Source organism: Pyrus communis, chromosome 2 (assembly GCF_963583255.1).
Source record: "Pyrus communis chromosome 2, drPyrComm1.1, whole genome shotgun sequence".
In the NCBI taxonomy this organism is placed as follows: domain Eukaryota; kingdom Viridiplantae; phylum Streptophyta; class Magnoliopsida; order Rosales; family Rosaceae; genus Pyrus; species Pyrus communis.
This window is the reverse complement of record NC_084804.1, coordinates 8,392,694-8,534,863: the sequence shown is the minus strand read 5'-3', so window position 1 is coordinate 8,534,863 and position 142,170 is coordinate 8,392,694. Positions and strand designations below refer to the sequence as shown.

General features: G+C 37.1%; 15 protein-coding genes and 2 pseudogenes across 17 annotated transcripts in view; 12 read left to right on the top strand and 5 right to left on the bottom strand.

The window, feature by feature from the left end:
* Positions 1–1,397: 1,397 nt before the first annotated feature.
* LOC137724674 (uncharacterized) lies at positions 1,398–5,284 on the top strand (annotated as a pseudogene).
* Positions 5,285–5,426: 142 nt separating this feature from the next.
* Positions 5,427–9,883, bottom strand: LOC137725419 (ALA-interacting subunit 3-like). Its single transcript, XM_068464088.1, has 8 exons — positions 9,440–9,883; positions 8,551–8,609; positions 8,357–8,431; positions 8,153–8,266; positions 7,883–7,953; positions 6,890–7,187; positions 6,420–6,709; positions 5,427–5,717 (listed from the first exon to the last, which is right to left on the bottom strand). The coding sequence occupies exons 1-8, from the start codon at positions 9,525–9,527 to the stop codon at positions 5,663–5,665; spliced, it is 1,050 nt and encodes a 349-aa protein (XP_068320189.1). The 5' UTR covers positions 9,528–9,883; the 3' UTR covers positions 5,427–5,662.
* A 6,817-nt stretch (positions 9,884–16,700) lies between these two features.
* Positions 16,701–23,715, top strand: LOC137726211 (succinate-semialdehyde dehydrogenase, mitochondrial-like; annotated as a pseudogene).
* Positions 23,716–28,816: 5,101 nt separating this feature from the next.
* Positions 28,817–31,050, top strand: LOC137726448 (myb family transcription factor IPN2-like). Its single transcript, XM_068465382.1, has 6 exons — positions 28,817–29,070; positions 29,168–29,244; positions 29,394–29,454; positions 29,595–29,661; positions 29,878–29,920; positions 30,039–31,050. Exons 1-6 carry the CDS (start codon positions 28,887–28,889, stop codon positions 30,711–30,713), a joined length of 1,107 nt encoding a protein of 368 aa, XP_068321483.1. The 5' UTR covers positions 28,817–28,886; the 3' UTR covers positions 30,714–31,050.
* An 11,099-nt stretch (positions 31,051–42,149) lies between these two features.
* LOC137726722 (uncharacterized) lies at positions 42,150–44,736 on the bottom strand. Its single transcript, XM_068465677.1, has 3 exons — positions 44,216–44,736; positions 43,686–44,033; positions 42,150–42,853 (listed from the first exon to the last, which is right to left on the bottom strand). Exons 1-3 carry the CDS (start codon positions 44,543–44,545, stop codon positions 42,356–42,358), a joined length of 1,176 nt encoding a protein of 391 aa, XP_068321778.1. The 5' UTR covers positions 44,546–44,736; the 3' UTR covers positions 42,150–42,355.
* A 5,207-nt stretch (positions 44,737–49,943) lies between these two features.
* On the top strand, positions 49,944–52,177 carry LOC137726684 (organic cation/carnitine transporter 3-like). The gene has a single exon (XM_068465624.1). It carries the CDS (start codon positions 50,033–50,035, stop codon positions 51,578–51,580), a length of 1,548 nt encoding a protein of 515 aa, XP_068321725.1. The 5' UTR covers positions 49,944–50,032; the 3' UTR covers positions 51,581–52,177.
* A 591-nt stretch (positions 52,178–52,768) lies between these two features.
* LOC137726761 (malate dehydrogenase-like) lies at positions 52,769–55,813 on the top strand. Of its 2 annotated transcripts, none has more exons than XM_068465719.1 (7): positions 52,769–52,925; positions 53,836–53,994; positions 54,072–54,247; positions 54,341–54,618; positions 54,890–55,025; positions 55,150–55,261; positions 55,622–55,809. In XM_068465719.1, exons 1-7 carry the CDS (start codon positions 52,883–52,885, stop codon positions 55,714–55,716), a joined length of 999 nt encoding a protein of 332 aa, XP_068321820.1. In that variant the 5' UTR covers positions 52,769–52,882; the 3' UTR covers positions 55,717–55,809. The 2 variants fall into 2 exon arrangements, with proteins under 2 accessions (XP_068321820.1, XP_068321821.1); XM_068465720.1 differs by lacking the exon at positions 52,769–52,925 and adding an exon at positions 53,411–53,605 and having other exon boundaries at positions 55,622–55,813.
* Positions 55,814–57,851: 2,038 nt separating this feature from the next.
* LOC137726183 (organic cation/carnitine transporter 3-like) lies at positions 57,852–59,790 on the top strand. The gene has a single exon (XM_068465065.1). It carries the CDS (start codon positions 57,927–57,929, stop codon positions 59,517–59,519), a length of 1,593 nt encoding a protein of 530 aa, XP_068321166.1. The 5' UTR covers positions 57,852–57,926; the 3' UTR covers positions 59,520–59,790.
* An 8,914-nt stretch (positions 59,791–68,704) lies between these two features.
* On the top strand, positions 68,705–70,501 carry LOC137726967 (organic cation/carnitine transporter 3-like). The gene has a single exon (XM_068465912.1). The coding sequence runs from the start codon at positions 68,715–68,717 to the stop codon at positions 70,305–70,307; it is 1,593 nt and encodes a 530-aa protein (XP_068322013.1). The 5' UTR covers positions 68,705–68,714; the 3' UTR covers positions 70,308–70,501.
* A 6,429-nt stretch (positions 70,502–76,930) lies between these two features.
* LOC137726393 (uncharacterized) lies at positions 76,931–80,550 on the bottom strand. The gene is made up of 4 exons (XM_068465317.1): positions 79,448–80,550; positions 79,071–79,220; positions 77,993–78,178; positions 76,931–77,354 (listed from the first exon to the last, which is right to left on the bottom strand). The coding sequence occupies exons 1-4, from the start codon at positions 80,441–80,443 to the stop codon at positions 77,274–77,276; spliced, it is 1,413 nt and encodes a 470-aa protein (XP_068321418.1). The 5' UTR covers positions 80,444–80,550; the 3' UTR covers positions 76,931–77,273.
* An 8,876-nt stretch (positions 80,551–89,426) lies between these two features.
* On the top strand, positions 89,427–90,902 carry LOC137724673 (transcription factor MYB8-like). The gene is made up of 3 exons (XM_068463410.1): positions 89,427–89,637; positions 89,756–89,885; positions 90,176–90,902. The coding sequence occupies exons 1-3, from the start codon at positions 89,508–89,510 to the stop codon at positions 90,900–90,902; spliced, it is 987 nt and encodes a 328-aa protein (XP_068319511.1). The 5' UTR covers positions 89,427–89,507.
* A 1,918-nt stretch (positions 90,903–92,820) lies between these two features.
* LOC137721699 (NAC domain-containing protein 54-like) lies at positions 92,821–96,254 on the bottom strand. The gene is made up of 4 exons (XM_068460728.1): positions 96,098–96,254; positions 95,548–95,828; positions 94,359–94,733; positions 92,821–93,382 (listed from the first exon to the last, which is right to left on the bottom strand). The coding sequence occupies exons 1-4, from the start codon at positions 96,252–96,254 to the stop codon at positions 93,140–93,142; spliced, it is 1,056 nt and encodes a 351-aa protein (XP_068316829.1). The 3' UTR covers positions 92,821–93,139.
* Positions 96,255–103,470: 7,216 nt separating this feature from the next.
* Positions 103,471–105,223, top strand: LOC137726918 (uncharacterized). The gene is made up of 2 exons (XM_068465869.1): positions 103,471–103,712; positions 104,803–105,223. Exons 1-2 carry the CDS (start codon positions 103,530–103,532, stop codon positions 104,983–104,985), a joined length of 366 nt encoding a protein of 121 aa, XP_068321970.1. The 5' UTR covers positions 103,471–103,529; the 3' UTR covers positions 104,986–105,223.
* Positions 105,224–106,260: 1,037 nt separating this feature from the next.
* On the top strand, positions 106,261–108,068 carry LOC137725189 (pentatricopeptide repeat-containing protein CRR2, chloroplastic-like). Its single transcript, XM_068463788.1, has one exon. The coding sequence runs from the start codon at positions 106,377–106,379 to the stop codon at positions 107,970–107,972; it is 1,596 nt and encodes a 531-aa protein (XP_068319889.1). The 5' UTR covers positions 106,261–106,376; the 3' UTR covers positions 107,973–108,068.
* A 126-nt stretch (positions 108,069–108,194) lies between these two features.
* LOC137725190 (E3 ubiquitin-protein ligase RGLG4-like) lies at positions 108,195–114,360 on the bottom strand. Its single transcript, XM_068463789.1, has 11 exons — positions 113,817–114,360; positions 110,200–110,284; positions 109,940–110,080; positions 109,729–109,842; positions 109,550–109,647; positions 109,384–109,463; positions 109,181–109,286; positions 108,965–109,092; positions 108,741–108,867; positions 108,566–108,622; positions 108,195–108,490 (listed from the first exon to the last, which is right to left on the bottom strand). Exons 1-11 carry the CDS (start codon positions 114,072–114,074, stop codon positions 108,404–108,406), a joined length of 1,281 nt encoding a protein of 426 aa, XP_068319890.1. The 5' UTR covers positions 114,075–114,360; the 3' UTR covers positions 108,195–108,403.
* Positions 114,361–132,708: 18,348 nt separating this feature from the next.
* LOC137724672 (uncharacterized) lies at positions 132,709–133,535 on the top strand. The gene is made up of 2 exons (XM_068463409.1): positions 132,709–133,156; positions 133,276–133,535. Exons 1-2 carry the CDS (start codon positions 132,709–132,711, stop codon positions 133,533–133,535), a joined length of 708 nt encoding a protein of 235 aa, XP_068319510.1.
* Positions 133,536–135,275: 1,740 nt separating this feature from the next.
* The window catches only part of LOC137725187 (protein FORGETTER 1-like), a 13,251-nt gene continuing 6,356 nt past the window's right edge, over positions 135,276–142,170 (top strand). Inside the window, exons 1-15 of one of the 2 annotated variants that reach the window (XM_068463786.1) lie at positions 135,276–135,914; positions 137,044–137,109; positions 137,290–137,463; positions 137,544–137,674; positions 138,624–138,700; positions 139,480–139,661; positions 139,789–139,866; positions 140,197–140,329; positions 140,435–140,495; positions 140,752–140,833; positions 140,960–141,088; positions 141,216–141,359; positions 141,441–141,540; positions 141,624–141,737; positions 142,092–142,162. In XM_068463786.1, coding sequence (XP_068319887.1) covers positions 135,456–135,914; positions 137,044–137,109; positions 137,290–137,463; positions 137,544–137,674; positions 138,624–138,700; positions 139,480–139,661; positions 139,789–139,866; positions 140,197–140,329; positions 140,435–140,495; positions 140,752–140,833; positions 140,960–141,088; positions 141,216–141,359; positions 141,441–141,540; positions 141,624–141,737; positions 142,092–142,162 — 2,001 coding nt within the window. In that variant the 5' untranslated portion in view covers positions 135,276–135,455. Of the gene's footprint in view, positions 135,915–137,043; positions 137,110–137,289; positions 137,464–137,543; positions 137,675–138,623; positions 138,701–139,479; positions 139,662–139,788; positions 139,867–140,196; positions 140,330–140,434; positions 140,496–140,751; positions 140,834–140,959; positions 141,089–141,215; positions 141,360–141,440; positions 141,541–141,617; positions 141,738–142,091; positions 142,163–142,170 lie in introns of both variants that reach the window. The other variant, XM_068463785.1, reaches the window with a different exon arrangement.

The window sequence follows — 142,170 nt, the reverse complement described above, 5'->3', positions numbered from 1 at the left end:
CAGGGTTGTACTCCAAATGAACTTGGTGAGGATGAAGGGAGGGTTTATGAAGGAAGAGTAAGATGCCCTCCTTCTTACTTAAGTGACTATGTCACTGGAGAAGGGCTAAGTGAGGACGAAGCACACATAGTTCAAGTCGTGCCAACCGAAGATCTTATCTATTTTGAAGAAACAGTGAAAGAAGAGAAATGGAGATAAGCTATGGACAGTGAAATCAGCTCAATTGAGAAGAATAAAACATGGTCTTTAAGTGAATTGCCTACTGGAGCTAAAAGGATTGGGGTCAAGTGGGTCTATAAGACCAAGTATAATGAACATGGAGAGATCAACAAGCACAAAGCACGTCTAGTAGCCAAAGGCTACTCACAGAAGCACGGCATAGACTACACAGAGGTCTTTGCACCAGTGGCAAGGATTGACACGGTGAGAATGATCATTGCATTGGCAGCACAAAAGGGTTGGAGGATTTTCCAGTTAGATGTCAAGTCAGCGTTTCTTCATGGAGAACTGAGTGAAGAGGTTTACGTTGAGCAACCAAGGGGTTACGAGAAGGAAGGAAAGGAGCACTTGGTCTATAAACTACACAAAGCTTTGTATGGTTTGAAACAGGCTCCACGAGCTTGGTTCAGTCGAATCGAGGCACACTTTATCAAGGAGGGTTTTCAGAGGTGTGACAGTGAGCAAACCTTGTTCACAAAGAAGAATGGAACAGGAAAGATCATCATTGTAAGTATTTACATTGATGATTTAATTTTTACTGGTAATGATAAAGATATGATGGAGGAGTTGAAGAAGTCCATGATGAGAGAATTTGACATGACTGATATGGGAAGCATGAGGTTTTTTCTCGGCATTGAAGTACTTCAAAGAACTGATGGTATTTTCATACATCAAAAAAAATATGCCCTGGAGGTTCTAAAAAGATTTAGAATGTTGGAGAGTAATGAAGTAAGCAGCCCGATTGTCCCAGGTGTTAAGATCAGTAAGGATGAAAGTGGGATTACTGTGGATGAGACATATTTCAAGCAAGTGGTGGGAAGCTTGATGTATCTCACTGCCACAAAACCAGACATGATGTTTGTCACCAGTCTTTTAAGCAGATTTATGGCAAAACCAACCGAGCTTCACCTGCAAGCTGCAAAGAGAGCGTTTCGATACTTAAAAGGGACAATGAATTATGGTATTCATTATAAGAAAGGTGGAGATGGTGGATTGCTTGCTTTCACAAATAGTGACTATGCAGGAGATATGGAGGATAGGAAGAGCACAAGTGGTTATGTGTTCTTACTGAGCTCGGGTGCTGTGACATGGAGTTCAAAAAACAACCTATTGTTACACTGTCCACTACAGAAGCTGAATTTGTAGCAGTTGCAGTGTGTGCGTGTCAAGCAATATGGATGAAGAGAGTGCTGAAAGAGCTTGAGTACAGTAATGAGAAGTGTACTTTAATCAGATGTGATAACAGTTCAACCATTAAGCTGTCAAAGAATCCTGTGATGCATGGTCGCAGTAAGCATATTGATGTAAGGTATCATTTCTTGAGGAATCTCACAAAGGAAGGTTCGATTCCTTTGATTCATTGTGGGAGCGAAGATCAGGTGGCAGACATAATGACCAAACCATTGAAAGTTGATGTTTTTCAGAGACTTCGAGGTATGCTAGGAGTTTGCGAGATTGCTGGTATAAACTAACTGTTTGATAACAGTAAGTTTAAGGGAGGGATTGATAAGTCTGGTTGTTCCCGTAGTTATAGGACTTGACCATTTAGTTTGTTTTGATTTTAAATAAGTTCCTATTATCTAGGAAGACTTGTTCTACGTAGAATATTTCCTCATGCACGTCACCTTCCGAGTAGTGTGGATCGTGAACTGGTTTTTAGGGTTTTTTGTTACTTCTGTAAGGCTATATAATAGCCAAACTCTTCTTTTAATAAATAAGTCATTCCTCCAGATTGTTTGAGTTATTTGCAGTATTACTTTGAGCTTTTACAATGTTGCTCTTGTATATTTTGTTCTTGGTCTCAACATGTCCTTTCCATCAAACTTGCATTAAATAAAGAAAGGAATTCAGGAATTAATCAAACTGCATAACTATACAGACAAAAGAAATAGCAGTTTCATGAACAAAGTCAAAACTAAGATTGAAGTCCAAAACCATACGAAAGAGAAACTGCTGCAATTTTCTCAAACCAAATAGTACCACATTGATGGCATCACACATAAGATAAGCAGACACAAACCAATCAAAAGTACCAATCTTCCTTTTTGTTATCTGATATTATCAATTACAAAAAGGAAGAAGAAGAGCATTAAACAACTTATTAACCCACTAAATGGATGCCACATTGACGCAAGCCGGGTAGCCGGGTATGGGGAAACCCATAAACAGCTTACTTTTGGTGATGATAAAGATAAATCCTTTTCAGTTTGACACAGTGTTCTCCGAGCTGCGGAAAAAAAAAAAAGGTATGCAGCATCTTCTTCCAGTCCGCCTGTTAAAGTTTCACATTCATTTGTTTTCCTTAAACTTTACTTTGATGCTAGAAAATTCTTAAAATTCTTGTGAGGAGCTTTCTATCCGTTGATTAATTCTTAAAATTTCTTAAACGTCTTTGTGATTGGGCTGGCCTTGGTAGGTGTTGATAGGATGGGGCATGTACAATTCAGTCTCCATGTTCAGTTTTCAGCTGATGCAACTTGAAGAAGAATTAATGAAGCTGTAGAACTACGTAAGAGTTTGGGGCTTCCATCAGCTAGTACAAATGTGTGGAGACTGGAGATTCCATCTTGTCAATGGTGAAAAGCACACAGGTACATGACCTTGAGTAGTAAATTTAGATTTCTGTTAGTGTTGTTGTAGGATTAATAGAAACTAGTTAAACTTGTTAAGCTTGTCTTTTGTTAAGTTTGCCTTCAAATTTGGAATTCAAATTAGTGTAAACGAAACATGTGGGATTTGTATCACTTAATCTGAAATGTGTAGTTCTATATTGTATGGAATTTTCTGTGGACATACTAGTTCACCAATTTTCCTGTTGATATCCATCTTTCACCACAGATTGTCAGGACTAATTGTGGATGCATTTGGATGTGTAGCGGTAGTAGCATTGTCTGCTGCTTGGGTTGACAAGTACAAAGCAGAAGTAGAGGCCTGTATTAGTAGAATTGACCAAGTTAATTATGTAAACTGGAGACCGTCTTTGGAAGTTTAAAAGAAGAAGGATTGAATGTGTCAAAATCCAAGGAAAGGGATCCATATATCTGTCCTCAAAGAACAAAGGTAGGATACCCCACAAAATTTAACATTCTTCAGGCGGCACAGTTTATACTTTTCTTTTTTGTGCTTTATGAGATCTGTGGTATGTGAATGTTTAATTTCCTGTTGCAATTATTTAGGTTATGGAAAACGGGATCTTTTATTCCATTTCACTTGAGGGACAGAAGACAGGGTTTAATGCTGACCAGCGTGGAAACCGTCAATTCATATCAACAATTTCAGACTGTCAGAAAGTTCGTGATATGTTCTGCTACAGTGGTAGTTTTGCTCTAAATGCTGCACAAGGGGGTGCTGCGAATGTCATTGGTATGAATAATTTGATTTAGAACATGTCTTTCTATAAGAACTTCACTGAAATTGGCTAGGTTCGATTCTTACTGAACTGCCATTCAAAGCTAGATTTTGTCCCACTTTTGTTGTTTGATCATCCTGCTCATAAAATATGAATGAGGCCATGGGAGGGATCTTTAATACCGAAGACGTATTCATTTTGTGAGGCAACAAAAGCTGCGAATTTTTCACCTGATATTCATTTAACTTTCTCGGTAATCTTCCGTTTAAAAGGACGTCTAGAATTCGATGCTATATATTCATCTTCATAGGACATCTTAAGATTGCATGTTCAAAAGCTAGATGAGTTTCTAATTATTCCTGTATTCCGTCAGGCATCGATTCATCATTGCCTGCGATTGAGCTAGCCAAAGAAAATGTTCTTAACAACATGGATCCAGGAAGAATAACGTTGTTTAAAGAAGATGCAAGTGAGTTTATGAAGGGTGCTCTTTCTAGGAATGAATCGTGGGATATTGTCATTTAAATCCGAAAGAAGGTACTGTTCATTTAAATCCGTACCATGTATTCGAGTTGTTTCATTACAAATACGAGCACATTGTGCTTGTTCCCCCGTCTATTACTCATTGCTTCTTCTGCCTGTCCGTTAGTGATTCTTTTGTGAATCTTACTGCTTCTTATTGGGTTGTTATTGAATCCAGGTTTTACATATTGCATCAGGGATGTATAGAAATTTGAATTCATTGGCAATGCAACTGACAAAGAGAGGTGGTCTTCTCATGACTTGTTCATGTTCGGGAGCTATGACGCAAAGTGGGACGTTCTTGCGTATTCTTCAGGCAAATTGAACGGTACCTTCACTAAATGTTTAACGCCCTAAATACAGTAGACGTTACTAATCTCATGAAATTATATGAACACCGATTTCCGCTGGCTTAGGAGCCTTGTATGCATAAAGAAGATTATTCGTTCAGGTTCATGTATGTTTCCGATTGTTGATGAGTGTTTCAGATGAATATAGGTTGATGCTGCATCTACAATAGAAAAAACTCTGATTTTCACCATCATTCTATGGATTGCTTGTTTCGCCTCCTTCGCCGTCAAAGTACCTGTGGTACCAGTTCATATTTGGTTACCTAAAGCTCATGTAGAGGCACCTACGGCAGGTTCTGTCATCTTGGCAGGAATTCCTTTAAATTGGGAATCTACGGGTTTTTAAGATATTCAATAACCAATGTTTCCCGAAGCGACATTTTGTTCCACTCCTTTCATTTATACTTCAAGCGCGATTGCTATAATGTATCTAAAGAGCTTCAAAATCAACAGTTTTCTACACTTCGGAACTGAAACTAGAGACAGCATACAATGCTGCCTCGAAGCACGGTTACGAAAATGTCGATTTTGGCCAAAATGAATAGAATTTGTGTCCGCGCTCTCGCTTTCTCCTTCTGCACTCCCTTCCCTTATTTCTGCAAGTGCACAGGAAGACAGGCGTAAAACGAAAATCTCTTCTGATTTTTGAAATGGCATATACTGTTTGCTTGTTATCTGAATCAAACCATGACACTTTATTCATATAAATTTGGTTGATAATTAATTTGAGGAGCAACTCTTCATCTTTCTCAACTATTTGCTCACTAAAATTTTCAGGATGCAGCATCAGCGGCAAGGAGAAAAATAACCGTTCCACGGGACGCCGTAGCGGCACGCAATCATCCCATTGACCCATCCTACCCAGAAGGCAAATACCTTTCTAACGTCCTTCCGAGGATCCTTCGAAGATTGACAAACTTACTTTAGAACACAAGCGCAACCCAATCATACATTTTCAACAGCGCCCAGACAGAGCGATCGATCAATGGAAATAACTTTAGATGTATTCAATACTATTTCTGGAATTATACATGAAAGTGTTCGTTCTGTCACTCTCGGGAGAGACTGGGAAGAAAAAAAATTAAAGAAAACTCCAAATGACCAAAATGCTTTCCAAAGTTATATGTACTGCTCACATTGAAAACATTAATATACATATGATTAAAATCGGTCATTGGGAAACGCTTAAGCCAGTCCATCGACATCAGCAGTTCTACTCGCCTTAGTGACCTCCTGGATTTCTGTTCCAAGACAAATACGATGGGTCTCCAAGTTGCCTGAAAGAAGAGAAAGGGTCATTGGTCATCATATCGAAACATTAAACTGTTTGCTATCAAAAAGTACATACGTAGAAGCATTTAGAAATAGCGGCCACATCATATCCAACCCCGGACAAAATTATCTAGGCATTGACAAAATTACTACGAAAGAGTTCGATTAACATGGATGGTACAGTTAACAGAACGTCATCTGTCTGTCAACATATAATGTGGAGAAAGTCCATATTCACCAAAGCTATAGATTTCACGTGGATGAGTGTCTACATATTACGAAATTGAAGGCTGTGCTGGAAAAATCAAGGCCAGTAATATCAAAGGTAGAAAAAGAAAAAGCTAGTCCTAGTAAGAGTACACCAGCCATAAACCAAAAGTGAAATGAACTTAAGAATCACAAGGGCATGCACAACAAACATCTTTAAGCTGCCATCAAAGAGTGTTACTTGAGGCGACAAGCGGTTAAGGGAAACAAATGCCACATCTTTCTATTTTGAAAAATCGCATTCGCTCTAATAACTAGCTCAACATGAAGTAGTCTACAGGGTTTCTTTAGCTGGTTCTTATGGATCTTGAAAGACCATTCAGACAATGATACAAGTATCATGTCACAAAGAGGAGAGTTCATGGAAGGCAACTGTTGATAGCATTTAATATTCCTTGCATGATAAAAATAGACAGCGTATGTTTGGTTTAGGAGTTTACCTTGGCTTAACGAGATACACAACTGTGAAAGCCATGGCCAGAAAGAAGCATAACCCTCCAACAGTGAGATAAGCAATGCCAAGGAAGTCATTCCTGCCACCAATCCAACTGGTGGTCGAGAGCACGAGCTTCTTTTTTCCATTAAAACTGTATGTGTTGTAATTGTTATCCAGTATCACTTCTATCGTATCATTTTCTTCCAGATCCACCTCTATCTTCCCGTACAGCTTTCTAAATGTTGGTAGTGCAGCAGTTCTCATCCAAACAATAAGGTCCTCTTGCTCACTTAACTGTTAAACAAAAAATATTGACCTGGTTAACCGCTTGCCTCCCGGAGAATACATTTCACTTACCCAACCATTAAAATAAAACAGTTCAGCAAAACAAATATCATTTGGTACAACACAAGACACTTTCATTTTTTACCCTAACACTTCAAAACTAGAGATGACAAGTGGCAAAAAGCTTACTGGTTTGGATGTATTGAGAGTTGCGCCACCTTTAAGAGATCCATTCTGAAAGTTCTTTGGAAAGACATTTTTGCCAAACTTGTGCTCCCTATCACTCTTCCAAGAGATATCCTTCTTGTTTACCATCAACTGCTGTTTATTGCGTGAGAAACTATATGTGTCGTTGAACAAACTCCAAGCAATAAGACCACAAGGTACAATAGGTAGACCATTTGCCATATCTTCAGGCTTACAAGCATCTACGTCACTCTCAGACTTTGGAGATTTCAACTGTTGATCACTTCGACTCTTAACATATCTGACAAGTGGAAAACCAGAGTCAGGGTGGATAATAATATTTATACATACTGGCAAATGAAGATCTCTGACTTGATTATAAATATTTCCGACAAAACCATTTATAGCGACAATCTACCAGGAAGATCCATTGTAGTTGCACAGTGAAACTATTCAAGAATGAGAATTGCTGGTGGTAGCAGAAGTGAGAATAGTGTACTGTGTGAATGAAAAATTATTCAAAGAACTAGTGCACATGCCTTAACCCAAATTATGCTGCAACATCACATGGATTTACATAAAGTGTATACTTTTTCTCCAGGAATCAGGATTTTACTAAAACTCTCGTGATTGACTAAGTTTTTTATTTTTCATTTTGTACAAGACCAAGTAGGAATCAAAATCCTGATAAAACACCCAATATCTTCTCTGCTAGACAACAACTACAACATAATCAGGATGCCAGACATGATCTTAAAGTCATGCTGTTCTTTGGACCATGTGTCATTATGTGCTATAAGCGATTCCATGGAACCTGGTCTACCTACTGGCCTGTTCACATATGGCCTGCAGACATCAAGGGTCCAATATAGCCATGATAAAATTTAGGCCTTACAGTAATTTGACCCACCCCTTTCATTAACTGTCTGCATAAAGGTTTTTGCATCAACAATATTAAACATAAATGCAGGATCATGGCTAAGGTAGGAGACATACCTGCGATGATTCTGGTAGAAATTGTCAAGCTGATAATATACATATATAGGCTGCTTCATACGCTTTGATACCTACACAAATTATCCATAAGTAACCATGGGGCATAAGCTCTCAGTTCTAATGAAAAAAATTAATCTAAATGTGCATAATGCAACATATTTCCTGGAGATATAACTCAAAAAGGATTGCAACCACCACCAAAAATGAGTATTAATCATATATGTGGCAACTACAGTCCCTTGATGTAAAAAAAACAAGGGAAAACCGTACCTTCAGAGTTCTGTTGCATTTTTTAGGTCCAGGGCTTTGTATAAACCTGACCTTATCAGTTCTATTGGTTGTTGGTATGCAATCAGTTTCATAACGATCAATAATTTCAACAACCTGACAGAAACATCATTTTCCTGATCAACTACATGTAGTGCTAGAAAAGAAAACAGATTATGCAGAGAATTGGGTTTAAATCAGCCATACATCTCGAGAAGCAAAAAGGGAAGCAACTCCGATGGGAATGAATACTATGCTTACGAGCATGAATGCTGAGATCACCTGCAAGAACAAGTGCGCACACGCACAACGAGATAAGGCAAGAGTTCAACTAAAAATCTAACACGTGAATGTGGATGGCCTGACTAAGGAGATATCGAATACAATACTATAAAACCTACCCATCGTGGCGTGAGAATTGGCTTACACGCTGGAAGTTCCTGCTGAGTAAACCTTGAATCTGAAAAGATCAAGTTTACAACATTTTTAGTTTACAATTGATAGAAAGGCTACTGAGAATCATATGAAATGCAACAGATAACATAAAGTCGGCTTTGTCCATGACGACCAAGTCCTGCACCTTATCAAGTGAACAAATGGAAAAACAATGGAAAAGCTTCCTCTACATATCAGCATCTTAGATTACGTAATTTCAGATTTCACGCATTGGCTGAAATCACTCACTATGTCTGGCACATCCATATATTTTGCCATATATTAGCACACCACGCCAAATCATACTTTGCCGCCAGTATACATTAGATACTCTTTTATTACCATAGACAAGTCTTTCACATAGGTACCCAACAATTGAATCACAGAAAGATTTCCAACACTAGTTACCACGTGCCTTATATAAATCCATTGTAGTGAAAGTATTTTGAGTGGTATGGACCCCTACCTACCATCATCTAAGTTAACCCACCAGATGCCATATCCATACAAGGCTCCTTATGCGAAATCTTATAATTTTACTCTAAAACCACGACAGTTATTCGTGTCGATTTTCATAAACCGAATAATCTTGCTTTCAAATTAATGAACGCAGCCTAGGTTGAAAATTTAACCTCAAATTTAATAAATCCTCTCAAACATGTAATTGACTTCTAAATTTCTAAACCTCACTCAGAAAATATATACTAGACAGGAACCATAAAATTTTGAGACAATAAAATTCAGATAACTGAAATTGGAAATGGCAAAAATCTACAAAATTTAATCTGGGTATTTCTGAAAATAACTCAAAACCCAAAATTAATACACAAGATTAGAGCTTGGGAAGGAAATTACACTTGGGTCGCTTCGAATGCCTCCTGGTAGACGTTGCATCCGCAGATCCGGCGCCTCCTGAGCTTGACGGCGCCGTGTTGGAACTCATCAGAGACGAACCCTGTCTTCCGCAGCAGAGATTTTAAATAACTTTTTCTTTTTCCGAAACTAAGAAAAACCCTCTCGAACTTGGATTCGAATCGTATGCGATGATCAATAGACGAACGGATGAATTTTTTTTCTTTTTTTTTGGGGGTCGATTTCTTTTAAGGGTTAAATGGATATGGAGGTGGTGGGTTTTGAGGAAATGAGGAATTGGGGATTTGTGTTGACTTTTTTAGAGAGAGGGATGTGGAAGAAAGCGTCTCCTTTCTTTCCCTCTCCACAAGGTGGCCGGCGACCCTCTCTCTCCTCTCTTTCTCTCTCTACGTCTAGAAGAAGGAAGACTAGAATAAGAAATTTATGAGAGAGAGAGAAACAAAGACCATTGAAATGTCAAACTAGTACAATGCAATTACACGGTTGGACTCCGTGTCCAATCTTCTTCAATTTGATTTTCTTTTCTTGTGTTGGTAATTTTATTTTGTTTGTTTACTATTATTTGGTTACGCTTATTATATTTACACTGCATAAATTGTTGAATAAATTTCATACACTTAACGCATCTTAAATTTATTTTTTCACTTAAAAATTATTTTAATACATTTCACATTTTTTTCTATAATACTCCCGCACTCCACATTTTCAATATACATCTTATATTTTATACATACATTCTACATTTCTTAAATCTTATAACACTCATTTTTAATTCTCAGTATACACCTTATGATATGTGTTGGAATTCTCAAATTCATATCTTCGGCTCTGAAATTTTTGTTGCTGCACATTGTAATAGTTTTATGTACCCCGAAGCTAACTATGTCCTCATTGTTTGAACCTTAGGAAGGACCCCAAGCAGGACAGAATGTACCCCCATGTTCATATCCATATCCTCCCACGGAAATGTGGCGAGTTCGAGAAGAATGATGAGATTTATGCTGCGGCAAGATTGGAACATCTATCTCAGGTTTTATTAACGCGTGCTAGGTCGTATGTTTTAGCCTCAAGTATTTACTTTTTTTGTGTTCAATGATGTAGCTAGATGATAAGGAGAAGGAAATAAAGCAAAAACTTGATTTAGACCAGGAAAGGACGGACAGAAGCCTCGGGATCACATTCAATGATATAGCTATATGAATACGCTACAGAAGCCTTGATAGAGCCATATTCATATTCATCATTTTTTGTCTAAAAGATGAATATGAATATAGGAGTTTAACGCAGCAAACACAAGATTAAATAATTATTGATGTTATCGAAATCACTAAAACAATGAAAAACATGAAGTCTTATCTCATATGAAACTTCCGAAACATCGATTTCGTGTTCCATTCGTCAAAAACAATTTTTCTCAATCAACATATTTACAGTTTCATTAGTTAAGATTTTGTTCAACATGGAGGATGAGAGGGTTTTGATAGTTGAAAAGATAAATAATATGCTAAAAGTGATTTAAGATGTATTTAGAAATTTTTATTTTTTTAAAAAACCAAATAGGGTCAAAATTGTCATTGCATAATGCATAGTGAGGTAAATAAGCTATTTAATATTAAATTTTAATATGAAGAAAATAAGTCACAACATTGTGAGGTGCTAATATAAAAAGCCTTTGGTTATTGGAGAAAATTAAAAGAAAATAATATTTTGCTCAAGAAAATAAATCAAAGTTAAACCATTAAATAGAGTGATTACGGTAACGAGTACCAGCATAATAAACACTCATTTTTTTGTCATAGTAGGCAGAGTCTTACCGCAAATATGTAAATTATGTCTATTAAGCCGAACGCTAGTATTAGCATCAATTAAGATGTTTGTCTCTCCAAAAACATGTTTTCAAAGGGCAAAGTGAAACGAATGTGCTAGCCACCTAAGATTTTGCTGCCCGTTTGGTGGGTTGGACAAGATTGAACCTTATGAATAGAATTAGATTAGCAAGAACGTGTACGATAAGACTTCTAACTTATGTATAAGGATAGGTTAGATAACTCATTCTATTGTAAATTTATAATATATCATGTCCAGTCATGTTCATCTCACATTTGACACAACAAACAATAAACTAGACTAAGTCTATTTTAATTTTTTTATATGGACTAAGTGTATTTTAAGTGATCACAATATGTCTTATCCAGCCCATTAAATGGGATCTTAAATGATGTTATTCAATCTCTAAAGTGTTGTATCACAGTAAACTATGACACCCCCAAAGTTACTATTCACAATTAAGTATTTAACTTTTTACAAATATATGTATGTATATATGGTAAACTAAATAGAATAAAACTAAAAACAAGTGAAGAAAATGATTGGAGATTGGGGGTTTTTTTTCTTTTTTTTAGTCTTCTTTTTTATTTCTTGTGACCCTAGAAAAGTAGCATGTGGAACGAGTAGTTTTGGGTGACAATTTCATGTAAAATTAAAAAACAAAGTCGCATAAGTAGAAGGTAACCTATAGATCGTGTTCCAATCCAGTTTTCGAGATCAATTGATCCAGTTCTTCATCATGGATCATTGTTCATTGCTGCATCCATCATGCATGGATTGGTGCAGATGATGACCATTGATCAACATACGCCAACGTGAAGTTAATGAAGGAACTCGGAAGCCTAGCCCCAAGACATAAGCACTGAATGAGTCTCAACCTATCAGAAATTTTGCTAACGATGTATCGTTCATTTATTTGATACATTTGGATATTAAACGATCATTGATTCAAATGATTTTTTATAGGATTGATCTTTAAATTAAGAGAAAGACATTGAACGGTTCCAGTTTCAAAAATTTATACAATAAAAATACATTATTTGCAAATAAGAAAATGAGCTCATCCTGTTAAAATATAATTAATTAAACCGAAATTATCTCTGTATTATTGAAATATATTCTTATAATTATATTTATTTTTAGAATTCCTTGCACATAAAAACTATTTAAAACCATATAATATTATAACTATTGTACATGTTTGATTCAAGAAATCATATTTATACACACCAAGAATTCAAGTATTCTTCTAATTGAATTAGCAACCACTTAATATTGACAAAGCTGGTCAAACATGGCCGCCATCATTGTCAAAATGGTACACGCTATTTTTATATTAAAATATAAAATGAAGACACGGTGATACCACATGTTTTAATATAAGTAAACAATAAATGTAATACATTCAACTTTATAGTTTTTTTTTTTTTTAAATTCACTTGTATTATAATATACTGCACAGTACCATCACTATGTATCACTATTCTTCGATGAATTTTGACCATTTTCGACCAAGGGAAGCCTCGAAATTGGTCCCTATCATTGTAGATCGTGACTAGGTTTATGATTGGTAAGTTTTTGGGTGGTTTTAGTGGTGTAGGAGCTTGGAAAACACAAAGGAAGGTCACTGTTCATTCCGGAAATTTCCAATCCATGGTCGTTTGGCCACTTTCCAGCCATTTTTTCGACCAACTCCGATCTCCATTGGGCCTCCTAAGGGTGGAACACATTGCAAGGATCTTCAAAGCCCGCGAGGCAGGTTCGACCCAACATCATGTTCTGTGAGTGGGCATTTGCTTTATATATATATATACAGTTTCCAGAAACGTTTTTATATGGAACTATGATTTGCTTGCCATGTCATAAATAAGTTACATTTTAAATATTGCATTGTTACACTTGTGAATTGTATTGTGTGATGTTGCGGAGACTCAGGTAAGCTTCAAGTGAGAATTATGTGATTGAATGGGTTGTATTGCATTGGTATGCACACATTTATTTAGAGTTCATCATGGTTGCACCCCGGTATTAGTGCTCCTGCTCGAGGCTAGGGCCAACCTTCACGTGATTGTTCACCTCCCACACTGCACGCTCACCTTGGATCCAAGTCTGGTGCCAGCCTATCGTACAGACCATAATAGGTGGTTCCGACTTATAGGTGACCTGCGAATTATTGCACAGCCTTCATGTGATCATAGCACTTAAGCGTACATATTTATACCCAGCCTGCTGTATAGGTCACACTAGGTGACTCCGACTCGTGTGCTAGCCTAGATTGATGAGCTACAAGTCCAATCGTACAGGTCACGTTAGGTAACTCCAACTAGCATACTATTTTATATTGGTTTCACACCTAGCTTACATTTATTATTGCTGAGATATTATGACATGGCATACTTCAGTTTTCGTTGCTCTTGTGCATTGGTTTTCATACCTAGGTAGTAGTATTTTCTAAAAATTATATGGGTTTTACAGTGAGGGGTTAGTACTTTCAGAAAAGAGAAATGTGTTTTCTAAAGCTTTGTTTTTGCCCACTCACCCTTCTGTTTTTCACGCTTCCAGGTTCTAGTAGCAGAGCTTTTGTGCCGACAAGGAATATTGGCAAATCTTGGTGCAGACGAATACCTTCGATGGTATAATTCTCACCCTATTATACTATACTTTACTTATGCTCTGACGTCACGTGTGAGATGGGTTCAATCCCACTCACCAACGCACTCTTATATTTAGGCACTTTTAGGTTTAAATTTATTCACATCTTCCACACAACTACACTTCATAGCTTCGTCACCTTCCAAGTGTCGGCCAACATAGCTCGATTCAGAGTTCTAGTGGACATTCCGGGTTGGGGTGTGTCAGTTTTGGTTATAAAAGAATGCACATATATATTTGGAATGAGCATTGAATTTAATTTCTTTTTATATTTACTAACACATGAATATTTAAATGATACACACAACTATTGTCCCAAAAAATGCCATTGTGTCAATTATACACACAATTATAATATTTAAATGATACATAGCGTCTCAAAGAGATTGTATTTGAGTAACAAAGTTAGATTTGTTATGCCGCATAAGAAAAAAGCTACTCCAACGGAGGTGGCAACCCAATATATAAGGTTAGTTTCTACTTCCTCAAGTTAGCAAATTGGATTCCACAATATATTTTATTTAAAATGATTGTTTCGTAAAGACTTTGAAAATAAAATTCGAGCCCCACAAGATTAGATAAAGTTAAGATATTAATATTTTAAATTTAGGCTCAAACTTTACTTCTAAGGTCTTTGGATCATCTCCAATAGAAAGAGCTAAATATAGCATTGTCTATAATTATAGCCTTGCAAAAATTATTTAAAATGAACAGTGTAAGACCATACCCATCAATTTGGTCTCCATTTCTGGTGGTTGGAGCTTGACATCTCTTGAGCTCTTCCATGGCGAAACCACTGTTTCCGTCCAACTAAATACCAACTGCCACGATCGGTTGATAGCTCTCATCCATAGGTCCTGATTGCCCGTTCGTGTAGCAAGGGTGGCATGGGCATGCCACTTTTTTCTGGCGATCTACTACATTGAATTGTACTCCCATCGTTGTAAATTACCTCATGTTGAATTTTGAGCCATTTTGGTGATTGTCAAAAATTGCGGCAAGGTGGCACCACTGGTTGCTGCATGCAGCAACATATGACCAAAGATTAGACCTTATTTTTCTAAGCTAATTGCGATTCTCTGAATCCATATTTGATATTTGTTTGATGCGATTTCATTGTTTGAGCCTAGTTTCGTGAATATCTGCCATTCGACCTTTGTGCTAGGCAAAGATTTAATTGTTGGATTGTCGAGAAATTATAATATGTTGTTGTGTGATTAATGTGAGGCTCTTAGGAATTTACTGATCGAAAATCTGATGTGCGGATCTTCCAGATTGATTTATATAGAGTTGTTGACTCTACCGTTGACCAAGTTGATCGAGGGTTGACTTTTGGTTAACATTGCTCTGAATCATTCTTAAATGCGTAAGTTAGTATTACTAGGGGCCAAATAGAGCTTAGTGGCCTACTTCGATCAGTGGGCCATCTTGGGGATGTGCATCCCAGTTTGCATACAGGTGGATCCTTAGAGAGATTCACGTGTGTATTGGATTTTTAGGTAAGATAAATGATAAATGTGATTGCTAGTAAGGATATGAGTTGGAGATCATATTAGAATTATCAAGTAGAACTTTTGTATATGTGTGACTAGATATTTGGTTGTCATGTGTAATTGATCGTGTATGTACTCACAATGTAAATCATATTGTTGAAGTCGGATGTAGAATGTATGACGCATGTTGTATGATATATGATGATGTGACTGGACCTTGTAGCAATGTGGTACATGGATAATCTGCATTTGGAGACCATATTGTTATGTGTATGCCTATGGTCCCGCCTGGTTACTCCGCATTAGGGGATCATCCGCATTATAGGAGTGACTCCGCCTGGTTAATTGGCAGTGGGAGGTCACTACCTAACTGGTTACATTATTTCTATGGGTGGTTCCGCCTAGTTCATCCGCATTGGGGAACCACAATATTGGAGACATGTCTATAATCCTGCCTGTTTAATCTGCATTAGGGGCCGTACGCACTCTACGTGTGACTTTGCTGATTAATCTGCATTAAGGGGCCTCTGCCTACTTAATCACAGGGGGACTAAATGCACTTTAGGGGGGACTTGGAGAAGTCACTACCTACTTGATGACATTATATATATAGATGATTCTATCTGATTAATCTGCATTGATGGGTCACTGCCTACTTGATTACATTATATGTCTTTCACCTGGTTAATCCGCATCAGGGAACCATACTATTGGATGCATACATATAGTTTTGCTGATTAATACTCATTGGGGGACCATGCGCATTCTAGAGTTGACTTCACCTGGTTAATCCGCACTGAGAGACCATAGGAAATAAACCTGTGGTTTTGCCTGGGTAATCCGCATTGGGGAGCCTTATCTTCGTTGAATTCTATTGAGTGGTCCGAAATCCCTTTTCCTATTCGGTTCCGTTGAGTTGGTCCAGCATCCTAGATTCTCAAGCATAGAATTTTTTTAAGTTTACTCTAATGTTGTGACTTTAGGTTACAATGCTAGATATTTGGATTTCAAGTAGAGAACTATGACAAACATTATGGAGTTGGCTTGTTAAACTTAGTGAGGTGATGTTTGATCATAATAGTCGATTAACGTAGTTAAATGCTAATAATGTGTATTTTTTATTCATTGAATCAACTATTTGTTATGATGGTGGAAATTGTCGATGGAAAACAGTGCGTTATATGTGAAAAGTGACATGACAATCTTGGTTGTTATAGGAATTCGTTAAGTAGTTTGAAATCTAGTAATTCGTGCTTGTTAAGTTCTATTAAGTAATTCTGGAGCTTTATATTACCTACAAACCTCAATCCAGAAAATGAATAGGGTCGTTGCCAAACACCCCAAAATGCTGACACTCCAAAAACAAAAAAGCCTCTCCAGAGAGGGTGCCACAATTGTCAAATTTGCAGTCACGAAGGCAGCGCGAGTTTCAGTGAGAGCACTGAGCTTCAGCAGTCGAAAAAAACCAGAGCGGTGAGGTTCATAGAAGCAGCAGAAAAGGAGTAAAAAGACAGAAATTTAAATCTGACATGACCTTCAGAGCGTCACGCATGGCAGCTCGATCCTTCAGGCTCCTCTCACATTTGCCTTCCATGCACGCCCCAACTCCTCTTCTCTCTCGCCAGGTAACCCACCACCTGTTTGTCATCTCTCTCTCTCTGTGTATTTATGTTGCCCAACAGTTGCAACACCCTCACGCTCTTAACTGTGAGCAGCACTAGTAAGTGACTCTCTCCCTCTGCTTGCATTGTATGATCATGGATGTGTATATTTTGGGTTTGATTAAATTTGAGTTTGGTTTTGGATATTGACTATCAATTTGATTGAGGTTGATCAGGTTGGCAATTGCCTCAATGTTCTATGCGAAATATTGTTGCTTTATGTAAATTTCTGGGTTTTTGGTTTTAAAGTTTCTAGCTTTGCTGTATCCCCATTCGATTGCTTTGTTATATGATCTAGATGGGTCTCCGTGATGATGGATTGGATTGAAAATGGGATGTTGCTAAGGTTTGGGATGTTGAAGGAGCTTTCCAATTTTTATTGGAACCACTAAATGCTGATATACTTTGGTTACGTTCCATGCATTTTGAATGTGTTCTCAGACTTGCAGGAGGATGTCAAGTGTTTTCATGCTTACACTGTGGATTAATATCTATTTTTTTCCTTCGCCATCCTACAAAATTAAGGGTCGTCTTTTATTTTTTTAATACATATAAGATTATTATGTGTTTCTTGATATGAGGATATTTCTTCTTCTTCCCACTCTAGTAGTACTGTTTGATTATGTTTGGATTATTCTTCGTTATAGTCAAGAAGTTGTAAATGATCTGATTTTGTTGTCTACAATTTATTTTTAGAATTGTCTATCTTGAAGTTGTATTTTTGTGTGTGTGTGTGTGTATATATATATATATCAAAGTTTGAATGCCGGATTTGGATGTGTCAGATTAGCATGGACGTGAAAAGCTTTGTCTCTCAGCTTAATGGTGCTGGTCTTTTGCGTAGCCAAGGCCTTATTGGGGGGAAATGGTCTGATGCATATGATGGGAACATTATAAAGGTATGTACAAAAGATCTCTTTATTTGCCCCTTTGGATGACTGGTTCTGATCCTTCAAATATCCATCTATTTCCTATCATGCAGGTTCACAATCCAGCAACCGGCGAAGTTATAACAACTGTTCCATGCATGGGTCAAAAGGAGACAAATGATGCAATATCTTCAGCCTATGGTGCATTTAGTTGTATGGGAACTGATCCATGTAGTGAATTTGTGATTACATTAGACGCTTGAAGAAATTTATCTTCTGCATTTAGCATACTTCTTTAAACTGAGTTAACGGTGCTTATGTATTCATCACTTTGTAAATATGGAGGGCGTCATATTTAACATAGCTTGAGGTTGTAAAATATTCTTTTACTAATTTAAATATCTAAACTTTCTTCATGTAGCTTGGAGCAAGCTCACTGCTTCTGAAAGGAGCAAATATCTGAGGAAATGGTATAATTGCTGTTCTGTGATTCTATATCTGTTTGTTGTAGAACTATCATTTGATCTTGAATCTTGATATTCATATTCCTTCCCTTCCTTCAAGGTATGATCTACTAATTTCCCACAAAGAAGAGCTTGGGCAACTCATTACCTTGGAGCAAGGGAAACCTCTAAAAGAAGCGATTGGTGAGGTATCTTACTTCAGAGTTTTGTTTAAGGAATTTAAGCAATCAGCTTTAGCTTTGAATGCATTGCATTTTCATTCATCGTCATCGACATGTCACACAGATTGATATTGCAGGTGAACTACGGGGCTGCATTTATTGAGTTCTATGCTGAGGAGGCAAAACGTGTATATGGTGATATAATTCCAGCTACTCTTGCTGATCGGCGACTGTTTGTTTTGAAGCAGGTGATGCATCTTTGATGTTCTGATGTCCTATATTTACTCTGAATTAGAACTAGTTCATCCAATAACCAAATATTAGGAATATTTTTTATTTGTGTGCTGAAAAATTCTTTAGACAAGGAAAGACACAAAAGATACATTTCTGTTTATGTTAAACTTGCTGTTCAATCATATAAGTACATCAACAAAAAACTCTTCAAAACCCGTCCAATGAACAACTTCAGGGTTTTGAAGATTGCTATTATATGCTTACCGTATAATAGACCAACAGAAAGATGTTTGGCCTTCTTTTTTGGTGGAAGGCAGGGGGCTGTATTTAGTTTTATGTTAATTTGTTGACCTCTTATTAAATTTTAATTTGCAGCCTATAGGTGTTGTTGGTGCAGTTACTCCCTGGAACTTCCCATTGGCTATGATTACCCGCAAGGTATTTTAGTATTACTGAATTGTGCAGATTTCATTGAGGGAAAGCATTCCAATCTTTTAGTGCATGACTATCATTCACAAAATCTCATATTCCACTCCCCACTTTGTTTAAGGTTGGTCCTGCTCTTGCATGTGGCTGCACAGTAGTCATAAAACCCTCTGAGTTTACTCCCCTCACAGCTTTAGCAGCAGCTGAGCTCGCCCTTCAAGCTGGAATACCACCGGTAATGTTTCTTACATGTACACACACACACATGTATACACTTCGTATTAAGGTTAATGTACATTTTTTTCACTTAAGTGCTGGAAATGAATGTCTTAATTTCTTGGTTAGTAGTATTTATAAAGCTGTAGGTATTTATGTTTTAACAATTATGGTTTTATGAATGGTTGATTTTGGTAGACTTTTCCCATCATGGCCACAAAATATGTTTTCCATCTTCACTCTTCCAAAGAAAAGAACAGTTGAGACCAAATATCCATTTGGAGATTTAATCATCGATGGCTTTTTACTATTCTACATCTCAGTGTTGAGTATTGACAATTTTTATTTTTAGAATGAAAATTCTTGATGCATGACCATGTTCTATGAAACATCTGTTGTAGCTTCGTGTTGATTTTACATCTTCTCTAAGGAACATATTGGCTTCCCAAACTTTGCTTCAGTCATCACTCATCAGTCATCGCAGTTGACTTTTACTGACTCTTCTGTTTCTAATAGTGTTTACCCTTTGTTATATAGGGTGTGGTGAATGTGGTTATGGGAAGTGCTTCTGAAATTGGGGATGCTTTACTTGCAAGCCCACAGGTGTATAGTTTATACATAAGCCAGTCCTTTCTCATGTGACACAATAATGCATTTTTCCTGTGGAGGTGTATGGCTTTAGAAACTATAAAACATTAACCATTCTTGTATCATACAACTTATCTAGGTAAGAAAGATCACGTTCACAGGCTCAACAACAGTTGGAAAGAAGTTGATGGCCGGTGCAGCTGGGACTGTTAAAAAGGTAAAGATTTAGGTTATTGGATATAGAGTTTTGGAAAGTTGATGGTCCGAGCAGTTGAGGAATCATGTGGTAAATTGCTTTTGTTTGTTGATTATTTTAGGTATCTCTTGAACTTGGTGGCAATGCACCTTGCATAGTCTTTGATGATGCCGACCTGGATGTGGCTGTGAAAGGAGCTGTAAGTAAAACTGTCTAAATGCATTTTAATCGTGTTGTTTCCATATTGTATCTATGTTGATTTATTTCACTTTTGTACCTATTTTAATTATTTCCCATTCAATTACTTTTCTTTGACTACTTCGTGGAGGAGGCTTTCTCCAAGTCCAACTAGGACCTAAACTTCTCAATCTGCGATAGGGTAACATTTTATCAGCTAACATTTGCATTCATTAGTTACTTACTCAACATGGAAATAATATATGCATCCAACCTGATTGTTTGGTTTCTATTTGGTTGTTGATTCCGAAGAATTAAAGCATCAATCGTGCACAGTAATGTTTTCCTGAATAGGAAGTGTTGAGTGTTGTAGTTTCAAGTTTGTCTAGCTATGTACTAGCAGGAAATATGTTCCCATTTCCGGTTGACAAAGTTAGCTACAGCTATATTCTATTTGTGCTGTTGGTACCTTGTACCTTTTTTTTGTTTGTTTGAAAGTACTTCCTTTTTACATTCATCAGCTGAACCATCACCCACGATTTGTTTTGTAGCTTGCAGCAAAGTTCCGTAATAGTGGACAGACATGTGTTTGTGCAAATAGAATTATCGTACAAGAAGGTAGGGATCGGAACACATTTAACTAAGAAGTTACAAACTTTTTGCTTTTTGAAATCATACTGCTGTTCAGTTTGTATTACTTTTCTAATTGAGTGAATGCTCCCTCATGTATAGATTCTGAGACTAATCATTGGCGTATGCTTCTATAAACATTGGAAGTTCAGGTGTCTGTTTTTCCATTAAGCAGCAACTGCTTTCAAATGGCATGTATGAGATTGTGATAGTGAGGCCAGCTAATTCTTGAAAGTCCATGTTACAAAACGTGCTCCCTACTCCCTAGTTATTTAAACACCATTATTTTTGTAGTTTGCAACTTTTATATCCTTTATTATTTTTCAAGTATTATGCTCATTACTGCGCCGGGGGGGGGGGGGGGGGGTGGGTGGGTGGGTGGGTGTGGTGTGGTGTGGTTGGTGGGGTGGTGGGGCGGGAATTACATGCGATGGTGGTTGGGAATAACGGAATGTGTTGGCTTCTTTTATCAATAAAAATTGTTTCCAAGAGTTCCAACCTTTTGGATATATTGCTCTTATAAAAAACAAGATTTTGTATGCAGACTAGAGTGGGTAGTTGTGATGTTAGATCTGTTGATTCTGATTTTAATACTTAAAAGCTCTTGTTCCCGTCTGAACAAATCCAAATTTTTACTCAAGTTTATGTCCTGATTTTGATTCTTGCGTACTGAGATTTTCATGCAATTTAGGATTCAAAATGTGTAGTGCTGGTTTGTAAGTAAGTTTTTATCTGTTCAGGTATCTATGAGAAATTTATGGATGCTTTTGTGAAAGCTGTCCAGAATCTGCAAGTTGGGCAGTGAAGGTGTGGTGCAGGTAGTCTCTCTCATGCATTTTCTTCTAACTTCTATCGTGATCGCCCTTTTGGTTTCCATGGTTTACACTTGGATCCAACACGATGTAACCATGGTTTAACCTAATGCTTTCATTTTTTTGCAGGGCCCTTTAATCAATGAAGCAGCAGTACAAAAGGTTTGCTTTTCTTTTTCAAATTTGTATTCCATTAGAATTGATGTATGACATCTTCCCTTCAATCTTTATGGATTTCTGTATATCACTTTGGGAATTCACATTACAGGTCGAATCATTTGTTCAAGATGCTGTATCAAAGGTTAGTTCTCTACATTTTCTTTTGATGGTACCATAAAAATATAACCTTGACCTGGAAAAACTATGTGACTTTGTTGCGGCATTCAAGCTGGTTGGAACTAAGATCAGTTTGATGAAACATTGACTGCCATTTATCTTCCTCTTTACTGTTATGTTGCTATTCCACTGTTTTTTGTGTTGCCTTGCTTATTCAATTAGTTGAGGACATAAAATAAATGAAACTTTTCATTCAAACAGTACTGACTCGAATTCTTTAATGATTGATCTTTTTTAGGGAGCACAAGTTGTCGTTGGAGCCAAGAGGCATAGCCTTGGAATGACTTTTTATGAGCCTACAGTTCTCAGGGATGTCAAGAGTGATATGCTAATATCAAGGTAAATACTTGGAGAAATTATATGATATGTTAGCAATATTTGAATTCCATAATCAAACTATTAGGATTTTTTATTTGAACTAATGAACCTTAACACTCTGTCACTCTGGTTGAGATGATCGCAAGGGTGCTTTGGGGTCTGCAAATTTTTATTTGGTTGTGCTCAACAACTATTGGCTTCTGTTATTTAGTAGATCATGTGCACTCAAAAAACGTTGTATCTTGGTTCAGAGAGGAAGTATTTGGGCCAGTGGCACCCCTTTTGCGTTTCAAAACTGACGAGGAGGCTATCCGCATTGCTAATGACACCAATGCAGGTTCTTTTTCGAGCTTCCTTTTCCTATTTTGATACCTTGTCCTCCATTAGACCCTAGAGAAACTGAACTTTTTCATTCAAAATTGTATCCTGCTGCTCGTAAACACATTCCCGCATGCATATACAGGGTTAGCTGCTTACATATTTACAAATAGCATTCAACGTTCATGGCGTGTCTCTGAAGCTCTTGAATATGGACTTGTTGGTGTCAATGAAGGCCTAATTTCGACAGAGGTGGGTCCCAAACTGCATCCACCAGCAGTTTTCTTTTCTAATTATTGTGTTATTTATGAGATTATCTGAATCAATGAAGGTGGCTCCCTTTGGAGGTGTCAAACAGTCTGGTCTTGGACGAGAAGGTTCCAAGTATGGGATGGATGAATATTTGGAAGTAAGTTTACTGAATATACCACCTTTTGTTATAGTTAACATAACATATCGAAATGGCCCGATGCATCAGTAGATTCAAATGTTGCAAAAATGTCCGTTCACGCCTGTCTTGTAGATGAGATAATTAGGCACTACATACAATACTCTCCTAAGAACGATAATTTTATGTGTAATGTTAAGGCAATTCTCAATGCTGCATTGCAGGTTAAATACGTGTGCATGGGGAATATGAGCAGCAACTGAAGTGCTTGGTTTCTTGCTGGATCATTGCCAAGCTTAAAACGCAAGTTGGAACTTGATGTAACCTTTGTTACTTCGAAAATGTGTTGTACTGGGAAATTAAGTGTCTAGTTTGATGAAGTTTTGCTACAACACAAAATAAAAGTCCTCGTTGTAGTAGAAAAGTATGTTTTAAGTTCCGATGTAATTTTATGAGAACATAAATAAATTTTCAGTTTTGATGTTGCAATCATAGTTGTTTTTTTTTTTTTTTTTTTTTTTTTTTTTTTTTGGTACCAATTGAAATCCATAGCAAAATTTGTAGGTATCCAAACGACCATTGTTTTATGACATTTGAATTTGGGCTTTTTTTTTTACAGAGTAAACTAGTGGATGAGATTGAGGTTTAACCTCAAATTCAATTGGCAGTAGGGGACTAACCATACTCCTTGCACAGTTTTGCAAGGTTTCTTAACTTTTGGACGTGGAACATTTATTCGCATTTACGTACGTTATTAAATTTTAAGCTTAACACATGAAAAGACATATTGGTGACGTAGAGTATGCGTTGTCAATGGACTTCACATCCAGATAAGATTAAGGAAGTTGATTTTTCACCCAAAACTAATTGGAAATTGAGGGAGTGCCTAACACAAAATATTTGCAGAGTTTTGACTTTCAGATGGGAGACATTACTTCACATCGAGCAGACTTAATGGCAGTTCCCAAACGAGCATGGGCCAAATTAAAATATTAGAATAGGCAATGCCCAAGTAATGGCGAAGTTGTTACAAAATTGGAGGCCCCAAACTTTACCACATTATCTACTAGCCAGGCTCGGGCTGTAAACAAAGTCTCATATTGCATTGAGCTAGGCCTAGCGGGGTTGGGCTAGCTAACCCACATTCCATAGGAACTTGTCTATTTGCTTGCTTTTTCTCTTTTTCCCCTATTTTCCCCTTAGTAAAAGATAAAAAGTACAATAGAAGCTCAGCAGCTTGTCTATGTGTTCTGAATTGATTCAGTTAGTAAAAAAATTAGGCTTATTTTAAGTTACGCCGCCTAAAACTCAATTTTATCTCACTTTGCTCTTTATAACTCAAAAGTCACCATTTTACTTCCTAAAAGTCAAAGTTCGCTTTATTTTGCCCTTAGAACTTGATTTTGATCTCATTGTGCTAATTGAAACTCGAAAATTGTTTCTATAAAACTCAAAATTCGATCAACATTTCCTCATATCTGTTAATTTCTTATGTGACTTTGATATGGGTGTGCCGGGCTAATCAATTTATTTTTTTATATTTTCATCTTTTCAATTTCTTTTAAACTCAATATTCTCTGATTGTTGAATGTTAATGCATAATTGAGATTTATAATCAAATTTATTGTACATGTAGCATAGTCTTATTGTGTGTTGGGTCCCACATATGTTTTAGGAGGCGACGTATAATTTTCAGGGAGAAAAAAGAGTTCACAATTCAAAGTAAAACGAGTTTTGAGTTTCAGGGAATAAAGTGGTGACTTTTGAGTAACAGGGAGTAAGGTGAGACCAAAATGGAGTTTCCGGGAGCGTAGTTAAAAATAAGCCAAAATTTATTTAAAGATCATTTGATAACTATTTTATTTTCAATTTTAGTTTTCATTTTTTATTTTTTTTTCAAAACAAAAAATAACGAATTTGAAAATTCAAAAAAGCAACTTTACTTTTTGGTTTTTCGTCTTCAGTTTGTGAAAATTTAAAACTAGTTACTAAATGAGTTTTCAATTTTCTAAAAACGTGATATCAGAAGTTGAAAATGAAATGATGTCTCTTAATGTATTGTGATTCGTGTGAAAAGATATGAAAATGACTATGGAATGTTATATATTCCCTATGTTAGATATGCTTTCAAGATCAAACCTGTTTTTTCATATCGTGATCATCTGAACCATTATCTCTGCTAGCAAAAAAAAGAAGAAAAAAAGAAATATAAAAAGAAAAACATCATCATATATAAAAAGAAAAACATCATCATCAGTTCATCATTTCATCATTCACTTACTCATTGATCGAGTTGCTACAACGAAACCATGCATGCATGGTTGATGCATGCATGCATGCAGATGCAGCAACATGCATGCAGGCTTGTCCAGCAATCCAATCCTCCTTGGGAACTCGATAGAAAAGCGGGAAGCTTTGTAAAGTATTCAAATTGTACAATAAAGTAGGGTCCCGCAAACTCACCTTCTAAGGAATATATTCATTTTATCGAATAATTCTCTATAGATCACATAAAAAGATGCTTGAAATTCAAGCAAACATGCCCTTAACACTAAGCCAACCCACTTTTCCACTCGTTTTTGGCTTTCAATTAAAACCATTATAATTATCAACTAAAAGTTAAATCATAACTTTGCTTGAATTATAATATAATCGGTGGTTTAAAGAAGAATATCTCCAATTCTAAATTGAAATGCTTTGTTTCTCTCTCACACATATTTTTGGATAGAGGAGGTGCCAAAATTATAAAAGCAATTTCGTTTGCATGCAAAGGGTGGTTGGGGAAGGTCAAATCTAAGGAACTCGAAATCAATCTATGCTGCAATGTTTGATTTCCTACCTGGCATGCATGCATAGGTTTGATTTGAACAATTGGGTGGGACCTGGTCAACATCTTTTACCAAATGGGACCAAATTATATACAAGATAGGACGGTCATAAAATGTTATATATATCTTGTAAAATATTGAGCTTTGTGTAGCTCATGGAGTTCTAGATCTTTAGGAGAAGAATCTTCCTTTGATTGTCAAAGAAGAAAGCATTTATTCCCAACTGAGATTTGGGCAAATACTATTGAGAGTCATTTATACGATTCTGGTTATAGACGAAAATGTACAGACGAATTAAGTTAATAAAATCGTAGTTTCGTTTTATTATTTCAAATTTTTGGATCCTAGATGACTTGAATTTATTTGTCAAGTCTACCTTCTCACTTAATTACGATAAATAAGGAATTGACACGTGAGTTGATAACTAAAACTTGAGAAAAGTAACTCGTGACACAAGACTCAAGAGTATTGTTGAATATGCAAGATACTTATAGCTCAAGTACTTAAGAACATTTACTTTTATACTCAAAATCTCCAGCTCCAGCTTGATCCCCCATCTTTGGGTGAAGTACTAGAACTAATTAGCATAGATAATGACTTGGGTAGATATTTGACATTTTGCATGAGAGAGAGAGGAAGAGAGATTTATTATGTTCTCTATTTTGTGTTTTTTCTTTAATTTCATTTATTGGGTCCAACCTTCAAGTTGTTCATACCCTAAATTACATCCTTTAGTAGAGTGAGTGGGGCAATGTGGCAACTTATTAGGTTTGACCTTACTTGAGTTGTTTTGCTTGTTGTTGTTTGGATTGGAGTAGAAATATATTGCATTGCAGCTGAGCAGCAGTCTTGAATTCCAGGAAAGTGAGATAAGGGATTGAGGCCCAGTAAATTAAGCTTTAGAAGAAGTATAAGGCCAAGGTCCCCTACTCCTGTCATCAAAAGCTTCACAGTACAACACCCTTTATGCATTGATGTTCACGTCCCCATATATTACCAACCACAAACCCTAAAGTTTGGTTCCTTATTTTCTTGTTTTTTAGTGCTTTCTCTCCTCCATGATAGAAAATCGAGCGCATTCATTGATCTTTAATCTTACAAATAAAACAGATTAATTTGGTACTTCATCTTCATATTCAATCTTGAGACTTGTTTGATGAGGGTTTTGCAAACAATATTATTTGGATATACCAATAGGCATGTAGAAAACATGTCCTACGCAGCATTGTATACATCCTGGAGTATTATGGTATGAAATGTTTAAAATAAATTGGAATGCATGTGAAAAACTGTATAAAACGGAATTAATTCCAACATGGTTGATGCGATTAGGATGCAAATGGAGGTGCAGAGAAGACTGCATGAACAATTGGAGGTATATTTCAACTCATGCATTAGTATTCTAAGTAGTTCAGTGATCAAAAGCATTGTAGAAAACATGTCCTAGGCATCATTGTATACATCCTGGAGTATTATGGCATGAAATGTTTAACATAAATTCGATTGATATGAAAACCTATAGATAAAGATTATGTTAACCCACCACGCAAATTGATGAGAAGAGAGACCTTACATAGACTTATAATTAAGTAAGTTGTGCTACTCTTAATATCGTCAATTGATTTTATAATAGAACCTTAACTTCCTTCAAAGAGTAGAAATAATTTAACTTTAGAATAATATCTAATGGGTCACATCTATATTGCCATTTCGATTATATATCTTACTGATAATCAAGTTCTTGTAATCATATATATGTCCCAAAAGCTTGATACAATGCCTAACCGTGCATTCAATAATGACAGAGTCAGAATCTTCAAAAAAATGAGAGCTTAAATAAAATCGAATGACATAAAAAAATACTAATATATTCCTTTTTATTTACTCCTAAACACTCATTGAACCATCTAGGAGCATGAAAAACAGGGGGCAAAAATTAGAAAACTAATGGGGTTTTTGGCATATGAATCTTACATTAATACAAACATGAAAAAATGGTAATGATACTTGAAATCTTTTTGTTGGTAATGACATAAAGGATGTGTCTTTGTGTTCTAAACACCATATGATGCTGGAGATATAGGTTATAATTGGTTCAAAGTAAGTATACTGAAAAAGATGGTGAAGATTTAATTATATAAGTAATGATGAGGGAGAGAGGAGCATATATATATATATATATATATATATATATATATATGCAGTGTTATATTTATAATAGATATATGGTTTCAGAAAAATAAGGGGGTAAACTAAAGTACAACATACTGCCCATCATCATTGACATTCATGAGGGGTCTCACTCATATCTTAGTGCAAAAAATAAAGGTTTCACATGCTAATAGAATATATAACACTACAAAGATCTCTTCCTCTTTTGGAGATAACAAACTAAAGATGCACCACTCTAAAAATACCAATCAAATTAATACTCTCTAATTACATTATAATATGCTTGCATAATAGTATATTTAGCGTAGAATTGGTGGGGAGAGAGAGAGAGAGAGAGAGAGAGAGAGAGAGAGAGAGAGATAGAGAGAGTATCTTTTAGCAAAGGAAGACCAGCAGCACAATGTAGAATAAGGTGCGCTTTAATTTTTTATTTATTTTAAATGATAAACAATTTTCTTTTAAACAAGGTTAGCTTGTCTCCCATGCTTTCTAGTCCTTGAGAGAGAAACCAAAGGCAGCCCACCTCCTCTTCTTCAAAACCGCACCCTATTCTTCCCTATTTGCATCGCATTTGTTCTTGAATCTCTCGGTATTCCCAGAGCCCTCAGCTCTGAGTGAGAGAGAGAGAGAGAGAGAGAGAGAAAACCCAAAAAAGAGAGAATAATGTTCCAACACCATCACCAACACCACAAGAAGCCATCAACTATGAATTCCCATGACAGACCCATGTGTGTCCAAGGGGACTCTGGCCTTGTTCTCACCACCGACCCTAAGCCTCGTCTGCGATGGACCGTCGAGCTTCATGAACGCTTTGTCGATGCTGTCACTCAGCTTGGAGGACCAGACAGTAATACCATCATTTCAAGTCACCTAGCTTCATCATATATAAAAATTTCATGCATATTATGCACATAAGCTCATTGATTTCTCTCTTAATTTTTCAGAGGCTACACCTAAAACTATCATGAGGGTTATGGGTGTGAAGGGTCTTACACTTTACCACCTCAAGAGCCACCTCCAGGTTTATTTTTCATACAAACACAAAGTTTTTTCAAACTTCTTTTTCTTTTCTTCACTTTTACAAAATTCCAATTTTCGGGTCGGCTATTGATATTTCTTTTTCTCTCTTTTCCCTTCTTATTATTAATTTCTTTGGTTTCCCTTGTATAGAAATTTAGGCTTGGAAAGCAACCTCACAAGGAATTCAATGACCATTCAATGAAGGATCATGGTATGAGTTTATGTGACTCTTTTCTAGGGTTCCTCACAATACATATACATGTGTACAAATTTTGGACTGTTTTCAATTAACAAATTATTATTTTTCAATAAATAGCATATCTGATTTCTGTTCATTTATTTTCATGGCAGCATCTCCACTGGATCTCCAACGAAATAGTGCATCTTCTCCTGCCATAATAAACCGCAGTATGAATGAGTATGTATATATTGTCTATTCTTGTTCTTTCTCTTCTTTTTCATATATTTTAGTAATTTTAAAATCTTGAAGTGAAAATATGTACAATCTTTAAAAAACTCGGTTGGCTATATATCCTTTCATGCTTTGTTGGGGGGTGGGTTTGGATTTTCTTGTTTAATGCATGTGAAAAACTGTATATAACGGAATTAATTCCAACATGGTTGATGCGATTAGGATGCAAATGGAGGTGCAGAGAAGACTGCATGAACAATTGGAGGTATATTTCAACTCATGCATTAGTATTCTAAGTAGTTCAGTGATCAAAAGCAAGGTTTTGGACATATATTTCATGACCTTGATCCTGATTATAGCATGTTATACCATATATATAACAGGTCCAAAAACACCTTCAATTGAGAATTGAGGCTCAGGGAAAGTACATGCAAAGCATATTAGAGAAGGCCTGCCAAACCCTTGCTGGTGAGAACAATATGGCAGCTGCAGCAGGAAGTTACAAGGGTAATATTGGAAACCAAAGTGTTAACCCTACTGACATGGGATCTTTGAAAGATTTCAATTCTCCTCTCAACTTTCCATCTTTTCAAGACCTTAACATCTATGGAGGAGATCACCTTGATCTTCAGCAAAACTTGGACAGGCCACCTCTTGATCATTGTTTCATGCCGAATAACGATAACAACATTTGCTTGGGACCAAAGAAAAGGCCTAGCCCTTATAGTGGTAGCGGCAAGAGCCCCTTGATTTGGTCTGATGATCTCCGGCTTCAAGACTTGGGAACAGCCGCATCATGTCTTGGGCCTCAGGATGATCCTTTCAAATCATCAGATTCAATTCAAATTGCTCCGCCATCTATCGAGAGAGGCTCAGAGATCGATTCTATTTCAGACATTTACGAATCCAAGCCAATGCTCCAAGGGGATGACAAGAAGTTTGATTCAGCAAATAAACTTGAAAGGCCTTCGCCACGGAGAGCACCACTAGGCTCAGACAGGATGAACCCCATGATCAACACCGGCGTTCGACAAGGAAGAAATTCACCATTCGGGTGAGCCCAAAATCAATTGATATTAAGCTTTGAAGTATGAGATCGATCTAGGGTTTTGGTCCATAACATGAAGGTTTCCTTCTTCTTTTTTCTTTCTTCTTTTCTTGTACGATGTTCATTAAGGTTATTAGGTCACGTTAGGGTTTCTACTAAATTAAAGTATGATAAATGCCATGCATGGCAAACCTATAAAGTTACACTATTAATTTTGTCAGCACATTTGTTACTTAATGTGATCCGATCCTTGTAAGTGCTTGATACTTAATTTCCCCATTTCCATGGATGTCATGGAAAATTTGATCTTGACATGAATAAAACTATATATGAGTAGCAAGGTGCAACATTAATTCCACAATACTATTCATGAATATACATAACTTTTTTAAATAAATAAAAATTGCGATCTGCAGGTATATTTTCTTTGTTTATTAAGTATGATTGAGAAAGAAAAGTACTGTAGAGTAATTAATATATTGTTCCTTATTACTTGCAAGTAATACAACTTCGTACTTTTTTCAAGTGATATACAGCATGAAAACTTTCATGTCTCTCGTAGCTATTAATCAAGACATTTTATTTGAAAATTCATCATGCATTCTTTAATTTCTTTTTTAATTAAAAAGAAACTTAGCTGCAACTTCTAGTTACTAACATTTAATTAGTCTTAGGAACGTTATAGTTGCCACTTAGTACTATGGTTTAGTGATATTCTTTTTTGCTTGTAAGTGATGAGAGAAGTTTTAGGTTCGATTCTTGTCAAAGGCGAATTTGGACCATATCATAACGGCTAGCCCGGTGTGAGGCTTAGCCCACTCCCTCAACCCCTTGGTGTAGATAATATCATTTCTCGTCTCTTTAGTATGGATAATATCGTTTGTTAAAAAAATAAAAAAAATAAAAAAAAGGTTATAGCTTACGTCATTCTACAGTCGGCGGATACTTTGGTTTTTACGAGCTTTTGAATTCCATCATATATAAGGGTAAGGTCAAGCAGTTGGAAGGTTTTTTCTGTCCCCCCCCTCTCTCCTTTTCATTTTTGGGCTGCAGGTAATAGTGTATGGTCAATGTGATCTCATGTATGTTGTAGATTAATTAATTGTATTGTGAAATCATGCAGGAAGACTAGCAAATAGCAATAATGCTGCTTTTTAAGTTAGACACTCTTCTTATTGCAGACAAAACTATTGGGATAATAACCTAGAATTTAACAAAACATAAACCCCAATAAAGTACAAGATCGTATAAGCGCTAACGAACACATGCATAGAGCACAGTAAAGAAAGAAAAATTGATTTATATAATTTTTAAGGAACAATACTCAGTTGGCATGGGAAGATCTTATAGAGGACAAGCTCCCTTTTAAAGATGAGAAAGAATTTCTACAAGAGCCGACCAATAGTATCTATCTTTCAAGGCTCCTTTTTCACTCCTTAGTCTTTCACATTCCTTGGGTGTCATACAAGGAGGACAACAAGTGAACCTTTCATCATTTTTTTCTTTACTCAACAAGTAGTATGCACATGACTTTATCCTCTTTACCCAACAATTTTTAACGCAACTACTTATTTAGGTGACGTATACGGTAATTTATTTTATCTCGCAATTCACGAAAAATTAACACACTTGTTAATACAACTGTTAGATACATTGAGTCCCACATGCAATCATAAAGTTTACATCTATTATATAAATGTATCAACAAATGTTGGTATTGTGTGTCTAAGTTTTTATTGAAAGAAAATAAAAGTCCTCTTGATTGGTGTACTTAATTTGATTTTTTTTTTATAATCATGCATGGATTCCAGTTACTAACATTATTAGTAAGACAGATCATGTGAGTATCTAACTGCCTCTAACAGGTGATCTTATTAAGGACTAACTAAGTAGATTAGATCCATGTAGAGTGAGAGGGGGTTTGGATTTCGTGTGTGGAAAAAGAAAGTGATGCCACAATAGCTTTATTGGTTGCAGGGAAAAATTTAGCCACTGCAAGTTGGCAGGAAAGCTCCTGTCCGATCTTCACATAGACACAACTCAGGAGGGAGGGAGAGAGAGAGAGAGAGAGAGAGAGAGAGAGAGAGAGAGAGAGAGAGAGAGAGAGAGAGAGAGAGAGAGGAAAAGATGATAAAGCCTAAAAGCAAGGAAGAATACGCACTCCCATGCGTGCACATATCGAGGAAGCTTCTATCTTTATGTGGGCAAAGTTAAAGGGTACTCTCATTGCATCGAAAGCTGCTGCTGATGATACGTGGCTATATATATGAAGCTATCTTGGTTAATTAGGTTTTTCATTTTAAATAATATTACAGTAGTTTGCATGCAATAATAATATCTCTGCATGTTGATTAATTTATAAGGAATCATGATCAGCATATGATTATGATTTGAGGAAGCTGTTATTCAAGGCACATTCTTCCACGCATGCAAATGCAAATCATTTGCAGTACTTCTCCAATTCACAAGTACTTTGGATTCTGCATCTTACTCATTTGGCAACTTTGGGTCCTTTTAGTAAAGAATTTTTCTGCTTCTTACAAAGTATACACCAGAAGCTTCTTTTGTGCTGCCCTGCGCCCCCCCCACCCGGGGGCCCCGACCGGGGGTCTCTCGGACCCTCGCAAAGCATACCACCACTACTAAGCCACCACCTCTTGAGAATGGCATGCCTAGCTCTCTGCGTTTTCACCCCCTACCAAAAAGAGAAAGCAATCACCGAAATAAAAATATAGAAAAACCAATTTGCATTTATTTGATCCATAGAATAAATGAAGGAGACAAGGAGACATCCTTTAACTTAGCTAGTATCTGAAGAAGCTTATAATTTCTAGCTAATTCAAAGTTCGAAAATAGCTATTTTGTATTTGATCATATGGGTTTGGCACAATAACGAGTAGGGAGTGATGATCTTGAGATGTTGTAGTTTGATTGATGCACATATCGGCTAACAAGAAAAAGAACTTTTGCTTTGTATTTAATATGCTGCACATGTGTGTACACACACACACACACACACACACATATATATATATATATAACATCGCACAAATTGGTAATGATCGGATGCAATATATATCATCCAAGTTTAATTTAAGGTGCTCATATATTTAAAACACGTTAGAGTACTAACTTGGATCGTCAAGGGGGAGTATTATGTTTAATGCTTGTAGCACACTAATAAGACCCTTACTAATATAGAATGCATAATTCTAATAGGATACGCCCATCATAAGCTCATGAAGAATCCTTATGCATCTATACGTCCTTAAATTAAGTCCAAATAGACTCGGAACCCCTTTTGCCTATATTTACTCAAATTCACTAAACATTAGTAGATACAAGATATTCAAAGTTAATATTTCAAACTCCAATTGAGTTTTCAAGCAATCCATAATTGACTAGGAGACATTGAGTAGCAATGCGATTTCTCCCAATAGGTGCGGTAATTAAAGAAAATATTCCAACACCCAGTTGTGCATATTATTGTGACATATGACTCTGTTGATGAAGAAAAATATGTGTGCATTAGAAAATTATGTTGGTAACATGTTAGAAATAAAATACAAAAAATAAGATAGAAACTGGAAATATCAAAATGTATCATTTTCTTCTCAATAGATCCCTATATATAGGATTAGGCCTTTCACAGTGGTTCAAGTGAGTGTGATACTTATATATAGGAATTAGACATCCTAAGTTTAATTTCTATAACACTACCGTTGTATTAGTGTGAGTTCAATATATTGGTACCACACTTATGAGTTTGATATATTGGACTCATGAATCTAATATATTGAACTCATCGATTCAATAAATTGGTGTCACACTCAAAATTCGGCCCACTGTAGACATGTGATTCTTATATGAATTCAAAATATTAGTATCACACTAACTTTTTTCAGCCTATTACGGAAGGCCTTAGGGCTCGTTTGGTGGGCTGGATAGAGCATGTTATGTTCAATTAAAAGGGTTACGTGTCCAGTTCGATGTTTGATGACGTTAAATGTATTTTGGACAGGTTAGGACCGATTGGTTATGAATCTAAAATAAGAGGGGTTATGTAACTCACCCTCATATACACAGGTTACAATTATGTCTCCGAGATTTCCTTCTTAATCAGCATGGTTTCTTCTTTGTTGCACGAACATTTTCTTCCATTTGACCTTCGATCCTCTTCTTCGATTTAGTTGTCGTTCTTCTTCAATTTTCCGGCAATCTTCTTCGATTTCATGGTCGACCTTTTTCTTCAATTTTGTAGCGATCTTATTCGATTTTGGCGGCAATCTGTTTCTTTGATTTCAGGTGTAGTGGATTGTCAATGGGTGGTGGGTTTAAGGATTTCTATTTGTTTTGATTTGCAAGTGTTACAGGTATGGGTTAAGTGGAGATCATTTTTTTTTCCGTTTTAGTTTTTATCAAGGTTTTAAAAGACTCTAGGCGCTAGTCGGGCAGCGGGCTGGGGCCTAACGTCTAGGCAGACTAGGCTAATTTAAGTAAATCTATTATATTTCGTGTAAATAAGTGTCTATTTATACTTAAAATATATATAATTTCATCATAAATTACAAAATAGAATGAGATATATATTATGAAGTATTGGAACATAATGAAAACATGGGAAACAAGCCTATAATATGTGTTCATTTAACTATTCGGCAAGTCTCTTACAATTTGTTGAAAAAATAACATACAAAATGAAAGTTATCTATTTTCTATCTAAGCGAGTCCCAACCTAGGTGGGCTAGGCGTGTGCCTCAACAAGTCTAGGCGCCTTTTCTTAATTTTCAAACACCTAGACAATAATCGGGGCAGTAGCCTACCGCCTAGCGCTTGTTGGATTTGGCATTAAATCAATATGCCTAAACTAAAACAAGGATTAGGATATCCTGGACGTAAGATATTTGGATTTGTGTTTCCTAGTTGGTTTGGGATTTGGTTTTAGTATAGGATTTGGTTTCCTATATTCCATGGACTTTGTGTAAACCTACTACATCTATTAGTATAAATAGATGGATGTGGGATAGAGTTTTGTGTGTAAAAGTTTTTTAGAGGCATAAGTTTGTATACTTGAGAACACTTTATTTTTGTGAGTTCTCTTGTATTTGTTGGCATTCAATAAAGCTTCGTTGTAAGATAGGTACTCCTATATTTGAAGAACTTTAAAATTGTTGTGTTTTGTTTATTGCTTGATTGGTTTTTGGTTCAATTTACAACATGTGGTATCAAGAGCTTAGGTTCTTTCATGGGTTGTGACTATCAAGCAATGACGAAGACTGCTAACTCTACCAGTGGTGATGATGTTAAAGAAAAGTCTGGCACTAGTGGAACCAAGATGACGATTCAGAGCACTAGGTTTGAAATTGAGAAATTTGATGGAACGAACAACTTTGCTATGTGGCAATGTGAGGTTCGAGATGTCCTGATACAACAAGGTTTGGTTGTTGTGTTAGGAGACATGCCGTTTTCGATGAAAAAAAAAAGAATGGGAAAGATTAAATGCTCATGCATGTTTTACAATTTGGTTATACTTGGGAAAGCAACAGAAGTATGGTGTGATGAACATAACTTATGCGAAGGAATTGTGGGGTGCATTGGAGACAAAATATATGAAGAAGAGTGCAGAGAATCAACTGCATCTCAAGCGCAAGTTGTACAAATTCCAGTACAAAAAGGGCACAAAGATGATTGGCCATCCAGAATAGTTTAATAGGCTTCTAGCTGAACTGGCAAATCTTGAAGAGATAATCAAAAATGAAGACAAGGTCTCAATCCTGATGAACTCATTGCCTGAATCCTATGAGCCTTTTATAACTACTTGGATTTATGGCAGGGAGACAATTAAGTATGATGAAATCTCATGTGCTATTATGAATCATAAGTGAGACACCTTAATAGGTAAGAAAGGAATAACTTTGAAGCTTTGATGGTGAGAGGGAGATCGAAAGAAAAGAAAGGTTCGTACGAAAAAATAGTAGGTCTCGTACTAGAGGAATCTTAAAGAATAGAAAGTTCTTGGAAAAAGATGAATGTGCTTTTTGTCATGAAAAATGACACTAGAAGAAGTACTACCCTAAAATCAAAGAAAATACTAGAAAGAAGAAGGATGACTCAGAAGCAAATATGGTTAAAGTTGAGGATGAGGAATTTGTCTGTGCCCTAACTGCATCGAGCACTATGGATTATATGAAAGAATGGTTGCTTGACATAGGTTGTACCCATCACTTGACTTCTCAAAGGCATTGGTTTTCAAGCTTCAAAGTTATGAATGGAACTGTGTATATGGGAGATGATAACCCATGTACAACTCAAGGAATTGGAAGTATCAGGATTAAACATCATGATAGTGTGATTCGAGAATTGCATGGTGTAAGGTACGTTCCAAATTTGAAGAAAAATTTGATCTCAGTAGGCATTCTCGAGTCACAAGGCTACAAGTTTTACTCCGATAACAATGTGCTCAAAGTTGCTAAATGAGCACTTGTCATAATGAAAGGGCCTCGGAATGGCTTACTTTATATGTTACAAGGAAAGACTTTGGAAAATGGAGTGGCTATGGTAGCTGATGAAGTGCAAAGTCATAAAAATGACTTGTCTGCATTATGGCACATGAGGTTGGGACATGTAGGAGAAAAAAAAATTGCAAGGATTGATCAAGCAAAGGTGTTTAAAAGGAGCAAAAACTGGAAAGATAGAGTTTTGTGAGCATTGCGTTCTTGGTAAACAACAGAGGTGAAATTTGGCTCAACTGTTAATCAAACGAAATGAATTTTGGACTATGTTCACTCTAATGTTTGGGGGCCTGCAAAGAATGCTTTTTTAGGTGGAAAAAGATGGTTTGTATCTTTTATTAATGACTACTCTCGCAGATCATGGATATATACGATGAAACGAAAGGACGAGGTTCTTGACATCTTACTGGAATGGAAGAACATGGTGGAGAACAAGACTAGAAAGAAGATTAAGATACTGAGAAGTGACAATGGAGGGGAATATACCTCTGATCCTTTCTTCAAAGTGTGTAAAAAGGAAGGGATTACTCGGCATTTCAATGTTAAACATACTTCACAACAGAATGAGATTGTAGAGAGACTAAATAGAACATTGCTCGAGAAAGTTTATTGCATGCTATCTTAAGCTAAGCTGCCAAAGAGATTTTGGGCAGAAGCTTTGAGCCATGCATGTCATGTGCTTAATCGACTACCATCAATAACATTGGAAGGTAGAACACCCTTTGAAGTGTGGTCTAGAGAACTAGCTCAGGACTACGATAAGCTACGAGTGTTTGGATGCAATGCCTATTTTCATGTGAAGGAAAGCCAATAAAGTTGTTTTTATGGGATTCAATAATGGTGTGAAAAGCTTCAGACTTTGGTATCCGAAGTTGAACAAGATTATAATAAGTAGAGATGTGACATTCGATGAAAGTCACATGAAATTGAAGGAAAATGTTCAGATGGTGAAGTTTAGGGAACGAGTAATTGTGAATTTGCAGCGAATTAAGGAAGCTCTATAAAAAGAAAGATAACGTGATCAACTTGAACATGAAGAGAGTGATTGCAAAGAAGAAACACCATCAGAAGAACTAAAGATATAAGATGATTGCATAGTCAAAAGGAAAGGAAAAAGAGACATATCCCTACCTACGAGATATAAAGATTGCATAGCCTGCATGGTATATGCATTGCCAGTAATTGAGGCTGAAATTCCCACTAATTTTGAAGAAGCAGTAAATAGTGAAGAAGAGAGTAAATGGTATGATGCAATGGACAATGAGATGTTCTCCCTTCGCAAGAATAAAACTCGGGAATTGGTGGAGCTACCTAGCGGAAGGAAAGAAATTGGCTACAAGGTTTATGCAAAGAATGATGGAGTGGATGACAAGAGTTTGGTAAGATTTAAAGCTAGGCTAGTGGTTAAAGGATATGCTCAGAATGAGGGAATTTATTACAATGTGATTTTTTTTTCTCTGTGGTTAAGCACTCTTTCATTCGAATATTGCTTGCCCTAGTTGCACTTTCAACCTTGAATTGGTACAACTAGACGTGAAGACTGCATTCCTTCATGGTAATTTGGATGAAGAAATTTATATGAGACAACCCGAGGGGTATCAAGTGAAGGGCAAAGAAAGATTGGTTTGTAAGCTCAGAAAATTTCTTCATGGTTTGAAGCAGTCACCCAGGCAATGGTATTTAAGATTTGACAAGTTTATGAAAGGTCAAGACCATACAAGAAGTCACTATGACCACTATGCTTATCACAAGAAATTGAAAGATGGTTCGTTCATATACTTGTTAATCTATGTGGACGACATGTTCATAGCCTCAAGCAATATTTCAGAGATAGAAAAGTTAAATGAGCAAATGAGAAGGGAGTTTGAACTGAAGAATCTCGGTGAAGCCAAGAAAATATTGGGAATAGAGATCACAAGGGATAGACAAAAAAGTTTGGTGTGTTTGTCTCAGAAGCAATATCTTGAGAAGTTGTTACAGTAGTTTGGAGTAACAAAAGACACTAAGCCTGTAGGAACTCCATTAGGTGCTCACTTCAAGTTGAGCAGTCAACAATGTCCCAAAACTAATGAAGAAAAATGAAGATGAATGGTATTCCATATGCTAATTTGGTTAGAGGGTTAAGAATGCTATGGTGTGTACTTGTCCTGATATTGCATAGGCAGCTGGAATTGTTAGTAGATTCATGCATAATCCTGGAAGAGAGCATTGGAATGTTGCTAAGTGGATACTAAGGTATTTACATGGAATGAAGGACAAAGGTATTTGTTTTGAAAGATGTGATGAAGGAATTGATAAGTTCTCAGTTGGATATGTGGACTCAGACTTTGCTGGAGACTTAAACAAGTGAAGATCGACGACTGGGTATGTGTTTACTATGGCAAAGGGTCCTATTTCTTGAAGATCAATATTACAACCAACGGTGGCATTATCAACCACAAAAGCAAAATACATGGCGATCGCTGAAGTTATCAAAGAAGCAATGTGGACTCTAGGGTTGTTAGGAGATTTAGGTGTAGAACAACACAAGTTAGATGTATATTGTGACAGCCAAAGTGCCATTTATTTGGCCAGATATCAGGTACATCATGCTAGGACTAAGCACTTTGATGTACGATATCATTTTGTGAGAGAAGTGGTAGCTGAAGGTGAGATTCGTCTAAAAAAGGTTGCTACAAAATATAGTCCAGCTGATATGTCGATAAAGGTGGTTAATGTGGCTAAGTTCGAGCACTGCTTGGATTTGGTGCAGTTGAAGCAAGTTTGATCTTGATGCCTCGTTATGGATTTCATGCCAAGATGGAGATTGTTGGATTTGGCATTAAATCAACTTGCCTAAACTAAAACAAGAATCAAACAAGGATTAGGATATCTTGGACGCAAGATATTTGGACTTGTGTTTCCTAATTTTTTTGGGATTTAGTTTTAGTATAGGATTTGGTTTCCTATATTCTAGGGACTTTGTGTAAACCTATGACATCTATTAGTATAAATAGATGGATGTGGGATAGAGTTTTGGGTGTGAAAGTTTTTGAGAGGCTTAAGTTTGTATACTTGAGAATACTTTATGTTTGTGAGTTATCTTGTATTTGTTGGTAATCAATAAAGTTTCCGTTGTTAGAGAGATACTCCTATATTGGAGGAACTCTGAAATCATTATGTTTTGTTTATTGCTTGATTGGTTTTTGGTTTAGTTTACAACAGCGCCTAGACAACATTAGGTGGAGATTTTTAAAACAGTGGTTTTTGTTAGAATAACATGGTGAGGTTTCTCTTCCCGTTCAAAGAGTTGAGCAAGAAAACTCCCAGCCTATCCCAAATTGAATTTGGTTGAGTTGTCCGCATCAAACAACAGACACTACCAACCTATCCACTCCAATCCTAGCCTAATCAATCCAAACTACCAAATCCAACCCTAGGCGGGCCACCAAACGTGCCCTTAATACTTTTCTCTATATGGATAACCACATAATTTAGAACAAATGCAAGCACTCTATTCCAATCAGTTTTATTAATACTTTGCACAAATTCTTAAATTGCCACTGGAAATTCACTCATGTCACAAATTTTCACCTGAAGGGGATTTAATTGTAATCAACAATCTATCGTTAACTTAGTCAAAATTTCGATTAAAAAAATTGAAGCAGTGCATGTTTTGGTGACCTCTTTTGGTGGCAGATTGCAATTAATTAATTATAATTCAAGTAATACATTGCTTCAGTTTTTCGTTTTCCATTTTCAGGTTGCAAATTGCACTTTGGTAAAACTATAGGTGGCAAATCAAAATGTTTCCCTTATTACTTGTCATGGTGAAGAGATATCGAGTTTTGGATGCATCTAACGAGTTGAAATAAAGGTTTGTATTTGAATGAAGTTATGGACTATTTTGAAGCTTTATTTCCTTGTGAAAGATGTATCTAACTACAAACAAAGAAAGGTTTTTGCGAATTTTGCCTTGTGCGTTCAAAAACTTAGAATCGACTATGATACTATTTATGTGAAATATTTTATCATTTGGAAAGAAACTGGAGTGCAGCCCAAACCAGTTAGCAGTTCTATGCATGGATCTAGCTAGTACGTATATGTACACTATACACACTTTTGACATTGTGAATAACATCACACATTTTCTTATGTCTTATGTTTATAATTATGGTATATGGTTATGTTTGGTCAATATGTTAGGCATTCTTGGTTTTTTTGAGGCACAATACTTTAGGGAACATGGTACAAACAAACTTCCCAAATTTACAAAGTTTTGTGCGTGACTCTCAAGAACGAAGGCTAGCAAATGACCTCTCCATCGATTGACGCTAGACCATTGCCCATTTTCATCTTGAAGGAGGCCAGCCATATCTATTTATTTTTTGTTTTAGAGATTTTAAACCATGGATTCGGTGGGCTTCATGCTTGGACCTCCTCATGACAAAAGGGTCTTAAGTGTCTGAAGGAACCGAAATTTAGTCAGCCGAAGGAAAAATAAAACTATATATGGGCTACTCGATCTGTTAGATTAGATAGCCCACCTGAAATAAGAAAGTTAAACATTTCATGTTCTTGATTGCCACTTTTCTTGATTTTGACTTTGCCACGCATCCATTGTGGAAGGACAATTCATCATTTCAATTTTTTCTTATCAAACCACCAAATGTAAATTTGGAGAACTTTAATGATTTTGTGTACAATCACATTTATTGATTACATTTTTTGTACTTATATATAATGAATTTAACCTGTATTTAGAGAATATTAATTATTTGCGTACACATTTCATTTGTTAATTGCATTATTGATCGCATCTACGTATATAAGAGACCTGATTAGTGATTATGGTACAAATAGATTAAATAAACAAAGGCCACTTCCTAAATGCTTTAGATTTAGAAAGAAAAAAAAAAAGGACAATGCATTAGATTAGAATACAACAAGATCCCTTATTCCACCCCATGCTTGAATTTGTCATTTTAAGCTTACTTCAAACCCTACTACATATTACATAATACACTTGAAAAGAAGAAGAAAAAACCCCCAAAATATTACATCGCATTAACAAAGTGTACCCACCAATATTTTTGTAATTAAAACCAAACTAATATCCTAGTAATTAAGCTCCATCAGTTCGTGAGTAGACAGTTAATGATCATGGTGATGGTACAGTACTATCAAATATATCAGCAGGAGCAATGAAATAGTCCATGGAAAGCCCTGGTACATTAAACACAACATCATCAATGCTCCAAGCTTCTTCCATCCTAGTCCTTGTGTATGCCATCGACACCTCGCCACACCGGAAAACTGTGGCGATCGAGCGGCCCTGATGAGCAATGAGCACACCATCCACATCCCTATAGTCAGCAATGCTGCTTCCTATGGTGGTCTCCCAGTACACAGTTTCATTTTCTGGGGTTTCCACTCTGGTGAGGTGTGAGTCCTCTAAGTAGATGAGGAGGCCACTCTTTTGGCAAAAATATCCATACAATGCATGCCTGATTACTTCTGCAGGACCCTCACTTCTTTCCATCACCGCGGCTCGATCGGCGGAGACTTTTAGTACAAAGCAATCATCGTCTCCGATTCTTTTCTCTCCCAAGCATTGTGCTTTGGAAAACAAGCTTGCTGTGCTCTTTGGATCTAGGCCCTGCAAATTAAACATAGAAATATTTGTCAAAATTCTGAAATTATGAGTATATATCACCAATGTATACTTCATTTTGACTGAATGGCTCATGCACATTCTCATCGTATTATTGATCTCTTTTAATGCCTTTTTATCTTAGTTGAAAGTATTTTCTACAAAGTATTGATCAACCAATACTAAGTATATATATTAGGTAACAGTATTTTTCTTTTTTTTCTTTTTTTAATCGAAGGGAATTTTTCTTAAAGAAAAAGAAAAATAAAAAGGAAAAAAAAGGAGGAAGAACGAAAAAGAAAGAGCATGTAGGTACGCTGCACCAGATCCGGCAGCATTTACTAAAGTGCAAAAGAAAAAGATAAAGCAAGAAATAATACAGAGGCACTTTAGTTCAGCATATGTGGTAATCCCAAGAACAAGATGTACATAATACATATGACCGGTATATGACGTAAGAACGGCAATCACGTGCCATTCTTAGGTCGCTTTGGAGCTGTACCAAAAAAAAAAAGTCTGTAGGGCAAAGCACGCGACAGTTTCCCTATCATTGTCAGCCGAGTATCATTTTATTGGGATTGTGATTTGTTCCTCAATCTCTATCTTTGTTTGGTAAAGGCTATTTCGAATAATTGAACGCTACGGTTCCTTCTCTTTATAGTCCAAAATCAAAAGTTGTTTATGCCCAAAATCTTAATAGAAATCATTAATATGTAGCATCCTAAATTTACGATAAAATTTCTTGCATGTAACAAGAGTATATTTTTCATTTTAACATTATTTAGTGGTATGATTTATGCAAGAAAATTATTGTGAGAGGAACACTGTATATGTATACCTGTATGAGGCGACGCAGTGGGCGCTGGGGGCCTTTGGCTGCATGAGTACCAAGCCAAGGAGTGTGCCTCCAAACCGTTTTGCCATCACTACCAGCCACCACCTTGTTGCCTCCAACGACCAACTCCAAAGACCACATGCCAGGCAACATTTGCCAAAGAACAAAGCACCCGCTTTCCCCACTTCTTGTTCCCGAAGTCTTCACATTTCTTCCAGCAGAAACCTCAGTTTCACAGCAAACCATTTTCACACTCCCACTTGCATACATGTTTTTGTTACACTTCTGTTGCTTCAAGCACCCCGTGGCTGCCAAGTACTGCTGTATAATGTAATGCGCTATAGAAGTTTCCTACACGTTATTTAACAAAAAACTAAATTAACTAATTAATTACTAACTAAAACAATATATACCAGAAAATTAAGAGAAGATTCACTCATGCATATGAGGTTCTGTGTTCAACACCCCTCTATTCATGTATCGCCTGTACAAGATAATGACAATGATAATATAATGTGGGTTTTTTAACTTACAAATGGGATGTCCTTAATGTGAAGGAGGTGATGATCAACTGGATCATTGGCTTGTGGAATTGGAGCAAGAGGACAGCCTAAAACACCAAGCAAGTGCCTCAAGTCTTGTCTTTTGGCTGGAATAGTACCACCACCCCCATATCCTGAGGCCGATAAGTTAGTCCCGGGACTAGGAGGGCCACCCTTTTGTACCCTAAACCATTCACGTATGACTTCCCAAGAGCTCTCCTTTTTGCCACCTTCCTCTTGCATTTCGGGGTCCGGCCCTTCCATGAGCGGCGTCAGTGGCTGTGGACACCATATCTGCTTCTTCCTTGCTTTCGAGGCCATAGTTACTTGATATGGAAGATGAAGATATATGGTTGAAGAGAAAGATGGAAAGAATGAAGGGATTAAAGTAGGGTTTGGGGTTGTGAGGTTTTAAAAGAGAGGGAGATTATGTTATATGAAGGTGGGATTGCAAGAGAGTGAGAAGGGGATTGTTTGGGGATGAGAGAGACAAAAGGGACAGCTTATCTGTCCAACGGCAGAGAATGGTAGGGTTATAATAAAACCACACTATCGCATGTTGGCCTGTCTATTACTTTATTCTTGCTCTCTTTAGGTCTCTCTCTCTTGTCGTTTTATTTCTATATTCATTATTCTCTTTCTCGAGCTGCTCAAGCCTCTCTCTTACCCAACTGAAGAGAGAGAGGGTATGTTCGGATTGGCCCATCTCAAGTAGTAAAAGACCATAATGCCCTTTCCAAACAAGTTATGGAGTATTATTTCTGATTCTGGTTTTTGGCAAGTGCAATCATAAAGTTGCTAAATGGTATATAGTTGTAGTACGAACATAATGACACAGCTCTTGGTAATACACGTCGTAGTCTCATTTGTTAGACTAGACTATTGTTTTTTTTTTTTTTTTTTTTTGTGTAAAAAGACAAATATTTTAACTACGCGAAAGAAATTCGAACTCGAAAATAAGAAGAGTAATACGCTTCCTCGTTAAATGCATGTATTGGGAACTTGGGAGTACTTTTTTTGTGAATTTACACAAGGTTATTATGGTAAGTTGGTAACACAGGCTGAATGACTGCAGGCTTTGCACCCACTCCCATATAGGACAAATCTACCAAATCTTCTTTTACATGTTAATTACTCTCTCAGATCAAATTATCAAAATCAAATCCAAAAACAAGGATCTCGTTCCGCTTAGCTTAAGCACTTTAGTCCTCGGTATCTGCCTCTCATCTTTTGATTCTTCTCTCGGTCAAAACACTAAACACATGTTCGCAGTTTCCAAAATGGGCCCCACCCAACCCAAGAATAATATAATTTGTCAACGTGGCCGGCTGTGGAGCCCTGATGGAATAGTGGGGAGAAGGTGGGGCCTACAAGAGTCGGGCCGGATGCTGGTCCCAAATCCAATTAGGCAAATACAAATGAAATGATATAAGCAAGTGGCAGGTGGTGGTGGTGGTGGTGGAAGGTCGGCATCAAAGACAAGGGAATTGAAATTTGAAGGGTATATGACGGATTGAGGAGAGGTTGGGTGTGTGTGAGTGGTGTTGGAGAGGCGGATGTGATGGGTTTAAGGTATGGGTGATCTTTCAAGCCAAGCTCTCTCTTTGTTTGTTTAGATTATATTGGGAAAGGTTCAAGTGTGGCTTTCAGTTGTTGGGAGAGGTTTGTAATTGCCACGTTGGCTTAGATCCTCAAGGAATTGTGCATTTCAGCCCGTGTGGCATATGAATTTGGGATAACAAGCTTGTCCATCATTGTCAATGTCCGGAGACGTTTGGATCTTTACTCAAAATTTGTATCTCAATACTAAAAAATAACTACCTAGGAACTTAGGGCTTGGGTTCTTTGATCTTTGGTCCATAGCTTGGATCCTTATCTATAGTTTGTTAATGCCCATTCCATTGGTTGGGAATGAAAAGGAGCAATCCTAAATATATGTAGGATTGACAAAATACACACACACACACACACACATATATATATATGAACAAAACAATGGAACGATCATTCTATACGAATATAGAAATGTCATTATGCTGTTCAATCCAACAAACCAAAAACCTTTTCCTTATCTATAGTTTGTCACTGCCGGTTCTATGGGCTTTTAGTGTTTTTATGGTAAGTTTTTTGTTATCTCAAATCCCACCCCTCCACCTATGGTTTTGATGAATTTCTTTATTTCTCAATTTTGAAATGATAAGCTCCACCATTAATCATAATGCAATAACTATTATTATTACCATTTTCACCATCATGTCGCCATCATCACCTTACCATAACCACTCCTCCACCCCTATAGCCACCACCCCCGTCACTTCCATGAGCATTATCGCCAACTGTACTATGACTACCACCGACACTACCATGATCAACGACAATCCTACTATGACCACCACTGTCACCATCTTGACCATGACCGGCACCTCCACCACCATCATCACCACCGTCCCCATCCCTACTCCTCCACCACTCCAACAACACCCTGCCACCACAATGACCACCTCTATTATTATTGATGTCACTAAAGGCACCAACTTTACTACCATCATCTTGCTAACAATTACTACGTGACACTTTCACCACCATCGTTACCACTACCACCTTATACGATGTAACGCCCTGCCCCAAAATAATTATTTCGGAAAATAATATCAGTGATAAGTCCAAACTAAACTCTTGTTTAGTTAACTACCATTAAACACAATTCTTTATGTACATTTATTAATCACAAACCAAATCTATAACCAAAGTTTACTTACCAAAAACATAAGATGAACCTTCATCTTATTCACCAAATTTCTTTTCATAATTCAAATTCCCAACAAAATTTTTTCTCAAATTATTTAAGAAATTCTTAATTTCTCACAAAACCTATAGCTAAATTTATTTGACCAAACAAAGGTTAAATTTATACTAAACACCCAATCCCTTTTCTTCTTTCAAATTTTCGATAAAGGTTTATCTTAGTTATTTTTAAGGTTGCAAATGACTACCGTTAGACTGTCTACGTACCCTTGAACGGGATCAAGCCCTTCGTAGTTCACCATTCAATTTTAATCCATTTCCGATTATATTCCAAATAAACGAAATATCCAACTTTAGTTCTAATGATTGAATCACCTCCAATGGATACCAAATTCGTATTTAGAATATATCCAAAATTGTACAAAATGGTAGCATCGGCCCACTGGCCACGCGCCACCGTGGGTGGCGGTTTCCGGCGAGCAAAAACCCCAAATTCCGGCCAACACTAAAAATTACCAAATTTTACAGGAAAGTAGATCTCAGTGAGGGGAGAATTTTTTATACTTGTGGCCAAATCCAATTTGTCCGGGAAACACCCCAAATCTTCCTCGAACCACCGGAAAACCCTAAAAATGGGTTGTTTCAATCCATCACTTCCGGTGCTCCACCGCCCCTAAGGTGGTTTGGGCTTTGTTCTTGGGATAAGGGAAGTTCAATGGTGGTGGAGATCGAAGGAATCCATTTCAAATATGGTGGATTGAAAATATAGGACCCTTATACCCACCGGTGCGTTTTCACCAAATTCAAACCATTTTCATAAATTTTGGGGTGGAATGGATGGAGGCAAACACTATTTTCAAAGTATGGATCATTTTGGCACCGGTACCGTCGTTAACGGTGACAAGAATCGGAAAATATGACCGGGTCAGATCGGCGAGTCATAGGGGATCCGGTTCTCTCTTTCTTCTCCCTCCTTTCCCCTCCTTTCCTTGTTTTCTGATTGTACAGTCCCAATCCCTCCCCTCTCTCCTTTCTCTCCTTCCCCTTTCATCTTAGCCACCCACGTGGCACTCCCATTGCTCCAGATTTTCTAGAGCCTTCTAAAATAAATGGAAAAATGACTATTTTGTCCTCAAATCCAATCGTTAATAACTTCTTCGTTATAATTCCATTTCAAGAACGGTTTGCGCCTACGCTCTCATGAGATCAAGCTCTATTCGAAAATATAAATGGTGACCTCGAATGGTCTATAGATTTTAATTAATTAATTTCGAAACTTCACTCTTTGTAACTAGTTTAATTAAAATCTAAATTCAAATAAATTAATATAAATTCTCGAGAAATAATATAAAATCTCAATAATACAAATACGTAAATTATAATAATTTCCGGAAACAAAATTTTAAAATTCCTTACTTAAATTTGCATAACCATAAATCAATTTATTTTTTATTTTCTCCACATATTCATAATTATGAATATCTAATTTATATATTTAAATTTTCAGGGTATTACATAGGACCACTTTATCATGGTCATCATCAACATTTTAATAGTAAAAATTTAGGGAATTGTTATTAACACTCCAAAAATCTCATTTTGCACTCCAAACTTTCTATAATTAGAAAGAAATAAATTGGTCATTAAATGTCTATGACAATCCATATAATCTAAAAAATTATAGTATTGAACTCTCTAAAATTATGCAAAAGTTCCACAAAAGTGTATCATAAAAAGCATATGAAATATTATGGAGTTTATTTTCTTTTTTGGCTGAAAAATATTATGGAGTTTATAATAGTCAATAAAAGTCTACTTACATGGTGATATAAAAAACTCAACAAAAGTCTATATAAATCTTAATACACTACACCCAAAATATATTTATTCTCAACTTTCACTACTATAAAAAGTCATCAAAGGAAATATGCACGTAAAGCAATGTCTAACAAACTAAGGGAAATTTTGTTTGAACTCAACAATTCTTCATTTATATCCAACATTCTTCTACACTCTGCAATTTATTTTAATGAAGTTTTGATTCTCCTTGCTAACAATGATTTTATGTGGTCTCGCTCTTTCGGATAACTTTATGTGGCTTTGCTATTAGATGATGATCTATTGTAATCATCGATACGAATATGTTGCGTCTAATGTTGTGTAATAGATTAGTATGGGTGCCGTGCGTAGTTTTCATATATGCGGTAGCCATTTAGAGATTTATTATAGTTGTCTTGTTTGAACAAATTAGCTCCAAATCATTTTCTTAATCACTAAAGCATGATGCCCAACTAACACCTCTATTTATTTGAGATGATCAATGAAATATCAATCTATCATTTTTGTCAAAAATTTTCTTTTATGATTCTCCCTAGACTGGCATTTATTCCTAAAAGCTCTCATGCAGAGTAAACCCACAAACCACATCAAGATATCTTGTCTTCTTCCTCATGACATTATCATTCTCTCCTCTGGTCAGGGAAAATGAGGAGGTATACACTTTTTATGGTGCAAAAATAATTAGAAAGAAAAAAGAAATTGAACATGTGGCACATTCTGATTCTGCCACATCTGTTTTGTGGCTTGACCCAAGTGCCTCTCTCTATGAAACTCTGACTGAATAATATAGACTCGTCCCAAAATGTGATCTAGGTCGAAGCTCACAACTTGTAATTCAGAATTAGAATAATGAACAAAAATATATCTTAGAAAATCAGAATTTATTTTTCCATTTTCTTTTGTATGATCAGTTGGCCTCTTCGTTATGCCAAGGGACATACAGCACTTGAACTCTCCATCTGCTACTTGTTATTGTACACGTCATATCTACTGACAACAAACGTTGTTGTTATTGGTAAGGACAAGATAACAAACTTAAATATTGAAAGTGAAGGTGCACACCTTGTACAAGTGTCTACGAAGAACCGATGCAATGCAAGAAGACTAGTAGGTTTAGCGAGTCTGTCAAAAATTAGTGTGTCGTAAGAATATGTGGGAAAAAATAACTTAAAAGAGTGAGTTTAGCGAGTCTGTCAAAAATGCTCTAGCTAGCAGCTATATCTAATGGCTGATCCAACCCCTTTTGGCCTTGATCCAAACATGGAAGACCCAGAAACTCTGAGGACCAATCTCCTCAATTCCTTGGATCAAATAATTGAGCAAAATCAATCAAGTTTTGGGTGGAAACAATTCCTCCAAGCCATCCTTGTCTCTTTGGCATCACTCTTTGATGGTCAACAAACTTTCATCAGTGTCTACACAGATGCAATCCCTACATGGCACTGCTCCACCACCACCACCACCTCATGCACCACAAACTCCAACATCTGTGACCTGGCCGACTCCGATTGGTCCTGGGATTCAACTGCCTCCACCACAATCATATCTGATTGGAGCCTCCAATGCTCTAGCTCATTCATCAGAGGCCTCCCTGCCTCCTCCTACTTCTTGGGCGGTGTGGTCGGTGGGTTCCTTCTAGGAACCCTAGCTGACTCCTCACTCGGTCGCAAGAAGCTCCTCTTGATCTCTTGTGTAACGATGTCCTTAGCTTCGTTTATCACCATTTTCTCCCCAAACGTTTGGGTTTACTCAGCAGTCAGATTCATAAGCGGGGTCGGCCGCTCCTCAATTAGTACATGTGTTCTTGTCTTGCTTATGGAAAAAGTTGGGAAGAAATGGAGGCCTAGAGTGGGAATCATGCAGTTTTTTTTCTTCACTCTCGGGTTTTTGTCACTACCACTGATTGCTTATCTCAACAGAGCTAACTCATGGAGAGCCCTGTACTTGTGCACTTCGATTCCTGCAGTTTTATACTGCTTACTGCTTCAGTTCTTTGTCAGCGAGTCTCCGAGATGGCTGTTCATGAACGGTAAAAAAGAGGAAGCTGTAGCGATACTGTTGAAATCTGCCGGACAAAATTACCCAAGTGAGTTAAAATTGTTGTTGGTCTCATCTCATGAGGTGGAGGTCGACTCTTCAAATACCAGTAATCATCCGTACAAGTCAATGAAGGACTTGTTTGCAAAAAGATGGGCTATGAAGAGAACCCTAACGGTAATGGTACTAGGGTTTGGAATCGGAATGGTGTACTATGGAATGCCATTAGGGGTTGGAAGTTTGGGGTTTAACATTTATTTGAGTGTTATGTTTAATGCTTTGTTAGAAATACCCTCGTATCCAATTACTTGCATTATATTGGAAAGATGGAGTAGGAAATTTTCAGTGCTCGGATTTTGTTTAGTGAGTGGAATTTGTGGAATTGTATGTGCAGTTGTAGGGCAAAAGGGGGTGAGAATTGGGTTGGAATTGGCTTCTTTCTTTTGCTCACGAACGGCTTGGAATCTGATTTCTATGTTCACAGTTGAGTTGTTTCCGACTTGTGTGAGGAACTCTGCTACATCTTTGCTGCGGCAGTCTTATGTGTTGAGTGCTGTTTTTAGCTCGATGTTAGTTTCTGTTGGGAGCAGCAATGAGTTTCTTTCTTACGGCGTGTTTGGATTGGCTATATTTTTTTCTGGATTTTTTGTGGGATTTTTGCCGGATACAAGAGGTGGAATGCTTTGTGACACCATGGATGAACAAGAACGCAAAGAGAATATGATTTTGAGGTGAGATTTTGGGATTTTGAAGTTAGTTTATTAACAATTTTATCACTTGGATCAGTTTATTATAATAAAACCAGATCTTGGCATCTTGGTCCAGTCTGTGAGTTAAATTTGGGCAAATATTTTGGCATGTGCCCTCCTGTGTCTGTGGATTTGATTAACGTTTTAAATAAATGGTCTCCCAGCTTCATCAAAGTAACACGCTATCTGTAATTAATTGCAAAGAATTTTTCATTCGCATGGAAGCCTGGCCTCCATATGAAGAGAGCAGAGCCCTGAATTTGTAACACATGGGGAGATTGCAAACTGGGACGTACCTTATGTCCCCTACTTTTATTTTATTTTATTTTTAACAAACGATATTATTTACGCTAATGGAAGGAAGTGAGTTTAGCTTGCTAGCAATAATGTGGTTCAATTCGCCTCTGGCGAGAATACTGATCGGATGGGATATTGTGAAGGAGAGGAGGAAGAAAAGGATCGGATGTAACGGTAAAAATCAAAGCTTTGCATTTTGGACAGTTTTAAGTCCTTATATGTGATTTTATTAAGGGTTAAACTTGTGAATAAAATTTTTATTAAGGAGTGGTTGGAAAAATAAGAGACAAAGTGGCCATATTTACACTCATTTTTTTATTTTTAGTTTTCATTATTAAAACATCTCATTTTGGTCATTGAGATGTGAAATCAATAGAAATTGTTCCTAAATTTGTCCACCATCAATCATTTTGGCCATTCAAGGAAAAATCTTTGTTAAATAAAAACTAAAAATACAAAAATACCTTCAAATCTTATAAACTATGGTGTTTAGGGGTATTTTTGTTCTTACCTTATGAATTTTTTTAGGAATAATCAAAATGATTGAGGTGGACAAAATCAGAGACCACTTCTATCGATTTTGAACCTCAAGAATCAGAATGAAGAATTATACCAATCTCAATGATCATTTTGAACAGAAAGCCAACAAAAATTAAAACAAAAGCCAAACATGCCACAGTGACGCGGTCATTGAGATGAGGTCGTTATAAGTGGATATCTCCCACTAGTATTTGCATGGTGACTATTTCTAATTTTTGCTGCATAACTGTGTAAGTTGACAGTCTCACTCTGACCTTCTATCATCACGCTTATCTGATTATCTTGATCCTCGATTCCCGTCATTGTAATGTTCACCTCCTCATCTCCTTCTCATCTATAAAACCACTCCAATTATTTTCAACAACCTCCTCACTCCTGATCGCCATTTTCCTCACTCATCCACACTCCTAATTGCACTCATTTTCTCTATCCAGAACCACTCTTTGCAACAATGGCAAAAAACCCAGTTCGAGTTCTTGTCACTGGTGCCGCTGGTATGATCATCTTTTCAAAATTAACTTTCTTTTTCCAGTATTTTTCCCTGTTTGGATTGAAATAAAATGTGGATGTACTGAGAAGAATTCAAAATTTTGGTTATATGCATTTGATATTTGTTATGAAATCATTAAATTTGGGATTCTAATTCATGATCCAGAAAACCCAAATCTCCTCCCAAAGTCTAGCACCATTATTTAACTTTCCAAGATTTCATATTATTACTATTATTATTATTAATTTCTTGTATTCCTTGGTTCTGGAGGAGGCCAAACAGAAGGACATGTTCTTTTCTTTGGAATATAATTATTAAGAATTCTGTATTTATAAATATCTTGTGGACTTTGTTTTGGTATCTGATTGCTTTGTTGAAGAGGTGTCTCTGTTCGCTGTAGATTCTTCTTCTCATGGATGGTATTTTTAGACCTCTATAAAAACTTAGGGTTGGATTATTTTGATTTTAACGGGAATTGTTTGTTGCATATCTGTTTGTTTCTTGAGAAAATGGAGAATATTGTAGCACTGCTTCAGAAAATGGAGAATATGAATGTGGTACTGGTTCAGAAAAGTTTGGTTGTTCTGTTCACTATTGCCTTCTTTTGGAAGCTCGTAAAATACATGTGGAGCTTCTTGAGTATGGAGAAGGATCCTGTGATTGTTTTGGTCACTGGTGCTGCAGGCATGCCATATATTCTCATATCGATAAACCAGTCTTGGAAGATTTCTTGAATTTATAGATAATCTTAATGTCCAATTTTATGATATTGAAAATACTTGCCATACCATTCTAATAATTGTTTGTCAGCTTTTTAGGGTTATGAAAAGGGTCATGCTTTTAAATGTAAAACTTGTGTTCCGAATTCCGAATTCTTGAAAACTCGCTGAAGGTTCATACTTGATGTTGAACAGGGCAAATAGGGTATGCTATTGTTCCGATGATTGCGAGGGGGGTCATGCTAGGCCCTGACCAACCTGTAATTCTGCACATGCTTGATATTGAACCAGCAGCTGAAGCCTTGAATGGGGTGAAAATGGAACTAATTGATGCTGCCTTTCCTCTTCTCAAAGGTAAAGTCTGATCTTGAACGCATAATACTCCCTTTGAGGATCATTCTTATTAAACTTTGCCGTATACATGTTTGTAGGTGTTGTTGCTACAACAGATGCTCAGGAAGCTTGTAAAGATGTCAATATTGCAGTTATGGTCGGCGGATTCCCACGGAAGGAAGGTATGGAAAGGAAGGATGTGATGTCAAAAAATGTATCAATCTACAAGGCTCAAGCTTCAGCACTAGAAAAGCATGCCGCTTCAGATGTCAAGGTGAGAAGCAGAACGAAATACGTGCATACCACATTACTTTTTTATTATCTTTTATTATCTAAAGCTGATGCAGTTTCATTGCTTCTACCATAGGTTCTAGTGGTTGCGAACCCAGCAAACACTAATGCACTCATCTTGAAAGAATATGCACCTAAAATCCCAGAGAAGAACATCACATGTCTTACAAGATTAGATCATAACAGAGCTTTGGGACAAATCTCCGAGAAGCTAAATGTTCATGTTGGTGATGTAAAGAATGTTATCATCTGGGGAAATCACTCTTCAACTCAGTATCCTGATGTCAATCATGCAACTGTCACCACTAGCAGCGGAGAGAAACCTGTCAGGGAACTTGTGGCTAATGATCAATGGTAACTCTAATTTTTCTGACTCTAAAATTCATTATAAATATTTTGAAATGACAAAATGCTCAAATATAGAACATGGAGAATTTTGGGTGTTCGAAGCTAGAAACTTGTCCTCTCCTTTGCACAAATTCTTCATCCAGTTTGATAAATAGAAAGGGCCAGCATGAAATGGTGTCTATTTGTTGTTCAACTATGGAAGGACAAAATTTCCTACCTTTCATTCATCAACTTACTATTTTGTGTCACTAATATGCTGTCATTTTTTTTTATTTAGGTTAAATACCGAGTTCATCACCACTGTGCAGCAGCGCGGTGCAGCCATTATTAAGGCTCGGAAGCTATCCAGTGCATTGTCTGCTGCCAGTTCTGCTTGTGATCACATACGTGATTGGGTTCTTGGGACTCCTAAGGTTGCTTGCTATCTTTATCAGTATTCTTTTCTTTCAAAGCTAATTTTTTTTTTTTTTTTTTTTTTGTTTCTTCATATACTTTATACAAATTTAATATTTCTTTGCTTCTTTGAATGTCATCCAGGGGACATGGGTTTCAATGGGTGTGTACTCTGATGGTTCTTATGGAATCCAGCAAGGCCTAATCTACTCCTTCCCTGTTACATGTGATAAAGGACAATGGTCAATTGTGCAGGGTAAGTTATAAGATCATATCTTCCTTCAGCGATCAAAATTCCGAGTGTTGAACTCAAATCATGTTTAGGCAGCAACAAATTACTGTCATTAAGGATAATCAAATATCTTCATATCCGAGAAATGGTTCTGGAAAATAAAGTTGGAATAGATTCAAACGCATTGAGCTGATGCTTGTCGTTGCTGAAAACTTCATATTTACGGTTCATGGATAGATTTAACCATGTATCGATCCCATTTGATATTTCAGCATTCAATATTCTGAAGTGTTTAAGACATTTTCTACGTAAAAACTCATCCTCTATATGAGGCTGTTTCTGTGCACTCACCAATTGATCAACTTTTAATTATTTTGAATGCAGGACTCAAGATTGGCGATTTCTCAAGGGGAAAGCTAGATGCAACTGCAAAAGAGCTCATCGAGGAGAAAACATTGGCCTATTCATGTCTCAATTAATGTTGAACGTTTCTTTTCTCATGGAATAATGGTAGGAGGGACTCAATAATCCATCAAATAAATTAAGAACACAAAATTGTTATTCAATGTTAGTTTTTCTTTGGTAAGATTTGTTCATCACATTGCATGCATGATGCATATATGCTCAAAACAATAACTACTGCTATATACTCATAACATAAGACCCTATTTGAGAAAACATAGGATGTGATTGGGGGTTGATCACTTAGGGATTTTTTTTCTTTCTATACAATGATACTGCGTAAAAGGAAAATGAACACCATACCTCGGGTGCAGGGATAAACACTCTTAACCATTTCAACTACAAGTCACTTGGATAACCTTGAGATTTAGCACTGGGATTTTTTTATAGTAATTTAGTAAATAGCAAGTGGGACTTTGTGTTGATAAATTTCAACACTGGTACTGTGCGGCGCAATAGCCAGTAAACAAAAGGGAATAGATTGGATTAGTTGGCTTCATATTTTAACTGCCTCTACTGCATACAATATTGTGTTGCTGATTTACACAACAGAGTCTTTCCCCACATGTGTGAGGATCTGTGCTTGCAACCTCATTGTTTAGGCAGGCCTTGGTGTTTGTTGTCGGGACCAGTGTTTAGTCCATTGCCAGTGGAGCTCCAGTTTGTGTTACCATGGACCAGCAAAATTATATATCCAGTGGGATATACAAATCATATTTTTCTCAGTAATTATGCAATAAAATCCCAACAAAATCATATATCCAGTGGGCTGCAAAGTATATATTTAATAATAAAAGATTTTGCTAGCTAATTTGCAAGCGGTGGTGATCATCTTGAAAACCAAAAGCTCAAAACCATTGAAGGTTGTTCCGATTAAGAGGCTATGCCAGAGTGTTGCTAATTAATTTAATTTCATCAATTTCGACCTACCACCCTTTTTTGTATGTTTCTCTTCACGAATGTTGAGCCTTGCGATTTTCAACCATTAAAACGTTTCCATGTGCAAGGCATGATTAGGTATAAAATTCATGTGGTCTGACACACATTGCCATCAATTTATTTGCATTAGAACTAGTTTTCTATTAATATTATACGATCTGAGCTTCAAACAATATGTGTCTTGTGTTGCTGTGTTAGTATTAAATGGACTTCCAAATATTCAAATCCATGAAATGATCAAATCTACACTACGAATATTTAGGTATGTATAAAGATACAAGTACTTTTTCCAACAATAAATCTTGTTTTCATTGTGGTGAGAACAAACTTGCTTGCAACGGATTCATACTCTTATTAATCGTTTTTATTTAACCCATTACATGACTTGTCACGTGATAAGTAAATAGAGAAATATATGCTAAGATGGGTTAATAACGTGAGATATACTTAACTAACTCCTCACGTGCATGTCAGGACCTATTGACGACCTAACATTTTTTCCTCGTATACAAGCGTCATTATCCAAACCGTTAATTATCTAAAGATCATCTCTTAGAAAATCTATTTAAGGTGAAGATTATTTTTAGTCATCCATATTTGTTGAATAAATAGATGATTCTGATAACAAGTAATATCATCGTGATTTACCGTCATCTAGTTTGATTTGTATGAATAACTAAATAGTATTTAAATCAAATAGAATATTTTTTAGAGATGATTTTTACATGATGACAAATAGAATAAATAATTCAAATTATGAAATTATATGATTAAATGATGTCATGAAAATTTGACTTGTAAGGAGCCAATATCTAGTAACGTGAGCCACATTGTGCGCAGCCGGCTAAAAACTTCATACTTTACACTCAATTGGATGTTTGCCATTTATTATCGCACCTAGACTATTAATATTACATGTGATATGCTTGAGAAACGATGATACATCTCTTTCTTTTATATCTGTATGATCCAACTTTGGTGTGTCTTTGTACTAGCCTACCGAATTAATGAAACAGCTGTATGATACATCGTTTTTTATTCTTTCACATCTTCATTTATTTAAATGGCAGTAAGACAATAAGCTACATGATCAATGACAATTGACAACTAATTAACATTATCCACGACAACTTTGACAAAGTTCGCCCAGAGTTCAAACCTTTTTTTTTTTGTTTTTTGTCAATTCAAACCTTTTCTTTTTAGCTCCGTTTGTTTCCTCTAGCTATATAAAAACCTTAATTGTATTTCACCATCATATCTCAAACCTTTTCTTTTAGCTCTGAACCAAATGGCCGATTCAACCCCTCTTCTCTCCGAACCAAACTCGGCTGAGCCAGAAACCCCTCTGCTCCACAAACACCTCCCATCCCTCGACTCCATCATCGAGCGGTGCATCGGAGATTTTGGATGGGCCCAATTTCTCCAAGCCATCCTCGTAGCATTCTCATGGTTCTTTGATGCCCAACAAACATTCATCGCTGTCTTCACTGACTCTGTGCCAACATGGCACTGCACCCACCTCACTGAGCTACCCAACTCATGCAACTCAGCCTCCAACATTTGTCAACTTCCTCAAAACTCATGGGCCTGGGACAGGGCCAAACACACTTCCATCATCTCCGAATGGGGCCTCGAGTGCTCGTCGTCACTCATCACGGGACTGCCGGCCTCAGCCTTCTTCATAGGCTGTTTAATTGGCGGGCTGACCCTGGCCTCACTTGCTGACACCTCACTAGGTCGCAAAAACATGCTCTTTCTCTCATGTCTCATCATGTCTTTATCCACCTTCCTCACTGCCTTTTCCACCAACATATGGATGTACTCCGTCCTCCGATTCATCACCGGGTTTGCCCGTGCCACCATCGGTACTTCCGCCCTTGTCTTATCCACAGAGCTCGTCGGAAATCGTTGGCGGGGTCAGGTTGGTGTTATGGGATTCTTCTGCTTCACTCTAGGGTTTCTCTCCCTCCCAACTATAGCATACGCTCATAGAGCTCACTCATGGAGAACACTCTATTTTTGGACCTCAATCCCCACATTATTGTACTCGATAACGGTTCATTTTTTGGTTCGTGAGTCACCAAGATGGCTCTTCGTGCGAGGTCGAAAAGAAGACGCAATTGAAACCCTAAAATACATTGCACCCGTCAATAGTACTACAACCAAAACAGCACTTACCTCGAGCTTTATTTCGAGCTTGTCCTTTGAGCATGAAACAGGGAACGTCGATCTCTACTCTGCAATCAACGCTTTGGTGAAGCGAAAATGGGCTTTTCGGAGATTGTCCGCGGTTATGGCAATCGGCTGTGGTATCGGAATGGTGTATTATGGCATGCCATTAGCTTTGGGAAGCTTGGAATTCGATCTCTACTTAGGCGTCACACTCAACGCCTTGTCCGAATTGCCAGCTTCATTAATCGCATTATTTTTCATCGACAAAATGAACAGAAAAACCTCAATCTTGGTTTACACTGTTCTTAGTGGGTTCTGTAGCATCATGTCCGTGTTAAAAGGTATCCATCCGATATGGACAGGGTTGCAAATAGGGTTCGAGCTGGTGTCTTTTTTCAGCGCATGCTTGGCTTTCAATGTGTTGCTTCTATTTACAATTGAGCTATTTCCCACTTGCGTGAGGAACTCGGCTCTTTCGATGGTGAGGCAGGCGGTGGTGTTAGGAGGCGTTTTTAGTCCCATGCTGGCGGCCGCGGGGAGAGACAACGGTGGGTTCTTGTCGTATGGAGTGTTTGGGGTTGTGATTGGGGTTTGTGGGTGGTTTGTGGTTTGTTTGCCAGAGACAAGAGGGAGAGGAATTTGTGATACGATGGATGAAGAAGAGTACAAAGAGACAGCTGCTTGTAATGCGGTTGGTGATCATGTCTAGATTGATTTCCCAACTAGTTGGCTCTTTGTCTTGTAAGGCCTCTTAAAATATCTAAGGTTTGCGTTTTTGAGTGGCGGATGACATGTAGAGGTAGAGTTTGGTTTGAATTGTCTTTGTAAAGGAATTTTTTGATATAGGCGCCTCAGTTTTGAATTTTCTAGATTAAACATCCATGCTTTTTAGTGATTTGATTAAACTTTTTTTGTCATAATTTTGGTGCTATATGCACATTAGACCGTAACACTTTTCCTATAATCTAGCATTTTGATTACACTCTCCTCCTTTACAGATAACTGTAAAAAAAAAAAAGTTGGTTGGATTCAATTTATTTTCACAATAATTCTACAATTTAGCCATAATTATCTACGATTTAAGATATTTTCTTTCCAAAATAGTTTAAAATATTTTTAAATCCTCCAAAATCAAACGTACCGAAATAAGTTTTGTTTTTAGTACGATAAGAGAAAATAGGATTGAGAATAATATAAACATACCAACACACAATGTGTACAAAATGAAACGTACCAAAATAAAAATAATGTACCAATATTAACAATATATATCAAATCAAACGTATCAAAATTGCAAATAAACATACCAATCAATGATTTTTGTACGTACACGCAGATAATATATAGGTAATGTATTGTACCTAATAATAATTCGTCAACAACTATACTTAAAAAAAAATACCAAAAAAATTATAATTTCACAAAAAAAATTGAAAAAAATTACATGGAGCTTTATGTCGATCACCAACTATTTGAAAAAGAAAAAACCATTTGGAAAAACAAATAAGATTAAATGTTTGCATAACATAACAAAAAAAAACATATTTGGAAGAAGAGAAAATATAGTTTAATTACTAATATCATCACTAAATAAGGAAAAATGCATCAATGCAGATAAAATGATAAATTCAAAAATTATTTTAATTTTAAAAAATAGAGGTGACTAAGGGTAAAAGTGTTTTAATTAAATTTTAAAAAGGCACAGATGTTTAATCTAAATAATATAGAAAAAATGTAGGTGTAAGATCTCACATCGCCCAGGAGAGTGATCTTTATATGTATATTTTCATCCATACCTAGCACAATGCCTTTTGGGAGTTCACTGGCTTCGGGTTCCATAAGAACTCCGAAGTTAAGCGAGTAGCGCGCGAGAGCATTCCCATGATGGGTAATCCACTAGGAAGTTCTCGTGTGAGTTCCCATAAATAAAACCGTGAGGGCATGGTCAGGGCCCAAAGCGGACAATACCGTGCGACAGTGGTGGAGCGGGCCCGGGATGTGGTGGACCCTAAGCCGAGATGTGACAATTTGGTATCAGAGCCTAACTCTGACCGTGGTGTGTCGACGAGGACATCGGGGCCCTAAGGAGGGTGAATTGTAAGATCCCACATCGCCCAGGGAAGTGATCCTTATATGTATATTCTCATCCCTACCTAGCATGAGGCCTTTTAGGAGCTCATTGGCTTCGGGTTCCATAAGAACTCCGAAGTTAAGCGAGTAGCGCGCGAGAGCACTCCCATGATGGGTGATCCACTGGGAAGTTCTCGTGTGAGTTCCCAGAAACAAAACAGTGAGGGCATGGTCGGAGCCCAAAGCGGACAATATCATGCTACGGTGGTGGAGCTGGCCCAGGATGTGGTGGACCTCGAGCCGAAATGTGACAATTTGGTATCAGAGCCTAACTCTGGCTATGGTGTGTCGACGAGGACATCCGGCCCCTAAGGGGGGTGGATTGTAAGTGTCGACGAGGACATCGGGTCCCTAAGGAGGTGGATTGTAAGATCCCACAACGCCCAGGGGAGTGATCTTTATATATATATTCTCATCCCTACCTAGCATAAGGTCTTTTGGGAGCTCACTGGCTTCGGGTTCCAGAGGAACTCCGAAGTTAAGCGAGTAGCACGCGATAACACTCCCATGATGAGTGACCACTGGGAAATTCTCGTGTAAATTCCCAGAAACAAAACCGTGAAGGTGTGGTTGAGGCCCAAAGCGGACAATATCGTGCTACGGTGATGGAGCAGGCCCCGGATGTGGTGGACCCCAGGCCGCAATGTGATAGTAGGGGATTCTAATTTTCCCTTAAGAATAAATATAATTCTCATGCAAATTTAATTGTGAAAATTAGATTGTCATCCTTGAATATGATCTTCTAATACCCTATTTTGTTATTTAAAATTTATAATTGACATGTCATCAAATTTGTGCCACTAGGAAAAATCGTAAAGATGTGATCGGGACTCAAAGCGGACAATATCGTGCTACGGTGATAAAGCAGACCCAGGATGTGGTGGATCCCAGGCCGCAATGTGATAGTAGGGGGATTCTAATTTTCCCTTAAGAATAAATATAATTCTCATGCAAATTTAATTGTGAAAATTAAATTGTCATCCTTGAATATGATCTTCTAATACCCTATTTTGTTATTTAAAATTTATAATTGACATGTCATCAAATTTGTGCCACTAGGCAAAAAGAAAAAATTTAAAGAAAGTTTAATAATTTAATAATGCCACAAAACAAGAAAACATATTTAAAATATAATTACATTAGTTAATTAACAAAATTAAAATTAATGAAAAAAAAATGAAAAACTAAATAAGCTCCACTAACCTTATTCCCCAGTTCGCATCACATTCTCCAACCCACCATCCAAACTCCACTAACTTAAACTCCAGCGAGAGCGGCGACTCCCCATGCGACTGAACTGCAATTGACCCAAACAAGTTCTTGCACCCGCTCCGAATAAGTACTCGAATCGCAGAAACTCCGACTGGTTGAGACAGGTTATGCAAAATCAACCAGCGACCTGCAACTCTCTAAATTAAATTGGGCTTGAAGCTAAACCGGCCTCCCCCGTCGAGAGAGTTTGCCGGAGGAGGAGGGCGGATTTGGTCAAATATCATACTAACTTCGCTCGACATGGCGGGGTGCGGTGCTTCGTCAAATTTGATTTGCAGGTGGCGTGCTTCGTTAGATTTGATTTGCAGGCAGCAGGTTGGAGCAGCGATGGATTATTTCTGGGTTAAGATTGCATCTCGGTGGAAAAGGAAGTGGTCGTGGGATTGGGGGACTGGAGGGGGAAGAGGAAGATGGTTGTTTATTGTTTAATCCTTTTCATTGGTGTATGTTTTGTTTAATTAACTAATGTAATTATATTTTAAATATGTTTTCTTGCTTTTGGCATTATTAAATATTGAACGTTTTTTAAATTATTTATTTTGCCACGTGGCACAATTTGATGATATGTTATTAGAACCAGGATCCTGGCCGGATCCCTTCCCTAGGGATTCTAGGGATCATGCAATCGTGTTCGTTTATTGTATATCGTGCGACCAGTTTTCGTTAGGTACTATTTATATTTGAATTTTAAATTTTAAATGATTTATAACCACACGATATACGATGAACGGACACGATTGCGTGATCCCTAGGGAATGGATCCAGCGAGGATCTTGGTCCATGTTATTAAACATGTGGCCCTGTTTTTGCCACGTCAGTAGTTAACAGATAAAATAACAGAATTTTAACGAAGATCTGACATTGCAACGAATTTGTAAATTGAGGTATGTCATTATAATGTTTAAAACATGATGTATGAAATTGTAACGCGACCCATAATTGAAGTAGTTTTGTATAATTTACCTTTTCGTTTATTTGTACTTTCCTAGATTCTTTCCTATGTAAAACCTCTAGAGTTCGAATCCTCTTTTGAGCAACAAAAAGAAGGAAAAGGATCCCCTACGTATCCATTATGTGGGGATCTTAGGATTCTCATATCTCAGCCGTTTATCTTATGTCTTGCGATCAGAAATCATTTGACTTATTATTTTAAATTAAACACAAATAGTACATGACGAAAACCTATTGCACGATAGACGATGAACGACTGAGATATAGGGAACCTAGGATCCCCACATAATAAATCCGAAGGGGATCCTTTTCCCTAAAGAAAAATGGGATTTGTTGTTTTAGGGTGGGATGGGGATAATGTGTTCAGTCCCTTGACCATCTACAACCCAATAAAAATTTGGCTCCGCTTAAAACCATTTTTAGTTTTTAGTTTTCGATTTTGTTTGGAACAAATGAGAAATACAAGAAAGAAAATAAGGACAATCAAAAGCGATGAAGGATGGTGGGAAGAAAGTGGAAATATGTACATGGAAAAACACACAAAATTTATTTATATATACTAAAACTCAAACTCCCCTGGTATTATTTTAGAGCAGTAAAATGGCGAGAATGCCTCTAATTTTTTCCTTCCTCTTCGTTTTAATGTTGATTTTGTACATTGATTTGACCGTTTTGTCCTTGTTGCGTGCACATCTCTCATTCCTCCGCCTCTAGTCCGTTTTTTTTTCTTTTTCTTTTTTGTGGGTTTTGCTCTGCTTTTTCAGTACGTACTTTCCACGTGTTGATCATCGGTAGTGTTTCAAGATTTTTCCCTCCTTGTTTCGTTTTCAGTCCTCTCTTTGTTTACTTTTTCCTTTCGTTTTCTACTTCTCTCTTTAGCCTCTTTTTGTTTCGTCTTCAGTTTTCTGTCTTCATCTTCTCATCCTTGGTCCAGCGCTCCGCACTCCGCCTTCTTGTCGTTTTCTGGTTAGTTGTGTGTCTTTTTGGTTGCCCTTTTTTTTTTTTTATATATATTAATTTTGTATTTAGAGTTAGGTATTTTGTTTGAATTTGGGTTTTATCACATCCCCGCCCGGGGGGGCTACTTCCCGGGCCCGCTCCACCACCGTAGCACGATATTGTCCGCTTTGGGCCCCGACCACGCCCTCACGGTTTTGTTTCTGGGAACTCACACGAGAACTTCCCGATAGGTCACCCATCCTGGGAATGCTCTTGTGCGCTACTCGCTTAACGAGTTCCTACGGAACCCGAAGCCAGTGAGCTCCCAAAAGGCCTCGTGCTAGGTAGGGATGGGAATATACATTTAAGGATCACTCCCATGGGCGATATGGGATGTCACAATCCACCCCCCTTAGGGGCCCGACGTCCTCGTCGGCACACACGCGACCAGGGTTAGGCTCTGATACCAAATTATCACATCCTGGCCCGGGGGGGCCACTTCCCGGGCCCGCTCCACCACCGTAGCACGATATTGTCCGCTTTGGGCCCCGACCACGCCCTCACGGTTTTGTTTCTGGGAACTCACACGAGAACTTCCCGATAGGTCACCCATCCTGGGAATGCTCTCGTGCGCTACTCGCTTAACTTCGGAGTTCCTACGGAACCCGAAGCCAGTGAGCTCCCAAAAGGCCTCGTGCTAGGTAGGGATGGGAATATACATTTAAGGATCACTCCCCTGGGCGATATGGGATGTCACAGGTTTAGTTGATTTTCAAGGTTTCGAGTTGGTTGCCCTTTTTTGTTTTTAATTTTGTATTTAGAGTTAGGTCTTTTGTTTGAATATGGGTTTACCTGATTTTGAAGGTTTAGAGTTAACTATTTCCTTTGGATTTTTTCTGGGGTGAGGCTTATATAATAGTAGGGTTTTCTTTTTGTGTTGGGATTCTAAGTGTGATTGTGTGGTTTGATTCTCATTTTATTTTTAGCAAACGGTGTTCTGCGTTTATTTTTATTTTTTATTTTTATGTGTCGTGGTTGTGATCATGGGTGTATGATTTGGTTCGTTCTCCCAGTTGTTGTGTTGACGTTTTCATGCTGGTTGTGCTTCAGGTATGTCTTTTTTCTTTCTCTTTTTTTCCGCTTAATTTTCCTTATTTTTCTGTTCTAGGATGAATCTGGTGTTTAAATTAGAGCAGAGAAAATAGACAATAATAAATAAAGAATCAAAAAGAAGGCTTTCTTGCGCTTAATATGTTTGTAAGAAATTGATTAGCAAATTCATTAACAACAATATGTTAAATGTTGCAGTACTTAAATATTTATTGGTGAGAATTTTATTAACTTAATGAAAAGTTGCAGTACTTAAATATTCATTCTGAGTAAAGAACTAACCATCCCTGCATTATCCATTTCTGTGCCTGCATGCCTGCTAACTTTCCAGCTTGAATTTGACGATATTGGAGATCCATCAGGGAACATCTCTTGATAGTATTTATACAACGTTTTGCATCCCATGTCACCCAGCAGTCATTAATTTTTTGTATGTAAATGCTGGTTCCACTTGAGATGTAGATGCAAGTGTTAGAATTCAATCAATCACTGTAATATTTTTTTTGTCTATCTGTAAGGAAACAGGTTTTAATCTTTTGTATCTGGATTGGATTTGATATCATTCACGTTTCATTCGTTCAACGGTCTTGATTGTTATTTTCAAGCCAACTACTACATTTCCCAACAAATTTACAAAGAACAACCAAGTTGGATTACATCCAGATTCCGTCAAATTATATCACTATCGGTATTGCAGCTGCCCACCTTACAGAAATTACAAGGTTTGCTCCACTCTATACTTCTTTGATACATTTCATTCAAATTCGTATATTTCAATAAGAAACAAACTTTTATCTATTTCTTGAGTTAGACAGAGTTGTAAATAGATTGAGTTAAGCAGAGTTGTAAATATAACTTTCTACATGTTGTATGCTATTTAACAACCCGTAGCATTGCGTGGGCACCGTTGCTAGTGAAAACTAAAACGAAAACAATTTTGAGTAGGTTTTTGCTTCTCTCATTCTCCTTCATTACACCCTCCTCCCTCCTTTCCTCCACCCGTCATCTCACCATTCTTCAAACATCTTTCCTCCATATGCATTCCGTCTATCTTTATCAATAAAAGTTGAAAACTATAAACTAAAACCAAAATGGTTATCAAACAAGCCTTGAATTGCCTATCTTGATATCTGCACTAAATTTTAAGTCTTGTTCAGGTTGGTTTGTACAGCACTGGTAGCTCATCTCACTCATGAAAATTAATGCAACAAACCCGCACCAACATGCACGAACATGATAAACGATATGTACAAAATCCGCACCATAATCAGCTCGCTGAGGAAATATGCTATTCGCATTCAATCAAGAGGAAAGACACGCTCTCCCTCCGGAGGCTTTAAGTGCTTCAGCAAAAGTGCAATGATGCATAGAGAGCAAATTATTACCAGAAAAAAAATGGTGCAACTCTTCTGCGACCGTTGCAGACGACAATTTAACACAACTTTTAACATTTTCTTTTACTAATGACAACGAAACAAGCTCAGTACAAGAACTATGAGCACAAAATTCTGAGGAAAAGAAAATTGAACCGCAAAATCAAAGCATAATCTACGACTTATTTTTTCCGTACGAGCTTAGGTGGTGGCCATTTTCAGCATTAAGCGTCAAACAATAAAAGTTCTGAGGTTACTTATAGTGCTTGGAAACCTTATCCACTAGTTTATCCATGAACTGGCATTTCCTGTCAAATCCCCAACCAGGGTTACTCTGCACATCAAAGGAAAGTGATGTGCAAATGCTTAAGGAGCATTTCTCGCACGAACATTTTAGTATAAACAAAATAAAAATAGACGAAAACAAAAAGCAAACCCTAAGTTGCAACATACGAATGTTAAAAGGAATTGCAAAAAATCTGTAGTCAACAAATGTGTACATAATTGGCATTGCATTTTAATATTACGTCGTAAAGATGATTAATTCTTACTTCTACACCTCGACCGAAGGCCAATAAACAAGCAGTAAAATGTACTGACATGCTTGTGAAATGCTATTTAAAAGGAGTGTTTTCTAGTAATATCAAACATTGTATCACTTTAACAAATGCAATGCTTCTAAATATGTTGCCTTGACGCGTGTACATATACAATATCCCAACAGAGCCTTTACAATGTATCCTAGTATACAGTCAAATCCATGTCGCCAAACTCTTCTTTACAGACAGTCCTCACAGTCTCCCACTATGCAGTGAAACAATTCCTAGACAAAATAAACAGTACCTCCAAAACGTGACACAAGATGGTTTGACGAAAGAACCAACATAACCAACAAGCCAAAAAAAATCTTTAGTCAACAAATGTGTACATAATTGGCATTGCATTTTAATATTACGTCGTAAAGATGATTAATTCTTACTTCTACACCTCGACCGAAGGCCAATAAACAAGCAGTAAAATGTACTGACATGCTTGTGAAATGCTATTTAAAAGGAGTGTTTTCTAGTAATATCAAACAGTGTATCACTTTAACAAATGCAATGCTTCTAAATATGTTGCCTTGACTCGTGTACATATACAATATCCCAACAGAGGCTTTACAATGTAACCTAGTATACAGTCAAATCCATGTCGCCTAACTCTTCTTTACAGACAGTCCTCACAGTCTCCCACTATGCAGTGAAACAATTCCTTGACAAAATAAACAGTACCTCCAAAACGTGACACAAGATGGTTTGACGAAAGAACCAACATAACCAACAAGCCAAAAAAATTAAATTATAATGCTGTTTTTCATACATAGATGAGCAAGAGATAACATGTGCACAAGGAAAAATACATACCTGGAGAGAGAGTACTTCACAATCAGTGAATTGTTTTACAAATTTAGATGATTTACTGTCATTTAGTTTGATTTGTGTGGAGAACTAAACAGTATTTAAATTAAATGAAATATTTTTTAGAGATGATCTTTACATGATGACAAATAGAATGAATAATTCAGATTATGACATTATACAACATCATCGATAATTTGATTTGTAAGGAGCCAATATCTAGTAATTAACGTGGATCACATTGTGCACAGCCGACTAAAAACTTCATAATTTACACTCAATTGGATGTTTGCCATGTGTTACCGCACTTAGTCTTATTACATGTGATATGCTTGTGAAACGATGACACACAGCTATATGATAATCTCTTTCTTTTGCATCTGTATAATCCAACTCTAAGGTATGTCTCTGTATCAAGTAGCCTACCGAATTAATGAAACTGTATGATACATCGTTTCTTTTCACATCTTCATTATTTATTTAAATGACATTAAGACAATGATTATGCTACATGATCATTGACAAACATGATCATTGACAATTGACAACTAACATTATTCACGACAACTTTGAGAAAGTTGGCCCAGATTTCAAACCATTTCTTCTTTTTTCTTTTTCTATTTTTTTTTTTTTTTTTTTTGTCAATTCAAACCTTTTCTTTTAGCTCTCTATAAAAACCTTCATTGTATTTTACTATCATATCTCAAACCTTTTCTTTTAGCTCTGAACCAAATGGCCGATTCAGCCCCTCTTCTCTCCGAACCAAACTCGGCAGAGCCAGAACCGCCTGTGCTCCACAAACAGCTCCCATCCCTCGACTCCATGATCGAGCAGTGCATCGGAGATTTTGGATGGGCCCAATTTCTCCAAGCCATCCTTGTAGCATTCTCATGGTTCTTTGATGCCCAACAAACATTCATCGCTGTCTTCACGGACTCTGTGCCAACATGGCACTGTACCCACCTCACTGAGCTACCCAACTCATGCAACTCAGCCTCCAACATTTGTCAACTTCCTCAAAACGCATGGGCCTGGGACAGGTCCAAACACACTTCCATCATCTCCGAATGGGGCCTCGAGTGCTCGTCGTCACTCATCACGGGACTGCCGGCCTCAGCCTTCTTCATAGGCTGTTTAATTGGCGGGCTGACCCTGGCCTCACTTGCTGACACCTCACTAGGTCGCAAAAACATGCTCTTTCTCACATGTCTCATCATGTCTTTATCCACCTTCCTCACTGCCTTTTCCACCAACATATGGATGTATTCCGTCCTCCGATTCATCACCGGGTTTGCCCGTGCCACCATCGGTACTTCCGCCCTTGTCTTATCCACAGAGCTCGTCGGAAAGCGGTGGCGGGGTCAGGTTGGTGTTATGGGATTCTTCTGCTTCACTCTAGGGTTTCTCTCCCTCCCAACTATAGCATACGCTCATAGAGCTCACTTATGGAGAACACTCTATTTTTGGACCTCAATCCCCACATTATTGTACTCGATAACGGTTCATTTTTTAGTTCATGAGTCACCAAGATGGCTCTTCGTGCGAGGTCGAAAAGAAGACGCAATTGAAACCCTAAAATGCATTGCACCCGTCAATAGTACTACAACCAAAACAGAACTTACCTCGAGCTTTATTTCGAGCTTGTCCTTCGAGCATGAAACATGGAACGTCGACCTCTACTCTGCAATCAACGCTTTGGTGAAGCGAAAATGGGCTTTTCGGAGATTGTCCGCGGTTATGGCAATCGGCTGTGGTATCGGAATGGTGTATTATGGCATGCCATTAGCTTTGGGAAGCTTGGAATTCGATCTCTACTTAGGCGTCACGCTCAACGCCTTGATCGAATTGCCAGCTTCATTAATCACATTCTTTTTCATCGACAAAATGAACAGAAAAACCTCAATCTTGGTTTACACTGTTCTTAGTGGATTCTGTAGCATCATGTCCGTGTTAAAAGGTATCCATCCGATATGGACAGGGTTGCAAATAGGGTTCGAGCTGGTGTCTTTTTTCAGCGCATGCTTGGCTTGCAATGTGTTGCTTCTATTTACGATTGAGCTATTTCCCACTTGCGTGAGGAACTCGGCTCTTTCGATGGTGAGGCAGGCGGTGGTGTTAGGAGGCGCTTTTAGTCCCATGCTGGCGGCCGCGGGGAGAGACAACGGTGGGTTTTTGTCGTATGGAGTGTTTGGGGTTGTGGTTGGGGTTTGCGGGGGTTTTGTGGTTTGTTTGCCAGAGACAAGAGGGAGAGGAATTTGTGATACGATGGATGAAGAAGAGTACAAAGAGACAGCTGCGTGTAATGCGGTTGGTGATAATGTCTAGATTGATTTCCCAACTTATTTATTCTTTGTCTTGAAAGGCTCTCTTAAAATATCTAAGGTTTGCGTTTTTGAGTGGTGGATGACATGTAGAGGTAGAGATTTTGGTTTGAATTGTCCTTGTAAATTATCTGATTAGGTTTTAAGTAATGTAAATTTAATTGTGAAAATTAGATTGTCATCCTTGAATATGATCTATTAATACCCTATTTTGTTATTTAAAATTTAATAAATATTTCAAACTACAAAGAGCTTGTTTGATAATCATTTGGTTTTTAGTTTTTCAATTTCTGTTTTTTGTGCTTGAGATGACACACCCCGACCCAGAAAGTCCACTTGGACCCTGAATCGAGCTGTGCTGGCCGACACCTAGAAGGTGACGAAACCATAAAATGTGATAGTGTATAAAAAGTGAATAAATTTGAATCTAAAAGTGTCTGAGTACTAGAGTGCGCTACGAGTGGGAGCGAACCCATTTCACACGCGATGTCAGAGCATAGGTAAGGTACAGTAGTGTGGGTAAGAATCATACCCTCAGAAATATCCATCAATACTAAGATTCGCCACAGATTCTTGTCGATACAAACTCAGCAGCTAAAACCTGAAGGGCACCAAACAGAAGGTGTGAGTAAGCAATAAAACCAAGCTTCCCAAAGTTACTACCTCTCTAAAAGTAATGCCCTAAATGTAAAACCCGTATCGTTTTCCATAAGACAGTACCACATATATACATATATCCAAACCATACTCAGAAATGACCAAAACCACGGTTTGCCATCAACTCCACCATACATTAATAAGTAGGCCAAATGAACTAAATCAATACAAAGTGATATATCAGTCAGAGTCATCTAAAATGACATGTACAACTTATCCATATCTCATCAATCATGGCTAGCATATAAGTCGGAGTCACCTATAGTGACCTGTACGACTTATCCATATCTCATCAATATAAGTCGGAGTCACCTATAGTGACTTGTACGACTTATCCATATCTCATCAATCCTGGCTAGCATATAAGTCGGAGTCACCTATAGTGACCTGTACGACTTATCCATATCTCATCAATCCTGGCTAGCCAATAGCTCAATAAGTATACCTGCACACGAGTCGGAACCACCTAAAGTGGTCTGTACGACAGGACTGGGTGTAAATAAATACGCTCAAGTGCTACGATCACGTGAAGACTGGGCGAATAATCGCGGGTCACCTACGAGTCGGAACCACCTAAAGTGGTCTGTACGACAGAACTGTGCACCTACCTTGAATCCAAGGTGAGCGTAAGGTGCGGGAGGTGAACATCACGTGAAGGACTGTGCCCTGGCCACAGGCGGGAGCACTAACACCGGGATGTAGGTTTATGAGCTCTTAATGCATCTCAATATAACATGTGCAACTCATGGCAACCAGTATGACAGTATCGAAGTTACCTAACACATAACTGTAGTCATGCTATAACGCAATCGATTCAACTAGTACCATAAACTCACCTGAACTTACCTGGGTGTCCTGAGTTCACCTTTGCACTTGAAAGCATTCCCAATAATTATATGCAAGTAATATACATATTGATATACCATGATGCAATCTAATACTCAACCATGTCGAAACATTCTCAATTATAAACAACACGGAGTGAAGTGTACAATCAATAACGCCCTACTTCCGAACTACTTATTTTCAGGGATAATTATCCATGACGACCCAATTAACACTAATTTAGCTAACTAATTCATAAAACTAAAACTTGCCTTTACCAATTTCCTTCGCATTACTTAATTTCCCAAGCAAGGCTTTTGTCTCAAATATTTTATGGCTGCATCTAACGTCTCGTTAGACTGCCTACGTACCCTAAACAGGGATCAAGCCATTCGTAGTTCATATAGTACTTCAAGCATTCACAATAATTATATATGAAAGTAATATTCCTAATCAATTTAAAAGTGTCGATAGAACTCTCAATAATATGTACGATAAAAAGGAAAAGATGCACTCACCTGGAGTTCACGCTATGATTCTCTAGCGCACGCATCGAGGCGTCCTGAATGATTGGTCCCTGTGACCAATTATTAAATCACATCTCAGAACTCTTATCCGTAGAATATGTAATTCACATAAAACACAACCTCAACGACATTCTAAAATAGTTTGAGACCCATTGACCACAAGTCAACCGTCGATCAAAGATCGACGGTAGGGTTTACAACCCTGTATAACTTGACCCGGAAGATCCGCATATCAGATTTCCAATCCGCAACTCCCAACGATCCACAATATGTTTCTAGAATAACATATTAAAATTTCATTACGATCCAACGGTCAGATCTCCGCCAATTGCCTAAAACAAGTGGCCGTGAACATTTATTTTACTAACTTACAAATCCAATTCAGGAAGATCCGTAAGTCGGATTCCCGATCCATAAATTCCTATGATCTTTAAATATTACGTATTATAATGTATCCAGTTTTTGTGACGATCCAACGGTCGGATCATCGATTCACATTTTTATCAAGTAACGTATCGTAACGAATTTAGGTTCCAACTATCAACCTACGTCATTCAAATGAAAAAACTGAATTGAAGACATTTGACATAGCCTAAAAATAGCATTGGCGGCCCACTGGCTACGCGCCGCCGCGGGTGGCAGTCAGCCGTCCCGACTTGCTGGAAAATCCAATTATTTCCAAAAATTCTCAAACTTCACAGAAATGAAGATCTCAGTGAGTGAAGCAACTTTTATACCTGACACGAAGTCCAAAAGTGGACGGAAGATGGTCAATTTTGCCCACAAAGCCGGCGGGTGCCTAAAACTTCCCGACGTCGATTCGTCGTCTACGGTGGTCCAACGGGGTCAAGGTTGGTTGGGTTTTGCTCCTGGGATGATGAGCTACAAAGCCCAAGTGGTGGCATCGGCCATCGCTTTGCCGATTTGCCGGAAAATCGAAAAGGGTGGCCAGAGCACCATTGATTTTCGTCAACTTTCGTGGCCTCAAACCGCCACATACCATGGTTAATCAAGGTGGTTCTTGGGTGGGTTTTGTAGAGGGGAATGAGAGCTTCAAGATGGTGGTGGTGGCATCGAAAAAATCCACCAGAGTTGGCCGGAATCGACCTTGGAAGATGGGTGGTCGCGGGTTAGGAAAACCCACGGGAAAGCTGGGTTTTTTTTTTTTTTTTTTTTTTCTTTTCTTCTTTCTATTTCTGATTGGGCTTCATCTTAAATAACCAATTTCTGATTAGGGATTTAATTTAATTAACACTAAACCTTGAATAACCAATTTCGAACGTCCGTAACTATACCGTTATAATCCGGACTCGCAAACAGTTTTCGCCTATGCGTTCACATCCACGAGTATTACGAGAATATGTTAAAAGAATAAGTCAAAGTCCTTGCCTCTAGGGCAATTTCGTAAATTCACGCTTTTAAAATAAAATAAAAACGTAAAATTTGGAACGGGTTGTCACATGATATATGAGTAAATGTGTGGAGAAAATTAGAAATGAAAAGAATAGGGAAGAATGTGTAAGAAAGATGCACAAAATATAAACTAAAAATTTAATTTAATTTAATTTAATTTAATTTAAAAATAAAAAAAATAAAAAAAAACTTCTTAATTTGAGTTATTTTTATTTTCTAGATTTCAATTTCATTCCTTCTTCTTTAGACGTGAGGGCTCAGCTTGTACTTGAACTTCGTTGTGTGGTACTACCAACCACTTATCCTTAAATTTATCATACATAATCTTTCTTCTAATTGACATACACGGTTAGATTCATCTAATTAATGACCCATATTTTTTCGTATTTTGTTCCCATTCTTCTTTTCTTCTCAGACTTCCCCTTCACCGTGTAGCAGTCGTTCTTCCCCAACTAGGTTTTCTGTTCCCAAAAAGTCTGTAGAAACATTATTAAGAAAGGAAAAGCCATTAATATCATATTCAACCCATTAATCATTCCGACCTTCCCAACAACTCTCAGTTGTACCAAGGCACCAAAGTTTCTCTGCCACGTAACTCATTATTTGTTCGCGGGGTGATAATGAAAAAGAAATATATATGTGCAGGATTTTTCTTTGTGCCTACCATATCTTCTTCATGTAATTGGTGATAAGACAATTCTTTCACGTACATCATTAGTTACTATCCAATCAATGTAATCACCAACCATCTATATAACTGCTGCATACATAATAACCAAGGAGTTTGTAGTATAATAATAAGAACACATAGGATAACATGAAATTTGTCGGTGTCTACATGTAGCACAAGCATGTGAGTAAGGTAGTTGGTCAAGATCAAATTGCCAGTATGTGCAACTCTTTTCCTCTAAATTCATAACTTCATTACGAGATCTCTCGTATATATAAAATGAGTAAACTGCGATAGGGGATACCTACATATATATGGTCTCAAAATAAAAAAGAATAATAAAACACTACCAAAAAAGCTAAAAAATAAAAAATGATGATGGTTTGCAGTGTTTCCACTTGCTATGTAAATGTTTGCTGGAAGAGAATCCTCTTCGATTCATTTTGTGGTAATCTCACATATCATCACATTTTAATCATTTATCGTACATCGTATGATCAGTTTTTATCAAATACTATTTATGTTTAATTTCAAATAAAAAAAATCAAATAATTTTTTACTGTATAATATAATACACAAGATGTGAAAATCTTACAAAGTGAATCAGGAAGCCAATTCAATGTTTGCTTTCTTTCTTACCAAAGAAAAGCATATAAAAGTTAGTAAAAAAGAAGATGGTGGGACCATCATAAAAGAAAACACGTTGTTAACCATCATTAAAATGAAGTGGTGGCATTTTTACCAAAAATAAAAATGAAGTGGTGGCATCAGCTTAAAAGAGGCGTGCAATTAAGAAATGATGGGACTCGGATCATCCTCTTCGACGCTGCAATTATTATTTTATTTTCACATTCTGACGTCCTTACATGTGTCCGACTAGCCCCTGCCCAGCTCTGCTCAGCCCCGCCCAAGCGTCCGTTTAATATGATTTTCGATTTTGTGACTGTTTAGGAGGAAATCACAGTAGTCAATTGCCATCTAGCGCTTACGCTGATTTTTATAACACTCGTACCGTTGAGGTCCTGTTTATGCACTAGACAACTGATCTTCACCATAATTAATTTTTAGGTATTAAAAAAAAATCAGAAATATCGACTAAATCTGCTTAAGCGACCATCTAAGTTGCAAATCTAACTTAAACAAAAAGGAGAATCTTCCATTTTGCATTTTGTTTTTTCAATATATTAAAAGATACTTGTTGGATACTTAGATGAACAATCATTATATACTTGTTCCTTATATTTTCAATATACTCTAGTACTTTAATTGTCATTTTTAGTTTGCAATTTATATATCCTAATATAAAATTATAAATGTATTTTTAAGCATAACTATAAATTTATTTATTTGTTATATAATAAATTTAATTAAAATTAAAAAACCTTCTAGCCCCTGCCTAAAAGCCACCTGAGCGTCTAGGTTCCTACTTGCCGTCCGACTAGCACATTTTCAAACCTTGATTATAAAAAGGCTTTTTAGCCAAAATGGCCTCTGAGATTTACATAACTTCTTAGTTTGGTCCCTGAGATTTGAAATCAATAGAATTGATCCCTGAGTTTGTCTACAATCAATCATTTTGATCATTTCTTGAAAAAACTCCATAAAATAAAGGTAGAATGACAAAAATACCCTCAATTTCTGTCAAATCATTTTGGCCTGTTGTTTGTTATATTGAGGGTATTTTTGTCATTTAGATCCTTATTTAACATAATTTTTCACTGAATGATCAAAATGGTTGATATTGGACAATCTCAGTGACCAAAATGAGGAGTTAGGAGAATCTCAATGATCATTTTAGCTAAAAAACTTTATAAGAAAGTGAGTACCATTAGGAGAACGTTATGAACTACCAAATAACTTTTCGTTTATTTGTAATTTCTTAGATTCTTTCCTATGTAAATCTAGAGTTCGAATCCTCTCTTTCTGAGCAACAAAATGAAAAATGGGCTTCGGTGTTTTAAGGTGGGATGGGGATAACGTGTCCAGCTCTTTAACCATCTAAAACCCAATAAACATTTGGCCCCACTTTAAACCATTTTTAGTTTTTAGTTTTCGATTTTGTTTGGAACAAATGATAAATACAAGAAAGAAAACAAGGACAATCAAAAGCCAGGAAGGATGGTGGGAAGAAAGTGGAAAGTATGTACATGCAGAAATACACAAAACGAAAACTAAAAGGAAAACAATTTTGAGTGGGTTTTTGCTTCTCTCATTCTCCTTCATTACACCCTCCTCCCTCCCTCCCTCCACCCGTCATCTCACCACTCTTCAATCATCGTTCCTCCAAATGCATTCCCTCTATCTTTATCAATAAAGGTTGAAAACTTTAAACTAAAAACCAAAACGGTTATCAAACGGGCCTTGAATTGCCTATCTTGATATCTACACTAAATTTTAACAGTCACGTTCAGGTTGGTTTGTACTGCACAGGTAGCTCATCTCACTGATGAAAATTAATGCAACAAACCCGCACCAACATGCACGAACATGATAAACGATATGTATAAAATCCACACCATAATCAGCTCGCTGAGGAAATATGCTGTTCGCATTCAATCAAGAGGAAAGACACGCTCTCCCTACGGAGGCTTTATGTGCTTCAGCAAAAGTGCAATGATGCATAGAGAGCAAATTATTACAGAAAAAAAATGGTGCAACTCTTCTGCGACCGTTGCAGACGACAATTTAACACAACTTTTAACATTTTCTTTTGCTAATGACAACGAAACAAGCTCAGTACAAGACCTATGAGCGCAAAATTCTGAGGAAAAGAAAATTGAACCGAAAAATCAAAGCATAATCTACGACTTCATTTTCCGTATGAGATTAGGTGGTGGCCATTTTCAGCATTAAGCGTCAAACAATAAAAGTTCTGAGGTTACTTGTAATGCTTGGAAACCTTATCCACTAGTTTATCCATGAACTGGCATTTCCTGTCAAATCCCCAGCCAGGGTTACTCTGCACATCAAAGGAACCAACTGCTTATGTAGCATTTCTCGCACGAACATTTTAGTACAAAAAAATAAAAATAGACGAAAACAAAAAGCAAACCCTAAGTTGCAACATACGAATGTTGAAAGGAATTGCAAAAAATCTTTAGTCAACAAATGTGTACATAATTGGCATTGCATTTTAATATTACGTCGTAAAGATGATTAATTCTTACTTCTACACCTCGACCGAAGGCCAATAAACAAGCGGTAAAATGTACTGACATCCTTGTGAAATGCTATTTAAAAGGAGTGTTTTCTAGTAATATCAAACAGTTTATCACTTTAACAAATGCAATGCTTCTAAATATGTTGCCTTGACTCACATATACAATATCCCAACAGAGCCTTTACAATGTATCCTAGTATATCCTAGTATACAGTCAAATCCATGTCGCCAAACTCTTCTTTACAGACCGTCCTCACAGTCTCCCACTATGCAGTGAAACAATTCCTAGACAAAATAAACAGTACCTCCAAAACGTGACACAAGATGGTTTGACGAAAGTACCAACATAATCAACAAGCCAAAAATAAATAAATTATAATGCTATTTTTCTTGCTTATATGAGTAGAGATAACGTGTGCACAAGGAAAAATACATACCTGGAGAGAGAGTACTGCACGATCAGTGAATCGTTTTACAGATTCAGGAACCGTTGCAGGCAAAGTTTTAGCAACTCTTTCTAACTCTTCTTGTTGTTTCTTTGCAGTTACCCTATCTGGTCCACTGTAGTGATCAACAATTTCCTTCAACAATGGAACTCTTTCCATCACCTCTTCCACTGCTTCCTGATGATATCAAAGAGGCCATAGAATAAGAGACACAAATGAGCCACACACTTACTAGATCTGTAGTTTTATAATTCACGAGTACACTAGATGTTTGAAAATCACCAGACCAATTTCCATGAATTAAACAAATACAACCAGAGGCAGAAAATTAAAGTTTTAAAATTGAAAGTCCATCACTACTTACAGTCGTCTGGTTCTAACAACAGAAAGAAAATTTAAACCATAAGCATAGGTCAACAAAAGTTTAACCAATGGCATATACGACATGTCCAAAACTATAACCAGAAAGCCAAGTACAATAGGAAGTGTCAACTTTTCTCTTTATATTTAGGTAATAAAAATCCATGCCGAAGAGAAAAAAATGTCAACTTAGAGAACAAATAGATCCGGTGATACAAGAATTAAAACCCCCACATTCTGTGTCATGGTTAAAGTCTAATCTTTGTCACTCTCACTCTGTCAACTAGAACTCCCTGATATTAAACACCTTCACTAACTATTATGTGACAGATAAGGTGATGAATTCTAAGACAAGCATAAATAAGTTCAATTTATCATATCACTACCCGGTATAGAGAGAAAAAGAAAAGAAACAAAACAAAAAAGAAAAGATGGCGCATGTTCACTAACAAAGAAAAGATGATAGCCCAATCAAGCAAAAGATAAATAAGATATAACTTTTAAAAGGTTTCTTGTTTCAAACAAACCAAACTTCCAAAGATCAAATTTAACTACTATCGAACTACAATAGCTTAGCCACAAAAGAAGGCCAAACAAAACCCAAGCTCCTAATACAGGCATATAGCGTGACTTGTAGACAAAGATGCAGGATTTGATTGCAGGATAACAAAATCAGCAGACAAGATAACAAAAGACCAACAAAACATACCTCCCACTCCTCATGACTTTTAATACCCTCATAGGCCATCAAGAAAGGCTTCATCTTCTCAAGCGCATCCCGAAGAGGGATATGTGGCTTCTCATCAATATCTGGATTTTTACTACAGTCCCCCATCAGAAACTCTGGCTCGCATTCTATCTGCAATCCAGAAACAAACAATGAACTATCACAACCTGTCGGAAAAATAAAATAGTTGAAGCTCATATGTTATCCAAAATTATCAACTTAAATGCACTACTAGGCTCAGTTAACTACAAAATTCTCAAATAAGCAGACAACATATTATACACAATCTGAACCAGGCTATTCATTATCTAAACTTGCTTAGCAAGCAATAAAATACATAACATGGAAGAACTCCTCACCATATAATTGGTATGCATGGCATCCACAAACGCTTCGTCCAACGGCGAAGGAAGCACTTCACTACTCACCTCCTCAAACCCTTCAACCAATTTGTTCATATTCTCAGGGCCAAGCTTCTTAGCCAGCTTCTCACCATCAGCATTGTCTCCAAGATAAAGCCCCGAACCTTTTCCTTCATCCACGTCCTTGCCTCTGTCACTCCGTCTAAAATCTCCTCTTCCCCTGCCTCGGCCTCTTCCTCTCATCCCTCTCCCTCTGCCTCTTCCACCACCTCCGCTGCCGCCACCACCACTACCACCACCCTCAGCATCATCCTTCTGCAGTATCCCAAGTGCTTTCGCCACCGCCTCTTCCCGGGTCAACTTGGGACCTCTCGGCGCGGCTCTATTCTGAGCCGGATCCTGGTCGGGTCTGGCCTGAATGTACCGGTTCTCTTTCTCAATTTTGCCCCTTGGGGCCACAAAAAGCGTGTTCACCTCCTTCATTAGGAGCTCCGGGCCCGGTTGACTCATTGGCTTCCCACGCCCGCCACCGGGCAATGGCGGGTCCGACCCATCATCCCTTCTGAAGAAAATGGGTGTAGCGGGTTTGCTGGGGCCGGTGTCAGAGGCCATCGGATCACGTTCCTGTGGGCCCGGTTGCACTTGACCTGGCTGGCCACGACCGGCTGGTGAATTGGGTTTGACGGAAGAGACGAAGGAAGAGAAGGACGACGGTGGTTGGGACGAAGCCAAGGGTCTGCCACGCCCATGGCCGATTCCGGGAGCGGACGCGGGAGTGTCAGATTTGGGCTCGTCAGAATCAGGCTGACCCGGGACGCGATTTGGGGCAACGAAGTCGAACTGACGGAGGGGAGATGGGCCGCCGCGACCACGACCTCGGCCGCCGCCGCTGTTGGAGGAAGTGGAGAAGGGGATTAGGGTTACTTTGGAGATGGAGAGGTTGGATGGGTTAGTGAACGTCCTGCCTATTCCAATGGCGGTTCCCCCTCTCATTTCTGCGATTTATGGGTTTTAGGCTCGGGAGATTTTTGGGGTTTAAGAGTCTTTCTGCACTACAGACGGGTGAACTGTGACTCGCTGCGGAGAATTTCACTCCGGAAGCCCCGCTTTTTTTTTTTTATCTATCTATCATTTTTTTTGTCAAATGTTTATTTACACAATTTTTTTTTTTTTTATTTTAACAAACAATACTATCTCCAATAAGTGGAGTGAGAGAATGGACGAAGCGTTACATATACAAAAGACCTCTCACTTATTTATTTATTTTTTTGAATGCATATTTTTTTATTTATTTTTTTGAATGCATATTTTTATATTAAGGTAAAGTGAAGTTCGGCTAAACCACACAATAGATAAGTTAATTTGGCATCGAATTCATCATCCACGAGATTCGAACATAAGACCTCTCACTTTCAAGTGAAGAGGAATACCACCAAACTGTAGTACTGAGTGCTATTTACAAGTGAAGATAAATATCACTAAATTATAGTTTTTTAAACTTTTAATTTTTATTTCAATCATATATGCATTTAGTACTATGATCTAGTAGTATTCATCTTCACTTGTAACTGGAAGGTCTTAGGTTCGATTAACGCCAAGGGCGAATTTGAACCATACCTAGGACGTCTCACCTACAAGTGAAAAGGAATATCACTAAACTGTAGTACTAACTGTCCAATCTCTCACCCTTTTAGTGTTGATAATATTTTTGTTCAAAAAAAATTTTAGTCATTTATTTTTTGTATCATTTAATACTACTATCAAATATTGAAAAATATTATAAATTTTGTGCAAAATATGGATAAGTGTACAAGTAAAAGTTGAATTTCATATGGAACTATCCACTTGTTGCAATTATTCACATGAAAAAAAATAAGTGAATTGTCGATTTAATCCATAAATTATCACCAAAGTGAAAATTAGATCTCTAAGTAATTTAAAAAAAAATAAAATTCAATCATTGAATTATAAAAATCTGACAAATACATCCCTAATATTAGATTCGAATCTACTATATTTAACTTTTCATCAATTTAAGTCACGTTACTTGCATGTGATACACATTGAGGGTGGATTGATAATTTTTCATAATGAAATAGTGTATAAAGTTAACTTTTGAGTGTAAATTAGATGATAGATTCATGATGAATCCATATTATACCATATATTTTACCATAATCTTAGTATTAATTTATTACTTATTTTGGTAAAACTTTGATACTTTGTTATATATTTTCAATGTAGGACATTCGACTTCCTCTTGAGCATAAAGTGATCAAACAGATGAATTTTGGAGTGATTCCAATTAGAGGATGTTTGTGAGTCTTTCAAGATGATTGCATCAAAGTTTCAGATTTTTCTACTGAGCCATTTGACTGTGGCGATGAAATAAAGGCTCGGTGCGTAGCTTTTCGTAATTGACTTTTTGGACATTTTTGGTATTTTGGAGGTTAAGATGGCATATTTTGAGGAAGATTCATTCTGAGGATTTGTTGGGGACATCTCAAGCTTTAAAAAAAGATCTTTTGGGACTAAATTGGAGTTGATTTGTTTGGTCAAAAGATTGATTTTCTGAGAAGTCTGAATTTTAGGTTAAATATGAAACTTTTTATTTTCTAGTTTATTATTTTATTACATTTCCTAGTTTTATTCTAAAACCTTTTAGGGTTTTATTTTGTAGTAGTATAAATAAGGCTTGTTAGCCATTAGGGTTCTCTAAGCAACATTGAAACGAGAGAGAACATGTGTACTACTTGAGAGAGCTTTGGAAGTTTATTTTCAAGGTGTTTTCTTTTCATGTTCTTAATAATATTTGTTTTATGATTGTTCGTAACTAAGTTCTTTTGCTATGGCGAAGCCACGAGCCTTAGCATGAATATGTGATTTTATTAATTTTCTTATGAATGGATGCATGCTTGCTTTGAATTATTAATCACCGCGATTAAACTATCTAATTGTCTTAATGATTCTCAACCATTAGGGTTTTTAAACAAGTAATTTGATGCAATTTTTGTTGGAACATCACCCTGAAATTGAGGAGGGCTTCTTGTGATTAGTAATTGTAAGTTTACTTAAGGCGAACATCACGCTCTTAAGGGTTGCATGGTTTTTCAAAGAATTTTCACAAAACTTAATGAGTCTTACATGTTTATATTTGATCTGAACATCACACATGGGTTGCATGTTAGATATACGTTTTCGCTTGAACATCACGAGGAAAATATGTATTAGGGAAGCCTAACCTTCAAAGCATGTATGTAGAAATTTATAAGTGGTTGGTAAAATTGCATAGGATTGTTAATGGTGACAGCAGAACCCTAGTGTTTAAATTGTCTTCCAAAACCTTTGTCTTTTGCTTTCCTTACTTTGTCAATTATTTAATTATTTTTATTTAAATTCGTTGTTATTATTTTAAATTCTAAAATCAACCTTTTCAAAACTTTGTTCTAAATAATTAGCTAAGGATTAGTTTAAATACAAATTATTCATTCAATCCATACGGAAAATGACCTTACTTGAGCTGCTATACTACGATAACCTTGTACTCTTGCCATTATTTTTATCCCTACTTTTGCAGGTGGTAAAAATCCTATCAATTCGCAACCTATATGAAACGTTAAGGGCTTATAGGCGAGGAAATGACCGGGTTACACTCTAAAGTGTGTCAAGTGACTTAAGTTGACGAAAAATTGGATAAAATAGCTATGAATATAATAGTAGGGATGAAATTAGTAACTTTTAATAAATTTAGGGACTTATTTTACAAAAAAAATAATTCAATGACCTAATTTTTATTGAAGTGGTAGTTTAAAGACTAAATCGACATTTCATCGTAAAAAAATTTGTACAGCCCAAGGACCAAATTATAACAACAAAAAAAACAGGCCCAAATATTAAATAGCGACAAGGAAGCCTAGTGAAACAGAGTGATGAGCGATGAGCCCAAGTACTTGGGATGATAGTCTTTTGCAAACCTATACTGATCCAGTTTGGCCACAATAGTTTGTGCGCTGCTACTTTCTAGCTATTTCCTATTTGTTCAGGAAAATACTCTGATGTTTAAGTCTCTGTAGTTTAACAAGATTACAATATAGCATAATGTCAAAGCCCTTTTTCTTCTGTTTGTGATTTAATTGGTCTTTGTAATCATATTCCGCCTTGGCTTCTAAGTCTCATGTTTCTTATTTCATTCCATATTATGGGCATGATAGTGCATGGTTGGCTTTGTCAATTAACATGAACATGTTTAACTTTGGTCATGAGCATCTGACTTGCGTGCCTTGATCACGAGGCATGGCATAGTTTATCTGAGTAAGCCTTGTACATCAAGTCCCACTAATCCTCCGATTGCATTCACGAGTGATCTTAGACAGAAAGTAAAAATGTCATAAGTTCACTATAGTTCATTGCCTTCCTTCCAAATTTCCAATCAGATCAGAATCTCATATAAACATATTACAAATATTAAACAAGTTTTACCTAACAATCTAAAAATTACCAATTATCTAATCATGAACTTTCTTCCATCCCCAAATTACCACAAACCCCCACATCACTGAGCTAAGCTTAACTAAGGGTAAATAGCAATTACTTTCAACTCCAAACGCTTTAACTTTCTTCCTTTCAGACTATTACTGACCAGTTGGTTTTTGCTTGCTGCAGATAGTTAAGTTGGTAACCTTGTGAAGAATTGTTAAAGTGTCTGTAGCTAATTATTCTGTATTTACAACTGCTCATATTCTGGAACAACAGAGAGACACAGAGACCAAAGATTTGTAAACTTGCAGAAGTAGGGCAACATTGGTCGTCAGATTTTGTCAAATTGGTCAGTCAGGACTCAGGACAGAGGTGTTTCTAATCTTCACTAGAATATTTGGTTAGTTTAAAGTGTATGCTTGATTATCCACTAGTTCACTCTAACACAGTTTTCTTTGACGTGAAATTTAGACATTTTAAATACCTACCTTTGTCTTTTCTTGTTCTACAAGAAACTGTTTATCCGATACAAATTATGCTAAGTTGCTAACTAATACATATTTTTACATTGAGGAAGGAATTGAATCAGAAGCCAAAGTGATGAATTTTAAATCAATGAAGTGACATCTTGATCGTGTTATTGAATTTATTAATTATGCTCATAATTAATCATTTGTACAAGAAAAATGAAAAACAATTTTCATTTTAGAGAAGTGACGTATAGGAGAAGTAACCATGAATTTGATGTTAACTGATTAGGGACGGCGTTGCAGCCATTAACTCGTAGTGGGATATTACTTGGCTAAGATAAAGAATTTTATATATAATATACGTTTGCCTTTGTGACTTGACATTGTTTAAATTAGATCTAATCATGTATACGTAAGATTAAAAGATGAAAGCCACACTTTGTTGCGAGATTGTGCTCGTCGACGAATTGTTGGTTAATTTTTATGGTCATGTGGAACATTAAGCGGACGTGGGTAGTCTTTAATGGTCTTTTCAAAGAGTTTGTTTTTGACATGTACGAGCTTTCTATGGTCGTTTGTCTCGCATAGTTACACGGAGCTGGCATCCAAAAAAGAATAACCTGAACATGCACCAACTTTTGACGTCTCCCATTACTTCTTTATTTGTTGTCTGTATTCCATGTTTTCTTCTTCTTGAATGCTACCTATTAGATCGTCTCAGTAGTATGATTGTCTCAAAGATTAAGTGTACGTCTAAGTATGAACTAATTCAAAATTGTACAAACTGCACCTTTAACCTAGGCTTATATTTGAAGTTTCTTAACAATTAATATATTCTATCGCTTTCTATAGAAGACAAAGTATATGATTGTTATGAAACTTCAAATATAAGCCTAGGTTAAAGGTGACAACTTTAACCAAATGATTTCATTAGCAATTATAAATTAATCAACAATGCATGTGGAGCAAGACAGTACGTACAGCGAGCAACTCCATTTGGCTGCAGATCTTTTCACAATATCACAAGAGTAAAGCAAGAATGAGAACGAAAAGATTTCATATCATTAATTATTTTAGGGGGTAATGCAAGGGATATCAAATTTGTAAATCTTATAAACCAAATGAGTGGCTGTTGATGATTGTATTATTACTTAAGTACTAATTAACGTCCTTTTTATCTATATATTGACGTCCAAGACAAGGATTAACTTGCAAAAGACAGTTAAATTGTTGAAAACAAAACATGTATGCAACCACAAGAAACCTCAAATTCAGATTGAGTTGTCATTTTAGTTTAAAATATCTGGAATAATGTAGAGTGACATTAATGAATAGGGTTTGAAAGAAAGTGACGATCCTATTCTTAGAAGATAATTGGTTGTTGGGTTGTTTTAAAAACTGAGAATTCTTGTGTTTAATTAGGCTTTAAGATGTCTGTTTTTCAACAGATATTGTCTGTGTTTTCATTTTTTTTTATTAAATTTTGGTCAATATTTTTTTTATATACGAAGACATTTGGGAATGGGCGATTTGAACTTGCCATTCATGAGATCAAACATAAGGTCATTCACATATAAATACAAAGAAGGTACCATTAGTTTGTAATATTAGTGACTCGACTAGTATTATCTGTGGTATATTAGCTAATTATGTTTTGAGTCTGTGTTCCTTATTTGTTTTAAGGAGTTAATGTATGTAATTGTAAAGTCTGTCCTTTCTCCGATGCCAGTCCAAATAGGTACTTAGCTTTTTCTTTTATATTTTGGTCCATTTTTTAATGATTACCTAAGCTCGTTGGGCATAATGGCGACTCCATAGTTTGAATACATTCATTGAACCACATGCATGTTTAAATCACCATGAAATAAGAAAAACGTATAGAATACTAAGGCTGCATGGTAAAGTTCTTTATCGGAGAGATTCTACTCAACATTTCCCATCCATTGGCGCAATTGCTCCCCTTAGCCCTATCCCTCTCTTGGGGTTACCTCCGGGCGCGGCAGCCACTACTTTGACTCCTTTAATGCAATTATGAACTTCACGAAACTTTTTTTTTTTTGTTTTTTGGACAAGCAAAGTAAATTTTATTAAAGAGAAAGCTAATACAAGGTAATGACAACTCCAAATGAAAGTCCAAAAAAGTCAAGCAAAAGCCCAACACCACAAACGAAAATTACAATGAGAAGGGCCCAAAGTGAGCAGCCCATAGCATCAACCAAACCGAAAACCTTGGACAACCACCTCCACCAACACAGCCGCATCGCCACCGCGGATCCGTCACCACCACCCGGAAAAATTAAGGGCCAAAGAACCACATGGATGAACGGAAAATGGGGGTAAGCAAGCTACCCGCATTGGAAGCGCTCCCATAATCCTACCAAATAGTGCAAAAAACACTTTAATTTCTGCAAAGCAGCAAGGGTAGATGGTAGGAGATTCACGATGAGAAGCGATTTTCGGAGAGGGACAAGGCAAATAAAACAGATCTGAGATAAACTCAGGGACAGAGTCATAATTTTAACTCTTATAATATGTTTTTTTTAGTTGAGCGATATCATAAGTAATTAGATGTTAGATTAACTACTGACAGGGTTTGAACCTATGTCATCATACAAGGGCGTTACTCCTCTTCACCACTATGGTAGAGGGCCACCTGCAACCGTTCTAATATGTTAAAACATAATTATTAGTGAGCTATACCACTAATTAGTGGGTCACAAGACTCATAACATGATTCCCATGCTTTAAGAAGCCATTGCCAGAAAAAACGTGATTAATTTCTTAGCCACCATCCATGAATGATTAATTTCTTAAATCAACAATAGATTTGATATATTGTCCCTTTCAAAAGGATGCAATCTCAGAGCATATTTACTTACAAAGAAAAAAAATTAGAATAATTCTGATTCTTGAGTTTTCTACTTTTATTAAAATAAAATTATGAGAATTATTCTGTTTTCTAACTAATAAACATTCAAAGAAAGACCCTACACATTTAAAGAAAAACTCTAGCCACCGACTCCTTGTCTTTGGTTTTGAGGTCGGCGACAATCCTTCTTGATCTCTTCCCTCTCTTTCCCTCTCTCTTTCCCATCGTGGTCGCTCTCTCGTTATGCCAGAGAGTTTTCATGGTTGTGGTAGTAGTCCCAACTTTGACATCTGTTGTTCTAATTTGATTTGATGGTTTTTTTGGTTTGTGTGCTTGACAAATGATTATGAGAAGGACACTTAGTGTTTGTTGGAGGTGAGTCATTGAAGGGCTTCTTTGTTGGTGATTGCAAGATCATCAGAGGTTGGTGCGAACCTTATCTCGTGGTGCCTTCAGTTATGCGACTTGCAAAGTTCAGTCCTTGTGATTAGGATTTTGGGTTTAGGAAGAAGTCAAATATGAAGTCAAATATGTGGCTGACGAATTTTATTCTATTTTTGATGAATTTGCAATTGTGGAATAATAGTATTTTGGAATGTGTGCTCTCTAACTGTACTCCAATTTCTCTTGCTCCTAGTCATTATGCCTCTACTCATTTTAGTTGAACTTAATTTAAAATATGAAGCATGAGTAAGACAAGGGAAAACACCCATAGGTAGCTTGAAAGATGAGAGCCAGTATTTGGTTTTAGCTGAGATAATCGACGTGGGAAGCTTCAGTTTTTAGTACAACATAATAGCCTCTTGTTACATTCTTGGGTTAATCAGCGGTACCCTCTTCTCTCATTAGCTTATGATACATATACCTCAAAAATTTATCAATGTATTTTTCTATTGTTTTGAATATTCTGATGATCACTTGCACGTTTTTGGAAACCCAACTTTTTGTATATACTTGAAGTGGAGGCTTTTTGTTTACTTTGGCAAAGCAATTTACTAAATTAAGGGGAGACGTTGCTTGTTTAAGCAAGCACATATGTTTTTGCCCGTAGCCATAGTGGCTAGAAAGCTTTCCCAATTATTGAATGGGAAGAAACATGATACAGAGAAAGAGTAATGACCAAATTTTGCAGATCTTCAATTAATTTTATTAAAGAGATTTTAGTTACTTGTTTAGCCCTAATATATTTGCTTTTTATTTGTTTTAATTAGAGTAACACTGGTATGACATGAACATAAGCTTGACATGAGTTCTGTGATGGAGTTGTGATTAGCGACCGATGGCTTAAGAGAAGGCCAATAAAGTTCAAGTCAATCAATTAAATGTTGTTCCCTCCCTCTCATGGATGCATCCTATGTTATTATTCTGGCAATTCTCAAATGTGTTTTGGATTGGGGTCCATCGGATTCTTACTGTTTGATGAGGGTCCATAATAATCCCAATTAAAAAACACAAGTGAAGATAAATTAAAGGGATCTCCCTAATGTTGCCCAAATGTTATATATTGTACATGTGGGTTTCCTCTAATCTTGGAGAAGGTGCATATCTTTATTATAGGCAAGGGCGGAGCCAGCTAGTGTCTGCTCTGGGCTCTAGCACACTCCAAATTTTAAAAGATGAAAAAAAAATTTTGGTGTTAAAAGCATGTTACATGGTGAGACGTAAAATGGTGTGCAGAAGTAAAAATGAATGTGTGAATAACATTTCTTTTATTTATCTGCATTTTCATTTTAGCTATATGTCTGAAGAACAATTTTGGATTTGGATAATATTTTTAGAGATAACCTTTGATTGAGAACCTAAAATATAAATGGTTTCAGTCCTTAAAATGCATTATGGGGTAGGTAGTCCTAAGAAAGTTGGGTGCATTTTTTTTAACTTACAATAAGGATCCTTGTTGTAGAAAGAATGTGCAATGTAATTGTGTAGCAATCAATTATGAATATCGAACATATATTATACTTAAAGGTTGGTCATGCATATGTCAGACACAGTAGTATATATAGGAGTCTCTCTCTTACATTAATTAATTAATCAAATAATTGACTATCTATTCGGATTGAAAACTGACATATTTTACGTCTGATTATAAACAAGTATATGTCTATATATAAGTAAATATATTGTGTGTAGATAATTCATTACTAATGACAAGCACAGAAACCGCCCGTTAGAGTGATGGCCTTTAGTATGTATGATATACAAATGTAGATCAGGAAGAGCGTATTGAAGCCGGGTTGAGATGGGCCACCGCTGCTGCGGCAAACAGAAGGTGAAGAGAGGTCTATGGTCACCTGAAGAAGATGAGAAGCTCAGGAAACACATTACCACCCATGGTCATGGCAGCTGGAGTTCTGTCCCAAAACATGCAGGTATACATATACATATATATACACACAGACACACACACATACATATACTTGATTACATTTATCAAGTTCATGAGTTTGTGAGTGAGAAAGTTTTATTTTTAGCTTGGGGTACTGGCAGGCTTGCAAAGGTGTGGCAAGAGTTGCAGGTTGAGATGGATAAACTATTTGAGACCTGAACTCAGGAGGGGATCCTTTACTCCTGAAGAAGAACAGACTATCATTGATGTTCACAGAATTTTGGGTAACAAGTGAGGATTTAATTAACCAATTTTTTGTTAATTTTTTGTCAAACAATATTTCATTTCTTAAGAATGTAAGATTAGAGGCCATCGATTATGCTCAGTTGTAGAATTACATCAACTACTATGATCAGTTGTTAATTAATTAGCAGTAGCACCCCACATCATTAATTTCAACTAACGTTATGTGAATAAAATTAATGTTCTCTCTAACATTACTCTATTCCATCATATGCCAAAAGGACGAAAGAAAAAGTGGATTCATCACAATTTGATGTTGTTTGGTTTGGTTGTGATAGATGGGCTCAGATTGCCAAGCATCTCCCTGGAAGAACAGACAATGAGGTGAAGAATTTCTGGAATTCATGTATTAAGAAAAAGCTCATGTCACAAGGTTTAGACCCAAAAACCCACAACTTGCTTCCTAATTCTCATCATCAGAGGTCAGCTTCTAACAACGCTGCAAGCAGCAGCCAATCACCACTACTGCAGTCACATAATCAACAGCAACCCGTTTCAGTACCTTTAACTGAAATAAATGCATCAACTATTAATGTGACATTATCTACTGATCAATATCATGATCATGGTCAAAACCCTAGTAATGCTTCTTGGACTAGGGTTGACGATCCTACCTTCAATGACATCACCAGGTTGCCTCATCAACAATCCACTGATCACAGCACACTGATCAATAATATTTCCTCTTCATCGCCGTCTTCCTCGGTGAACCTATCAGTGTTTGGTCTCTTGGAAAATAGTAACATCTGGGCTTCTGGTGCTGAACCATTTGAAGCACCAAGTTTATTAGTGGGAGAGCAGTCAAAGGGAGAAGAAGTAGTTCTACAGCAAGAAAAAAATACGCTCTTGGATCAGATGGAAATTAAGGGTATTGAGGATATGGATCATGCTTCAATATTTGAGAGTTCTAGTGTTGATTTTAGCTTTGTCGAGTCTACACTTATGTCGTGTGGAGAAATATCTCAGGATCTGAACTCTATGTGTAATTTTGCATGGAGATATTAGACTTGTTTTGCGTTTATACAATTTAACCAAGTTTTCTTGAACTTTTCTCGCCATATTTTCCAGATTTTACACGTTTTGAGGTATCCTATGGTGAGGGAACCACCTTTTTGCGACTCTTTGACCATTTTTCAGCGAATTAATCGTCGCATGAAACTTAACAGCGCGAGAGTAACTGCCCAGAACATATACTTGGGGAGGAATTGGAATTTCAGCTAGGGAAAAATCTTTGCTAAACATATTAACATTTTACTGTTGTAGTGCGCTCAACTGTTTATATTTGAAATAAATTTTGTCAATGGCTAAAGAGAAAAATCCAAAGGAAATGATGACATATACATATATATGTTGAATTTTTCAGGTCTACGGGTCGAGGGTCCCACTCCAATAACATCAATACTTCTTCAATTTGATAATTATCACATGTCCGATCTGTCAGGTGTGGGGTGGAGTTTTATCATAAAAAGTCTCGGTATTAGTTAGTTAGAACGGTAATTATATTTAAATTTTTTTCTTTCTTCTTTCCATGTGGGATAGCCAACACGCCCCCGCACATGGGACCCTAATAATTGGGTCAGATGTGGAGATGAAACTTAGAGGTCGGCTCCATGGAGTCCAAAATTGTTTGGCTTGCATGGGGCTGTAACCTGACTCTAATATCATGTTGGATTTTTCAGGTCTACGGGCCGAGAGCCCATAATTACTATCTGCCAAATCCGTTAAGTATGAAGTTTTATCATAAAATACTTTGATATTAGTTAGAATGAAGTAATCATATTTAAATTCTTTCTTTCTTATTTCCCTCACCAATCTGGGATAGCCAACAATATATTATAGCTTGACTTTTTGTAATAATCCAGCTAATTCTCAAGGAGTACTCAAGGCACCAGCTGTCCATGATTAGATATACTTTTTCTTTATAAGCGAATTTATTTTTCAATAATGTAGATTAGTGGCACCTTGGGCTTCCTAAGTAAATGTCATGAATCCCAACATGTACATTGGTCCTCATCGCACTGCTCATGTTCACCTCTTTAATGCACCGGAAAATTTTGGTTGTTACAGCGGCCCAATGAATATGTTTCCTATAATATTTCCTCGTTGAAAAATTTACATATTCATATTTTAAAGGCTTTTTCTTTTGGTCAAACTTATTCTTCAGGTTATGATATGTTAAAAATATGTAATACGAGCTTGGGCATAAACATGGCTTATAATTCCGGATCAAGTCTTAGACATAAACATTGCTTCTGTAGCCGGTACCGTCACACCCCATGATAAAATGCTTCATGATTTCCACTACAAAACAAATACTTGCAGTAGAAACCATGAAGCATTCTAAACAAAGACGGCCTTCCTTGCCCCCTCAAGTTAGTTTTTTGTTGTGAATTTCGGTTGACGCCAAGGCATTGGCTGTGTCGGTTTGTACCCCCTCTCTCACTTCTAGTTGTATTCTCTGTTCGGTTGCCCTTGTTGGCTTTCTGCCCTTTGCGACTTTCCTCTGGTTTAATATATTAATCAGTCTCCCAAAAAAAAAAAACTTGCAGAATTGGCAGGAAGCTTTGGAAGTCTGTTGCCTAAAATGGTTGATGTAGTTTGTACTTTTGAGAAAAGATTTCATAATTTTTGTAAACTGTTACTTTAATATACTGTTGATCACTTCCATAACTTAAAAGATGCATTTGGAATTGGATTCAGTAGTTGTCTAATATCGTATCAGAATTACTATACAGTTCCTAGTCAGTTCAAAACCTCGACCACCATCTTTGAGTTACTTGTCCAAGTCTCATGGTTATCTAACTGGTTACTTAATTAAGTACTTAGTTTAAGTATATAATCCATGTAATTATAGTAACCATTTTCCAATGGAGAGACACGTACACTGTTCCAACAATCTTCTTCTTTCCAAATAATACCGTTACAATAATCAGCTTATCCATTTCCCTTCCCAAAATTGACCTAACACGATTCAACACCAACATGCAAAAGGGGGGAATTAACCAATACAAGGAAAATTATGTAAGAAAAAAAAAAATTTATGCTCTGGGAATAATATAAAGTACTTCATTCTCCATTGTGAAGTACTTTATATATAGCCTTATCATGATAATCTCATTTTCTGGCAATACGAAATCTCCACCACTGCTAGTTATTTAGCCAGTGGAACACAATATTTTAATTCTACCTTTGTGTATGAATGAATTGTAGTATGAAAATGTGAGTGTTAGTATGTATAGTACTTAGTCTTGCATGGAGAAGGCCACAGAGTTGTCTTGAGAGGAACATAAAGAGAAGATCTCTTCAAACGTTCCATTCATGTAACCCTTGAACTTGTCGTACAACATGTACTCGTCGATGATTTCGGGCTTCGCTGTTTTTGTCTCTGCAGCTAAATTGATCTGCGGGAAGTCTTCAAGTTGTAAGGGTGGGTAAGGAAATTGATAGCTATTCAATACGCTCGTATTGTGTGGTATATACGTTTCCTGCATTATTTGGCAAGCGGATACAATAAATTAGTGTTTTGGTGCATACACACACATTAAGTAGACATGTATATATGGAAAATAACATGACGAAGTTTATTGTAAACAAATTATATATATATATATATAATGAATTTCATATAAGCAATTACTGGAAAGTTAATACATAATCGATTTCAAACAGCTTTTTTTTTTTCTTTCAAAAAAGAGAAATAGGGAAGCGCTCAAATTGTTAGGGAGATGACTAAAACTAAAAGGCATTGGGGATAGAGAAGTTGGAGAGGAGCACTTCTGAGGAAAATTAGGAAGAAAGACGTTTGAGTCAGTCAAAAGAAGTTATAGAAGTTGATGAAGAAAGCCCATTTGGATCAGTCTACTATAAAGATTTTTGAATGAAGCTTTAGCAAAAGATATAAAGCTCATTACTTGCGACTTTTGTTACTTTAAGATCAAAAGAAAACTCCAATGCCTTGTTTTGTGGGCCACTTCCAACCAATCATAGTAGGGTTTGCGCGTGTTTGAATGTGCCCATGATCATGATTCATTTACGTAGCTTCAACTTATAATTATATATATGGGGTGTGAACACGAAGCCTTAGAGGTAAAGCAGATTAGCTATTTACAAGAGTAGAATATTTCCCAAAATGTAGCCCTGGCAAAGGAAGCAATCATATCAGGAAGATTATAAAAGACTTTAAAAGAGCATATTATTTTGTTATAAATGTAGGCGTATGGTTGCAAAACTATTAATCTTAATGATTGATTATGTGATCATGTATGCTTAAATATAATGTTTAAGTAATAGTTTGATAACATAATAATATACAGACTGTTTAAAAAAAAGTGACCCTGACTATTATCATATGATCCTGTTATATCCTATGACCCAACTAATGCCATTGTACCACTTCCTATCATGAGCGCGTAAATGTGTTGTTCCGAAGAAATGAAATTGTACATGGTACTTTGTACAAACCTGAATTAGATCTGAGGAGCAGTGGACACCAAAAGAGTATAGATCAGCTGAACTGTTTGCTTCATCAGAAGCAAATGGAGCTTGTAAATCATCAGCTATGCCATTTTCAGTAGGTGTGCCTTGAGTGAGATCTGAAGAAGAGGTGTCAGATGGAAATTTGGGATAATCATGGTTGGAATAATTCCCATCTTGATCAGTTTCAATCCCTCTTGAAGCTCCCTCATTAATGCCACTATTTTCTTTCCCAAACAATTGTTCATTGGAGACCCAGATTGAATCCTTGTCTGCATTGTTAATCCCAACTGGCTTTTCTTCTTTGTTATTCTTGGGCATTTGTATTGTTTTCTTGAACACTCGGCACAATGCGTAAGAATCCTGTGGTAGTTCAAAATAACCAAAAAGTTAAACATGGCATGATAAAATTACATATATACATGTAAGCATAACAAAGACGAGAACTGAAAAGCAAATCCAGAAAGAAGAGAGAAAAAAAGAGCAGAAATATATCTGATGCTAAAGTCTAGAAAAAGATACTAGCAAGTACACCTAAAGTGTAGACTGAAGAGTCTTTAATCATCATGTTGATAAGCTAATTCCTTTTAGAGGACAAGAAAGAAATTAAAGCAATAAAAAAATACAAAGAGTGATATTGAAATTTGCCTTTATTCGGGTCCAAGACATTACATATGTACAAATGATGCCGTAAACTATGACCTGTATATGATGATATTTATGATATTTATACAGGAAGATGTTCATATTCAATTAATGTTCCTAGCTAACTGCTTTGTGCAGTAGTTAAAGTGCATACTGGGAAGTGCTCTTTAATATATCAGTCAAGCACTGGATTCATGTACATCTTAATTGGAAACCCTAATTAACCAATAATTCTTCTATGGTAGTTACAATAATTTGTATATAATTAAAGTTTCTTTAGAAATCAGAAACCCTAAAATCTTTTTTCTCTTGGAAAACTCACCAAACCCTAATTTATAAGGGTGCAAGAAGTCTCTCTCTCTCTCTCCCTCCCCCCCCCCCCCCCCCCGGGGGAACACTAACAGTGGCATACTGTTTTTGAAACAGTTAAATTATATCCTATTCAGTGAATCAAGCAGCTAGCCCTTATTCATTGTCATTAGATGCATATTAAACCATACAACCAGTGATGTGATACAATACTTATATATACCTTTAGAGATGATGATGCATTGGCACACACAGAATCGACCAGCCGGTACTCATGCATAACCCAGTTGGTTCTAATACCATGAGGGGCTCTACCTCTATAGTACACCAATGTCTTCTTCATGCCGACAGCACGGCTCTGACTACTCACCCCCCTGTCTTTTCCAGTGGCTTTCCAGTACCCAGCTCGAGTGGCCCTATTCGTTCTCGACCCGTTGGGGTACTTCCTATCCCTCGGGCTGTAGAAGTACCACTCCATGTCTTTGCTCGGAAGAAATGACTTATCTACAGTAAACAGAATATGTCAAACTCTATGCACAGTTAGAGGACTTCTGGAGTCCTGTTGTAATGAATTCAAGTGTTGAGAGTGTGAATCCTACATTGAGAAATCAAGGGATTTTGCATGAACTTATAAGGAGTTGGACTATTCCATATATTTTCAATTGGTTTTGTGATAAAACCTCAACTTTCTTTATTAATTTCGCTTGAAATTCATATTATTATTACTAGAATTATATATTTACACCACGCAAAAAACAAAATCAAATACTTACCAGGCAGATCCCATGGCTCACATTTGTAGAGGTCGACCTCTGGGATAATTTCTAGCTCAATGGTGCGACCATTGATTTTTCGATCCAGATAGTAAGCAACAAGCTCCTCATCTGTTGGGTGGAATCTGAATCCAGGAGGAAGACTCATGGGTGCCATTGCAGCACTCTCTGAGTGTGTGACTGTGAGAGAGATGAAGTTAAACACAGAGAGAGAGAGAACAGAACACTGGACTTGAACTAATAAAATGGCTTGTGCGACAGTGGACTTTATAGGCCGCTGTTGGCATCAAAGCTACAATTAACATTTGCCCTTAGATTTCCCAAGTATTACTTATATTCCTGTTTCCATGACTGATGAGATCCAAGAGAAGAGAGAATGGTTTTTTTGGTAGTTAAGACTGTGAAGTGGGGTTGAACAGAGAGGGAATATTACTATATTAGGATGGTGATATTTGGATCTTGGCTTTCGAAGAGATTCCATGTGTAAGGTTTTGTGTGAAAACCCAGGGGGAGGGATAAGAAGCTTCCCTGCTTTTGTCTGCTCACAAACGAACGAAAAACAGAGGCCCTCTCAAAAGGTTGTGTGGGCCACTCAACCGTCCATACCCTACAACACGCAATACTATGCCCTAATCCTCTATTTAATAATCCCTCTCCAATCACAAACCCTATTGTATACATTACTTGATCGATCTATTTACTTTTATACGTACAATATTTGATGTATTGTACTATTGAATACATTAATCAATGACGTTATCATTTTCCACAGCTTTTTTGGTTATTTTGCAATCCATTCTTATATTCTTTGCATACCTAGGTATACATTAGGGCTTAGATTATGAACATTTGGGATTAGAGTAGCTCTTTGATGAGGTCTGGAGATCATCATAAACGTAGGCAGTATGTTTGTTCAACTATTTCCCTCTCTAATCGACTCAACAAACAAAAACACTGTGTCTCCCTCTAATTAAAGGTTTTGGTTCAAGTGATCGATTCATGCGATCTGGGAAAAAAGGGGGGGGGGGATGCTCCTCAAATTTCAATATGGATAAAACCATCTGAACATGCAGTGGTAAATAACAAATTATGAGGTTTCTTTAAAACTAAAAACTGGAGGTTTCAGGTTCGAAATCTGCTGCTGGTGTGGAAGCCAGACTTGTGGCCAGAGGAGGCTAAAATGTCTCTGTGAGTCTTTTCGGCTCCCGAAAAGGGTGGATAACAGTGGTTTACCACCACTTATCCTCCTTTTAAAAAAGAAAAGGGAGAACAATGAGAATAACCTTGTAGAGTACGTTAGAGTAAACACGCTCAATTACAAGACCAAGATTAAGCAAATAAACCACGAGATTAATCAAAACTACAAGGGCTTTAAAATGCACTACACAAGCTCTATATGGGCACTATGATGACACTATGAAGTCTCTATAATTGCCCTAAGCGACAAAATGATAAGAACCAACAATCAAACATCCAGGACTTGTAGAAGACGAAGCCATAGTTGAGCTCAATGGCTGTCCTTCTCCTCTCTGTCAAAACTCTGATATGCTTAATCGATAATAGGCTTTCGATTCAATATATAAAAACGTAGTTTTGTGAGAGTTGGAGGCCATCATACATATATATATATATATATATATGCATCTACTATCTCTACTATTAGAATCCAAGTAGAAAAACTAACAAGCAATCATTGTCCTATAATGAGTGTATTCACAGGGCTTATTAACCACATTCCAATCCTTATTCAATTGAAACTAAACCAAACATTTTCCTACAATACTTCCTGCATTAAATTTGAACCAAACAGCCGGCCACAATAAACCAAATCATGCATACTCAAATTCTTACACAGTAAACTTTCACGTTGAAACAATATTATGTTACCATTGATCCAAACAAAACAATTAACCTAATAAATAGGGTTAAACATTTTTTATGGCCTTTTGTTTTACGATTTATTCCCCAATTTCGAGTTGACGTTAAAGAATGCACAAGAAGTCGATCTGAAAAACTAGAGAATAATGTAAAGTACACGGAACAATAAGGAAGGGGAAATTAATTAGAAGTTCATTAACTAGGTTTAAATCACACTTAAGTGAAGAGAAATCATATGTTAACTCTATCAAGATCATCGTGGATAAGAAACATCAAAGAGGACAAGAAATAAAGTTGATAAGTATACTTTAAATATAGTAGCTATATTCTCTTATAGGACAACGCTTTGCATACAATTCTCGGTAATGTCTTGAACGACAAAGAACAGAGTGTCTTCCCTAAAACTAAAGCTATGAACAATACATGTATTGGTACTTTTAGTATAACATACGATTTATGACGATGATCTACTTTTCCACGAGGTGGGTCGTAATGGATTAATACAATATTTTAGCATGAAAATCAGATGGGAACATAATTATACAATATTCATATGGTATATGAATAGGGCACAAGTATATTATCCAGAGTACAATATTTCTCGAAAAAAAAGGACCCCAATTCAATTCTGTTCATACGTACTTCATGCATGGTATTGAACAGATAAAAGTAGTAATGATATATATGAGTCACGGCATCAAATGATCCTTTTCAGTTTTAATCCAATTGCATTTCGAACAACTAATAATTAACAGAGACTCTGTTAAATCTTCTCATAAGCCCTCTTGTTGGATAAGGACTTATTTGTAACTGATTTTATCTTCATTATACCGTTCTTACCTAAACAGCATTATATATATTCATAGTATTGTATTATTAAATCAAGATGTAACGCGTCAATGAACATATTTCATGCAAGTAATTTTACTTTTATTATTAAATTAAAGAGATACAATAACTCTGGAAAAAAACAAGTTGTTACAGTATAAGAAGTAGAACTCATGATCATACAACAAATTGGAGGATATTTTTTCTTTCTTTTATTTTCAGCTTTACCATGATGAGTTTGATGGGGCCATCAGATAATTATGATCTCTTTTATTTTTTTATCACAAAGGAAAAAGAACACTTTTATCATTCAACATTTTATGACTTGGTGGGGGACCCATGATCAACTGAACAAATTTACCTGGCACACCGTCACAGTCTTCTTTTATTTTTTTAATAATTTTCCTTTTATTTTTCCTGCCATCCAAACTGCTTTTTCTTTACCATTTTTTGTTCTCTATGGTGAACCTTTAGTTCCTTTCCTTAAAATATCATTTCCATTTGGGAAAAGACATGCTAACATCTTTCATGATTACGACACAAATCTTTGACTGGTCTCTCTCTCTGCCTGACTCTCATACTGATTAACTGAGCCGCGCATGATTAGACAGGAAAAGGAACGGTGTATATATAGCAATCACACAGAAAAAAAAGTTGAAACTACATATGTTTTATTGTGCTTCACAATGCGAGATGTAGGAAGATGGATACCAATTTACTAGCATAATTTGAGAAAGTATTATTCACACACTTATTTTTACGCTTCATTTATTTTTGTTAATTTTTTGTTATTAATCTTCTTCAATCATTCGATTTAATGATAAAAAATTAAAAAGATTGTGTGAATATCACTATCCTAATTTCAATGCAACCAAAATTTCCTATAGAAGTAGTTGTACTACATTTTGTGGATCAGATTCTTTTACATGAACAGACTAGAATTTGGAACTAACAAATGGTACTATGTGTACCGTATATAAAGCCATTGTGGTTAGCCGCATGGTGGGTGCGTGTGGAAAATATGTTAAGGTTAAAAAATCTCTTCTCAGATCACGTCGCCAGACGTGAAATGTTCCAATCCTATATAATCCTTGATAGACTGCCTTTCCTTTTCCTAGTTGATTGCAATTGGTTCCTTTGTATTTACTACATTGCATTTCCTTATTTTAGTTTACCCACAACTGTATTAATTTTTTTTGTCAAACGACAGACTTGTTAGATTAGGGAATCAACGAGGTTCAAACTCACAGGGTGATACAAGGGCAACACTCCTCTTAACCACTGTGGTTAGGGGTGGAAAAAATTCCCAAAAATCCCGAACCGAACCGAAAAAATCCCGATCCCAAACCAAAAATTTCCCAAACCGAAATTCCCGAAATTTTCGGGATGCTATCCCGAACCGATCCCAAAATTTCGGTATGGGATTCGGGATTGGCTTCTCAATATTTCGGGAATCCCATACCGAACCGAAAATATATAATGTTAATTATTATATATATATATATTTATACATATATATATATATATACTATTCTTTTATAATTGATGCTAGTAGTTTCTAATTCATGCTCTGCAACCTGGAATGCCCTACACCTTGCATATTTTTCATGTTCTGTTTGATATTCATGTGGATTTTATTATTGCTGCTGTCATGGCTGATGATTTTAGAAGCCTTGATTCTTTTGTCTCTCAACAGATTGCAAAAAGGGTTTAATTAATTTGAATTTTGACTATGATAAAAACAGTCAAGCATGCCAGTGTTCAATTAAATGGTAGTGTGAATGAAATGAAATTCCTAGTTCATGAATGTGTTCTTGAATTATATATTTGAAGAACAATTCATAATTTCATATTTCAATTTGGGATTCCCGATTTGTCCCAAAATCCCGAAAATATTTCGGGATTCCCGAAATTTGGGATTCCCGAAAATTTGGTTTGGGATTGGTCTTCAAATTCCCGTCCCAAAAAATTTTGGTTTGGGATTCGGGATACTAGTTTCGGTATGGTATCCCATACCGAACCACCCCTAACTGTGGTAGAGGGCCACTTGCATCCACAACTATATATAATGGTTGTATCTTTTTGTTGTGTATATCAATGAAATTATACTCTTCATGATAAACTTAATTAGGTTTAGGTCATGGATAGAGTTCTACTCTTTCCCATTAAGTGATGTATAAGCTCCTTTTTAAGGGTGATCTCGCTTTCCTACTCATGAAGTGAGATTCTCGACAACATAGTGTGATAATGTATTGGGACATCACTGAACCATAACGACAACATGTCACGAGATATTTCCGCACCCATTTTGGTACCCGGCCGACATCCTATATCAACACAATATTTACAGGATATCAGTAATATAGAAGACATATCCAGTATTGGTGGAACCCTATCCCCCTTATGGTATTCAATATCTTTTTTTTTTTTTTTTGTTAGGATGTGATTCAACAATCAGAACATTCAATTTTTAGTTTTCTGTCAAGGATTATCCATTTAATTTTTTATTATCCGCAATGAACCGCATTTTTCTGCATAGATGACCAAACAATTTTGAATTCGGATATCATTTTTTGGGGACTCCAATCATTAAATTTCATTATGGAGTAGCCTTAGAAATGATATTTATAACTTATAATAGAATGAAGTTGTCTTAAACCGTACGTATAATTATTTTGTATATACACATGCTTTTAGCCAAAAAGGTGATGAGAGAGTTGTTCACATGCCTTCAAGTGCAAACACATAAGGAAGCTTGATTGCAAGACTCACTCGTCGAGTAGGAATGAAAGTTGGCCTTAGTATAATATGATGGTGTAAAAATGTTGGCTTTCGATCAATCTAAGGTAAAATGCTAAATCCGCCACATTTATTGACCATATTCTTCACGTATGTGCAAAACTTATAGTTATGAGACATGTGATTATGTACCCATCAAATTAAGCTAGCGAGAACTAGGAATATGTGCAAAGCTTAAGGTGTTAGCATTAATTTCTTAGTTCAAGAGTAATTCTTAGGTTGAGAAGTGAACTTATGGTCATGATTACAGAAAAACAGGCCTTTATATTTCTTTTTCTTTCTCTAAATGGCCACAACAACAAATGAGTTGTACATAATCAATTACATTTAGATAGAGATTAATTAAGGGAGGGAGCTAGAGGGTTATAAGGTCTTTGCAAAGAATTACTTTTTTCTGGTCTTTACCAACCGTCCTTCGCAATACTATGCCCTGTAAGAGAACAATCCCTTGATGATCAACCTTGAAGGAGGAGCTTTTGATCAGTTGCATAAAGAGATTCCAAACTCTTCCCAGTCCCCAATCCAATGACAAATCACTCTTGCTTCCTAATAAAATAATAAGCATGATTCAAACTCGAACTCTCAGTCAATATAAAATTTGTAAACCACTTTCCTAACATGTATTTTAGTCATTCAATATTAAACACAGTGAGAGAGAAAAAAAGAGAGAGAGAGAGAGAGAGGTGGATTTTCAAATGGGTTCTAAAGCCATGCAACCTTTCATCACACGATGATGATCTTACGTAAGGGTAAGAGATAAAGCAAAGCAAAGGGGGGGAATGGTGGTGGGGATGTTGTGGGCGCTTGTGGAAGACTGTAGAGAGAATATAGAGAGAAGGTTGGCTTTGAACAATTACAAAAGATTCTCAAATGTCGGCTCTGTCTATATCTCTCTATCTATCTCTGTCGACATCATTTTATTACGTGCAGAAAAGACAAACGTTTAATTAGATTCTTCTTTTTCCTTCTAGCTGTGGGATGTATCATTCATGTGGGTTCTCTGCCCCTTCTGGGAGGCCACATCTGTCATTTGGTAACTGCATGAAAACAGCTTTAGTTTTCTGACCTAAACTACTCATGCCTATCTAACAACTTGAAGTTGAAGGGTTAAAGTTGGATCAACTCAATCTCAAACACCGAGACTTGGTGGTGGTCTGCACTTTGCAGCCGCAACTAAGACCCAAGGGGGTTGATTTTCAGTTTTCTTTCCTTACCAATTGGAATAAAAGTGCAAACCAACAGATAAGTAGTTAATTAGTTGTACTAATAAAGTAGTTAATCATCTAACTTAAACTAATAAAGTGACGCAGGCTTTGATGACTCTTTGCTAGTGTTCATGTTTAAATTCCAATCTATCAATTAATAGGGATAATTCATGGTTTTTTTTTAGTTTTATTTCAGGATTATTAAAGAGAGAGGGAGTTTCGTATCCGAAACTCATAGGTAAAACTGTAGAAGGTTAACAACCTATCCACTAAGATATTAGACCACACTCAAAGATTGATAGTGTTGAGTTGCACGCATTCGACTTCGACAATACTATATCTGCATCATAGTATTATAGGTTGTTTGAATGTATCTTTGTATCTTTGGTCAAAACCAAACCAAACCAAACTATTCGCATACAATTCGAATAGGCTGGTCGAGTCACTTGGGTCGGATAAATACTCACCGCCAACAACAACCTAAAAAATTGTAAGAAAAGCATTGTCATTGGGCCCAAACCAATGGGCCCTACAAGGTAAAGGTTCAGACACGTGTGACACCTCAGTCCAGCTAAAGAGCCCACGTGCTAAGTCTTTAGTCCACGGAAGAAAGACACGTGTGAAGTCCAATAAGAGCCCAATTCAACCTGAACAGAAGAAAAACGAACCGAAAACCAGAGAAGGCAAAAGAGACGGACCGACGAGCTTCATTCAGGTCGAGAATGCCCATGCTGTGGAGGTGGATAGTGAACAAGACCCGTGACTCGACGCCCTTCTTCTTGGCCTTCGCCACCGTCTGCGGCGTCGTTCCGGGCGTTATTGGTTACTTCGTTATGCAGACGACCAACTCCGGAAACCAACAGCTGGAGGCCGAGCTCCGCCGCAACGCCCGACCCGAATCAATGGTGCGTTTTTGTTAAACTCCATGGTTTTCTGAAGTTATATTCGGCTTTAAGAAATGAGTTTTGCTTGTAATTACGCAGAAATTGTTAATTTATGGAGTATTAGACGAACCCCTTTTCGAATCGCGAGGAAGTTAGGTGATCAAATTGATGATTAGGTTTGTGTGGATTGTTTTTGTTTGATGCAAATTCAAAGCTGCAATCTTGACTTGTTCATGAAGTTGTAATATGTTATATGAGTAATGTGTTTGATAAAATGAACTGTCTTTGTCTGTCTATGAAGTGACCTGAAAATTTAGTGTGTTGAAACCAATGTGTGTAAGCTTCAAACTTTAGGTAAAGGATAGGCATCTGGTTGAATAATTTTCACTCACTAGTTTACAACATATGTACGGGCTCGTTTGGAAGCGTTTTTAAAATGACTGACAGTGCTTTTAGAGAAAATGTTTTTGCGTTCTTAAAGCGCTTAAAGTGTTTTCGACAAGAAGCACATACATCCATATGCCAGAATGTCGAAAAATTGCAGTGTTTGATGATATGGAACCAACTCAACCAAGTAGTTTAGCTTCCCCAATATCTTTAACAAGGTTGTTTTGCTAAGATTGTGCATCACAAAATCTTTAGGAGCTTGCCTTTTACTTTATTTTTTGCACTGCTAAAATTCAGTGTGGTCTTGAAGCGTAGTGGAAGTTTTGAGGGCAAGTTTTGCTTCCATTTTTCCTCATTCGGCTCTAGAATAGGTAAGTGCTCGTAGATAACTCCTCTAAGTTGGTCTCGGTTCCAAAATTTACCTTATTTTACTTATTCTTCCCATAAGCTTGATTCATCAGAAACAGTGAATAAATCAACTCAAATCTTGTCGAGGAACCATTGCTCGTTCGTGTCTCACCTATTACAAAGGCATTCCGTACTGATCCCTATTGGATCGGAAACAGTGAAGAAATCTCATGTTAGTTTTATAACATCTTGTTATTGAAAGCTAAGCTAACTTGTACATTTCAGATGGATTTCAATTTCGGGTTGTTCTTGAAACAGTTTCATACTCTGAATTACCACAAATGCTGACAGTTTTTTGCTTGAAATTGTGAATCAGAGGATGGGGCAAGTAAATAAAGAAAGATTGGCAGAATTCCTTGGGGAGTTGCAGCGAAAGGAGAACACAAACGACCGCTATGTTGCTGCACTGAAAGGAGAGACATTGACTAGGAATCCATATGTGAGAATTCAACCAATTCCGAAGCCAAGCAACACTGAATCTGAGAAAGAACAGAAGTAGATGGAGTTATGCTGTCAAGGGTATCTGTATATTTCTTCAGAACAACTACATGGATGATGGGTTTTTGCGTTTTTGATGTTATACTGATGCACAACTTTGTGGGATGTGTCTGCTTTTTAACCACTTTAGATATTTGATTTTTGTCACAATTAGATATTGAAACGCTTTGCGACTTAGACGAAATTTTGCAAGGATAAACTTTGAATGAAGATCATGAACGGTTTGGAATATGAGAAAATATTGTGGAGTGTGTCCAAACGCGGTTAGTGCCGTATTAAGTTACTAACTGGTTTTGAGTGGTCCTGTGTAACTCTAAATTGCATTTTTATTTTTATACAAGCGATATTGGGATGGCAAAGTTGAACTGGGGGCTTCTGGTGCTGGTGCAAACACTTTTAATTGAATTTTTAAAGGTTTAAATTTTGGTATCTCATATCGACAGAGTGAGCAAGGATGGGTTTTTGGTTTTTTTGGTCGAACGAGTGAGGATGATTTTGACGCAACTTTTTCGCTGCTACAATATGGGTGGACGACATAATTGATATGTTGCAAGATGAGTGAAACTGTGACACCCTGTTGCAAGCAGGGAAACGAGAGAGATTGAGAAAGCTGTCAAATGCCCCCATCAAATGGCAGGGTATCGAGCTCGTAGACGTGTCGTTGAACATGTCATGTACTTGATCTGCCGGAGTAGGTTTAGGCCTCGCCATCGAAGAAGTCGAAGATGAAGTGATCGGAAGATGCCACGCCATACAATACCTTAAAGAGAAAGTACCTTCGACCATAGAATGTGTGCGCTTGTAGTAGCAAGAACTAGAGGACCTCATTCAAATTGAATACAAATAAAAAAACTTAATTGGACTTGAAGTGGAAGAAATTATTATCATAATTCAAACCATTTAATATTTTTTTTATCATAATCTAAAAATCATTAGAATGTTTTATTCATTTAAGGACCGTTCTGCCATTCGTATAAATTGAACAAGTAGATGATTCATAATCATCAATTTGTTTAACATATATGAATGACTAAACGATATTCAAATAAAATGATTTTTTCTAGAAATGATCTTTAGATGATGATAAAGAAAATGAACGGTTCAGATTATGATATTTGTACAGTAAATAATGTTAGGTCGTTGTGTAAGAAAGAATGACTCTTTACATGTAAGGAGTCAAGCAGTGTCTAAAGTAGAACGATAAAAATTCTCAAGCGACCTTATTTCTTGAATTAAATATTAGAATTGCTTATTGGGGGGTTGGACTACAGGGCAATGAAGCGGAACTCATTCCCTTTTGCATACCATTAAGAATTTGTGAGTTTGTATTGCCATTGACACAGATAGACTGCTGCAATGGTACCATCTAGGTAATTTCCTGTACCTTCTGTAATGGTGCTGCTACTCAAGACCCAGATAAATGGTTTAGCCAGACAAGCAGAGGTTTTAATTTCATGGAAGGAACCCTTCAGATTATTAGGGTTTTTCATTGGTGGCAGAACATACACGACACTTCATTGCAGACACTCTTATCACTATACCTACTTACTGCAACACTGTAAAAGCACCAATTCGATAAAAAAACTCCATGCCCAGATAACCACTGGAGGTTTTGAGCAAAACCCATTTGTCGTTGCAAAGCTAGTTGGAAAGTATGTGGAGTGCAGTGAATCAAGCATGGAAGCTGCACGGAAGGTGTTCGATAGATTGCTTGAGAGAGATGCTTTTGTGTGGAACATGGTTATTCAGGGCTATGCGAATGTGGGTCCTTTTGTTGAAGCATTCAATGTGTATAATAGAATGCGGTTGAGTGGTGTGCCTGCAAATAGGTACACCTACCCTTTTGTGCTCAAGGCTTGTGGTGCAATGAGAGATGGAAAACGAGGTCGGATTGTTCATGGACATGTTGTGAAATGTGGACTCGACTCGGATTTGTTCGTTGGGAATGCTCTTATTGCCTTGTATTCCAAGTGTGAGGAGATTGAGATTTCGAGAAGAGTGTTTGATGAAATACCTGGGAAAGATTCTGTAAGTTGGAATTCCATTATTTCGGGGTATACGGCAAATGGAAATCCTCACGAGGCTCTCATGCTTTTCCGCACCATGCTGCAAGATCGTGCTGCATGCTTGCCTGACCATGCCACTCTTGTGTGCATTCTTCCGGCTTGTGTTGAAGCATCAGCTATTGAAGTTGGATTTTGGATTCATTCTTACATTATAAAGTCAAGTATGAAAGTCGACGCTGTTTTAGGCAGCGCTCTCATTACAATGTACGCAAATTGTGGCCGCGTAACCACTGCCAGAGTTATTTTTTATCAAATCAGCGAGAAAAATGTGGGGGCGTGGAGTGCGATGATGCGGTGTTATGGAATGCATGGGCATGCAGATGAGGCACTCCAAATGTTTTCGCAGTTTGTGGAGTCTGGCTTACGCCCGGATGGTATTGTATTTTTGTGTTTGCTGTCCACTTGTAGTCACTCGGGGTTCATCACGAAAGGCTTGGAACTTTTTGAGAAAATGGGAGAATATGGAGTAGCGAAAAGCGAGAAACATTATGCTTGTGTGGTCGACCTTCTGGGAAGAGCTGGTTTACTTGACCAGGCGGTCGAACTTATCAGAACCATTCCCATGGAAGCAGGTAAAGATGTATATGGGGCCTTACTGGGAGCTTGTAGAATACATAATAACATGGAACTCGCCGAAAAAGCTGCAGAAAAGTTGTTTGTTTTGGACCCTGAAAATTCTGGGAGGTATATTCTTCTGGCCAGCATGTATGAAGATGCAGGTAGATGGGAGGATGCTGGTAGAGTGAGGAAGCTACTGAGAGACAACAACGTCAAGAAACCAACCGGAAGTAGTTCAATCGAGGTGGAATGTATGTATCACACATTTGGAGCAGATGACGAATCTCACCCATATACAGACCAGATTTTCAACACATTGCAGAGACTGGATAGGATAATGGAAGAAGAAACACTGAACCAGTGATGGTTTAAAGTGATTGTCGTGCCCCAGACGAGCTATACAATTTGATAAGCTTACGGATAATCAACATTGTCACTGTTAGAGCAATTGCTCTGGATTATTGACCTAATGCAATTTGTTCTACAAAGTTTACACTTTTCATTTTCGTATTAACTTGATTCTTCAGCAAATTGAACGAATTATAACGCCATCAATTTTCTCACTAATTCACGAAAGTTGACAGAAGAAGCACAACTCACGAGTTCTGACGATTTTAAGCAAACCAAATATCTTACAGATGATTAAAGTAAAGCAGCATTACACATTAGAGTTAGAAAGCAGGACTGTGCGATCTGGCGCAATTCAACACCCCGGTGTCACTGACGGAAGGCAGACAATCTCTAAAAGCTACATATACACAATCTGATAAACAACGAACGAATCCTTTTGTGCGGTTATCCAGCAAAAACCCTGAGACGACTGCGGATTGGCTGGCGGCAAATTGGACAGGCGGACAATCTCGGTCCACAGTCTCTGCAGGACTGCAATGAAATAACTGTTAGTGCCATGTAAAATAGGAAGGAACAAAGACAAATGGTTGTGCTAGTGCAGCTCACCATATGTCCACAGCCAAAGGCTAGGTCCTTTGGATTAGTTAGGCAGATTGGACAGACCTGCATTCGAATTTAAAAGCAGGAAACAAAATCAGTAATCCGAATTTGTAAGGAGCTCAAAGACATTTCGCTTTGGTCATCTACATACAGCAATTGAAAAAATGACAAGAAACTATACCAGCTCGCTTCGTTCATCACCCCCAGGTGCTGAAAGACCGCTTGGTTCACGAGTTGGCGGTGCACGAGGAGAGTAAGGAACTGGTGGAGGGCGTGGAACGATTCTGTTCCCGTGCCCTGCCGTGCGTCTATTCCCAGGTACATTAAAACTTATATTAGTAAAGCATACGCTTGCTAGTAGGCTGGTAGCTATTCCAATCAAAATGATGTTTATGCTAACCATACCCAAGTAAACTGAGTTCAACAGCTGCCTTATACTGGATTGGGATTTCCATGAGGGCAGCCAGAGCAAATGCAGCTTCTTTCTCAGTGGAAGTTGCGCGTTTAGACATAATTTCGGTGAAGTTAACAAACTACACAAAAACAAACTGGTTGGTGAATTAATGTCTGCTTAAAATCTCTGCATTGACAGTTAACTTATTGGTATATAGATTATAATACCTGAAAATTATCAAAATCGCGTGAAGGGATCTTGTCATCGAACTTCCTCATGTCTTCCCAGGGACCATCGCCGACTCCAACAAGAATAATCGAGAGTGGATAGAAACTGCTCACACAAGTTTTCAATTGCATTGATATACTTAAAACTCTTGCATTGCATAGATACACATAAAACAAAGGAAATGACAAATTCCAGGTTCTACCTTGCATCTGCAATTGATTTGATCGTCTTCTCCTCCTGTGGACTCAATTCGTTGTTGCTCGTATTGATACTTCTCGTGACCTTTACAATCAAGAAACTCATACTTAGTCGAGGGAGAGGGAGAGGGGGAGAGAGAGAGGGAAAGAGAGAGAGCATCAGATATAAACCTGGCCATCTGCAATGATAACTAAGACATGGTATTGCCCCCCACTTTTCTCCACAATATCCATTGCAGCTTCAATTACAGGTCCATAAGAAGTTGGCCCTTAAACACAAAACATGTCTATAAATCTCCGACTCTAATGATATTCTAAATTATAACACAAAAACATAAGATTGCACCAACCTGAAAGTTGCAAATTTGGAACTATTCTTTTGTAGCAGGCCAAAACTTCCTCGAAACCATGGCAGGGCGAATGATCGGTGTGAAAGCTGAACACCCCTTCGTCATGAGTGGTAGCTAGAAAATAATTGGGAGGGAGGCAAAGTCATTGCAGTGATAAAAAAAACATGAAACGAAAGAAAATAGTCCAGAGCTTCAAACCAGAGGCCCCTACCATCACCAAAGCCGAAACAAGGAATTAGGTTGTCTTCATCAAATGGAGCTAGAGTTTTTCCGACAATGGAGATTGCTTTCTCGTATGGATTAGGTTCATCGCCAATGGCGTGCAGGCTCCTGTTTCTGAATGAAGCTTTGCCTGCAGTAACAACAACAAGAAGAAGTCATCAGCTTCAAAGATGTCCATATACAAAATACATGATGCATGAAAGTGTATGTATATGAAGGGCATTGCAGTTTTAGTTTTCGTCCGCGAACCTGTCCATTCGTTGCTCTTGGTGAAGTCGATTCCGACAATGAGATTAGATGACTCTAAACCTTCTTTTCTCAAGGCATCTGTAACCTGCAAAATGAATCAATTGTATTTATTTTTTACAATGTTAAGCATGTTCATGTTTTATTTTTTCAGTTGTTACACATCATACAACAAGGGAGATAGACGCATCGTCGTATTCACAAAGATAAGCATGAGAGAATTTTAAGTGTTCCGGAAACACGAGGAGATGCACCATATGTCATGATCATGATACAAGTGGAGGAACATTGAAAAATATACTCTCAGCCACTTATATCATAATACGTGATGTACCAACTTGTGTTCCAGCAGTACGCTAAAAATATCTAAGCAGTAAGGTTGTGGGACCACTTCTCCAAACCTTACTATCTAGAGCCCAAGGACCAGAAAATCCAGGCCTATAATTTGTGGGAAAGAAATATCAGAAACTTTGATTTGTGTGAGGTGGACCAGCTAAATGAATTAATGGAGACCGTCAAACTAAATTTAAATAGTTTGAATTGCCTTGTCCTTGGACTCCGAACAGTGAGATCTGGAGTGGATCTCTGTCCCCACTGCTTTGCTTGTAGTCAATGTGCTGACATTGCCCATTGGCTAAGCTAAAGAAATCCAATATGCCATTGTGCCTTAAAATAAGATTCTTGATTCTTTTAAGAGACGCGTTCACACGTCACTGATGCAAAGAAAGAAAGATGCGTGCAACATGCGGGATTAATAATTGAGATGGTGAGAGCTGCTTGGGCCATGATTAATTAAATAAATTGAAATTAACCACTCAATTAAAAATAAAATCATGTATTTTTTGTGGTGATTTAGAATTGGATAGGACAAAGAGCAATATGTTTGGAATACAACTCAAAGCACTATCCAAACCTCCAACTTGTTTGGGTAAGTTGAAAGACTCTCCAAGTCAACACATGGAGGACTGACTCCAACTCCACTAAATGAGTGGATGTCCATTTGAAAATTTTTACTGGTACCAAAATATCAAGTACGGATCATCTTGTAAGACCAACTCCTGGGCTAAAAGTCAAATTACTCCCCAAAATTTCCCTCCAAACCCACTCCAACCCAAGAGGAAATTTTGGGCTAAATGCTAAATGCTAAACCAATGCCAAATTCCCCCCAAAATTTAGCCCATAAATTGGAGTGGACTTCACCCAATATTTATCGAAATTTAAATTTTTTTAGATTAAAATGTTCATAAAATTAATTTACGATAGTCTACATATTTATTTAAAAAAAAATTAATTTAACAAAAAAAAAGCCTAAATTCATTCTTTAATAATCCAAGGCTAAAATTTTAGGCTAGAATGGTTGGAGTAGAAAAACTGTTTATGGGCTAAAAGTTAAATTTTTCGGGCTAAAAAATTTGGCTTTTAGCCTAACCATTGAAGATGGTCTAAGGATTTTGAAGTGAATCGTGTTCGTTCATCATATATCATGCAATTAAAAATTATTTTAAATATTTTTATTTAAAAATAAATTTAAACAATACTTAACAAAATCTAACTAATAAACACAATTTACAAATCTCAGGACCGAATCCTTTTGATAAAATATCGTGCCGTTATCAATTTACGTGTTTAATAAAGTTGACGGGATGAAAGTTATGAACGGAATTCCCTCCAGATCCCTTTTATCTGGATCCTCCGGATGCATCAATCTGGTCCTTTCAACCTAAAATTGACCAGCCGGAAGACGATCAGACGACCTTGACGCCATCCAAATGAGAAGAAGTTGCGATGGCAGTGGCAGCCTTGGATCCTCCGCCTCGAGACGGCGGGACGGTTGAGAAGGGGCGAATGTCAGAGGAGACGACGGCGTCGTCAGGATTGTAGTCACGATTGACGAAGTAGAACCGCAGAGAAGAATTGCAAAGGACGCGGCAGAATCACCGAGAAGAAAGAAGAAGAAAATTTGAAGAAGCAGCAGCAGAACCGCAGAGAAGGAAGGAGAAAACCCGTGTTGGGGGAGGACCTGGAAGATCCGGACCAAAGGAGTCTAGATAGAGGATCCTCTCCCAATAGTTAGGACCAATAATTAAAAGGTAGGTCCTACTCTTTAATTAATGAAATGAAAAATAACATAAATTATTTTAGTGGAGCACATGCGGTTAAGTATGTTCAAAGCAAGTGTACCAATACTATATCAACAGAAAAAAGTGCACTTTATGGAACAGTTCTTCTCCGGATTTATAAAAATTGAGTTTAAGAATCAAATGATTTAAATCGTTGAAATTTGATTCAATAGCTACAAATAAGAGACATTTCTAAAAATTATAATAATTGTAATTTTTAAATTAAATTTTAATGATTCGAATCATTTGATTCTTAAACTCAATTTTTTTAAGATGTGGGTTCCATTTTGAGCACGTCCAATAACATATTCTCAAAAGCCATTATGAGATAAGAAACGTTCAATAATGATGTCATGTCTTTGAGATCATCGACTGGTTTTGGACCTCAGTCATTTTAATTGCTCCAGATCCAACTCCAACGACCATAAATGGTGTTGAAAAATGGAGCTAACCACTTAGTTTTCAGTCTAGGGACCTGAATTGTCTGCTCTTCTCATCTCATACTTTTCTCATCATTTTTTATATTATGTAATCACGGTTAAGTTACGTTAATATTTTATATTCTCATTACTTTTTGTCTTATTATTTCTATAAAAAAAATATAAAATATTAACGTGACTTAACTGTGACTACAAAATATAAGAGGGGATGAAAAAAGTATGGAATAGGGACGGCAGACAGACCACGTTCCAGTGGTAGGTAGTGGTACCTGTACTCCAAATTCTAGTCTAAACTGTACTCGAATGGTCGTGTAAATGGGTCTAGAGTCATCATTGACAGTCAATTAATAAGAAAATGGGTTTAAATTAGTTAGGTAAAACAGTGTGTATGCTTTTTTACAATCAAATTCGAATTTTGTACGTAAATTAGAGTAATTTAAAATAAAAGAATGATTTCCTTTGCCTCTAATCGCATAAGTCAAAGTTGGAGAACAAATTGAGGAGAAAGAAAAAAAATGGTTAACTTTGATTTAGAGGAGGTTTAAAAGAAAAAAAAAGATTAATGAGTGGTTTCATCACTGCAGTTCATTTTTTTTAAAAATAAAAAGACTCACAGAGTTATTTCAATATCTCTCTAACTATCATCGTGTGATAAATCAAACTCAAAACGTACTATGTAGAATAGACGTATAAAATTAGTGCTCAACCACTAACCCCATAGGTGTCTCTTAGAGGCTTACATTGTCATTGTATATTCAATTATTTGAAATTTTTATGTTGAAAAGTCCATAGTAACCTTTAGAACAAAACCACAGATTTTTGGTCAAAACCAATTTACCAAGGACAGTTAGAGGAGGAGAAGACCCAAAAACAAAATTCCATCCAAAACAAAACCTTGGACAGTTAAAGGATAGAAGAAACAATCCTCTGATTAAAACAGATATTCCCTAAATTTTAGGTGAAATTAATGATTAATTTTCATACACTTAAATAAAAAGGAAAATTTTCATATGCTCTCTGCTTAATTTCAGACAAAATTATTAGAGAGAGACAGACAGACCTGTTCAATGGATGTGAAGTTATCAGGAATATAAGCGTACTTCTCCTTCTTCTGGGTGGAGAGCTTCTTCTCTGTACCGCTCTTTGTTTTGCTGCCACCTGTATCATTTGTGCTCCTTTTTTTGAACATCGTTGGATCATACGGCGGCGTTCTTCCAGTTACGCTGCGATTTCTGCCGGCGGTGCTACCGGAGATACTTCTTGAAACTCCACGGCTGTTGGTCTGCTTGTTTTTGAAAAATGAGAAGAGGCTGCCCATAACAACATCTACTCTTCCTTTGTTCTTCAACGCACGGTAAATATAGTGGAAAACAAAGGGCAAAAGAGAGATTTAAGTAGAGAGTAGTGAGAGTGAAACTATGCACTATGTCTGCTTTCGATTCAGAAGCCGAAAAAGAAAAAGGAAGAACTTATGGGAGTTGCAGGGGAGGAAGGTTAGGAATCTATGCTTTGTTTTGTCGCTGCCTAAGGAAGTAGAAGACTTTTTGAGGAGGAATAAGAGCTTGCTTGCAAGATAACGTTAGTTGACCATTACGCTTCACACATGCTTTTTTTCCAGGAGTATTTAATGGGCCGATCACTCATTTTTATAGTTTTAAAATAACTGAAAATATTTTTGATGAAATTGATTTTGAATTTCGAAAGTTCTTTAAAAGTTTTTTTGGAAGAAGCATAAAATATATACTTCTTGGATAAAGCATTTAAAAGTACTTTTTCAAGATCCATTTAAATTTTTATTAAAGATTAGTTTCTAAAATATTTTCATCAAAAGTGTTTTCGATCGTTTTACGAGCATTATCAAACTAGCTCTAAGTAATTTAGAAACTATGATACTATTTGGCTTCTTACATGTAAATTGTCATGCCATTTGACATGACGATGTGATATTATTTTACTGTATAAAATCATATTTGAATATCTTTTTGTATGAAATTTCTTTCGACTTAATTAGTGTTTAATCATCCATATGAAAAACCAAAAATAAAACAAAGTGACGATCAATCATGAGAATATTTTTACCATAATTGTCTATTTTTTCGAATCATAAATGACCAAATGATCTCAAAATTAAATAAATTTTTTAGAAATGATATTTATACGATAATAAAGAGCAATAATGTGAATTATAATATTTGAAAAGTAAAATGGGGTCACGGTGTTATAGAATGAGAAATAACTCCTTATGTACAAAGGAGATTAAATTTTCTACGCGCATCTGTATGTGTCATCTTTGTGACCTCTATTATTAATTGACACATGTTAATAAATTTAACTCTTTTTAACTTTGTTGTCATGAATTTAACGCATGTCAATCAATGATAGAGACCATGCAAAAAATGATTTTTAACTTTGTTATCATAAACTTAACAAACATTAATTAATAATAGAAATCACACATAAAATGAGTGTAGAAGATTTGAACTCCGTACAAAGAGCCAAGTAGTTTTCAATAATTTATAAATAGACCTTTTTTTTTTTGGTCAATAAATAGACCTATTTAAATGAATGAAAATATAACCGTTACAAAGCATATTGTTTGCTTCGATGATCTAACGTAACATTTTGCCTTTTAATATTATATTCATATTCAAATACTTTTGGGAAATTTCCAATCAGTTTCTCTTACAATATTCTCCTTCATTGGTCATATAAAAATAAGAACTTTAAAAAACGAAAAATTTTCGGTACTGTTTACTTTAATGAAAAATGATCATATTTTTACACTAAAAAATCAATCATGATATTATTTACTTTACTTTTTATTTTGTCCTTATCGTTAAAATTCAAAGTTTTTAAATTATTTTCATTATTTTTTCTTATAAAAATCCCTATAAAAAATGAAGTAAAAGAAATGTGTCGCACGTGGTCCTATCCATTGTTGTAGTGGAATGGCAACGTTCCTAAAAGTACAATCTCAAACCTCCTAAACTATTTTATTTTTGAATTTTTTGTTTTCCTTTGTTAATGAGAATGAGGAATTTGAAGATGAGATTCTTATAGTTTGTTTGATGAACATTTTGTTTTTTGTGTTTGATTTATGGTTTTGTTCTTGAAATATAAAAAAGTATATGAGATAAGTAAGCAAAGAAGAATGAACGAGAACAAAATATTAAAAGTGAAGACAATTTTAAATAATTTTGTTTTTTCAATACGTTTATTTTACACCTTGCCCACCAACCTTCTTAAGGTATCCAACGTCTTGTATTCATTATATTTAACTCCTAAGTGTGCGTCTCACTTAATGAATATATGATGCAACACCAAACTTGATAGAACTTGATTAAAAGAAAAATCCTTGGTTATTTATGCACACACTTTATAATCTATGATGCAAAACAAATTTTCTCTTATCAAGATCATAAGGGTGTGTTTGTTGTACCAAACTATATTAGATTGCACTAGCTTCAGGAACCTAAGCTGAATTGGTTTAAAATAAACTAAGCTGGACTGACTTAATGAAGTGTTTGTTATAACGTCGTATTAAAAAACAAGATAATAAAAATTAATTCTCTTTTTTTTCTTTCAAGAACTCTCTGTCTCTCTCTCTCTCATAAGCTCTCCATCTTTTTATCCTATTTTCCTGTCCAACTTCCCACTCTTTTTCTTGATGCCAACAAGCTCCTCCTTGGAAACTCCGAGGGAACTGAAAAACTTTAGCTTTGGCAAAAGGGTTCTCTTCGAAAACGCCAACAGAACTCTCAGGTACGACCTGACGAGCATTTCGGGTGCTGAACTTGCAACTTTTGTGTACAACCACATGACTTTATGAGGTAATTGACGGTGAAATTGTGTTGGTTTTCTTGGATTTTTTAGGTGATGGGTTGGTAAAGCAAGATTTGAAGATAAGAATGTGAGGGTTTTACATTTTCAATCACTAATCTCATATTTTTGGAAGCAAATGTTGAGGAATATAACTTGGGCGTCTTTGAGATGTGAACTAGAAGCATGTTCGATGCTGCTGTCGATGAATGATTTTTATCGGGAAACCTCAAAACCCTAACTTAGCGGTCTCAAACTCTCAAAACTCGATCCATCCAAGAATGTTTCGAGCAAGAAGATGTGGTTGCAAAGGATTTCAAGAAGTTCTGGTTGCACATGAGAGCACTTCCAGTGTAGGAACTAGGAAGGTCCTCTATGACAATTGGTAATTGAATCCCCTCAATGAATGGTAACTGCCTTTAATGAACAGTAATTATTTTTTGCATCTCCACCCCTAAACTGAATAGTTATGGCAATAAGTAATAAAATATTAGTATTTTTTATTTGATAAAATAATAAAAAATAATTTAAATTTAAATTTCGAATAACATTTTTAACTGATCTCGTCACGCTACGTGTTATTATCCGAAAGTACAATTTTTGTGAATAGATTTCAATAAGATTTTTAATCAATTTAGTCGCGCGACATGTCCTTAGCTATTTAGAATCGTTGAAAATATTGAAATGTAATGTAAGGTGGGAGAAAATGGTAAGATATTTATAAAAAAATAAAAAAAATTATATATATTTTAAAAAAAAATTCAGATTTTTAATTAGTTTTTTTTTTAAATTATTAACTTAATTAATCTGGACTGTCGGATTACAAAAAAATTGAAATCCAACAGTATAGAACGAGACACGTGGCCCACCCAAACATTTCTAATTTTTTTTCTATTTCTAAAAAAATTTTAAAGCCAAAAAAACTAGACCGTTGATCTAGAAATCAAACGGTCTAGATTCAAGGTGAATGAGTGTGGCTGACACGCAAGCCCTGACACACCCCAACCGGAGTAGAAACATGCTGGCTGACACCCGAAGACGACATAACCAAAAAGGAAAGTGATGCATAAAAATATGGATAAAATTTAAATCAAAGCTAACATTTATTTACGTTAAAGTAGAGAGTGTGCAGTAGTGGGAAGAACCCATAAAACACAAGTGTTCAGAGAATAGATGACAGTACAACATAAGTAGAGAAGTCGAAACTAATTAAGGTACTTATTACACCACCGGAAATAAGCTCTTACATTTATTTATGGAAATGTCAAAACCGCCAGAGATTCTTCGTATGCCACAGAGAATTCAGCCAACTAAGTCTTGAAGGGGCGAAAAACATAAGGGTAAGTGTGCAAAAACAAAGGTTTATAAAACATATCTATTTTCTGAACATACTAATCCCTCACTTTAGAACATGTATAGTTTCCAGAAAATCATACTACATATAAGTATGAAATCAAATGTAAATCAACAATAAATTCTGAAATATGCCAATCATAATATCTCAACCGTAGCATAAGAAAATTAGGTGCTCATCAATCTATGCTAACACATGAGTTCATGCAGAGGGATTCTAACATGAACAGGACTGGGTTTAATCATATTATACACTCTAATACTACAATCACGTGAAGACTGGCTCTAGGCGCATCACATACGAGTCGGAGTTGCCTATTGCAACCTGTACGACATGACTAGCACCTATAATGGATCCAAGGTGAGCATGAGGTGCGATGTGAACATACACATGAAGCCTAGCCCTGGCCCGGGGCGAGTACTACATCGGTGTAAGCATGCATGATGAGCAAGTATAATGTATATGAACATGCCATGACAATATATAAATCTCAACAATATAATGGCATTTTTTAAATTAAATAAAATATGGCATGATAGGCGTAAAATTAATCAAACACTAGTGAAAACTATAAAACTTTATATATTATATATAAAAACAAATGTCCACTCACTGATATGTAGTCGGATCGTAGCCTTTTAGCCTTACTTGTCCACGTACCTCCTCAGGGCCTGCATGCGCTGGCATATTCCTAGGGAATATTCCGTCAGATTTGACGGAATATTCCGTTAAGTCTAACGGTGTTACCTAATTGCGTCAGAATATTCTGTTAACTTTAACATAATATTCTTCTTCTTCTCCGGTTGTCCTTCACCATTCGCCGCTACCATTTGGTTTGCCAGATTCTGGAAAAAGTCACTGGATTTCTGGAAAATTTTTAAAAATTCATATCTTCTTCATTTCTTAACCATTTTTATGTACTTTATATGGAAATGAAACATATGAAGAGTATAACAAGTCTATACCTTTTGGAAGTCTAAAAAGCGAATTGAAATTAGCTCGAAGCTCTCAGACCTATTTTCAACTCCTTGAAATTGCGTGTTTCAACGTTGGCTTAGCTTCAAGCTTGAACTAGAGACCTTAAGGAGTTGTGTGGATGCTTCCAAATCTTCCAAAATCTTGTCAAACGAACGGGAAGTCATCGGAGAACTCACACCCGAGTCGGAGCTCATAGTTGGAAGCTTAAAACATCACCATTTAAGGATCGATTTGTACAGATGAACTCGTGTGGATGAGAGAAGTACGATGGTGGTGGTTTAAAGTTTGATTTGTGAGGTTTGATGATGAGGTATGGTTGTTGTAGAGAGGGGAAACACAACATGAAAGAGAGAATGAGAAGAAAGAGAAAAGACATTTTTTGATTGGTCAAAAAGATAGGGTGTCTGATTGGGGGAGAAAACGTGGGAAGTAAAATAATTGGTGGTGAGGTATGGTCACAAGACTAGTTTTTAAAATGGAAAGAGATTGGGTTTGTACAATTTGAAAGCACACGAAATCCAACGCACCTGATCAAAAATAGTATTTCTACCACCAAGTTATTAACATACACGTGTACAATTCTACCCGTTGTTAACGCAATTTAACTAAATGTAACGTCTTCGTTACAAATCTGATTCGGGTCTATCTCGTGCTCACACATTTGTAACAATGAGTATTATTTTATTACGATAACGAGAAAAATAAATTAAAAGCCGAATAACTACGTTCATGTCAGGTTCAACTTTGCCAATAAGGGCATAAACATCATTTTACATACTCGGGAAGGAATTTACATGGAAAATTATGGACGGGTCGTCACAGGCCTTACTGTCTAAAAATATGCCCGAGACATGCCCCCACGCACGTGTGTTGCTCATGCGCTTGATGCAATTTTTTTTAAAACGTGGCTAACGTCACTTCTCCTCAGGCACTTGGGCCTTGGACTCTCGCTTGCCCTCTCCCACAGGCTACCCCTTAGCCCAACAACCTAAATGGGTTGGAGCTAGTTTGGGGGACAATTGGATTGGAAATGGAGCTTGTCCACGGGGCTAAAAAGCACACTGGAAATGTTATGAGGTATGAAGCAAACAAGGTGAAGCAGTGCAAATGAGGGCGAAACGGTCTTAGCAAGCCTTCTACTTTTCGGGGGGGGGGGGGGGGGTGTCGCTAAGACCACCTAATGAAGCATTTAATCGAATTTGACTTAATCTCATAAGATCAGTTTTTGCTTGCACCAAACGCAGACTAGTAACCGTAGCTAAGCTAATCCATTCCAATCTAGTGAAGGCAAACAAACGCACAATCAAAAGATATATGTAGTTTCAGATATTTCTCTTCAAAATAAACAAAATAGAGCCTCTTATTCTTGCCTTAATCAGAAAAAAGAGTGGTGTGATGCCCACCTCTCAATCCTATTTTCTCACCCACATTTTAATGATAAATTTATCCTCCTATAAAAAGACTAGGGGTGGCTTCGACTTCAATATGTTTAGTTTTTTACTGAAATCGAAAACCAAACTGAAGTTTTGGTTTAGTTCGATTTTTTTTTCAGTTTAGTTTCGGTTCAATTATTTTCGGTTTGGTTCGATTTTTATTTTTATTTTTATGAAACTTTAAAATGATAGCCATTGACGACAATTAGATATGGAACACAAGACTCTGCCTTACTGAAAAACTTACAGTTGCTCAGTTAGTAATTACCATCAGTGTTAATTTTGAGCTTTTTGGGTCACAAATTGCTTGTTACTTTTGTAGTTTGGTGCTATTTTTTTTTTTTTTTTTTCAACTTCGTCAGTTTTTTTTTTCAGTACACCATTGACGGCAATTGCAATGGAGTTGTTCACTCAATTGCAATGGAGGAGGTCACTGAGCCATAACCGTCCAAATCTCCAAGTATAAAAAATATACAAGAATAAATCCAAGAAAACATGTATATAAATAAAACTTCTCGCAAATGAATACACTACAAATAAAACTTGAATTATGTACACTAAAGTTTTTTGATTGGGATTTCTATTTGGCTTGAAGTTTTCAACATATTTGAGCTTAAAATTATATTAATGATTAATTTAAAATTGGGTTTAGGAAATAAATATCTAATATAAATAAATAACTAAAAGTAATTATATTTAATTTAGTTCGGTTTGGTTTCCGAACCACTAAAACAGAAATCAAACCAAAACATTTCAGTTCGATTTAGTTTTGTTTAATTCAGTTTGGTTTTTTGGTTTCGGTGCAGTGTTTAGGTTGGTTTTTTCAGTTTTTGATTTTTTTTAAACCACCCCTGAAAATTACCACTAAGGACATATATATTAATCAATTATATTTTGCGAGTCATATATTTAAGAAAACAAAAATATCAAACATAAAAAGGAAAAACCAATAACAAAAACCCCATCCCACAACGAGAAGTCCACCCACATGCGTCCCTCACGGCAGAGCCAAATCGACGACGTGAAAACTCTATCGCTTCATTTCTCTCCCTCTCTTCATCGCCTCCTCTTTCTCCCTCTCTTAATTTCCTATCTTTTCTCTTTTTCTCTCTCCCAGTCTCTATTTTCCTCGTCAATATGTGCCATTTAGGTATGCATCCGGTGGTCTTAGCTTCTTAGGGATGTGGTTCTGCTACTGAGGTTTTTCTCAGTCAATAAATTTTGTTAGATTAGTCACTAACAGAATTTAAACTCATAATATTATGCAAGAGTTCAACTTATTTTCACTTTTAAAAAGTGGTTATGGGACCTCGTTTTTGGGATAAGAGGGTCTTGTGGGTTGGTGGCCTCGGATGGGTTCTCTAATAAAAATAAATCAACTTTTAATATTTTTATATATATTCCAATATTTAGAAAATAGCTGAATTGATCGAAGGACACTTTAGTAATATTGTGGGTAGAAAAACAGTATTTTTTATGTTTTAAGTTTGTATGTGAGGTGAATATAACGTGAGTGAAAAAATAGAATAGTGAGATGAGTAATGGGATGAATTTATTAGCAGTACAAAGATTACTAAATACGCAATAAGTCTTGTAATCTCATTCATAAAACATGAAAGTCCACATTGAAAAATGTCCAATCAAATCTCTAAAACCTAGGATGCATTACAAACATTATGACTATGATATTTCTCTCATCAAAATCATACAAGATACAAAAATATAACTGGAAAGGATAGGTTTAGGAGACGTATGATGCATCTTTGGTGTCCAAAGGCTCGGGTAATGGCGGTAGAATTGGATGATGATTTGTTCTCGTTTGGCTTCGAGAATAAACGAGAGCGAACAATGGTGTTAAAAGGCGGTCCCTGGTTGTATGACGGGGCTTTGCTGTTGATGGCAGAAGCTGATACATTAGCTAACCCTACAAAGATTCCACTCTACGCTCAGGATTTTTGGATTCAAATCAAGGTTTTGCCCCTTGGGTATATGACACGGCATATGGGGCAATTCATCGGAAATCAGATAGGTAAACATATTCTCACGGATCAAAGCAGAAATGGAGAATTGGAAGGGTGAGTGCTACATATACGGGTGGAGTTGGATGTTACGAAACCTTTTCGCAAGAGTTTGCTACTTTCTATTGAGGGTTCCGTGGTGAGTATTGATCTTCACTATGAGAAGCTTCCGATCACATGCTACTTGTGTGGACTTGTTGGTCATATGGAAGAACAATGTGAGAAGTTTTCAGCGAAGAATGAAGATGATTTAATGAAACCTTACGGTCGATAGTTCCAGAATGATGTTCTTGACGCCAACTACCGTCGACCACATGGTACTCATTTTGGCTTGGAGCCTTCACATGTATGGTCAATGAAAGCACCGATGGACGTGGAGGAGGAGGAGGTTAATTACTCTTTGGTGGTTCGGCCTCCAGGGACGGCTGTGCTTGGGTTGGTGGCGACGGAGGATGATGAACTGGAAAACGGTGAAGTGGGGAAGGATCGGAATAATAGGATCAATAATGGTGGCTTTGTTATACCTGATTTGAATGAGGGCGTCGACTTGGATGAGATGTCCATTGATGACCTAGCTATTGTCCATTTTCAGGAACCTCCAGTTGATCTAGCGTTGATGAGGACTAATCAATGGGACATTTCAATTGACTCATGTGGTTTGAGACTATTTGGGTTTGATTTGAATGTCCCGAATGTTGATAATGACGTGGTTTCGAGGAGTACATGTTTGATGTTAACTGATGGGCCCAATGAAGCATCCAAGGGGGATGAGGTGAGAGGGAGTAGGCATGTGGTTAGCTCTAATATCGATCGGCATCAGGTATCTTTTCGTCTGGGGCTGCCTCCTCATAGCAGGCAGTTTGAGGAGGGATCTAGTGCTGTGGGTATGGTAAGTTTGAGATGGGGTCTGACCCATTTAACCTTATGCCAATTATTGAACAATTGCAGGCAAAGAGGAGGAGGAAGTCAAAACGAGTTAGGAGGGTAGGGTGGGGGGGGAGAGTGGCGCACAGCTCAACGTGGTACCCCTCTTCTGCTCAAGTGTCCACAAATACGAGGTTACCAGCTCTAGGGAAATGCGCTGAGCGTGAATGGAATGATATTTTGGCACCTTCTGGTGGACGTAGAAGGATTATGTGTTAGCACAATAAGAACATAGACAGCGGAATAGAATAATCACAGTACCAAAAGTAACCACTAACCTGAAGAAGACATCTCTTGGAAACTAAGGATCTTCTGCAGCTCTCCTCTCTGGATGCAATCGCTCAAGTATATGGGATATGAGTTTTCTTTTGTTTGCGTGATTGAGTGAGCGCAGGGACCCTTTGTTTTTATACCGTATACGATGATGATTGATCAGGACTCTTCCCATTATGCAATCCTAATCAATCTAACCTTATCACCGATAAAACCTCACATTCACATCCATTAGAAGTGTTTCAACACTATCGTGACTGTCATTGCTGAGACCCCTATTATACAAAATCCTTATCAGCTTATAACCTTAGTTAATTCTAATCTCTTATATCCTCACGTTTCCAAACTAAAGATAATCAAGTGTTCAGCTCTCATTAGAACGTAGCTAACACTTGATTCAACGGTAGCTGGCCTTATGTGAAGCTATTCTTAAATGGCCACGAGATCAGTACCAACTTGAATCACGAATACAAGTTCAGGTCATTAATTAGTATTCATGAAGAACTAAAGGGTAACATGTTCAATTTGTCGAACAATATCCCCATAATTACATTCACAAAACTAACAAACACATTGAACTCCCACAAGATGCAAAAATTTGTGTAAAATGTGTCTGTAGATGTATAGTTTGTCACATCCTGCACTTGGTCCCCTTAAGAATCGATAGATCAATTCATCTCAATGTTTCATATTGAAACCCTTTGGTTGTTTGTCCTACTGACAATCATCATATTGTCAAAACCATTATGCATAATAAAATATACACATATTGTCATAACTAAAGCTGTGCATCTAGAGGGAAAACTTTGAAACAACCTCACAACTTTAAGACTTCAGTAGTGGGGAAACCTTATCAATGAAGAAAACTTTATTAATACTTACTCATAAATACCAGTCATGTGAACTAGTGACTGATAACAAAACACGTTCAAAAATTTACTTGCTCCCACTAATTAACATCATCAAAACTAGCTAACAGACCCATCTTTGCAACATGCTTCTTGAAAACCACAACTGGAACTACTTTGTTTAAAGGATCTGCAATCATAGAACCGGTCTCTAAGTAATCAATCTTCACCAATCCTGCCATTACTTTCTCTCGAGCAATCAAATATTTGATATCTAAATTCCTTGTTGCAGACGATCTTTTATTGTTCTTGCTGAAGAAAATAGCTGCATTATTATCACAATAAATTTGAATTGGTCTCGAAATAGAATCCACTACACTAAGTCCTGCAATGAAAATTTTCAACCATATAGCTTGATTGACAGTTTCACAACATGAGAGATATTCAGCCACCATCGTAGAGGCTGCCACTGTTGCTTGCTTCACACTTCTCCACGAAACTGCACCACATGCCATAGTGAAAACATAACCCGAAGTAGACTTAAGGTCATCTGGACATCCGGCAAAGTCTGAATCACTATACCCTTCTAACACAAGCTCATCAGTTTTCCTGTAAATAAGCATATGTTCCTTGGTTATTTGAAGGTACCTTAATACCCTCTTGGCTGCATTCCAGTGAGCCTCCCCTCCGTCTGATTGAAACCTCCCAAGAACACTGATAGTGAAAGCAAGATCAGGTCTTGTGCACACTTGTGCATACATCAAGCTTCCAACAAGAGAGGCATATGGTTTGCCTTCCATGTTTCTTCTTTCCAACTCACTCTTGGGACACTGCTCTTTGCTTAATTTGTCACCCTTTGAAATTGGCATTTCAGTAGTGCCACAAGAAGCCATGTTGAACCTTTTTAAAACCTTGTCGATGTAGCCCTTTTGTGATAACCCCAGTAATCCATTCTTCCTATCTCTTTTAATTTCAATACCAAGAACATACGAAGCTTCTCCAAGATCTTTCATTTCAAAGTTTTGTTGCAGCAATTTCTTGGTTTCATCCAATAAGCTAGCTGTGTTTGTTGCAAGTAGTATGTCATCCACATAAAGGACCAGTATTATGAAGCTACTCCCACTGATCCTCAAGTATATGCAGTTATCCGAAGGATTCTCAACAAAGCCATTCTCTTTAACAATTCTATGAAATTTGAGATACCATTGTTTCGATGCTTGTTTTAACCCATATATTGACTTTTTCAATCTACAAACTGAATTTTCATTCCCTTCTTCTATAAATCCCTCTGGTTGCTTCATGTAGATGCATTCTTCCAAGTCACCATTTAAGAATGTCGTCTTGACGTCCATTTGGTGCAAGATTAGATCAAAATGTGCAACGATAGCCATAATAACTCTAAATGCATCTTTTGTTGAAACAGGACTGAAGGTCTCCTTATAATCCATTCCCTCTCTCTGAGTAAACCCTTTTGCCACAAGTCTCGCTTTGTGCCTCTCTACGTTTCCCTTCGAATCTCTTTTGGTCTTGAATACCCATTTGCAACCTATTGGCTTCATATCTTCTGTTTTCTCTACAAGCTCCCAGACTTCGTTATTTTTCATCGATCCCAGTTCACTTTCCATTGCTTCTATCCATTTGGTAGCATTTATACTTGAGACTGCTTCTTTAAAACTTTTGGGATCATCAAATTCTGACAAATCAATGTCGTTGTCTGCTGTTTCAGTCATGTACACAAAATCTTCTAAGGCGGTTGATTTCCTTACCCTAGTTGATTTTCTCAGGACCACCGGTTGATTTTCAACTATGCCACCGTCTTGCCCTTGCTGTGTTTGCATGTTTAGTGCTTCGGTGTCCATAGGCTCATTAACACCATTGAGATTAACATCATTATCAATCGGTGGTGTGGCTCCCACATTATTTCCTTGCTCATAATTCATGTTCCCTTCAACTTCATTTGTGTCATCATGCATGTGCATTGGAAATTCAATTGCCTCCGTGTCATTATGCATGCAACTTGAAATTTCACTTGCCATTGTTGGTGTCTCGAGATAAGAAGCCTTTGCATTTTCTATAGTAGTGTCAGTGTCTCTTTCCTCTTCAAACACAAAATCATTATCATTTGTCCCAGAATCAACGTCCAGATTATGCTCCATAAATATTGCTTTCTGTGTCTCAACAATTTTAGGACCTTGATTGCTAGAACAATAGAATCTAAACCCTTTTGATCTCTCGGCATAACCAATAAAGTAACAACTAGTTGTCTTGGGATCAAGTTTAACACTACTAGGATTGTAAATTTTGGCTTCTGCTTTACATCCCCAGACGTGTAAATGATTCAAGCTCGGTCTCCTACCAGTCCATAATTCAAATGGAGTGTTTTCAACTGCTTTTGAAGGCACTCTATTCAACAAATAATTTGCAGTTTTTACTGCATCTCCCCATAAATATTTAGGCAAGTGCACCCTACAAATCATGCTTCTTACCATATCCATTAGGGTTCTATTCCTTCTCTCTGCAACCCCATTTTGCTCGGGTGTACCTGGGGTGGTGTATTGAGCCAATATTCCATTGTCTTGTAAATACAAGGCAAATGGCCCTGGATGCCTGCCATTTTGTGTATATCTGCCATAGTATTCTCCACCTCTATCAGACCTTACGATTTTAATTTTCTTTTCCAATTGATTTTCAACTTCAGTTTTATAAATTTTAAACACTTCCAAGGCTTTTGATTTTTCTGGGATCAAATATATGTAGCAGTATCTAGAATAATTGTCAATGAAAGTAATGAAATATTTATTTCCTTCGATTGTTTGTGTAGGGAATGGACCACATATGTCTGTATGGATTATTTCTAGGAGCTGCTTACTCCTAGTTGAACCCTCTTTACGTTTATTAACCATTTTCCCCTTAATACATTCAATGCAAAAATCAAAATCATTGAAATTCAATGGAGGCAAGATGTTATTTTTAACCAAAAGTTCCATTCTTTGTTTTGATATGTGGCCAAGCCTCCTATGCCAAAGATTTGAAGAATTTTTCGAATTTTTGACTTCTTTTTCAATATTAAAGACACTTTCAATCAAATTGGTTTTGAATTTAAACATACCATCACATAGAAATCCAGTGCCAATATGAGAAGATTTATAAAAAACATTGAAGCCAATATTATTTAAAGTAAAATAAAATCCCAATAATACTATCTTAGAAACGGAAACTAATTTCCTTCTCATGGAAGGTACATAGACTACATTTTCTAGCTCCAAGCAAAAACCAAAATCTAATTTTAATCTAACAGTCCCTAGTGCCTTGACTTCAACTCTTCTTCCATTGCCAACTGAAACCTTGACTTCATCCTTATTTGGTGTTCTCTTTGTTATGAAGTCCTGCAATGAATTTGTAACGTGAATAGAAGAGCCGGAATCAAGCCACCAAGCACTGCTAGGTGTATCAATCAAATTCGATTCAAAACAAGCAAAAACATTTGAAAAATTATTTTTACCTTTCTTTGCCTCTTGTTTGGCAAGCCATGACTTGTACTTAGGACAATTTCTCTTCATATGGCCTGTCTTTTTGCAAAAATAACACTTAAAAATTGACGAGTTATTAACTTTGAAGGTCTTTTTAGAGGGAGGAATGTTTCTGGCAGAATTCCTTTTGGCAGTATCCGAGTTGTTGTTATTGGTATTCTTTGCATAACCTTGAACAAAATTCACCGACTCACCCTTTTCCTTTTCAGCCCTTTCCTTCTTAATCCTCACTTCCTCACCCACACATATAGATATTAATTCATTGACATCCCACTTTGCTTGCAGTGCATTATAGGATACTTTCAACTGAGTATAAGAACTAGGCAAGGAATTCATGATGACATGGACCAAAAATGTTTCAGAAATAGGTACCTCGAGTATTCTAAGCTTCCCAGCAATGTCCATAACCTTGAGAATGTATTCACGGACACTCCCTTCACCATCGTATCTGATAGTTGTCAGCAAGTTCATCAAATTCCCAGTTTCTGTTTTTTCAGATTCTTTGTACTTCTCTTCGATCGATTTCATGAACTCCTTTGCATTAGTTGCCTCTGGGAAGCCTCCACGAACTACATCAGTCATGGACCTTTTGATTATCATGAAGCATATTCTGTTTGATTTCTCCCATTTTTCATGCTTGGATCTTTGGCTCGAAGTGCATCCTTCATTTGGCGTTGGTGGTTCTTCAGTTCTTAGCGCCAAATCCATATCCATGACACCCAAAAGTATCTCCAAATCCTGTTTCCACTTCTTATAGTTGACACCCGTGAGAGGTTCAACTGTGTTGAGATTCATGGAACTTGGGTTCATGGTTGTATTCATATAGAATGAAAGTATTAATCTTTAATCCCCATCTTTATTTCACAGACTTAACAATTTTGTATTGAGAAGCATGCAAGTAATTCTCTTAATCATACCACCTTCATATCCAACGTATGAGTTTTCTGTAGTCATGAATAAAAAAACTTTATGATTTGTAAACTAACTGGATTCACACGTTGATATATGAAGTGTTATGCCACTTCGAATCCAAGACATAAACAACTGAACTTCCTTAGATGATCAGTGTCAATGTTTTGAATCCTAGTGCCATTACTGATGTATATATATATTGGTATTGATAACACCTTCATCAACACAGACAGCCTTCTCTGTACAATATATATATCAGTTCTTTAATCTGCAACACAAAACAATTCTTGATGCTTTCTTCTTAGGGTTAATTGGTATGTGAAAGCTCTGATACCAAATGTTAGCACAATAAGAACATAGACAGCGGAATAGAATAATCACAGTACCAAAAGTAACCACTAACCTGAAGAAGACATCTCTTGGAAACTAAGGATCTTCTGCAGCTCTCCTCTCTGGATGCAATCGCTCAAGTATATGGGATATGAGTTTTCTTTTGTTTGCGTGATTGAGTGAGCGCAGGGACCCTTTGTTTTTATACCGTATACGATGATGATTGATCATGACTCTTCCCATTATGCAATCCTAATCAATCTAACCTTATCACCGATAAAACCTCACATTCACATCCATTAGAAGTGTTTCAACACTATCGTGACTGTCATTGCTGAGACCCCTATTATACAAAATCCTTATCAGCTTATAACCTTAGTTAATTCTAATCTCTTATATCCTCACGTTTCCAAACTAAAGATAATCAAGTGTTCAGCTCTCATTAGAACTTACATTATGGTCAATCAGGTTGATTCCACTTTATCGGCGGAGGTTGACGGTGGTCAACCCCGCTGGTCTCAATAAGTTGGAACTGCCGGGGGCTTGGGAACTTCTGTGCAGATCATGCGCTTCAACGTTTGATTTTGAATAAAGATCCCACCGTGGTTTTTTTTTGTGAGACGAAGAGCAATGTTCATTATATGGAACGCCTACAGATGTGTATTATGGAATGAAGAGATTAACTTGAGATTGTGGTCTTATTCAAAGAACCATGTTGATTTTGGCGTAGGGGAGTCTGGGGATCGTAGATATTGGAGACTGACTGGGTTCTGTGGCTCTTCGGCGGTTTGTGATAGGTATAAATCATGGCAGCTATTGGACACACTCTGTGGCAATGAGTCAAGTCCTTGGTTGTGCATAGGCGATTTTAATGAAATTTTGCAAGCACACAAACATGAAGGGATAATATTCGGAGTGAGAATCAAATAGAGGGCTTCAATGATTTGGGTTATTCTGGGAACATCTTTACATGGTTTACAACCATAGGGGGTGGTATCAAGGTACGTCTGGATCGTGCTTTGGGTACACAAGCTTGGTTTGATTTGTTTTCGAGGTTCAGGTTGCAGCATTTAAATAAAACCTCTTCTGACCATGTCCTAATCCTGCTCACATGGGATGAGAGGTGTATCAGCCGAGGGAAGAGATAGTTTCGGTATGAGGAGGCCTGGAATTTGCAGGAGGGATGTGATGAGGTGATACGGCAAGGTTGGGACACTAGTGTGGAGGGGTCCACTATTTTTTAGGTGACTAAGAAGATCAAAGCCACGAGAATGTTGCTAAATAGGTGGGCTCGAAGGAACAAAAGGTTGGGGCCCCAGGAAATTAGGGAAGTCGACGATAAACTCACAAGCTTGCTGGGGCAACTGTTTACAAGTGAGTCCATTGAACAAAAGAAAGTATTGGTAGGACGGTTGAATCTCCTACTTGAGCAGGAGGAACTCTTCTGACGACAAAGAGCAAAGGAAAATTGCGTGAGGCTTGGGGATCGGAATACGAAATTTTTTTATCAGAAAGCTAATCGGAGGAATAAAAGGAATTGGTTGCAAGACCTTACGGACGAGGGTGGGTTGTGGCATGAGGACCGAAAGGGTATGGAGAATGTCGTGCCTTCCTATTTTACCAGTTTGTTTACATCGAATGATGCTGCTAGGCTTGAAGAAGTTTTGTATAACATAACGCCTTTGGTAACGGAGGATATGAACGTTGAGCTCGAGAGACCTATTTTGGATGATGAAGTAAAGTGTGCGGTGTTTCAAATGCACCCTACTAAGGCTCTGGGGCCTGATGGCATGACTCCAGGGTTTTACCAAAAGCATTAGGGAATTGTAGGGTCGGATGTATGTAGAGGAATTTGTGAAATGGTGCTATCTAGTCAAATACTACGCAAGATCAATTACATTCATGTCACTTTGATTCCTAAAGTGAAAGAAGTTATGAAGATGTCTCAGTTGCGACCTATCAGTTTATGCAATGTAATTTATAAAATTATGGCGAAGGTGTTAACAAATCGTTTGAAGTCTGTTCTTCCTCTTATAATTTCTCCCACTCAGAGTGCGTTTATTCCTGAGGTTGATTTTAGATAATTATTTGGTGGCAGCGGAAGTTGCCCACTATATGCATAAAAGATCCTCGGGGATGAATGGTTTTATTGCATTAAAGCTGGATGTTAGTAAGGCCTACGACTGGTTGGAGTGGCATTTTTTGGAGGCCATCATGACTCGGCTGGGATTTTCACTGAGTTGGGTTCGAATGGTTATGTTATGTGTAACTACTGTGACATATTCCCTTAAGTTAAATGGTGAACCAGTGGGGTGTGTTCAGCTAGGAAGGGGTGTTAGGGAAGGCGATCCTCTATCGCCGTATCTATTTGTCATGTGCGCCGAGGGTCTTTCGGCTTTACTCACTAAGGTTGAATCCTTAGGTGCTTTACAGGGTATCAAAGTGGGATGTAGTGCCCCAAGCATCCATCATTTGTTTTTTTGCAGATGATAGCTTCTTGTTTGCGAGGGGTACGTTGAATAAGTGCTTGAGTATTAAGCATGTGTTGAATGTGTATGAAGCCGCTTCAGGACAAGCGGTGAATTTGGAGAAGAGTTGCATCTCGTTCAGTAATAATCTCATGCAATATGATCAGCAGCTCCTGGCCGATTGCCTTGGTATGAGGCGTGTGGCATTTCATGACAAATATCTTGGATTACTTGTGCTTGTCACAAAATCAAAGAAAGAGACCTTCTCATTTGGGAAAGACCAACTTTGGAAAAAACTGCAAAGTTGGCGTGGTCGGCTGTTGAGCAGTGCAGGCCGTGAATTGCTGGTCAAAACTGTGGCACAAGCGTTGCCAATGTATTCCATGCAATGTTTTCTTCTTCCAAAGTCATTTTGTGAAGAACTAAATGTAATGATTGCCAAGTTTTGGTGGAGTGGAGATCCGGGTAAGAGAAAGATTCATTGGCTTAATTGGCGCCAACTGTGTAAGTTTAAACATGAGTGAGGGCTGGGATTTAGAGATCTTTATGCTTTCAATCTTGCCCTTTTGGCTAAACAGACTTGGCGTTTTCTTCAACAACTTGAAACATTGGCGTTTAGGGTGTTTCAAGCTCGTTATTTTCCAAATGATGACTTTCTATGTGCTTGCGTTAAGACTAATAGTTCGTATGTATGAAAGAGTATCGTGGAGGCTAAAAAATGTGATCTTTAAATGCTGTCGTTGGCAGGTGGGGGATGGGTCCTCTATTAAGATTTGGCAAGATAACTGGCTTCCTAGGGATACTTTTTTTTGTGTGTTGAGTCATCCGCTGGCTGATTGAAATGTGGAGGCTACGGTGGATAGCCTGTTTGTTACAGGTTTGCCGCAATGGCATGTGGCTCGGGTAAGAGCTTTGTTTTCTCAAGAGGAAGCGGATCTTATTTTGAGTATTCCGTTGAGTTTCCGTTCATCCCTAGATCGTAGAATCTGGCATTTTGAAAGGAACGGGAAGTTCACAGTCCAAAGTGCGTATCATGTGGCTAAGGCTCTGATGTCTGTCATAGGAATGGGGGCTAATGGGTCCGACTCAATGTCTAATGATGGACGTAGTAAAGTGTTAAGGAAGATTTGGAATGCCTGTGTGCCAGGGAAAGTTAGGATTTGTGCCTGGAGAGCATGCATGAATGGTTTACCCACGCATGCTAATCTTGCTAGGCGAATGGTGGCTGTGGAGAATGTGTGCAGTATTTGCGGAGGCAATAGTGAATCAACCGAGCATGTATTAAGGGACAGTAGCTTGGCAAAGACCGTTTGGTTTGGAGGTCTGGGGATTAGGGTCGACGATAGCAACCACACTCGATTTATTTCTTGGATAACCTCTGTTGCGATGCAATCCTCCTCGATGGTATTCGATCTTTGTTTGATGACTCTATGGCGGTTATGGAAGAATCGAAACGATGTGCTTTGGAATGGTAAGCAGGTAAGGGCGAAGGACCTGGTGCTTGAAGCTGACGGTTGGTTGCGTGATTATCAACAGTGGCATAAAAGAAGCTCGTCAAAGTCCACTACTCCACCGCAACGATGGCAGAAACCGGATGTTGGTTGGGTGAAGTGCAACTTCGACGGAGCTTAGATCCAGCAAAGTTCGAGGGGGAATTCGGTGTCATAATTCGAGACCATCAGGGAATATTTGTCGCTGCAGGTGCGGGTTTGATTGGTCCCACGGGTTCTGCGTTCCATGCGGAGCTCTTTGCTGCTCGACAAGCTCTGATGTTGGCTCAATCGTTTTGTCCTGTGGGTGCAAGGATGGTGTTTGAGGGTGACGCGAGTAATGGTTTTGGCTGCCATGCAGAGGCAGGAGGAGGATTGCTCAGTTCTAGGGCCTATCATTAATGACCTGAGATTCTTATTAGTCTTTTTCCTCAGGTGCGTTTGAATTATGTGCAGCGGGGTGGTAATGGCTCGGGTTGGAGTTGGAGGTATTCAACAATTCTTGTGGTTTGAAGATCCCCCTGATTTTCTTAGAGGTGTTTTGCTTGATGAAAGTTTGTAATTTGGATTGGTTTTTCAGTATTGGCATGTGAGGATAGCTTTCTTGTTGTGATGGATGTTTTTTTATTCCAAGGCCTTTTAATGCACGCTATCCTTAGTATGTATGTGATCTCTGTTTCGTAATAAAGATCGTACTCTTTCAGAAAAAAAAAAAAAAAAAAAAAAAAACAGAAACTAGAGATGCTTTGGGAAATTTTTTATGTTTTCACTGCTATACTTTTTTTTTTTTTTTGAACAAATGATATTAGGGGTATAGTCAAATGAGGATTTTAAAGAATTTTAAAAGACTTTAGAATCATGGTGTAGTCAACTAGGATTTTAAAGGATTTTTATAGAGTCCATGCAAATCTATAGGTATTAAAAAATTCATAGGTTTTGAAGGGTTTCTTTCAATAAGAGATTTTGTAGGATTTGAGAAGGGATTATAAGCATAACAAAATCCTACCTCCACCTCTAGAATTTCTTTTCAACCCCCTCGCTCTTTCTTTCTCTCCCTCCATTCTGCAACTCGATCTTTCTTTCTCACTCTCCATTTTCTTCCATACGTAGAATCTACCAACCTGATTTTCTTTCATGTTCATCTGTCACTGTCCCAGTTGCAAACTTGAATTTTTTGAATTTTTATTTCCTTTATTTTAGATTGTGTAATAGTATTTCTTGTAATGCTTTGATAGGAAGTGTTAATGGTTACTAGCAGTTCTTGTAATGATTATGCGTTCTATCTGAAGGTGTTATTTTTTTACCATGTTAATTGAACTCTTGAAAATTACTACTAAGAATCTTATTGTCAATTCAAGTTTTCTGTTCTTTTTCGTGTAATCATGTTAGTGTAAGGGTGCAAGCATCTTCCAAAGCCTATTTATATTGGTAGATGTACTTATACTGAACAATACATTATGAACTAATCAATTGTTGAGGAAAAGTGGCTAATTTTGAGACATTTGATTTAAGAAGCACTACTTGTTTTGGTTAGTTAAAATTATTTTTCGTAAAGAAATCACAATTCAAATGAGAAAGAGAAAGTCCATAAAAATTTATAATAGAAATTCATAATAATACGTCAAAATCCATATGAAATTGTAAAATATATTAAAATTCTTTAAAATCGGTCACTTTAAAAAGTTCATTAAAATCATCTAAAATCCAAATTAACTACACCCCCTTAGTTACACTAAATGGGTGTGAGAGTGGACTAAGTCTCAGAATGTGCTAACAATAATGTGGGTCAAATTCACCTTTGTCGATAATTGAATATAAAACCTTTCACTTATAAGTGAAGATGAATACCATTAAATTGTAATATTAAGTGATACTTGGCTGTCAAAATTAATGGAGTTTGTAGATGACCTTTTTTTCAACAATGGTTTATCATAGTAATAAGTTGTTTTGTTCCTCCTCTGTCCAAATTTGTTCAATTGAGTTTAGAATAAAAGTTTTTAGCCGCTCGAGTTACAAGTTATTAGCGTGCTTGGTGAAAGAGAAACGAAAATGGGAAGGTCACGTGCTAATGCACGTGCCAGGCTGAGACAAGAGCGAGATAGAACGAAATCTCAATCGTCGCTTTGGTCTCCATAATTACAGTCCACCGAGGCAAAAAACGCAGAGACAGAAAGAAAGTGGGAAACCCCGAAACTCCCAAACCCTCTCTTCGCGCCTTAACTTCCTTCTCTCTCAATCCAATCCAAACCGTTTCCTGAACAATTGAGCCGTTTGAGAGCAAAGGGAGGAGGAGGAGGAGGAGGGCGGAGATACTGATCCACCATGATGCAGCAGCATCAACCTCCGCCGGTCCCACTGCAATCGCAGACCGCCGGAACCCCAGGCGGAGTGCAGGTCCGCTGCGCCGGCTGCGCCAAGATCCTGACTTTGGACGCGGGGGTCACCGAATTCGCCTGCGACGACTGCCAATTGCCCCAGATGCTGCCGCCCGAGCTCATGACCCGAGCCCAGGCCCATGCCCAGGCCCACCCTGGGCCCAACAAGGCCCGCACTCCTCCTCCACTGCCGCCTCCACCGCCCCATGTTGCACCTCACGGCGTTGATCCTTCGAAGATCCAGATCCCCTGCGCCAACTGCAAGGCCATCCTCAACGTGCCTCATGGCCTCGCGAGGTTCCGGTGCCCTCAGTGCCAAGTTGACCTCGCCGTCGATGTGTCAAAGCTCCAGCAGTTCTTCCCGCCCCGTCTGCCCCTGCCGCCTCCACCTGAGGAGGTCAATGAGGTAATTGTTTGGTTGCTGAGAGTTTTCGGGAATGTGGAAGTATGAATTTGAAATGTGTTAATGCTAATAGTATGAGTGCTAGAAATACTTTGCTTTGTTACCATACTCCTTTATAGATATGGTTTCTTGATAGTTATAACAAGTAAAAGGCTTAGGACTTGGGAGCGAATACTAATTATTTTTGTGAGAGACTCCGACCAATGTATGTTAGAAAGTTTCACTTTTGTGTGGTCCCGTTACTTCCCTCGATGATGATTTCGGTTTCTAGCTAGTATTTATTGGAGGTTTCAACTAGGGGACTTGTATTTGGGGACGGTGTTCTTTTTTTGTTATACTTTGATTCCGAAGTGACTGGCTGATGGATCACTAACAATAGTTAACTGTCCACGTATGTGCTCAAAACCTCCACCTTTCCTGCATGTTTGGTTGCCGTTGGAGTTTAAAGTAATTTAATTGCACAAAAGGGAAACTTATTGGGTGGGATCGGGGGGATAAACTTCTACCAGGTCACTTAAGTTAAAGAACACTATTTCAGGTCAGAAACTGCAGCATTCAAACTTACAAAGCCACTTAGTACTACGGTCTAATGTTATTCCTCTTCACTGTTAAGGGAGAGATCTTAGGTTTTCTTCTCGCCAAAGGCGAATTTAAACCACATTACTATTAGCCCATTGTGAGGCTTAGCCCACTCCTCACCCCCTTAGTGTAGATAATATCGTTTGTTAAAAAAAAAAAAAAAAAAAAAAAAAAAAAACTTGCAAAGCCTAGGGACTCAAATATTAAATCTTTGAATTCTATTAAAGTTATCCAGTAAAGTATAACTTGTTTACAGAACTAAGCAAAGCTTAATTATAATCACCAAAAGCTGCATATCTTTCAGACCGATTATGATTTATATAGGATCATGACTGTAGCATTATGATGCTGCACTCCTTGGTGTCCATTTATGAGATTGTCTGTCAGTGAGGAGCATGTATATTAAGTCTGCAAAGCAAATTCATGCTTGGTGGTGGCTTTGGATATTCTACGACAGTTAAAAATTGGGCACTCTTGTAGAACGTTATCTTTGAAAATGCTATTGCCAGATACATGTAGGCTGATACTTTTACTGCTGCTTCTGACATGTCAGGTTGCCATCGAAGTGGAGCGAGAAGAGGATGAAGGTGGCATGGCAGGAGAAACATTTACGGACTATGTGAGTTTTTTGTTTTTCATCTACAAGTACTATGTAATTTACGTTCATAACTGCTAAGGCTTCATGGTTACAAGTTCGATTTTGGAGTTTTCTTTCTTTTTGACAATGTCAGTGTCTTTACTTGTTATTTAAACCACTGGAACCGGCATCTGAGATACATTTTATGTTGCTTTTGTGTAGCGCCCTCCAAAACTATCCATTGGCCCTCCTCATCCAGATCCTGTTGTGGAAACATCGTCCTTGTCTGCTGTGCAGCCACCTGAGCCCACTTATGATCTGAAAATCAAGGATGATTTGGAAAATAAAAAGGCTTTGTCATGTTTACAGATTGAGACATTGGTCTATGCTTGTCAGGTTGCTGTCCTGTTCTTGCCACTCTTTATTACTTGTCAATTGTCTGCTCCATTGTAAAGTTGTGTTTGCTTCCTTGACAGAGACACCTGCAGCATCTTCCAAGTGGTGAGAGGGCAGGATTCTTTGTTGGGGATGGAGCTGGTGTGGGGAAAGGTCGAACAATAGCAGGGTTAATATGGGAGAATTGGCACCGTGGGATGAAGAAAGCAGTGTAAGTTTTTGGTTGCAGTTTGTGGGCGGCTTTTAAGAGTCATTTGCATAAAAGGATAAAACAGTGCCCCCATGGACCAAAAAGGATGATATGGAAAACTCCCATCAATTGGAGTTATTGCTAGTTATAATTGTAACTGTTACTGTCAGTCAATTACCCATTGCCAGTTACATATGAAAATCACTTATAGAAATGTCTTTTTAATACATGGTACATGTGGGAAGTTAAAACACTAGCAGCAGAAGTAAATACACACAATGTTTTAAAAGGAGAAGGCGAAGCCAAGGCATTTCATGGATAACTTAAAGTTATTAATATATATATATATATATAATATATAATCAACAATAGAGTCGAAATCAAACATATACAGTTGAAATCAAACATTATAGAAGAATAATCAACAATCAAATATAAAATTTCTTCACTGTGGGCGAGAAACCCTAACGTTAAAAATAAAAATAAAAACCCCAGCTGACGCCTCAGGCACCTAGGCATGCCTCGACCACGCCTAGGCGAGTTTAAGCCTACTGCCGCTGGGCAGAGGCGTATTCCTCACCACCCTGCCTCGAAGGCTGCCTAGGTACGCCTCAAGGCTCATTTTTAGAAACACTGAATACTCAATGTTGACAAAAAAAAAAAATTCATACTAGGTACTGTCTGTTCAGTAACAACAAAAAGTACCACACTTAAAACATGACCTGTTCGTACAAAGTTTTGCTCTGTGGATTGGAGAGAAAATTCAACTGCGTGGGTTTCTTTATCAAAGAATCTCACTCGTGGGAGTTTCAATATTTTTCTTTACGTTGATATTGTTTTAAAAGCAATCCGTAACTGCCTTTTGTTTTGTTGGTTGGAATTGCAATACTGAATGTGTTCCTAGGCCGGAACTATGCTTTTCAACTCTTTGTTTAATGCTTTTATCCTCTCTGCGTTGATTCTAAAACAGGTGGGTTTCTGTTGGTTCAGACTTGAAATTTGATGCAAGAAGAGACTTAGATGATGTAGGTGCAACTTGCATTGAAGGTAAATATGCTTGGTCTAGTGTTTTCTTGTTTGTGTTTATGTGTGTGCTTTTCTAAACATGCTTGGTCTAATTCTGTTTTTGTATTTAGAAGTACAATTTTGTATACTGGGACGAATTGTGAAAATCATTCTTATAAAATTGCATCATAAATTTCTTCCTCATCTGTGTAGTACATGAAGTTTCTGCCCAGTGTGTTGCTGTGGTTAATGGTTTTGTTTTGTGGTGTTATAATTTGATTCAAGCTTATTGACATTTGAAAATTCTGTGAGGATGGTTTTATAGTGGAAAGAGGTTTAGAACTGCTAGGTAAAGATGGTACTGATGCAGTTGGCAAAAGTTGTACTGGCAACTGGCAAGTAATTGGTGATAGTAATTCTGTAGAATCTTACTGAAACTATGCTTTAAATCATGGATTTCCTTATTCTAGAAAAGAATATCTGATTGTTTTTATTCAAAAATTGAAGGATTGTTACCTTTTCTTTACTTATAATTGGAAACTCTGTGATTAGGCTTGCATTTGGTTGTACTTATTATATTACATTGTTTGGTAAAAGGTTGTGGCATGAGATGACATCGCGTGCCAAACATAGAAAAGGATGAGAGTTCAAAAAAATTAAATTTTCAGATAGGGTAGGGCTTCAGGACTCTGATTAGATTTAGCTACAGGTTACTGATTTTTTGAATTTCATAAATCTCCAATTGGAATTAAGCCTTTCTTCCATCATGAGAGGCTCTATGCTTCTGAACAATATCACAATAGATATAATCTTGATTGCAGTACACGCCTTGAACAAGCTGCCTTATTCCAAACTTGATTCAAAGTCTGTTGGCGTCAAGGAGGGCGTTATTTTTCTGACATACAGCAGCCTCATTGCATCCTCTGAGAAAGGTCGTTCACGTATGGGGCAGCTTGTGCAGTGGTGTGGACCAGGATTTAATGGTCTAATCATATTTGATGAGGTAGTATATTTTTGTTTTAAATGTTTTTCCAATGACTTTTAACCTATGCTTTAATTGATGGAATGAAATGTTCCATGGTGTCAATATGTTCTGCTTTTCATTCTAAAGGTCAATGGCTTCATTGTAGTGCCACAAGGCCAAAAATCTGGTGCCTGAATCTGGAAGTCAGCCAACACGTACTGGTGAAGCAGTTCTTGAAATTCAGGTTTATCCTATCAGAATTTGAAAGCACAAATATTGCCTATTGTTTATTTTTTTTATATTCAAGGTTTAGATCAGTAATTTCGGTTTTGGGTGATTTAATAAATAATTGGCATATTTAAGATATTTGACTTGGCAGAGTCCCCATTTTGTATTTTACTTTATAAAGTCTGATACAACTCCTCTTCTGACACATTATGCAATTATGCCTGACTGCAATAGCGATGGTTCCTCTGTACAATAGTAAATAAATTTTTGCAGTAAAAGGGCCAGAATAGTATTAACTATTAAGTGACTGCATTAACTCATAATGTTTTTCTTTGTATTGTCACAGGCTAAGCTTCCTGAAGCTCGTGTTATTTATTGCTCAGCAACTGGTGCATCTGAACCACGAAATTTGGGTTACATGGTACGGCTTGGTCTTTGGGGGCATGGAACATCTTTTGCTGATTTCCGTGAATTTCTAGGTGGGTTTTTCACGGACTACCTATACATTTGTTTGTCATATTAATATAAACTTTTACTTTCTTACAGAAAGTAGAATATTTTTTCTAACACCAGTGTGTGTGTAGGTGCTATTGAGAAGGGAGGTGTTGGAGCACTCGAACTTGTTGCCATGGATATGAAAGCAAGGTAAAAAGGCTGAGAATAATTACGTGTAAAGTTTACATTAGGAGCAAAGATGATGTAATAAGGATCTAAATGGGGACTCAATTTGAGGACTTATGTTTCAGCTCTTAAACCATATATGGATCACATAGTGTGCATCTCATCTGTCCATATTTGATACACACACACACACACATAATAACTGATATGCAAGTCCTCCACGCCCATGTCAAAATGCCATCATTTATGATCTAAAAATGTGTGTGTTTTGATATTTCAGGGGGATGTATGTATGTCGAACTCTTAGCTACAAAGGGGCAGAGTTTGAAGTTGTTGAAGCACCGCTAGAAGCTGAAATGATGGTTTAACATACTCATCTCTTATTTGTAACTCTTATGTTGAGGGGCATATTTTTATCTTTGATTACTTGATATTTTAATTATAAGCAAAGATTTTTATTCTTTTATGTTACTTTGTTGTCTTTTTAGGACATGTACAAAAAAGCAGCAGAATTTTGGACAGAGCTGCGACAGGATATACTGACAGCATCTCAATTTCTCACTAATGAAAAGCCAATTTCTAGTCAAGTGTGGCGACTATATTGGGCTAGCCATCAGGTATTCAACAGTCTCTGTTCCTGGATGTTTCTTTTAACATTTTACGGTTTTCTTAACTTTTCAAATACATTTTCAGATTTTTTTTAATAACTTTTTTGTTGTCCTTGGTTTTGTGCATATCTTGCAGCGTTTCTTTAGACATATGTGCATGTCAGCTAAGGTGCCAGCTGCTGTAAGACTGGCTAAGCAAGCATTGATGGATGGCAAGTGTGTGGTTATTGGCCTTCAGAGTACTGGAGAGGCACGAACTGAGGAAGCTGTGACCAAATATGTGAGCCAATTGGTTATTTCTATTGTACTTGGTTTTTTATTTGTACGTCTTTATTTATTTTGTGTTTCCATGCTTAAGCAGGGTCTTGAACTTGATGATTTTATTTCCGGACCTCGAGAACTTTTACTGAAATTTGTTGAGGAAAATTATCCTTTGCCTGAAAAGCCTGAACCTCTCGAAGGTATGTATGTGATTTACTATCGTTTGCAATCATTTATTTTAATGTCACTACCAATTTACTTTCTAAAGTTATATTAGGAGAAGATAATGTGAAGGAGCTGCAGCGGAAGAGGCACTCAGCAACTCCTGGTGTATCAATGAAAGGGAGAGTGAGGAAAGTTGCAAAATGGAAACCTGCAAGTGATGAAGATTCTGAAAGTGAGTTTCTAGAAACTGGCTTATCTCTAAGACTCTAACGCTTGTATTTGGGCCCTTAATATTATTTTTTTTTGGTAACTACTTGTTCTTCAAAAAAGCCACAAGCATGTTTTGTTTGGATTCTCAATCACCTTGAAGGAAATGTTTCTATGGTTCTTATTGGTGCATCACTTTTAGCCTGTTTGCAGAGTGCACCTACCGAAGTTTTCAGCTTAACCTGTTCCTATATGTTTATTCAACATCTTTTCCTTTTAGGGCACATCAATTACAACCGGTTGTATCTTATGTAGTTGAGAAATGATGCAACTACTTTAGTACCTTTTCTTGTTCTCAAGCATTGTTTGATTAATGCAGCTGATTCTGCTCAGGAATCTACTGAATCTGACGACGAGTTTCAAATATGTGAAATTTGCCAATCTGAGGAGGTAATTCC

Excerpts from the sequence above, each read along its gene's own strand:
- LOC137725419 (XM_068464088.1), bottom strand. The coding sequence starts at position 9,527 with ATGAGTTCCAACACGGCGCCGTCAAGCTCAGGAGGCGCCGGATCTGCG. Across the intron at positions 8,432-8,550 it reads CAATTCTCACGCCACGATGG|GTGATCTCAGCATTCATGCT; the intron begins GTAGGTTTTATA and ends TTGTTCTTGCAG. Across the intron at positions 7,188-7,882 it reads TTCTACCAGAATCATCGCAG|ATATGTTAAGAGTCGAAGTG; the intron begins GTATGTCTCCTA and ends TCCACTTGTCAG.
- LOC137726448 (XM_068465382.1), top strand. The coding sequence starts at position 28,887 with ATGTTCCAACACCATCACCAACACCACAAGAAGCCATCAACTATGAAT. Across the intron at positions 29,071-29,167 it reads TCAGCTTGGAGGACCAGACA|AGGCTACACCTAAAACTATC; the intron begins GTAATACCATCA and ends TTAATTTTTCAG. Across the intron at positions 29,455-29,594 it reads CCATTCAATGAAGGATCATG|CATCTCCACTGGATCTCCAA; the intron begins GTATGAGTTTAT and ends TTTTCATGGCAG.
- LOC137726722 (XM_068465677.1), bottom strand. The coding sequence starts at position 44,545 with ATGGCCTCGAAAGCAAGGAAGAAGCAGATATGGTGTCCACAGCCACTG. Across the intron at positions 44,034-44,215 it reads ACATTAAGGACATCCCATTT|GAAACTTCTATAGCGCATTA; the intron begins GTAAGTTAAAAA and ends AATAACGTGTAG. Across the intron at positions 42,854-43,685 it reads CACTGCGTCGCCTCATACAG|GGCCTAGATCCAAAGAGCAC; the intron begins GTATACATATAC and ends TTTAATTTGCAG.
- LOC137726684 (XM_068465624.1), top strand. The coding sequence starts at position 50,033 with ATGGCTGATCCAACCCCTTTTGGCCTTGATCCAAACATGGAAGACCCA.
- LOC137726761 (XM_068465720.1), top strand. The coding sequence starts at position 53,431 with ATGGAGAATATTGTAGCACTGCTTCAGAAAATGGAGAATATGAATGTG. Across the intron at positions 54,248-54,340 it reads ATGCCGCTTCAGATGTCAAG|GTTCTAGTGGTTGCGAACCC; the intron begins GTGAGAAGCAGA and ends CTTCTACCATAG. Across the intron at positions 54,619-54,889 it reads CTTGTGGCTAATGATCAATG|GTTAAATACCGAGTTCATCA; the intron begins GTAACTCTAATT and ends TTTTTTATTTAG.
- LOC137726183 (XM_068465065.1), top strand. The coding sequence starts at position 57,927 with ATGGCCGATTCAACCCCTCTTCTCTCCGAACCAAACTCGGCTGAGCCA.
- LOC137726967 (XM_068465912.1), top strand. The coding sequence starts at position 68,715 with ATGGCCGATTCAGCCCCTCTTCTCTCCGAACCAAACTCGGCAGAGCCA.
- LOC137726393 (XM_068465317.1), bottom strand. The coding sequence starts at position 80,443 with ATGAGAGGGGGAACCGCCATTGGAATAGGCAGGACGTTCACTAACCCA. Across the intron at positions 78,179-79,070 it reads AAAGTCATGAGGAGTGGGAG|GAAGCAGTGGAAGAGGTGAT; the intron begins GTATGTTTTGTT and ends TGATATCATCAG. Across the intron at positions 77,355-77,992 it reads GTGCAGTACTCTCTCTCCAG|AGTAACCCTGGCTGGGGATT; the intron begins GTATGTATTTTT and ends TTTGATGTGCAG.
- LOC137724673 (XM_068463410.1), top strand. The coding sequence starts at position 89,508 with ATGGGCCACCGCTGCTGCGGCAAACAGAAGGTGAAGAGAGGTCTATGG. Across the intron at positions 89,638-89,755 it reads TTCTGTCCCAAAACATGCAG|GCTTGCAAAGGTGTGGCAAG; the intron begins GTATACATATAC and ends GGGTACTGGCAG. Across the intron at positions 89,886-90,175 it reads CACAGAATTTTGGGTAACAA|ATGGGCTCAGATTGCCAAGC; the intron begins GTGAGGATTTAA and ends TGGTTGTGATAG.
- LOC137721699 (XM_068460728.1), bottom strand. The coding sequence starts at position 96,254 with ATGGCACCCATGAGTCTTCCTCCTGGATTCAGATTCCACCCAACAGAT. Across the intron at positions 95,829-96,097 it reads TGAGCCATGGGATCTGCCTG|ATAAGTCATTTCTTCCGAGC; the intron begins GTAAGTATTTGA and ends TGTTTACTGTAG. Across the intron at positions 94,734-95,547 it reads ATGCATCATCATCTCTAAAG|GATTCTTACGCATTGTGCCG; the intron begins GTATATATAAGT and ends GAACTACCACAG.
- LOC137726918 (XM_068465869.1), top strand. The coding sequence starts at position 103,530 with ATGCCCATGCTGTGGAGGTGGATAGTGAACAAGACCCGTGACTCGACG. Across the intron at positions 103,713-104,802 it reads ACGCCCGACCCGAATCAATG|AGGATGGGGCAAGTAAATAA; the intron begins GTGCGTTTTTGT and ends ATTGTGAATCAG.
- LOC137725189 (XM_068463788.1), top strand. The coding sequence starts at position 106,377 with ATGGTGCTGCTACTCAAGACCCAGATAAATGGTTTAGCCAGACAAGCA.
- LOC137725190 (XM_068463789.1), bottom strand. The coding sequence starts at position 114,074 with ATGGGCAGCCTCTTCTCATTTTTCAAAAACAAGCAGACCAACAGCCGT. Across the intron at positions 109,093-109,180 it reads GCGATTTTGATAATTTTCAG|TTTGTTAACTTCACCGAAAT; the intron begins GTATTATAATCT and ends GTTTTTGTGTAG. Across the intron at positions 108,868-108,964 it reads GTTGAACTCAGTTTACTTGG|ACGCACGGCAGGGCACGGGA; the intron begins GTATGGTTAGCA and ends ACCTGGGAATAG.
- LOC137724672 (XM_068463409.1), top strand. The coding sequence starts at position 132,709 with ATGGGGGCTAATGGGTCCGACTCAATGTCTAATGATGGACGTAGTAAA. Across the intron at positions 133,157-133,275 it reads CCTGGTGCTTGAAGCTGACG|ATCCAGCAAAGTTCGAGGGG; the intron begins GTTGGTTGCGTG and ends GACGGAGCTTAG.